Raw genomic sequence first — 136,048 nt, 5'->3', positions numbered from 1 at the left:
TCCTGTGTGTAGGGATCCCAAATGATTGTCGCGTACTCCAGAAGTGGGCGAACCAGGGTCTGGTAAGCGATGGACTTGAGATCTTGAGGGCAGCAGTGTAGGTTGCGTCTAATAAAGCCAAGGGCTCTGTTCGCTCTGGCAGAGATTGATTGGATATGGTTCCCCCATTTAAGGTCATTGGTTATCTCAACCCCCAAGTATGAATGAGATGCTGTCTCTTGTAGAGTTGTGCCACCTAGAGTGTAATTGAACTGTTTAGTTGATCTGGCATGTGAGAGGCGGAGCACAAAGCATTTGGAAGTATTAAATCTCATCTGCCACGTGTCCTGCCACTTGGAGAGAGTGTCTAGGTCCAGCTGGAGTTTGGTAGAGTCTGACTGGTCTTTGATGATAGAATACAAGACACAATCATCCGCAAACAGTCGTACGGTGGAGTTGATGTTATCTGGTAAGTCGTTTATGTAGAGTAAAAAGAGTAGAGGGCCCAGCACCGTCCCTTGTGGCACCCCGGATTTGACGTGAGTCCATGCAGAGGCCCAATTTCATAGAGCTGCTAAGCACAAAAATGTGCTTAGCATGACATTTCTTCCATTTCCACGTGATTTTCAGGATAAGCAAACAACAGCTGAATACCAGTAACACGCAATATGCAACAAATGGAAATTTGGTTGGTAATCCTGTTTTTATCAAGGAAGAAATTTCATGCTAAGCAAATTTGTTTGCCTCGGTCATATAAGGCTCAGAAAAGGTAATTTTTTTAACAATAAAAATGCATTTCAATAGAAGGAAAAGTTTCCGTATGGCGTCACCACTTTTTCATTCGATATGAAATAATATAGTATCTAATTTACCTCAATGAGATATCCCTTTTTGTAAAAATGAGTGAAAAGGTGGTGGCGCCAAACGGAAAGTTATCCCAATAGAATGTTGTTCGTGTTACTATTAAAACTTCTAAGTTTAAATTAAATAGCTATGCTCATATCCAGCTCTCATCTTCTCTATATATAGCACTGTAAGTTTCAAAACCTTAACAAAAACGTTTTGATTCTGGGTGTCCAGATTAGTCGTTTTCATCAAAATGTTGTCAGAATAAAAACCTCATGGCTGACTTGAAGATTTCTATGTTTCTATTAAATCAAATGCTGCTTTGGCTGTGTGTGTGAGCGCGTACGTAGACGTGAATGGGAGTTGTAATACAAAGGAACCCTTTTGTTAAAGAGCCATTCAGCCAATATCAGAAGTATTTACTCCAAAGCATTAAGTGAATACTTTGCAGTAAAAGAATAGGTTTATTCATACGGAATTCAGAAGATGTTTTTACTGAATGCTTCTACTTGGAAGTTTATGCTTTTACTTTTTGCTAGTACTTGTCAGTAAATACTACTTTTTATTCATACGACGACCCAATGATCCACACAAACATGCCTCGAAATTGCACGGTTTTCCTTTTACCTCGTCGACTAACACGGTCGGCCATTTATGGGAGTCAAATTTTTGACTCCCATAAATGGCCGACTGTGTTAGTTCGCGCAGTAAAAGGAAAACCACGCAATTTCGAGGCAAACTTGTGTGGATAATTGTATTCTACTTTTAAAACATCTTTCCAAACCATATGCATTTTATAAAAAACGGTTACAAACGCACAGTTATAGACCAACTCGTCCGATCCAAGGCAACGTGTTCCTTATAACAAGTTGGGTTTCACATGATCTTTCTTTACGGAAACCATGTTGTTCATCTGATAGGATATTATGATCTTCAAGATGCGACATTATATGAGAGTGAATAATATGCTCAAGAATTTTACAACAAATAGATGTTAATAGTGATATGGGTCGGTAATTTGCCGGGTTTGAAAGGTCGCTTCTTTTGAAATATAGGTTGTGACATTTGCTCCTCTCCAGGGACTCAGGATTTCTGGAAAAGTTTTTGAAGAATCGGTGCTATTCTGTTTCTTCAGTACTGTTCGTACTCTTAAATTAATATTCTTTATCCCCGATGCAAATTTAACATCTATTATATCGTTGCGGTACCCGCTGCCAAAACATAGGATTCGAACTGCCTCTAGCTGCCGGGCAACCTCGGTAGTCTAGTTGGTAAGACACTGCTCTAGAATTGCAAGGGTCGTGGGTTCGAATCCCACCTGAGTAACATGCCTGTGATATTTTTTCACAGGACTCGGGAAAGTACTGAGTATACAGTGCTAATACACATCGGTGTATGGGTAAAAACCAAAATTAATATTCTTTATCCCCGATGCAAATTTAACATCTATTATATCGTTGCGGTACCCGCTGCCAAAACATAGGATTCGAACTGCCTCCAGCTGCCGGGCAACCTCGGTAGTCTAGTTGGTAAGACACTGCTCTAGAATTGCAAGGGTCGTGGGTTCGAATCCCACCCGAGTAACATGCCTGTGATATTTTTTCACAGGACTCGGGAAAGTACTGAGTATACAGTGCTGACACACATCGGTGTATGGGTGGAGACCAAAATTGGTGTTCTTTGTCCCCGATGCAAATTTAACATCTATTATATCGTTGCGGTACCCGCTGCCAAAACATAGGATTCGAACTGCCTCTAGCTGCCGGGCAATCTCGGTAGTCTAGTTGGTAAGACACTGCTCTAGAATTGCAAGGGTCGTGGGTTCGAATCCCACCCGAGTAACATGCCTGTGATATTTTTTCACAGGACTCGGGAAAGTACTGAGTATACAGTGCTGACACACATCGGTGTATGGGTGGAGACCAAAATTGGTGATCTATTATGTTCGTACTCTTGCTGACATGATTTGAGATTATTGACACGATTTGAGATTATTGTGTTGACAGATAGATTGTATAGAGTATAATTATGACAACCAATAATATGTTTTTAACCTGCTAATCTTTGCAAGAAAGCTGAAAAATATTCGCGAAAACTTTTGGTTTTCGACGGGCATAGTAAGACCACTGAACAAAGTATAGGCCATTCAATGACAGGACAGTTCTATCCGCCGGATAACTTTCCGTCTGGCGCCACCACTTTTTCACTCATTTTTACAAAAAGGGATATATCAATCAGGTAAATTAGATACTATATTATTTTATTTCCAATGAAAAAGTGGTGGCGCCATACGGAAACTGTTCCCCTCAATAATTGAGGCCAATGCGCAGGAGAGGGTTAAATAATTCATAGGTCACATAAGCCTTACCTCAACAAGATGTCATTGGAAGGATGTGCTGGGCACGGTCGTGAAGTTTGACACTGAAGTAAGGTGATTCTACAGCTATACTCGCAAGCTCAAACACCGAAAAATGTAATGCTTTAATGTTTTTGTTTAATGTCCGTGAAGTCTAAACTAGACTACTTTGTGAACTTCTTTGTACTAAAACCTTTAATAAAGAGCCATTGTACAATGCTTGGTGTGGCAAATTATAAAATTTATAAACTTCCCGAAAGAGTTTTTCTTGAACCTGAGCCATCTTTTCTTCGTGTGTAACAGCACTGCGGACATCGAAATGGAAAATTCAATTGATTTAGAGCTCCCGTCAGACATTGAGTCTGAGTTTCAATGCGGCCAAGCCGCTGGTGATGAAGATATTACACCAAATGTAAGCTTAGAAGCGAAGCTTCAGGCAAACTCAACGGGAATACATAAGCTTTCCCTCTCCATTGCCAGCATGCAAAACATGCTGACGAACATGGTAAAAAACCAACAGTCGTCTGCAATCCCAGTCGACAATATGTTTCATGATGATTTCGTTGGACAACAGGGTAACAGTTATGACCCAAACCAAATTTTCGAGCTGACCAGTAACGTGGCAGCCAGTTCTCCTTCCAAACAGGAGGAAGATTTTGATTTATTGTCTTGCGAAGACATTTATGAGACTTCTGAAGCCAAAGGCGCAGAAATTTTCTAAAATTTGGCCGATAGAGCAACCAAAGCGGTAACACTACCGATCAAAAAGGAGATATATACAAAGATCGCAGAAAAATATGCGACACCGGCTAATGCGCCGGCTGTATCTGCCCCCAGAGTGGACGCAGACTTGTGGGGCACTATTCCTGCATCGGCCCGCTCCAAAGACGTGGGCACTCAGCAAATTCAGAAACATGTGGTCAAAGGTATGATTCCATACTTCCATATTCTAAATGAACTACGGGACACTGCCAAGGCGGGTACCGTAGCAGACACCGAAAAAATCAAACAGTATGCCCTTGATGGCATTACACTATCGGGAAATGCATCATATGAATTAAGTATGAAGCGACGGGATGATTTGAAACCCTGCCTTAACCCTATGTATAAGGGCTTGTGCTCAAGGAGCACACCTGTGTCTGATAAACTATTCGGACAAGATCTAAATTCATCAATGAAACAGGTTGCCGAGGCTTTTAAAGCCGTTAGAAAGCTGACTTATTCAGAAAATAACAGAAGTACTCAAAACCGTCGGTTTGAGCCTTACTCCCAAAGAACCCGTGGATTTCGCCAGGGTTCCACGACAGGGCGTACCTCTGGAAACAGAACTCAACCGCGGTATACGCAATCCTACTACCCAAGTGGCAACCGCCGAGGCGGGAGAAATTATGGTGGGAAGTTTTCCCACCATAAACCTACAGCAACAGCTACAAGTGGGCAATTTACTGAAACAAAAAACTGGTATGTAAAACATGACTCCACTGCAATTTTGGCATGTGCCGGGCAGTTAAAGTTTCACCATTATAATTGGTCTCATATTACCTCCGACAGGTGGATTCTAAACACCATATCTGGCTGCAAAATTGATTTCATTGCACGCCCTGTACAATCAGTCAAACCAAAAAGAATAATGTTTTCTAATGAGGAAATCCAGACTGTAAATCAGGAGATAAAAGAACTCCTTCAAAAGGGTGCAATTCAGCCCACTAAAAGGTCTAACTGTCGGTTCGTATCGAACATTTTCCTCATTCCTAAAAAATCTGGTGGACTGAGACCGGTTATAAATCTGAAAGATTTGAATACTTTTGTCAGATATGAACATTTTAAAATGGAAAATATAAAACTAGTTAAGAAAATTATTCAATCCAATGACTTCCTTACTTCCATTGACCTGAAAGATGCGTACTTCGCAATCCCAATGTGTGAGATTGATCAATCTTATCTGTGCTTTTTATGGGAGAATCAGTTCTATAGATTCACCTGTTTACCTTTCGGGCTGAGCTCAGCCCCTCGAATTTTTACAAAGGTGATGAAACCAGTCATTGCAACAGCAAGAAGTAAAGGAATTCGGTTGGTAATTTTTATTGACGATATTCTGATCATGGCTTCATCGGAGAATGAAAGCAATGAACAAACAACCTTTGTGGTACAGTTATTGGAATATTTGGGATTCCAGATAAACAAGGGAAAATCCTGCTTGAAACCGCAGACCCATTCAACTTACCTTGGCGTTGAGATCGATACCAAAACAATGACGATCAATGTTCCAAAGTCGAAAATACACAAGTTAAAATCGGAGGGAACACAAAGAGGAAAATTGCATTTTAGAAAACTCGAATCTGCCAAATCGAATACCCTAAAAAATGAGTATGGCAATTATGATGCAAATATTGCAGTAAACCAAACTATAAGAGAAGAGACAACATGGTGGTTGGATATTCCATGCGATGATGTAAAATCGTCAATTAAAAAAACACCCATCACTATTGTTATCTGTACAGATGCCAGTAATATAATACCGGCTGGGGTGCAGTCTCCGAAACGGACAACTCTTACACACAGGGTAAGTGGTCCAAAACACAACAACAGCTAGTTGCATATAAATATGTTGGAGTTATTGGCAGCTCAAAATGCATTGCTAACTCTCTGTGAAACTCTCAATAATGTTCATGTTCTGATCAAATCAGACAATAGCACAGCTGTGTCTTATATTTCGAGAATGGGGGGAACTGTTGGTCCCTTAAATGATCTCGCATCAAAAATGTTCCTTTGGTGTATCGAAAACAATATTACTCTATCCGCAACCCATATCGCGGGAGTACATAATACCACTGCAGATTATCTTTCTCGTAAGAAATTGAATAAAGAATTGAGTCTCAACTCACGTATATTCTGGGATGTTGTCAACAAAACACAAATATACCCAGATGTTGATTTGTTTGCATCTTATATTAATAATAAGATAGATTGCTATGTGTCATGGAAATCAGACTCTAACGCATGGACCATTGACGCTTTCTCAATGCAGTGGTTTGGTATAACACCTTACATTTTTCCACCTTTCTGTTTGCTCTGTAGAATTTTGGACAAAATATCACGAGAGCAAACTCCTATTTGCCTTCTCATCGCCCCTCTATGGAAGGCCCAACCGTGGTTTCCACAGTTGCTACAGATGGTAATTGCAAACCCAATCAAACTACCAGAGTTTTGTCTGATGCATCAACCACTACTGCCGGTTCCAAACCTGCACCTGGTCGCTTGGGTCATCTCAGGGAATGTTGGAAAACAAAAGGCATTTCGGCAGAAGCTTCCAACCTCATCGCAAACTCATGGCGGTCAAGTACAAAGCTGCAATATGAATCAGCTTGGAAAAGTTGGTGTAGTGGACAACAAGTTAATCCATTATCTCCCACTGTAGCAGACTTAGTAAATTTCTTAGCCAAGGCTCATTCAAACGGAAAATCATATTCCACTTAAAACACTTACAGATCAGCTCTGTCTTCAGCCCTACCTAGAATTGAGGGACATGTAGCGGGACAACACCCTCTAATAGTACGTTTAATGAGGGAGTATTTAATACAACACCCCCGAAACCGAGATACTCAAAAACATGGAAAGTTTCAATTATTTTAGATTATTTAAAATCATTGCCAGTTAACAATGAACTTTCTTTATTAGTTTCAAGTCAGAAACTTTTAACTCTAATAGCTCTTGTATCAGCTCAACGAACCCAAACGCTGGCTAGTATAGATACTAGTCACTTGAATATATCAGTTAATTCATGTGTTATTTCCGTGTTGGATTTATTGAAAACGAACTGCCCAAAAAGAGGATTGGGACATAACAAAATAGTTATACCAAAATTTGATGAGAACCCAAAGTTATGCGTTCTCCGCACATTGAACGATTTCTTGGATCGTACTGAGTCGCTTAGAACAGTTAGTAAGGAAACTAAACTGTTTATATCAACCAAAAAGCCACATAAAAAAGTAACCACTGGAACGTTGGCTCGATGGATGAAAGCCGTTTTATGTGCAGCGGGAATAGATCCCTCTGTTTACACTGCTCATAGTTTTCGCAGTGCAGCTACATCGGCAGCTTTTGCGCATGGGGTAAAGCTCCAAGAACTTTTGAAAACAGCCGACTGGTCAAATGCAATTACATTTGCTAAGTTTTATAATAAGCCAACCGAGGAAGTATCCTTCGGTAAAGTAGTGCTTAGTTCTAGTACCTGTATGTAATACTTTGTTATTTATGTTAAATATAATAAATAAGAGTTCCTCATACGGTTTGTTGACCTGGTTTTTCATTTTTGTTGACCATCACAGATTATTTATCTATACTTTGAACATGCAATCCCTCTGAAGACTTGTACGAATGTTATGAAATAGAATTTAAAAATTATATGAATGAATGAAATATAATTGTAATTCTATGAATAATAATGAAGTACAAGTTGAAGAGGGTCCCGTCCGCTGCTAGGTTTTGAACCCTCCCAATACTGTTTGGTCAAAAAACTATATGACCTCAGAAAAGATGGCTCAGGACTTGTGTCCGGGCCTTTATATACGGGCATCGCCCCATGGACTTATTTGAATAACAATACAACCTTTGAATGTATTGTGTGATCCGCATGCCATCACGTATGAAGGAATGCAATCCCTCTTCGACTTGTACTTCATTATTATTCATAGAATTACAATTATATTTCATTCATTCATATAATTTTTAAATTCTATTCGCCACGATAAGTACTGTGGCGAATCCCGTCCGGTCGGCACCAGCACCGGACGAGCGGCAGTCCTGATGGGGTGAGGTCGTTGGAGACCGTATATCACCGCCTGTGATTAAATGTGGGGGAAGGGGGTCTAGAATCTTAATTAACTCACTGACTACAAGGAGAGTGGACAGAAACAAGTTCCTGGTGCAAGTTTGAACTGTTTTATTTATTAGAATGATCAAAGCACAGTAATTACAGATTCCAAATAGTGTAGATTATCCTCCGTTCCTTAAGGCAAAATTTACAATCACATAAGGTAAATTAAAATCACCCAAGTAATTGGAAATCACTTAAGGTAATTACGAGATGCCTTAAGGGCCTGATGAGATCCAGGATTCCAACACAAGCAATATAATGTACAACAGAATACGACCTCCTTACGGAAGTTGATAGAAAACGTGTCTACTCAGTGGTTCCAACACATCACACTTTCAACAAAAATACAAGGCAAAAAACCTAGCCCCGACGGTTGCACGACTGGCAGTCCCTACGGCACACACTTAGGCCTTTTCACACGAGGAAATTAAGCAGGGTGTCCTTGGTCTTAGGAACACAACGTTGTTTAATCCACATCGTGTGAAAGGTACCTCTGCTTAAATAGGCACGGGTCCCTGGTCTTTTTAAGACCAAGGTCCAGACCTCCGTCTTGAAAACACAACGTTGTGAAAATTATACCACGATCGCCCGTGTGTGCTGTGTGAATGAACATTGCTTGCGTAACGAAGGACCCTGGTGTGGCTGGAGCTACCACGCATGCGCGCAAGAAGAAACACATAGTGCAAGAAAATCGAGATGTTCGACCCCGTTGTGCGATAACGTTAAACCTTTGAGCATGTTTATGAGAACGTGTGTGCACGACTCCTTCAAGAGAGCAAGTTTTCAATGTTTAGCATGAGATCGTTGAGACATGTTTTAAAAAGTTCACTCTCGAAAATCAATTTGATTTTGCCTAAAATTCCATCATAGTTCTAGGAGTAGGCCTACGTAGCATTCGTTCGATGATAAGTTTCATGATCGAGCATAGAACGACATATTTATATAAAAAAACTTCAGTGTGCAACAAAATGCGTGCCAGATTTATGACAACATTCATCGGTAAGAATCTGCACTCCCCAGTTTATAATCGATTGTTACCTTTTCTGTTTGGAATTGGTGGTCGGAGCATGAGTGAATGGTTCGAGCAACTCAACTACACGTTCATTCTTCGTCCAAAACAAAAATCTTTTTTAGGGGCCGCCGATTCACGACAGTGCAGAAAAATCATTGGTACATACGTTGGCGATGCGGATATCAGTGAAATGGACAATGAACAATGTTCACCTTTAGCACCACAAAAGACGAATGTTCTGAAACACGGGACGTTGGTTTCTGCGCCGTGTGAAAGGTCCTGTTTGAGTTTGACCAACGTCCTTGGTCATGACAACTGGCACCGGGGACCAACTGCTGCCATGGACTCTAAACGCTTCCCTGAAGACGTTGCTCCGCCCGTAGCTGCTTCCCGCCACAACACTGTCCGCCTCTAAAAACACGTGCTTGCCGTCCACTGCACAGTCTGCAACTGCTTGCATCATACGCGATCTACGCTGAGATTCTGCTCTCCAGCCTTTCATGAGATAACCAAAGCTAAACCAGCATGGTCGTCATCTGCCCGTTACCTCTGAGATTAAAACAATCGCACAGTATTGTCCAAAGGCCCACACTTCGTGTATCACAACTTATATATAAAATAACAAACCTGTGAAAATTAAGGTTCAATCGGTTATCGGAGTCGGGAGAAAATAACGGGAAAACCGTGTCGCCGTGTCATGACATGTGTTTAAAATAAATCCGTTATTCTCGATATCGAGAACTGATAATTGTTTTAATGTTTTCTCAAAAAGTAAAGGATTTAATGGAATAATATTTCAAGGGAAGTCTTTCACTTTTTTCGTGCGTGATATCTGGGGTCGTGCTTGACATCTGTGGTGCCGCGTGCGCGCCGTGGGGAGCTATAGACCATAGATATAGAATAGAATTATTTTAATTTTATATCTATGCTATAGACCTTAAGCTTGGAATCAGGTGCATTGTGGTCTTGCTGGTATCCAAATTTGATCCATATATATCCCACAATGCACCTCATTAAACAGTCTGCGCTTGCGTATTGGTATTTGCGATAAGGTCTATAGTCGTGAGAGGGGGAGTCTCGCTGGGCCAGCAGTCTCGCGATACCGCGGCAATCGCGGGGAGATTTGGAACGCTATCACCGCGACAGACATTTTAACGACTTGTCCACTAGTCTAGTCTTAAACAAGATCTTAGGCCATATCAACTGAAATATTTATGTAGTGGGTTGTCTTTTTGTTTATCATTATTATATAAATACATGTTGCCCATAGGACATTAAGAGCCCATGTACAAAAAATTAAAGATGTGCACAAACTAAGACTGTTGTTGCTGGTGTTTAGTTTTATTTGTACTGCAATATTATGTGAATAACAACTTGTTTTAATTTATACATTCTTCGTTAAAATGAGAACAACTGTTTTAGTTCAACATAAAGTAGGTCTATCCATTAGTTATTCATATAAGCCAACATTCCCACAGACGGATACTAATTCGATATATCTTACAACAAATTATACTGGACCAACAAAGATATGTTCTTGTCATTTGATTGGTGGAACACACGTCACGTGTCATCCATTATTTTTGCCATTCATTTACTGCTGCGACAATGCACTCTAATAATGAGTATCTCTTTAGTCACATTGCACCATCGTTCCCAAACATAATCGTTCCCCGCCCGTTTGTTTGAACGAGGCAATGTCGTGTCACGTATCACGAGATCAAATATTGCAATTCCATTTCACTCGGCTCCGTTTCGTGAAATTGAATATAGTCCAGATAAAATCTTGTGATAATATTATACGATTTGTTGTTAGATGTTGACTATAAACTGAGGCCACATTAATATGATTTTTTTTGAAGTTAAATTTAATTAGTAAAATTTGATACTTGGTTTTCCAGATCTCATTAACAACTCCTCTACCACTAAAGTTCCTCCACCTTAAAACGCTACCGATAAGGTTAAAATGAAAATGTGTTTACCCTAACTGTAATTAAAAGTAAACTCTAAACCAAAAGACATAAGACCATTTTTTCTGACCTAGACTACAGGTCACATCTTCCTGTTTACGAAAGATTCGACCTGTATAGATTTATTGATGTAACTATTTTATATAAATCCATTGAACAAAATTATTGTCATTTTTGCCTTTTACTAAAAGTGGGTTCGATCGCAATTAATAGCTGACATGGGGCCGATTTCACAAAGCAATATAATTCATTGCAAGACAAATTACTAGTGTCGGTGATTTGTATTGTGACATCACATTTTACTTAGCAACTACGATTAATTTGCAGCTATCCAAGATCATTCTGGGATCTTTGTGAAATCGGGCCTGAACATCTTGTAGGCTATCCTGGGTTTAAAAAGTGGAGGGCTATCACGGTGACGTGTATCATTGTGTGATACGTGTTGTGATTGTGCGCATTGTGTCGATCAGCATGAATACAACCATTCCCGGATCATGCATTACCTCATCCTGATCAATAATTTGTACAAGTTCATCAGCTCATACCAGCGGTCTTGGTTAAGACCGTTTGGGGCCACCGGGTGCAAAGTTGTTTTACCCCGTACATTAGAATTGCCATCCTCAAAGATTTTACTGATAGTTATTTTTAAGGATTCCTAGTTTTATATCGATTTAGAAGAAGAACAAAAATTCCCATTGAAAAGGACTACGAGAGTGGACATTTTGATATACATAAAATTGAAATGGCCCGACGGGTGGTTCACCCATCAATCGAGTTTCTAGACTTGATTCAAGTCCCGTTCTCGTGCGAGAGGTCCCTGGGCATACCGCCGTCAAATGAAAGCAAATGTGTTCCCGAGAATGGCACAGGTTGGGGGGGGGACACGTCCAGGTTTGGGGAGTTTTCTGTCATTGGGCGATGGGACTGAAAATAAAAGGACTCGCGGATTGGGATTTGGGTCAAGTCTATGAGTTTCCTGTGACGTGGTCCAATTTTTACTTGCCGCAACACCACGCGTTTACAACAGATCCCACACGAGGAGTAACGGGAATAATCCCGGTTGGCTTGGCGCCAGGAGAGTTCAACACGACATAGCATTCTTTTCGGGCGACGTACTTTCCGCAGGCAAAGGCACTTGTGTCATATCCCAGCTTTTCGAACATACCCCATTGCTGCGATCTGAAGCCATTGATGTAAGCTTCCTGCATTTGAGCCAGTGTGCAGAGTTGCATGCCGCAGTTCTGACAGTACGTCGATGCCTCGGTCAATGGTCTGGATGGGAACTTTTGATCAGTGAAGTATGGCTTGCCATCTGCGAAGAAAAAAATCGAAAAAAAAGTCAGCTTTCTCAATGCTGTATACGAACAGAAACTGTATATTATTATTTTTTTTTGGAAAGGTGAGTGTCTTTATAGTATAGGTTTGCGGCAACATCATGTACTGATCATCTCTAAATGAGTTGGGGTGGTTCTGAAAAATACATTGGTCTCAACTCGACGTTTCGACTATGCGCTGAAAGTGTTATTGAGAAAGCTGGACTCTGATGCTGCATGCTGCCTAAGTACTGCTGGCGCAGATTTGCTTGGTGATGACCGAAGGCGAGAAATAGAGGCGGGAAAATGACTCGATGATGTATGGGAAAGCTGGACATTGCTCCGGCATGATCCCACTCAGGATCCTGGGACTATAGTGTGTTGCCGCAAACCTGTACTATTATCGTATTTCCACCATGCATGCAAAGTTTCGAATCCTACTTAAATGAGTATCTCGATAAACTTTCACTTCTGATTTTACTTACGTTCCCCCCAGGGCACATTGGGACAGCTGCTCATGGCGAGACCCACCATCGCCATCACAGCGACCAACATAACGCACCGAGATACCATCTGAAACGAAGAAAGTTTTGTTGCTTTTGAAAAACATGATCAACAAAATTGCTACCATTGACCTAAAAAGGCACACTTTAGATTATGAAGCAAGGGGACATTTTGCAATTGAAAAAATAAAATTTGTTTGTATAAATAATAACTAAGTGTGAAAGTAGCCCCATTTACAGCGTGCACTCTTTTGGGAGCCACCAGCACAGTTTTCAACGCATCCCTAGTCTTGAAATCAAGTCGGTAATTGTTAAGCGCAGTGTAGTTACGGGGGACGGTGCACACATCCTCGATCCCCGTATGTGTCTGAGTCGGTGGTTAGAAAATGCTGACGGACCTTTCCACGCACTACCCACGGTAGACTTGATGACAAGTCGTTAGGCGCTGCCTATTTGTCTGCCTTTCATACAACGTCAGTCACTGTCCAGTGCGATGTTACACATGCAACAGTCGTAGGTAGCGCGAGGCAGCTCTAACTGCGACTGACTCACACACACATACTGGGATCGAGGGTGTGTGTATCGTCTGGGATCGAGGGTGTGTGTATCGTCCCCGCAGCTACACCGCGCTGTAACTACACACCGCGCTTAACAATTACCGTCTTGACTTCAAGACTATACCCACGGCCGTTGCATGAATGTATCGCACTGTGACTGCATGGACGGCAGAATGTGTGTTTGGGGCAGCTAATAGACTTGTGGACAAGTCGTTAAATCGGCCCCACGCGCTGAGATAGTGGTCTCATGAGATCACTGCTCTCGCGCGAACTGATGGCTCGCTGATTTCGACTCCTCAAAATCGAGGAGCCATCAGTTTGCGCGAGAGCAGTGATCTCGCGAGACCACTATCTCAGCGCGTGGGGCCGATTTAACGACTTGTCCACAAGTCTAAGCGCATCCCCGCTCGCTGGTGGACACACATTACTATAAAACTATTACCACATCCCACAGTGCACTCTTATAGTGTTAATATATTACGAGTCTGAAAGCATACACACATGTGTGCAACTTTCTTTAATATTGTTCTGTTTCAACTTCGATGACTAATCACTAATTGAGTCAAACTTACGCAGATTTTGTATAATATAATAATATAATATCGAAGTCTTATATAGCGCACGTATCTCCAAACGAGGTACTCAAGGCGCTGAGTATATAGTTATACAAACTTTCAGAAAGATTTGCAGTGATGGATTCTGAGACCCAATTATTTAGCCCCTTATAAGGGTTAACAAGGTGCTACGGCGCAAACAGCAGCCACAGCCAGGAACACCGGGGCAAACCCCTTCTCTTTTCGAAAAGTGCACTGGGTTCTTTTGCGTTACACAATACATGGGACCAACGGCTTTACGTCCCATCCGAAAGACGAAGCAATGGTTAAGTGTCACGGCTGGGGATTCGAACCCACACTCTGCTGATCAGAAACACCAGAGTTTGAATTCGGTCTTATATACTGTTCCCTACACCAAGTGGGGTTACTGGTCTTGGAAAGTTTCACCAAAGGTGTTCAGTGCCTTTAAAGACCCTAGCAGAAAATACCATCGCAGCGGATTATTTCAATTTGTTTTGATTCATCGGCATTTCAAAAAAATACGACATCTGAGATCAATCTTTCACCTCAGACTCGAAGATCATTATCTCCGAAGTTACGTAGGCCTAATTGTAAATTTGTGTCGATATTAAGAAGATGGCGATACAGTCGACCTCTCATAGACAACCAATAAACTCAATTTGATGATACAAAAAATGATATATTACATGAGATCATCATAAATTTAAACATACCTTGAAATTTGATGGAAGTTAATCTTTATCTGACCCTGGTGAAATACCGTCGTTCAATTTGACAGATTTGATGTCCCTCTTACTCAGTGCTGGTTTATGACTTCGACTAGAACCCAGATGGTCTCGATTACTTATAGTGAAGATGGCGTGACTTGTCTGGTCACGTGAAAGCCAATCAGAATGCTTGAATTGATTGGATACGGCCATCAGTAACAAGAGAATCTTCAAGCAGAACTTGTTGTCAGGCAAGTATTTACAATTGTATACAATACCGGTAGTTAACGGGGTAAATAAAGGTTTGTACAATCAAAGAAAATGAATAGTATGGAGGCCACAGTGGATTTGCAAAGGGAGATTTCCAAGGCTCAATAACAAACGGTTTCTTATAAACACCTTTAGCTATATCTGACACTTAATACTCATAACTATTATACCAGCTAGAGGCAATCCTTGATTCGATTCTGTTTCGCAATGGGAAGACTCTTAGTTTATTTCAATTCGCACTAACCTCGGCTTAACAAACGCTTCACAATACACTACTGAGAAATACACCAGTGTCCAGTGGCGTCCTCGGAGGACAAAAACTCATAAAAAAAAAAAAAACGTCTTATTGGAGTCTGTCTGGCATGCACTTATTCGATTCTTAGTTTATTTCACTTGTAGATTTGCACCAAGAGAGATTAACAAACGCTCCCTATGGCTGTCTGACACTATGAGAACGATGATGAGAACTACAGGGTGTCTCAAAAAAGGACTATACACTTTTGAAATGGCTGCCAAATGAAAAGTATTTGATTCTGGGGGAAAGGTTAGATGTATAGGTAGCTTATATGGTCTCAACTTTCATAATATGAAAGTATGACAACAACAAGTCCGAAAATAATGTATGCCTGGGTGAGCACTGGTCACTTATGTGAGGGTATGAAAATTAGGCTGCGCAGGAATTAGCCTTTTGTGAGCTTACAAAATTGATGGTGATACGATGATCAATGTTGCAATCAGTTTGGGTTTGCTGAATGAATTATATTATGGTTTGTTAAACCATTTGTTTTATGCATGAGTAAACAGGAATTGCATTTTTTCTTGGAGCATTGTTACTTTCTCAGTGGTGTGATCATAGTAGTCAGGATGGGGTGATGGTAGGCCCCCTACACTTAATTCCCATGCAGCATTTCCTCCTTGTATCCCTGACCACAAACAAGTTATTGACCTATCTATATAATGGAACTATGCAAAAGACGTAGGCTCAAGAAGGATTGAGTCTACGTCGCTTCATACAAATCTGAAAAGAACACGTTGCCATTATCTTTTTGAGGTATGGCGGACCGTGATAGGAGTGTACTGTTTGGTTTGGGTGTAACCAGACAAATTTACCCAAACCTTATATAGTGTTGTAGCATTGTGTCCGCCATATCTCAACATGGCTTATGCCTTTGATTGAGTTTGTTGTGAAATGCATAAAATGGTTAGAAAGATATTTTAAAAGAAGAATATAATGATCCATACAAATATTCCTCGAAATTGCATGGTTTTCTTTTTACGTCGCGAACTAACACGGGCGGGAGTCACCTGACAAAATGGCCGACCTTTGTTCAATTCAACGGTATACCATTGATAACACCTCAGGTGTGGCGGCCTCAGCGTTCCGGCGGTCTCAGAACTCCGGGTGACGTCACCGGGGACTTCGGCACACAGTAATCACGGTCTCAGATCTCTGGCGTCGCGTGCCAAGCTCTCCAGGATGACGTAGCATGCTGTCGTTGCGGGCGTGAGTCCCCGTCGTCCCCCCCCCCTACCGCCACGAATAAATCTTCGAGACCTGTTTGTTATCGTACGAGTGCTTTTCCGAGGGGCAACCCAAAACCCTTTTCTGTCTTTCAGAAGAACACTCTTTGTAATTCCCACTCCTCAAATACTTATTATAAACGTGATTACTTTTTTTCACAATACTGTCGCATACGATCCACTCGTTCACCACACGATATGGGCGAACCCATGACAGCTACAAGAGTAGACTTGTGGACAAGTCGTTTATGATCCCACGCGGTGAGATAGTCAAGTTGCAGCGAACTGCTAGTTGCGCGACTACTACGAGCTGCCTTGAGTCGGGCAGCGCAGTAGTTGCGCAACCAGCAGTTCGCGCGTGGAGAGCACCGCTGCAACTCGACTACTCACCGCGTGGGACAATAAACGACTTGTCCCTAAGTCTACTACGAGTGTACTCGGCACGGCGCTAAAATCGACTACTTTCGCTTGGTGTGCGCAGGCACGGCATGACGTAATACTACCGTATTTGGTAATCTGGAGCTCTGAGACCGCCAGAGCTCCGAGACCGCCCCCCCCCCCCCCCGGTACTGAATGGTATGCCATTGATATCACCAAAGGTACTGAATGGAATACCCCGGGTTTTCAATGGTATACCATTGCCGCTATAGACCAAAGATGTTCAATGGTATAATATGCCATTGTTTTTTTCTTATTATATTACCAACGGTCTGAATGATAGACCATTGGCTCTGCCAATACCAAAGGCTAGACCAATGGTGTTCATGATGATTATACCATTGATATCACCAATGGTACTGAATGGTGTACGATTGGCTCTGACATTGACAATGGTGTTCAATGTATACCATTGGCTAGGACCAATGGTGATCAATTCAGTCTTGTACACGGTTTAAAGCAAAAATTGCTTGTACACCTTTTCAAGCAAAAAATTGCTAGGTACACAAGGCTATAGTATTGTACAATTGTTCAAGCAAAATTTGCTTAGTAAACAAACAAGGCTATAGTCTTGTACAATAGCCTTGTATACACTTTTTCAAGCAAAAATTGATTAGTACTCAATGCTATTTAGCATTGTACACTTTTTTCAAGCAAAAATTGCCAAGTACACAAGGCTACAGCCTTGTACACCTTCCTGTACACAAGGCTATATAGCCTTTATAGCTTTGTACACATTTTCAAGCAAAATTTGACATTTTCAGACGAAATTTACAAAGTATACAAGGCTACAGGACAGTCTTTTACACATTTTCAGACAAGTGTACACATTTTAAGGCAAAATTTGGTAAGTTTACAAGGCTATGTATAGCCTTGTACACATTTTAGGCAACATTTTAGGCAACATTCGAGAAGGACAAATTTGACATTTTCATTTGAAAAGTATAGCCTTGTACACATTTTTGATAAAAGTATGCAAAGCCTTATACACATTTTTAGGCAAAATTTGATAAGCACACAACGCTTTTATAGCCTTTGATTGGATTGAGGTTGTTCTGTTGTGCATAATTGCGATTGTACATATTTATTGTATGGGGTTTTTTATTTAAAAAGAGACTATGGTAGGCCGACATGAGAATTGACATTTATAAAAAACATATATATTTGGGGTGCATTAAAATGCATGAATTTTTAGCTCAATATCAATGGGCCATATTTTTGACCGCGTGAGGACGCTCTCATTCACTTCCGGGGGTATATTCATTCGTACTCAAAACAGATATGAAAAACCGGAACACATTAACAACACAGACATCTGATCCATCATGGACAATAAGACATTTGAAGGAGCCTATACAGCCCACCTCTAAACTTAAAACTACGGTGCAACAAAAGTGACAGAACTCCTATTGAAACTGTGCCTGACAAATCGCATATACTCCCGGAAGTGATAAAAATACTCTTGAAGGCGCCCTCACGCGACCAAAAATACGGCGCACTGTACATAAATTTCTGTATAAATTGGATTGATTTTGAAGTTCATAAATATTATTGATGTTGACTTGTTGGCTCTTCATTTGAGTGCATCTGTTTCGGCCTGCTCCTTTCACATCATAATAATAATAATAGCGACTTAACAAGGTTCTTCAAGGGGCATTGAGGTCAGGGGGGCACAGGTCAGACGATATCCATTTAATCATCCGACCAAAACAAAGAGTTCTCTGAAAAAGTCATAATTCCACCAGATATTATTTTAGCTTGCAAAGGAATAGACTTTTATTAATGTTAATTAACCATTAACTTAAATAATATGAATGACAGAAGTAAAAAACAATACTAAGAAGTGAAAGATATGCTTGCAAAAACATTTATTAACCCTTCTGATTTAATAATCCCTCCTTATAATAACTAATTGCATTGATATTCAAAACTGTTTACCGGCAAGGTACACAAACAAACAAATAAAATCAGTAACAGATGACGAAAATCGTAGTCTACACACATTCCGTTAAAATTGGTTTCTAAATCCTGTTCTACAACTGTTTAAAACTATTAGTATGTGAATATAGGTGCAAGTTATAAGATGCCACTCAACAGTTGTGCCATTTAGTGCGTAAATACTTTTCCATGCTGCATTGAAGTGCGTTATAACAGACTTTTTATATTAATATTAGCTTATACTAGCTAGCTTATAATATACCAGCTTAAGTGGGTGACATCTGTTGACAAGATCTAACACAGAAGAAGACATACCACAAGAGTTCTGGAGTCACAAAATTTGGTAAAAGTAAGGAAAGTTATCCCGCTGGAAGGGCCTCCGTTTTCAAGACCTTGCGATGTTGTTGCGGTAAAGAGAATATAAGATGCAATTTAAATACGTATTACTTCCAAAAATTCTATAAAGAATTTTTTTTTAACCTTAAGCCATGTTAAGTGCATAAACCAATAAAGAAATTCCACCATGTACAATAATATGTTGTTAGAACTGGATACCTTGCCAAAAAAATAAAATAAACGTTTTAATAACTTCCAAACTTAAATAAAAGCTCCACATAATCGCTTCAATCACTAAATCATAACTTTAAAAACTTACAAAATACAGAAATTTGAAAGCCACAGCAATCACGATAAAAAAATTACCAAAGAGTACTGTAAAATGAAGGTTTCTGTTAAGAGTCATACTGGGAATACCATCAACCCAAAAAAGGTGCAGTGTTCAACATTAGTAGTGTAGATTGACAACTTGATCGTGAAAAAAAACCTTCATTTTACGATACCTTTTACGGAGATGTTTTTTAATCTACCAGATGTTCTCGCAGTTGACGGTTGCGAGGCCATATTGGTTGATGACGCACTGGCACTGTCTCTCAACGGAACCTGACATGATGGGAAGGGCATCGTTGCGAATGATCTTCGGCAACATCGAGAGGAGCTCATTGTTTCCTGAGAGGAGCATGTCCAAACGGAAGATGGATCCTGTACGCGAATAAGAAGAAGAAGAAAAAAAACCATGATGAGTAATTTATACATGAGAATATAGAAAATAAAATTGAAACCAATACCCATCATCCAATGACTATGATAACTAACAGCTCAGTGCTTTGTCTTTAAAGCGTATTCATTAGAAAATAAAAATTCATGAGAAATTAGCTATTGCGAACTGCTTACCACCCAAAAGGATCTGTGGTTGAAGTGCAAAAAAAAAGTCGAAAGGTCTGACGTTTCGACCCTATAAGAGTTTTCTCGACAGGGCTAAAGTTGAAAAATAAAAACCTAAAAACTGACCATCTATTAAACCAAAGATACATTCGAGTAAGGCGCCCGCAAAATATGGTCCATTGACCAACCCTGTGCTCTGCTAGTATAACTTTGTTCCTTTCATCGTCGGTTTTTAAACAAGATGGTGCATAAGGTTTTTTTCCTAATTGCTGAAATCATCAACTGAATAATACATACCACGTGTTGCAATGGCCAGCTTGGCGTAGTTTCCGCTTGGGATGTTGACTACTCCTTCCTTGATCTTCTTGCTTGCTGTGATGATGGTCTTGTCGAACTTGATACCGACTGGTGCTCCAGGGGCAGACTTCTTAGAGATGGACTCGTAGTTGGAGACGACATACAGGATGATGCCGCGGGAGTTCAACTTCTGTTGGACTTCAGCGAGAGTGAGGTAGGATTCCTCAACCTGTCAGGGCATCAATTGGACAACAGTTATTAAGTGTTCAGAAAAGAGTAGATAGAGCTTTGAACAGTTTCACAATTTGTATCTTTCTTTTTTCAGTTTTAGCAATTTAACAAAAGCTTGAAAGGCCAGTAGACTGATCCTTATTTTGAATTAGTAATCAATGGTGCTACTTCATACAGGGAACATGACTGAAATGACAAGCTGTTGAAGGACTCTAGCCTGTATGCATGTCCCAATGGGCACGCAATATGGGTAAAAATCAGAGTTCAAATATTAACAACAGCCATCATGGTGCACTGATTTTGAAGCAATGCAATACACAACTTTAAAACCTGCTGTAGTTACATTTTAACTACAGCATGACATTTATCTTGGCAGCTTCATTTTTTTTTCTTTAAATGTGCCTGGTTTCCCAAGATTTATTGCGGGAAATTTTGAAGTTGGTGTTAAAGCATATGGGCATATGAAACTGAGATTAAGTTCTTACCTGGCGTTCATTCTCGACAATGAGGATGATAGCCTTGGCTGCTCCTGCACGGAATCTGTATGTAGCGGCGAGACTGATGGCATCAAAAGCATCTGTTGGGTAGTCACCTTCGGAATCTAGGCTTTCAAATCCCTTGGGCATGTTGGCAGCTGTGTTCATCAGGTAACCGTTGATGGTGTGGCTGTGATCTCCCTCATGGACACCAATGCTGCCGAAGGCTGCTAGACCATACATGTTGTTTTCCATTGGAGAGCTGGCCTTGCGGAGAGTGTTGTCCAACTTGTTGATGAGAGTGTTGAGGTTGGCAAGGACTTCTGGACCTCTGAAGAGCTTGTTCTCTGAGACGACGAATACGATGTCGGCGCTGTCGACAACCTTACGTTCCATCCACATGGAGTCTACTGGGCGGTCACCGCATTGTTCTGTAATGTTATAAAGTGCAAAAATTATTTAAACTGTTTTGGCAAAATGGAGCAGAAGGGCAAGATTTAGGAAAATCCACTAGATCAAGAAAACAAATTGCAAAGTCATATTTTGCTTGTACCTACCTGCTAAATTAATTTAGGGACAAGTTCTTAAAACAGTTGTTGTAAATGTGAATGAATTAAGTTAAAGATTGTACTTACCACACGGATCAACAACAGAGATCTCTTTGGTATTAGCCAGATGAATGTATCCCTTGGTGAGCGTACAGATATCCTTGCATTGGTCAGCTAGATTCCTGCACTCTTGGAGCCACTCTACTGGGCTGAAGGTCTCAAAGGCAGGCTGCAGGCCAGACTCTGGACTGTTGAAATACTCCATGCACTGAGCCTCAAAAGCAACACGGTTCCTCTGGCTACATCCTGGAACTTGAACGTTGGGACGGTTGTAGCGGTTGATCTGGCACTCGGGTCGGTGGGTTACTTCATAAGCGTTGACGAAGTCGATGATGTCTGTTGCGTTCTCGCCATTGGGCTTGATGCGGTCTGTTCTTGCCTCGCGGTCCAAGTTTCCGAGGAGTCCACGTGTCTTGCCATGATACCATGAGCTGAGGGAGACGGAGCACAGGAAGTTTCTTGAGTTGCAAGAAACCTTAACACCGTAGGAGGAGGAAATGTTGACCCATGGACCTTGGTGGAAGATTTTGACAGTCTTCTCTTCATCCTCGAAGGGGATGTCCTGGGGGACGACAGCACCATTGAAGTAGACAACGTTGTCTTGGTTGATTCTCATGTGGACACCCTTCAGAGCCAGGAATATATTCTCTTGGTTGCTGAACAAGGTGAAGTTCTTGTCTACGTAGTCGGTGGCCATCAAGTATGTGCATTCGGGGTTGGTGTATCCGGGGTGCTCATACAGATGGTTGTCGAAGGTCAGGACATGGAGTGAGTCAAAGATCAGTGCAGTTGCTGTAACAATAATTAAATATGTTCATGAATTTGAGTATATTTTTAAGAATCTTGTCATGATAATATGTAGCTTTTATGTTTTTCTTGTTAACTTTTTCTTTTTTTGTAGATTCTGTATTAATGCCAACAAATCCACCACAGCCAAATTTTTTGTTCACTCAAAATAAGTTATGATTTATTTGTAGCCCTCCTGCTCAAAATTTAAATCTGCTATAATTGTTTTAAGTTGTTGAGAAAAGTTTGTTTGTACAAATTCATTTCGGCTTTGTAACTCACCTTCTGAGCTGAATGGTCTGTAGTAACGCAGAGCAAGGATCTTCTCGACTGGGATCTGCCTACGGAGTTCCTTCAAGTACTCGATCAGCTCCTTGATCTTCTCAATTCCTTCCTCGACCTTGATCCTCAGTTGTGGGTACTCACTGTCGATCTTGTTACGGAGGTTCTCCATCAAGTCTCTCAGCTGTTCGACGTAGACGGGGTACAACTCGTTGGCTTTGTCAGTCAAATTCTGCACCAGTTCCTTAGCTTTCTCGACCCAGATGGGAGCAACTCTTTCAATTTCAGCACGAACCTCAAGTGTCTTTTCCTTGATCATCTTGATGAGATTCTGTGCATGGATCTTTGCATTGGGGTACTCCTTCTTTACGAGCTCATAGATCTCTTCCACCTGCAAATTAAAATTTAAGTTTTACAACATTAGAGAGACTTGTCAAATAAAGTTTTGCATCATCGTTTTTTTTTCTGTCGTTGCAGCAATTCATAAACAAACATGGCTTCACCTATTTTTGTGGAGCAATTAAAATTCTTACCTTTTGGGTGGCGTTGTTAAGGAACTCGGTTGCCTTGGCCTTCCAGACTGGGTAGTTCTCAATGATGTTTTCCTTCAGCATGGTGTAGTTTCCTTCGATGTAACTCCTCCAGATGGTCCAGTTGCCCTTAATGTTGGCCCTTAGGACGATCAGATTGTCTTCAATGTTGGCTCTCAGGACAATCAAATTGTCCTCGACGTTCTGTCTGAAGATGGTCCAGTTGCCCTTCAGCTCTTCAATGGTGGGGATCTTCTCGGTGATGTTTTCTTTGAGTTCGATCAGGTTCTCCTTGATTTCCAAGATGACTGGGTACTTCTCAGCGAGCTTATCAAAGTCTTTGAGCTCTTCAAGAGTTGGCAGCTTCTTGTACTCTTCAGTGATGTTCTGTTTCAGCTGCATGATCTTCTCTCTAAGCTCTGAAATGCGCTGCTGCACGACAGGTTTGTTGTATACCTCCTATAAGAAACAGTTTGGTTTGCCATTGAGAAACTTCAATCATATTCCATGGTTAACTTGTTTAAATGGAAAATAACAACAAAAACGCTTGTACAATACAGTTGAAAGAATTCCTGCTAAAGATTTTTGGGTGTAGTAAGAGAATATTAATACTAACAACCCAATTTTAGGGCTGCATGTCTTTTTCATTGTAAAAAAGTCTCTGTATTAAAAACCAAACTAACCTCAATGTATTCACGGATCTCCTGTTGAGTCTCATTGGCACGTCTCACCCATTCCTTGATCTTAACGACGGAAGGCTCAATGAGGTTGAGCTTGATCAGGTCCTTGGTCTCCTCGATCATGTTCCACTGGGCCTCGGTCAAAGTGGGGGTCTCGCGGAAGCTGGCCCATGAGATTGGGTGGCTGGTGTTCATAGCATAGCTGTGCTCTCCAACTTGTCCGATGGCGTTCAGGCCGTTATCGAAGACGACTGGGATTTCTGAGATGACATAACGAACAACGTAGACAATTCTGTCTTGACTGTCGTAGAGGAAGGTAACGTAGCGGGTGAATGCCTTGAATGGGATCTGATTCAGTTCGTAATAACGGACAAACCAACCTGAAAGAATAATCAAAATATTCACAATTGATGTTAAACTCTTAAGTACATGTATAGAACAAAAATATAAATAAATAAAAATACAAACAAATAGATATATCTGATCAGGGGTGAATTTCGCAAAGAGTTATGACTAGTCTTGTCTCGATTTAAGTCGAGTTAATTACTCGTCCTTACTTTAGGACTAGCCTTAAGATTTTATTATCTTCTAGGAATAGTCCTTATTAAGTTTAGGCTAGTCCTAACTCTTTGTGAAATCAACCCCTGCATCGTACTAAAAAAACAAAAAACATTGTTCTTACCTGGCATGGTGCCATTGACATAGGTGATGTAATCCTGAGCCATCTCGATGGAAGCAACCTTAACCTCTTCAGCAAGATTTCTTGTGTACTCGATCTGGTCAGTCACGAAAGCCTTGGTCTGTTCAAGAAGCTCCTCAGCTCGAACAACGTATGTGGTCTCTTCCTTCAAGTAACGCCATTGCTCAACAGCGTATTCTTTGACGAGCAAGTATTTCTCTTCAGCGTATTCTTTGACGAGCAAGTAATTCTCTTCAGCAACATCCATCACGATGATGTACTTCTCATTGACGAGATCGATGTACTTGATGGCGAGTACTTTGGTGTCTTCAGCCAAGACAGTAACAAATGCTACAGCCTTTCTTACATTGGACTCTACGGGGAAGGTCATGATCTTCTCACGAATGATCTCTGAGTTTTTCCTCAGGATCATCATGATTTCCTCGCGGGTCACCTCCAGGGGCTGGAAGCGGGTCTGGTTGGCCCACAGCATCATTTTCTCGGAAACCTCTAAGACCTTGGTGACATCTTCTCTAGCCATGAAGTCTCTGTAGACTTGCATGGTTTGCTGGTACTCTTCTCGCTCAGTGAAGTCAAGGTATAGTGCTTTGGCCATGGATTTGGCTTCTTCTAGGATAACCTTAACCTCATCGATGGTTTGTTGCAGGGGCTGGAAGCGAGTCTGGTTGGCCCAGAGCAGAGGCTTCTTGATCTTCTCAAGAATCTCAATGACATCCTCACGAGCAAGGAACTCCTCGATCAGCACTTGGGCTTTCTCGTACTTGGCATTGAAGAACTGCTTGACTTCTTGCTTGGTCACCTCGAAGGGCTGCTTGGCAGCCTTCTTCAACCATTGCCTGAACTGAGTTTGGAGAATACGGCCATTCTCACGGGTAACACTGATCTTGTTCTTAACCAACTCAACAATCTGGGCAAAATTAAGAAAGTGGGAGGAAATGATTAAGATTTTGTTTAGTTAGAAAAATAATATAGAGTTTACTGAGGTAGTTTGATACCACCTGTTCACCTAAATATTTCTCATTCCAGACATTGTCAAATGTTGCACAAAGAGAGCCATGATTTAAATAAAAATGCCTTGTTTTTTAAACTATGGAGTCTTTAGTTAAACAAGTTGCTTTCGACAAAGAGAATCAATAAAAAACAGGAATTTTAGTTAGCATACCTCAAAGAGATTCTTCTCAAAGTACTTGCGGAGGTAGATGTTGATGGAGTGGGTCTCGTTCTTGCTAAGGACATCAAATTGGTTGAGCTTCAGCTCCACGAAAGTTGACAGTTTCTCCACAGTGGTGTTGATGAGCTCTTCCATCTCGGTGTAGTACTTCTGGTAGATCACCTCAGCCTCTAGGTACCACTTGTCAGCAGCATCTTTGACATGGTAGTAAGCTCTCTCGCCAGCCTGGAAGATGGTGCCTTCAAGGTATTGAGCGAGGTACCTGTTGAAGATATGCTCGGGGTCCTTGCTGATCTCAATGACGTAGGCAGTTGCATTGGACGCGTAGCTGAGGCCGGTCTTGTAACCAATCACAGCATACTTGATGGAGGCTTTACCAGCTGCCTTGGCCTTCTTCAAAATAACAACCATTTTCTTGCCGGTATCTTTCTTGAGCTGTTGAGCATACTCGACAGCGATGACTCTGTATGGCATGCTGATTTCATCGACCCAGATAATGTATGGTCTGGTCACATTCATAACCAACTCGGTTTTATTCAGAGCTAATTCTTTGTAGTACAAAGCGTATTCAAGAGCAGCCTCGGAGATCACTCTAACCTCATCAGAATAGTTGCGACCAAACTCCAGAGCCATCTTAGATACATTCATTGTGTAGTTGTACACCAGGACGGTGTAGTTGTTGATCTTGTACACAGCCAACTGGGTGAAGCCCTTGGTGTTATTGACGGCCCACTCGGTGAAGTTGAGAGTGTAGTTCAGAGCTTGACGGCTGAAGGTCTTGGTGTAGTTCAGAGCTTGACGGCTGAAGTTCTTTGAGTAATTCAAAGCTAGAAGTGAGTAGTCTTGGGTCAGGTCGTAGCTCTTTACAGCGGCATCGTATACGGTCATATCAATGCACTTCATAACCCAGACATTGATGAGGTGTTCCGGGTCCTTGGTGATTCTGAGAAATTCCTCTCGGGCTTGTTCAACCTTTAGAGTGTATTCCTGGATAAGCTGCTTGACTTTCTCAACGTTTGCGTCGATCATTTGTGACATCTTCTTGGAATTCTTCCTGATGAAATCTTTCACAATCTGCTCAACCCTCTGAACTTCTTCCAATGCCTTGAAGCTGTCTATGATAGATTCAACTGTGGTGAAATCCATGCGGTTAACAACACCCCTGATGGTGTCATTAACCTTTTGGATGGCTACATTCCACTTCTCCATCAGCTTTTGGACTTGCTCAAGCTCACGGAAATTCTGGAAAGCTTCACGTGGGTTATAGATGGTGAAGTTCAAAAGGTTGTAGGTGGTGTTAGCAACATCAACTGCCTGGTTCAGAAGCTCAAGAGTGGTGTTGAGGCCTTGCTCGAGGTACACTTTGGAGGTGTTGCTGGCATTTCGGACCATCTCAAGGAGGTTGTTGTAGATCTCATTCTTGAATTCTTTGATGGCCTGAAGGGTCTCTGGGTTCCAGCTGACATTGCTGTAGATGACACCGGTGTTGTTCAATTTAAGCAGCAAGCTCAGGTCGATAGTCTTGATATCCTGAGAAAATAATAAGGATAAAATGTAATGAATTATTAGTCATTGTTTTCATTTTTTCCAAATACAACAGTTTAAAATAACATGTAACTCATCAAACAAACAGAGTTAGGTTTAGGACTAAATTCAAGTACCTCCTTGTTGTGGAAGAAAGTCATGATGCTTATTTAAGATTTTTCCCTCATCAAATTGACAGTAATTGTTTTCAATCTTTTTAGATTCAATAGTTTAAAACGGAATACCACTCCTCAAAATATTGAGTTTTGTTCTGGACTTCAAAAAACTTATTTTTAAGTAACTCCTTTTTGTAATGACTTTCAATCTTTTTAGATTCAATAGTTTAAAACGGAATACCACTCCTCAACATATTGAGTTTTGTTCTGGATTTCAAAAAACTAATTTTTAAGTAACTCCTTTTTGTTGAAGATAGGTACGATGCAACATTAAAAATTTCGTTTTCCCCTCATAAAATTAACTGTCATTATTTTTATTCTTTTTAGATTCATTAGTTAAAAACAAAATTTCACACATCAAATATACAGAGTTTTTGTTCTGGACTTTCACAAAATTATATTTAAGTACCTTCTTCTGGTGGAAGAGAGTCATGGTCAACTCATCGCCAACAGGGTTGAGATGTCCTTCTGCGCAGAGAGATCCACGAGCTGGGATGGTAGCATTGAGCAGGATGCGGTCATTATTAGCTGTCTGTCGAAAGATAACTTGATACCTGTTGCCTGTGATAACCTCGGACAGCATCTCAGCTTCTTGGACAAAGTTGTATGCATTGTCGATGTTCAGGTTGGTGCGGAGTTCAGTGACGTAGACTGGAGTGTCGATGAAGATGCGGGTGTTACCAGAGATGCCATTGAAGGTACGGAGATCACGGAAACGGTCGAGCAAAAACATTGAGTTCTGTCCAGCTGTTAAGTACTTGGAAACAAGATCCCACTTAAGGTCACCCTCGACTCTCCCGAAGTTAGTAGGAGTAGCGACACCATGCAGACCTAGGTTGGCTCCAGCGGTCAAATTGGCGATCTTACTGACAGCTGTTGCTGCGATGCTGCCATTGACACGGTTAAAGGTGTACAAGAGTCTTACATTGTGGGCTTCAACACCTCCCTTCAGGGCGACCTTGCCGATCATGCTGGTGACATCCATGTTACTGGTGATGTTCAGCTTCTCAAAAGTGATGGGATTGGCAAAGTTGTTCATCTCAATAAGGTGCTGGGTGCTCATGTTAGCGACTTTGCTGGTGAAGTTCAAGCTGGCATTGCCAATGATCTGATCAAACTGACCAATTCCTCTCATGTTGCGGATCAGCATGTTTGTACCAGTGGTCAAGTTGGCGATCTGGCTGGTCATGTTCAGGCTTGCATTTCCAATAATGCGCTCAAATCTGCTGAAACCAGTCATGTTGTTCACTTCCATGTTGGAACTGCTGTTGAGGCTGACGATGGGGCTGCTGAAGTTCATGCTAGCATTAGCAAGGATTTTATCGTACACCATCATACCAGTCATGTTGTTGACTTCGATGTTGGAGCTGCCGTTGAGGCTAGCAATGCAGCTACTGAAGTTCATGCTAGCATTAGCAAAGATTCTATCATACATCATCAGACCAGTCATGTTGTTGACTTCCATGCCAGTGCCAGCAGACAAGTTGGCAAGCTTGCTGGTGAAGTTGAGGCTGGCATTTCCAAGGATGCGCTCGTACTTGTTCAGACCGGTCATGTTGTTGACTTCAGAGTTGACTGCTGCAGTCATGTTGGCCAACCTGCTGGTGACGTTCATGCTTGCATTGTTGGTCATGCGCTGGAAGCGGGCAAATCCAGTCATTCTGTTGATCTCCATGTTGGTGGCAGTGGTCAAGTTCAGCAAGATACTGTTGAGGTTGACTCTTGTGGTGCCATTCAGCAGCTCAAACTTGCTAAAACCGGACATGTTGTTCAGCTCCATGCTGCCACTGGTGGTCAAATTGGCCAAACAGTTGGTCAAGTTAGCCTCGATGGAAGAATTGATGCGAGAGAAGTCAATGAGGTTGCGGAAGTCATGGAAACCAACAGATCCCACAGCTGTGGTGTTGATGAAGGGAGTGCTCAGGTTGGTCTTTCCGGTAGCATTGATTCTTTCAAAAGTGTACAGCTTGGTGAAGTTGATGAACTCAACTGCAGCCTCATTGGATGAATTGATGAACTTGCTTGTCAGCTCAGCAATAACGCTAGCATTCACACGGCCAAAGTTGAACAGGCTTGCGAAGTTGTGCATCTCAATACCAGTTTTTCCTGAGGTGTTGAAGACAGGGGTATTGAGGTTATTCTTGGTGAGAGCAATGATGCTTTCAAAGGCTGTCAAGGAGGAGAAGTTATTCAGCGTAACATTAGTCTGGCTTGTAGCGTTGACATGTTTGCTGCTGGCATTTGCACGAGAAGTGAAGTTGATGATGCGGAAGTTGAACAAGCTGGTGAAGTCTTCAAATGCAATCTCAGCAATGTTGCTGGCAACACCAAGAGGTGTGCTAAGATTCAACAGACTGGATGCATTGACTCTCTCAAAGGTAAAGGCTTTGCGGAAATTGTTGAACTCTACACCATGTACACTGGTGGCATTAAGATAGCAGTTGCTGATGTTTACAGTGTTGTTGACACGGACCAAGGAAAACTTGAAAAAGTCATCAAAGTTGTTGAGTTCAGCAACAGAAGTGGTAGCAACCTTTCCAATTGGAGAGGAGAAGTTGGTGCTTGTGTTGGCAATGATGTGCTCGAAATCCATCAAACGGCGGGAGTTGTGGAACTCTGTCTGAGTCAGGTGGGTCAGGTTCATGAAACGGCTGGTCATGTTGAGAAGGGCAGTGTTGTTAATAAGACGGAACTTCATCATGTTCTTGAAGTTACTCAGATCAGAACTTGCGCCGGCCTTCAGTGTTCCAACTGGGGTGCTCACATCGTAGTTGATGCTGCCATTAATACGTTGGAATTTGAAGGGACCTGCCATCTGGTTTGTCTCCTGAGAGTGGACTGCCGTAAGGTTGAAGAAACGAGCCAAAAGCTTAGCTTCTTGGGTGAAGGTAGCGGACTGAATCTTGAACATGCCAGACATGTCCTTAATTTTTTGATCATGCTTCAGAGTGAGGTGTCCAAGAGGTCCTTCGCCTACAAAGATGATGTTGGCATTCGCCTTCTGGAAACTCATGAAGTCACGCATGCCAGAGATACCATAAGATTGGGTCAACTCCAACTGGCCAATAAAGCTGTTGACAATGTGGTTGACTCCAAGGGAAGCAGACTCAAATTGCTTCAGAGATACAAAGTTAAGAAGCTTGAGGTCATCTTGCATGGAGGCATTCAAGAAGCGAGATACAAGGTTGGAACGCAGTTGGTGTTGAACCTTACCGAAAGTGAAGATGCCAGAAAAGCCATCCAAAGTCAATTCACTGAAGTGAGTGGCATTGACATAACGAGCGATGACATCTACAGTAAGAGTGTGCTCGATGTTCCTGAATGTGGTAAGGCTGACAAAGTTGTTCAGCTGGACATTGTTGGAGAGCTCAGCATTTCCCAAAATGCTAACAACATTTGTGGTCATCTTGCTGGTTGCACTATCAAAAGAAAACAGACCTCTTGAGTTGACAACTTCATTTTCAAAGGTGTGAGAAGCATTCACGATGCTGGAGTTAATGAAGGTATTGTAGAATGCGCCGATTCTGTTGAAGTCTAGGAGTGACCTGAAAGCCTCAAACTGCATTCCGGTGTTGGTGGTCATGTTACCCAATTTGCTAGTAAGAACTGTGGAGAATTCACTGTTGGCATTACGGAAGACAGACAGGGATCGGACGTCATCCAACTGCATGTTGTAGTTGGTGGTCCAGTTGACCCACTGGGATTTGATCTCATGTCCCAAGGCAGCATCAATGCTCTGGAAGTTGAAGATACTCTGGAACCCGTTTAGTGAGATGCCGGAGTATGTTGTCCAGTTGCCCATAGAAGTGTTGGTGTTGTGTTCCATAGCAGCCATGATCTTACCAAAGGAAAATGGAGATCTCATGTTGCGAAGGGCAAGCTCAGACTCTGTGGTAGTGTTGTACCAGGTGGAAGTCAAGTTGTGCTTGGCTCCGAATGTTGCTTCGTCAAATTTGAAGAGAGAAACAAAGTTGTTGAGGTCCATTCCAACTCCAAGAGTCCAGTTGCCCAATGGAGTTGTGACATCATGTACAGCAGAGGATCTTACTTCATCAAACTCAAAGATGGAGCGGACATTGTTGACCTCAAGCACACCAGTGTTGGAAGAGTTTGCCAAGGAAGAGTTCATTCGGTTGCCAGCCTCAATGAGGATGCGGTCAAAGTTGAAGAGAGATCGGAAGTTGGAGAAGTCGATGATGAAATCATTGGTCCAGTTGGACAGGGAAGAGACCATCTTGTTCTCTCCTGATGCTTGAATTCCACCAAAGTTGAACATGGAGATGAAGTTGTTGAACTGAAGAAGACCTTCTGTTGTCATCTCGGACCAGGGGGTGGTGATGTTGTGGTAAATTTTGCCGTCAATGAGCCTAAATGCAAAAGGAGCAGTGAGTCCATCGACGAGGTATTCAGCCCCAGTTGAGACATTAGACCAGCGAGAGGCCATGTTGTACTCGGCACCAGCATCCAGACGGTCAAAGTTGAACAAAGAGCGAACGTTCTGAAGGTTGAACCTAGCATCTGTGGTCCAGTTGGTCAGAGTTGAGTTGAAGCTGTGTACAAGAGCAGTTGAGATGTCATCAAAGTTGAAGAGAGACCTGAATCCATTAAACCTGATACCAGAGAGGGTTGAGGTGTTGGCCCACCTTGAGGTAGCATTGTGATTCAGAGAATACTCAATACCATTGAAGTTGGTGATGTTCTCGAAGTTGTCAAAGAAAATACCAGATTCCATGGAGGAGTTCATCAGTGGGCTGGTTAGGTTGTACTTGATGCCACTATTGATGGCCTCAAACCTCCAGGGCCTGTTCATCTTCTTGATCTGGTAGTCAGCATTGGTGGTAAGGTTAACAAAGCGAGATCCGAAGAGGAAGTCATTCTGAACATCTACCTTCATGTGGCTCTCATCTTCCTTCAGGACCTGAATGGTATGGTTACCAGTGATCTCAGGTAGACGGCGTCCCTTTACTCTGTAGCTCAGGCCAGTCTTCATGCCCTCGGCATTGATCAAGGAAGTTGTGTTGACTCTCAGACCAGATCCACATCTTGAGCGGTTGACTTCAATGTCGAAGACATTGTGCAGCATGGTGCTGTCGATCAAGAAGGAGTTATCCAGCGTCAGGTTAGCGACCATTGGTGTGTAAGCACGAAGTGAGTTGGTTAACTCCAAACGGGAGTCCAGAACCAACTGTACAGCTTCGCGGCTCATCTCCTTCAGCCCATCCATGTTCAGCTCCAAGGTCTTTCTGTAGGCCTCAACGATGAACTCTTTAAGCTCAGGCACGTTGATTCGCTTGATGGGACCACTTGGTGTGAGGATGTTGGTCATGTCAGCTTGCAGCCAGGGGTGGTAAAACATACCGTTCAACGACATGGCTTCACGGCTCAGAGTTGCTGTGGCTGTTGAGAAGAGAATAAAGGAAAAGAATAATTTCATTAATTTCTTGAACCAGTACTAAAATTGGTATAAATGACGAGGTATAAAATGGCTCACCAAAACTTAATTATAAACTGAACTTTATAAGCATTTAAAATGTTTTGAATTGAAGTGTCTTGCAGGTTTTGAAATTTAAGTGTTTAACCTTTGCAATTTATAACAGAAATTGAGCAATATTTGAAGTATTTGGCCATAAGAATTTTCCCTTTGGCAATATGTGTAAACTATATATTCCAAAATCCTTCACAGCAAGCAAAGGTTATCAAGTTCGGCTACCCAGTTTGTTTGAGTCAAGATTTTAATTTCAATTCAAACTCACAATTATTTTCATACTTCATGAAATCATTACAAAGCCATAACAATAATTTATAAAGAAGTAACAAATAAACAAAGTTTTTTTACAAGGCAGAGAACAAATAAATAAAGTATGGCAGAATGTGATGAATCATTCTGCAAATTATTTCAAAGCTCGAAAGCAACAACTCACCAGCTTGAGTAACATTAAGGAGATCAGTCAGAGTGTTGTTGTGAGAAGTGGTGTAGCTCAGAACCCATCCCTTCTCCTGGTCCTTGTCGGCGTTCACGTTGAAGGTGAAGTTGTAGACTGGTGTGACAGTCCTGAAGGCAAGGTAGTTGCCTCTCTGCTTGCTCAAAGTCAGATCGGAGTCGATGATGAACAGAGGCTTCTCCTCCATTGTCATGGCGGTGTCGTTAAACCAGAAGACAAAGTCATTCTCGGATTTCATGAGAGTGTAGACGGAAGCGGTCTTCAGCTAAAGGAAATAAAAGAGGATTCTTTAAGTTTTGGCTGCAACAGTTTCAGTCGATTATAGAAAAGAAAGGACCACTTTGTAGAGTGTTCGAAAAGACTAAAAAACTATGTCCAACTGCCGATAGATACATGTATGAAGAAATAGTCTTGTGACAAAGAAGCAGCTGCACTAGTTAACAGCAAGAGAGTATTTGTCTTTAATCAGAACATGTTGAGGGCTGTATAGGCACTGGCTTTACATTGTCTGATGATAATATTATTAGATGAAAACACGGCAACTGTCAGTTGTGATCGTAACTCAAATCCCAAAAAATACTCTTTTTTGCATGAATTGTCAGGTAATATGTTCATTGTTTTTCAGTGGTGATAAAGAATATCATGCTAATGTTACATATTAATGAGTGCAAAAGAAGTTATTTTACCATAGTTTATTTCATCAGTAAATAAAGTGCAAGCTCGATTCCACTAAGAACTAAGATTGTTATTTAAGTGGAAATCAATCTTAACTTATAAGCAAAGTGTAATGTCACAATACAAGAGATTATACCGACTCATCTTCAGGTGAATCTTTGTGCTTAGTGAAATCGGGCCTTGTTAGTTCGAGGCTGTATCGGGATTGACAGCTACAGCTAAGGCTACGACTGTTGCTATAGGGTGATGCTATATTTAATGCATGATGAGGACATGAAAATCTAACCATATCCAAAGCCGTAGCCACCAGTTTGGAAAAGGCATCAGATCCTGTGAAGTGGGCTTACCTTCAGTGTTGGTACAGTGGTGTTGAACTGGGTCCAATAGCTGTACTGGTTGTCAAGGAGTGGAGACTCATTGGCATAGCGGCCGCTCATGCTGTATGTGATGCGTTCCTCACTCATTGGATTTGGCAGACTAACGTTGAAGTAAGCCATGTACATGACTGGGGTTGGCTCCATGGTATCCATGGTCTCATTGCGCAGGCAAAGCTTGGTGGTCATATTGTAAGAAGTCTTGGTTGTGGTGAATGCGCTGTCGCCATACATGCCTGCAATTACACATGGTAAATAAAAACATAAGTTACATTCTGATAGTAATAATAGTTTTAATAATACTTCAAGGCATTTATCGACCCTCTACAAAGCACGCAATCAAGCAATAAAGAAAATGCATTAACAAAAATACTTTTAAGTGACTGGTAGAAAACCAGTACAGTGTGACAAACAGAGACATTTTTAGGAGAGCAATAGCGAAAGATGGCACTTAGCAATGCACAATTCCATTCCCCTCATTAGCTTTTGTTCCCTTTGTGTAGCTACAAACTCTTATAAAACATTTATTAAGCAATTGGCAGAAAAATCACCACAGGTTAAACTGGTACTTGGGTGGGTTTTATTTGTCCCCCCAGAATTTGCTTTTTTCCATATTTGTTATTAAATTTTGCAAAGCACAACAAACAAAATCAATTATATGATAGCATAATTATTTAACGGACCCTGGTAGACCCAAAGTTAAGAATTCAAAACCTTTCTTAACATTCAAAATGACTGATTGAAAATCTATTTCCGTTTGAAACAGAATTTGTTCCTAAATTTGTTTTTTTATTTCCATTTTATTCAATGACTTACTCAAGAAAGTCCAATCTCTGTAAGCCTCGAAGCTTGGCTTCAAAGTCTTCTCCATCTTCTCGAAACCGATGGTGACAGTTTCGTTCAGCTCCTTGGGACTGAAGATCCTCTCATGTTCATAGACGATTGATTTGTCATTACGTGTCAGTGCCATTCGGATGTCATACTTGGTGACGGTTGGTGACAGTACAGAGTCGCGGGAGCTCACTGTACTATTGAGGATTGAGTAATCCTGCCAAGACACACAAAACAAATTATAATTTTTATCATTATTATTACTATTATTTATTCGGCATAAAAACACATACATAATACAAACATAATCAAAACAAAACAAAAAAAACAGGGACATAAAAATATGTAACCTGGAGCCTTCAATTCCAAATGATTAAGTAAGTTAGTTTTAATGATCTTGTTTAAGATTTTCACAAGGGTAATGGAAATATTTCTCAAGATATGTATCTCGAGTTGCAATAATAAGTGCCGTTAAATGTCTCCTCAAGAAAGGAGTGGAAGATTTTTCTGTCTATTTAACAGTGGAACAATCAAGTCATGCAAACCAAAAAGTTACTAAAAAGTAGTTAACTTGCAGGTACAACCATGTATTAATCTATTATGCCTATGCGTATGAGTGTTGGCTCTGAAAAGAGCTGGTGTGGCCGAACAGTATACTCCGCTCATCTTCAGGAGAAAACAAGAGATTTGATACATAGTTGTACCCGCAAGTTTACTCTTTTTTAGCTACGACCTATTTGTCACACAATAAAAAGCTTCAAACACCACTTATGTCATGTGGATAATTTTAGAATCTTGTTAACCAAATGCTTAGCAATTTTTGTTTTCAAACAACAGATTCACAGAAGTAACAGAAAGAAAACTTTGGAAAAGGAAACTTACCATGTAGCAGTTGGCGAATTTAATTTCCATATCGTTATCATAAGATACAGCTTCTACTCTCCTAGCTTGGCTGGTGAAGGTCAGGTTCTGTTGGAATACACTCAGGAGTGCCTTGGCATCAACATTGTATGCTTCTGGGCTAAGACGAGTGACGTCCCACTGAACCAAAGCGGTGTTCTGGCGGTATTTATCCTGACGGATGGCGTAGTTGTAGAGGGGGAAGAGAATCTGCTGGTAGATTGGTGTCTCATTATCCCTGCACAAAGGTTAAGTGAGAAAAAAATATGTTAGTTTTATTGTCGAGGATAACGGTTTGATTTTGTAAACTACATTGGTGCATGTTTACCTCCTTAACAGAAACAGGTAACCAACAGAGATTACTTTTAAAGTTTACATTGTTTTGACTGGTGCACCACTTAATTTTGTTTATTATAGTTTAACAGCTTTATAAAATTGGGCCCCAAGAGAGAAGCGTGCATCAGAACTTACCAGTAGTAGAAGTTGGTTGCGCTGGCCTTAACATTCATGCCTTCCTTCACAAACTGAGCAACATTGGCTAAGTAAAGCTCCATAACGGAAACATTGAAGACGGCGGTGAGGTTTGTCTTCTCCACAGTGGTGACGTTCTTCAGGGTCAGAGAGACGGATGCATTGTACTCGGGAGTGAGGGTGGCATTGGCAACGAGGTGAATACCCTTGGTGTTGGTCTTGGGGTTCTTCAGGTTAAGAAGGCCGGCAAAGGCATAGGTCTGGAGCTCGGGGACAGAGAAGTTCCACTTGGTCTCGTAGGTGGCACGGTTGAAGGTGATCTTGGAAGAGATCTCTCTTCTGAGGGTCTCACCTAGGGTGTGAAGATGATAAATAATTTGGTTAAAGATGTCAACAACAGAAGTTTGAACAGTACAAAAGCTCAATAGGATTTGAAACTTTGCATGGTTGAAGTATAATTAGGTGAGGTTTGCAGTAGCACCATGTGAATCTCTTTTGCGTAGTGTTTGTTCTGAGAAGAAATTGTTATGAAAAAAACCTGTTGAGGTCAACAACCGGTTCTTTTCAGAACCAACACCACTCGAAAGAGTGTTACACATGGAGCTACCGCCAACCTAACCTTACAGGCTGTTCTCAAGGTTTGAGGATTTCCATTTATTTTTTAAATATTTTTTGGCAAGTTGAATTCTGCACTTTTCAAAAACTTTTTGAAGAGAAGGCATGATTTACAAACTTACCTGGAGCAGTGAAGTTAACCAAGATGACGTCGGTGATCTCAGCGGGCATGGATGCAGACTTCTTCTTCATCAGTTGTTGGATTGTCTTCTTGGCTGGGCTTCCTCCCTTCTTCATGTTCTTGTACAAGAACTCGAGAGTGAAGGTCTTCAGGGCCCTGTGGTACAAGAGAAACCGAAATATAAAGTGCACCATTTGGTGTGGGTGTATACCTAAATATTTACCCCAAACAAAGTTTCAAAGGCATACTATGTATTGATGCGAATTAACATCTCAGCCTCTTTTTACACTTTCATCTTGTTTTATGGATTAACAGCTCATCTCTGTACTTTCTTTTCTCAAATTGTAATTTTTCAAGTCAGGCTGTTTTGCCATGGAAGGGACATCCTTGCCTGGGCTCCGCATCAATGTTACCCCTTCAGCATAGCACAATGAGCAGCCCAAAAAGTACATTTTTTAAGGACATGGAATTTGACTTACTTGTCAGAGTTGACAAGAGTGATGTTGAAGCTGGTTGGTCCAGTGATGGGGAAGCGAGGTGCTTCATCAACATAGCTAGCGTTGGGGTAAGCCCATGAGACACACAGGTCAGTTCCGAGGACGGTCTTGGCGACTCCGACACATTTCTTAACATCAACACGGTCCTTCTGCACTCCTGGGATGAGCTGGATGCCACCATCAGGCCTAAGGAAATAAAGAGGAACACAAATGTTTAACCTTTGTTCAAGAATGCTCATGTCTTTGATGCTAACATTTCAATAAAGTATTTGTATCTTTTCAAAGCCAACACTCCCACAAAAGATATTTAATACATGGTTGTACCCGCAGGTCAACTCTTTATTTATATAAAACTCTGTTAAAATATTGTTCCCAAAGTGTGCTGTTTCAATGAAAAATCAGTTTCTACTTGGGTTTGTCATCTCATGCTTTGTTTTCTTATTTTCAAATTTTATAATGAATATTTCTGAAATGACACCACTGAGTTCCACTTAATTTTACATAAGATCAGACTGTGACAAAAAAACTCACTTGACCAAGAAGTAGTTGGTAGAGAAGTTAAGGAGGTTCATTGGTCCCTGGGTAGAGTTGAGGTTCAACTTGAGGTGTGGTCCAGCAAGGGTGATGTTACCCTCAACATGAGAGGCGTGGTAGGCAGTGGCGTTAGCCATGACGGAAGCCTCACCGAGGACTGGTACCTTGACTCCCATGGTTCCCACAACCTCAATAGAAGCACTACAAACAGAACAGAAATAAACGATCAAGTTATTTAGGAACAATAAATTAACTATAATTAACGAGAGATGATTGTTTTTCACTAGCTGGACCATCTCTTTAGAATGCTCTTCCACTCAACTTTAGACAAGTAGACATTCATTAGCAGAGTTCTTTTGTCTATGCGCCAGAAGTGTCTTTTCTACAGAAACAGCACTTTACAAATGCAGTAGTTTTTCCTCTGGTGTCAGGGGAACTTCTATGAGGAAAAGGTCAATTTATATTGGAGTTTGCAAAGGACACTACAGCAAAAGTACAAGGCAACACGACAATTGCTGTGGATGCTGTAGGAATGTCAATTTGTAAATTGGAACTTTGCAAAGGGCACAACAGCAAAAAGCAGAAGGCATCTTGGCAATTGCTGTGTGTACCATGGATTATTTTCTAAAAACAACTTACCTAGGGGCGATTCTGCCAGAGGCGAAAGCCTTAGTCATAATCAGCTCCATACCGAGGGCAGCACGCATACGCAGGCTAAGCACAGCGGATCCATTGACAGAGCAGTTCAAAGGAAGACCAGCGCTGGTTGGGATGATGAAGTCACGCTCCAAGAAGATGAAGCTCTTAGTGATGTTCTTCTCAATTCCTTGGGCAACATTCTCCATCATCTCTTGGGCATACTAAAGACAAAAAAAACATTTATCAATCAATTTATTAATCAGAAGATATTCATATAGCACCAAAATAAAAACTAAAAATTGTTCAAAGGCGCTCAAGACAGTAACATGAAACTAATTACTATAGACTCGTTGAAAAAGATAACATTTGAGCAGTTTCTTGAAAATACGAATAGTCTGAGCAGCCTTGATGTGATTAGGAAGAGTGTCCCATTCTCTTGGAATAAATCAATTAAAAACTAATGATTCAGACTGACACTCAAATATATTAATACTTTTTTCTTCTTTTACAGCTTGCCTATAAACACCTACACAAACTCAAGAGTATCCAATTTGGTAATGAAAAGATTTATCAACGCAAAAAAAAACTTGTTTAAAAAATAGAATGCGGCCACAATTTACATATTCAACATCAATGCCTTAGCCCATTCGTTGTCATTGTCCTCCAGTTCTCCAAAACCCTTATAGCTTTAATCCCGTTTACAAAGCAATTTTGCATGTCACAAATTCACAAGAACTAAATTTAATCTTTTTTTAAGTACCTTCTTGGCAACGGTCTTGATGTTAGCGACAGTGAAGTTGAGTCTTGGGATCAGGCCTTTGATGTCTTCAAGGCTGATGTATCCGAGCTCGTTACCGAGCATCTTCAGGTACACAGAGGCGTGGACCATCTGGGCTTCCTGGGGGATCATCTCGTGGATCTTGTTCAGTTTGGCTTCGAATTCGGCTGGAAGGGCCTGTTTCAGCTGGAGACAAAATACATCAAAGACACAGTTATAGTACAGAAATGTCTCAAACTCAATGCACACAAATTACAAGAACTTAAGTATGGGCACCAGATTTTTAGTCTTTAACAGCAAAATAGACTTATGTTTTTCCAGCCTAAGCTCAGTTACTTTGTATTAAGTAATGAACCATTGCAGAATGGCAGCGCACTTACACGTACATATCCTTTCTGCGATTTGAGGAGTCAAAGTATACACAAAGGAATTGACTCCGAAAATGGGGGTAGCGCACAGCACAGAGGTGAGTTCCACATTGTGCAAGATGACAATATGATCACTGTCGACACAAGACTCTTTTAAGGTGTATGAACACTTACCACTTCATTCATATGCTCAGCCATTGGGCTCTCCTTCTGGGGAGTGGTGGTGGTCTTGGGCTTAGCCATGTTCAACTTCTCGAGGATAACCTTCTTGGCAGCATCAAGTTTCTCCAAGATCTTCTCACTCATCTCAGCGTAGGGTGTGTTGCGGAGGTCCTCAATCTGGACCTGAGCCTCTTCCACCAGGAAGGTGTAGGCATTCCACATCTTGGGGAGGATCTTGGTGTCCATCTGCTTGTAGATGCTGCCGAGGATGTCATCAGGGTAGTAGCCCATGGGACCGAAGATGGCCTCAAGAGCAGATTCAAATCCTTTCATCTCAACACCAGCCTAAAAAACAACAATTATGCAAAAGATCAGTTTTTAGCAACTTATGAATTAAAACTTTGAATCTCCAAGTGGTTTTGCTTGATCTGAGACATCTTGAAACTTTTGAATCTTCAAGTCGTTTCGCTTGATCTAAATCATCTTTTATACTGATTATTGTCCAAGTGGTTTTGCTTGATCTGAATCTCTAAAAAAAAGAGGGTTTTTGCTTGATCTAAGCAAATTTAAATTTCTGTTCTGTAAGTGGTTTTCCTTAATCTGAAAACAACTTTTTAACTGATGAATCTCCACAGAGAAACTACTAACCTCAAACAAGTTCCAGCTCTGTCCGAGGACATTGATGGTTGTGTTGAGCATGACGTGATGGGGCAGGTAGTGCTCAGCGTCAAAGATGATGTTGGATTCCATCTGAGCGGCCATGGTCTTGTTTAAGTAGGGGACGTTGACAGCCTTAGACTTCTCAATGTTGCGAGAGTAACGGAGAGGGTCCTTGGGGTACTCTGGGAGCATACGGTTGCCCATAGCAGCGACAATCTTCCTCTTCAGACTGTTAAGAAAAGAGAAAAAAATCAGAAGAAAGAAAAAAAAAAACGGTGGAGCAGCTTCCCTAAAATCGACGGTTCGATCTTCTTAACCTGTTTTTATGAGCAAGTCAAATTAGATAATTTTATTAATAATTAATGTTTTTTTTTTTCATTTAGAATTTTACATTAAACATTGAACATTGATGATTTCTGTCCAGGAAACTTGGTCAAACACCCACAAGGGAATACAAACATTGGCTTATGAATTGCACATATCAAGAAGTTGTGATCCAGTAACAACAAAATACTTACTCTTATCAACATGAAATCATCATTTATCAACAGATGAAGACAACTTACTCTTGAACAAGGGGCTCATCTGACTCCAGGACATTCTCGATGTGAGAGAAGACGAAAGCCTTAACTTGCATGAGGGGCTCGTTCAGCATGATTTCAATGATCTCCTCTAGATCAACAATCTCAGGGTGGCTACGCATGACCATCAGGTAAGCAGCAATGCGGGAGTGGACCTTCCTTGAGGAGTCTCCGAGGACTTCCTTCAGTGAAGTGCGGACTCTCTTCTCGTCAGTGCTGTAAAAACGACATCATCAATTTTAGAGAAGTTTCAATATAGAGGCGGTAGTTTTCAAGCCAAAATATCAATTTCAGAGAAAGACTATTGATAAAATTGCTTAGTTCCAATAGAGAAGCGGTGTGTTTACAGCAAAGTGGTTACTTGATTTAATGCGGTATCACGTTTTTGCTTTTGAAGTGTTTTTAGTGTGATGTATTTTTTCAAACTACATGTAATGCTTGTTGCTATTTCATGTTCTAGTAGTGAATATTATTAAACAATTGTCTGCTTAACAGAAATGAGCAGGATACCAGTTACAAACGGTAGGCCTACATGTGACATGGTAGTTTAGCTGGTAACCTATTATGGTAAGCTTAATTTTGTTGTGCTCCAAGCAGCTGTATGGAGATGGGTTCAAGGGGTTAAGACTAGTCTTAACTCTTTATGAAACTGGGCCCTAGATGACTGATTCTCAAGCTCACCTTGGGATGTTGAAGCGGCGGAAAGCCTGGATGGCGGCCATTGAGGCGTTGTGGTGGAGGTCCTTTCGGGCGATGCATTCCTTCAGACGGGGAACGATCTGCTCGGTGGTGTACATCTCGTCACTGTCAAACTTCTGTACGGCTTCACCCATGTTGCCAATGCTCTGTAAATTTAAGTACAAAGACCATGAACACCCTGAACAACTCATGATTAATAAGGGGTGCAGGGGTGGATTTCACAAAGATTTTAGACTACATAGTTTTGTCTCGAGTTAAGACGATTTACTTGTCATACTTTAGCAGCAACTAGCCTTAAGTTCTTGAAAACTACCAAGACTCCTAAGTCCTCAATTTGGACTATCTTTGTGAAAATTTCCCTGCTCTATGTTTCATCAGCAACCCAATGTTAGATTAGGATTTGGGTTAAGGTGAAGATTAGGGAAATACACTTAGGATGTCGGGAAAAATTGGTGTGACCGCAAGTGAATGACAAAAGCTTAACTTATATTCTGAAAAATTGTATTATTTCAAATGCAGAAAACGGAAGTTAGGAGACTTCTGTTAGAATAAAACAGTTTTCAGCTGCTGTGATATTTAATAGCCCCTTTCAGCGATACCAATGGTAAAAATATTAGTTCAGGTGCTGTCTTACGTACCTTCAGGGCGAGGAGGACAAGACGGTTGTTCTCAACTCTCCTTTCTCCTTGGATCTCATCGGGTGTGGAGCAATCTCTGCCGAGCATGTCACGGACCATACGGATTGTCTCCTTCAGGGGATCGGGAAGCTGCAAGAAGTAAAAAAAATCAAAATATTTTATCAATTTATTGTAAGCTAAAATTTATCTTTTGGTGTATATCGATCTTAATTGCAAAGCAAAGGTTGTGTCAAAATTAAACATCACCTTGGCAATCTTATAATCATCTAAGGCACACAACGCAAGGTAGAGTTTGTTCTTAGAGAAATGTCTTGCTTTATTTTACTACCACGGAGTAGATTGTTTGGGTGTTCCGGAGACTTCTCAGTTCTGAAAACAACTGTCCTGCTTATTTACTATTACCCTGGCGGATGGTATAGAAAATAGGCTACTACTTTAGCTAATAGGATCGTAGATAACTGTACTACCACAGAGTCAGTTCTTAAGTTGGTCTTAACGTTTCGACTAGCTTGCTCTAGTCATCGTCAGGAGACATTCTTTACGAGAAACCCCTTAGGGAATTTTTTCCTCACCTTGCGAGCAACCTTCAGGGTCTCCTCCTGTTGGATGTAGTAGTTATGGACCATGATGCTGAGCGGAAGGAGGACTGACTGCCTCTTGTGGACGTGAGCAACTCTCAGACTCTCCTCAATGAGGGTCAGAGGTGGGAACTGACGGAAAGCCATGATGTACATGATGGCATCGGAGATTGGAGATGGGACTGACTCATCAATGACGAGATCATTCATCACCTTGAAGCATGGGACACTGCCGCACTGGAGGAGGGCATCGTACTTGTAAGTCCTGTAACGGGGCAAGGAAACATTAATATTACTACTTAATGTCAAAAAAACATATCTTAAACATATTTCACACAAGACTTTATTGTGTTTTCCCGCCAGCGTGTTTTGTTCAATGCATCTTCAGGTTCTTTTCACCAACAAAACCAAAAGTAGTTGTCTTCTTTCTTCTTAGAAAATGTCTCACAAATTAATTTTGATGAAGGCTTTTGGATGTATTTCTCGAGATATTCATATTCCCTTATTATTATCTGATCAGCCGTAAAATACATTTACAGTTTAAACATATTATGAACAACAATTTTTGTAACTCCTACTCACTTTTCAAGTTCAACCTCTCTGGTTCGGACTCCATCGAAAAGCGCTTTCAAAGTCTCGTAGTTCAAGGTACGGATGCTGACAACAAACTCTCCAAAGAGGCGAGCACTGTCCATCTGAGTTTCCTCGAGGGAGCCCTTTACAAGCTCGGCCAGGATGGCTTCGGCATGGGTACGGTCATCATGAGCAGATTCCTGCTGTTCCTCAAACTCAAAAGTCAAGTTCTTCTTTACCAAGTTGTCTGTTGAGGGCAACGGGAAGGAACATGTGAAAATTTGTTAATTTGTACGCTTCATGTAGTTTAGAGAAATCTCATCAAAGCATCAAGATACTTGCAGACCTTGAATAACAAAGAGGTCACAGGGGCCATGGCCTTGATGCCCCTTTAAAAGTTTCCAATAGACTTGAAGATTTTCCCAACAGAAGTGCCCCTTGCAAAATGAAATTGGCTTTGCTCTCTCAAACATAAATTCAAGCCCTGAATTGTTTTCAAGGTAGTTGTAACAGAGTAAAAGACACCTTTAACTATTGTTTGTTTGTCTTCATACTTTTGTTGGTTTTTCTCTAAAGAAGAATGTTACAAGAATAACAAAGCGAGAAAAACTTCAACAACAGAAAATATTTGGTGGTTTAGTTAACTTATAAAAAAACCTCACCCTTCAGCTTCAAGACACTGTTGATCTTTCCCTTTTCCTTGAACTTAAGCTCTTGCTGGATGAATGTCTGGACTCCGCGCACTCCGTCGTAGCTGAATGGGTTGAAGACGTGGCTCTCGAAACAGTTGACCTTCTTGACATTCTCATCTCTCAGCTCGTAGCTACATACCCTGGTGGAGTTGATGAACTTGTCGGCGACTTGCTGTAAAAAAAGAAGATGCACAAAAAAGGTGATTACAAATAGTGTCACTTCTAGAAGTACACAACAGATCATCTTGAAAAGATGTTAAGTGCCGACATTTATGGAGCACTGAGTTGAAAAAGAGGTGGTGATTACATCTTTGATTTCTCATCCCTTAAAGGGAGCAAATTTGTATTTCCTTTTTACAGTTGAATTCTCTTCCCAGATCTGATATTTGGGTTGTTATTGCCTTACATATTTTGCTTTGTTTTGTTTTGAATCCACACACATTATATGGGATTTGAGGCATTGCATGGTGAGGTATCAATATAGATTTGGTTCTACTAATAAAATATAAATAAAACACTTACCACACCGGTAAGGAATGAAGTTGGAGACAATGTAACAACCTTCTGTTGGGGTCTGGTGCAGTTGTTGAGATCGGTTGTGATGGACACTTCTTGGACACGGCCAGGTCTTGAACGGTCGATGACGGTGCGCTGTGAGGTACAGTTTCCGTTGACGGTGGTCTGTTCAACCACTTGGTCTTCTCTCAAGTCGTACTGGAGAGTGGAGATGATACCCCTCTTGATGTTAAGAATGTAAAGAGGTTCGTCCTCGTGTGCGAGGATTTCCAACACTCTACCATTGTCCATTTTCAAGATGGTTTTGTGGGCACTCATGTCCTGGGAGAACTGCTTGCTGTTCAGCAAGCGTTGTCCCTCAACGTTCTTCAGGTTGCATTTTTCGGTGGATAAGACCAACATGCAATCCGACGTTGCCTCTATTAAGACGTCGCAGTCGACGTTCATTCCTGTGACCTCATGACTGGTCCCCTGGATGAGGGTGGTGACAGATGCGTCGTATTTAAGGAGGTAGCTCGAGCCGGACTCGAAGAGCCTGTCGCCTGCAAGACACAAGTTTGAACAAGCGGTTTTTAAAGAAGGTACACAAAGATACAAACAAGCTTTTCATGGTAATTGCTTATAAATAAATTATCAGTAAAACTTTGTGTTGTGGTAGTTATGGAATCTTTACAAAGTAACTGCAAAAGTAAATTGTTTCTAGCCTGTATGACATAAAAAATAAGAAAAGGTTTAACAACCAGTTTTTCTGTCAATCTACAGAAAGACACAAATAAAGCTTTTCATGACCATCAATAAAATGATCAGTTAAACTTTGGATTGTTGTTCCTGTAGTTATAAAACAAGTTTATTGTTTCTTTAGAGAAACAATGGAGGGGATCCACCTCTATGGTAAAAGGAGGGACCATCATGCCAGAAGAATATGTTGGGTTATAGTTATAGCTTTAAAACTCCTCAATTTGGTTTTAAAGCTTCCCCTTTATCAGGTAAATGGAGCATATGGTGCGTCATGAGACACAACTATTTCTTCAAGTCTTTTGAAAATTGAGGAGTTTTGTTATACTGCAACAACACATTCCAAAGAAGGACTCACAAAAACAAAACCTAATAAAAAAAACAAAGTAGGTTGGTTGTTTTTGTTTTGTGTTTTTGTATAGCTTACTTATTTAAGGCTTTTTGGAATGTAAAGGTGGCAGCAGACTTTATAACAGGTGAATCCATTGTTTGGGGTAAACAGTTTAGTTGAACTTTAACTGGTTTTGCTGCCACTTGTTCTTTAGACACTTTTTTTTTTCTTTTCAAAAAACAAACCGAGGAAAAAACAGTGGCAGCACTCTCTGTGCCCCAACAAAAAAAGTATTTAAAAAAAAAGGAATATAAAATGGAAATTAAAAACCACAAGTGCATATAATTTAAAAGAGTTTTTGGTTATCAAGAAATTACTTATATTGTTATAAATAGCAAAGTCTTAAAGTCAAAGGGAATTGCTCTCAACCTTTACGTAACACTTTCCAGGCATTGCGAAATACAGAGCCACACAATTGATAATTCCAAATCTGCAAATCACCCTAACCCCTAACTCTTGGGTATACATTTGCATAAATCTTTTCAGTCAACTTGTGATAAGAGTACAACAGTTATATTAAAAGCTTCACTAACTCATTAACTTTATTGGTCATTGTGTTGCAACTATCTGATTGTGACTTTTGGAATCAAGGCAAACTCGCCAACAGAGCGCCAGAGCTCAATGTGATAATATTATCAGTAAGTAAACACAACTTGGTCAATTGTATCTATGTAACACCTGCCTTAAGCCAAAGCAATGTACAAAGCAAGATAATTGATTTGATGTACAATGCAAGGCAAATCCTTTTACCAGGGGTGGGCTTTAAACAATTTCGACATCCTCCAGAGAGGTTATCAAGGTGATCTTTGAGGTCGACTATAGCGAAAGAAATTAGGTTCAAAAACCTATATTGTAGAACCCTGGAAATGATATGAAAACAATGGGAACACCATTGTTCTAAAATCAAACCAGCTGGTTTCAACATACCAGCATTCCAAACAATGGCTTTGTTTGAAATTGAAGCTGGAGAGATAAGTCAAAGTTTAGATCCTTATTTGTTAGGCAGTTTCGTTTTGCATTCTGTGAAAGCTTGTATCGATCAAAGAGTAAAAACAAAATCACCAGGAAAACAAAACCCCAATATTTAACAGCTCATGCAAACTTGTCACCTACCTAGGGCATTTAATGGGTCGTTAGTGTAAAAACTTCCTTAAATGAGCAACACTAAAGATTTAAAACAAACAATTTATTTTCTTAAAAAAATAAATTTCAAATTGAAACTAAAATCACTGATAATAAAAAGAAGAGACAAAATTTAACTTCACTTACTCATGGGAGGACATTGTTCGTCGGTTTCCGACCACTGTACGGGCCCTGCATAAGAAAATAAACAACGATTATCAATATATGAGATCCTAAATTTTCTATACTAATATTTCTAAACATTATCTGCGGTATATTGCACTGACTTCATCAGTTAGGCTTATATATTTATTGAGTTCTCTCATAACTGAAAGTGACATTATAAATTCAACTAAGGGAACATGCATCTTCAGTTGAAAGTTGAAGACATAGTTTAATTCTGAGCAGGTAAAATGCAAATAACTAAATCTTTCTTCAGAGTTCTACCAAAACTGAAAGTAATTTTATAAATTAAATTAAGGGATCGTGCATCTTCAGATCAAGGTTGGAGACCTAAATAAATTCAGATCGGAGCTCAGGTAACTAAATCATAGAAAAATATTTTTTTTTTTTTTACTTTTCAAAGGGTTATTTTGATAATTATTGTTGTGACGTATTTGCAGCAAAGTTTCCTGGCTCATTACATTAAAAAAAAACTTGTTTCAAGTCAAGTTAAAAGAAACAAAGAAAATGTATCTTGTTGTTCATCCTCTAAGTTTACTGTTGTTATTGTTTCCCCTTCCATTCGTATTGTTCCACAATTTAATGTTGTTATTGTTTCCCCTTCCATTCGTATTGTTTCACAAATTAATAAACTCTTCATACATGTAGGCCTATTTACGGTAAACGAAATATTAAAGTTTGGCTGTTTCGAAACCAAGTTGGGGTAAAATATATTCATTATTATTCCCGCTCCAGTTTGGAATTGTCAAGACAGTTTTACTGCTTTGTTTTTCCAGCCAAGCTCGATCACTTTATTGCTGTAAAGATAAACATTTTCCCTGAAACATCCGTCAAGCAATCCAGGGTTCAGTTGTTGAGCGAGCAAGAACTTCTTATTACCCAATATCCCAGAGGAATACACTATTGCGAAAACCTCTCACCCACACAACAAAATAATATTTCCGCTTCTCCCCCGCAGAGCACTCAAATTGGAATAACCTAATTAGCATACAATACATGTGAGCATGCGCAGTACGTGTATACTTGACGGGATTGGGCAACGCTGCTTTTGACAGTCAGCTGTGAGATGTAAACAAGTTTAGAGAGCTTCTTTGTCCATGAACAAGTTTCGCTCGCGGGACCTGGGCAAAGGTGCATTTTTATATGTCATCGGATAAATTTGCATTTGGTTTCAGTTTACAGTGGTTTCACATGAGAAATGTGTCAGCCGAAAGGATAGGTCAAATAAAATTTCAGTTTAGCCAACGACCAGCATTATTTGCATTCAATCACCCGTACCCAAAAATTGTATGTCTATAATGATCTTCCAAGTAGGCATGGAACCGTGTTTTGTTACCATCAGAACAACAGACTGCTAGTGAATAAAATACATTCAACAACTGGAGGAAAATAAAAACTACACTGAATAATCGCTTTGGATTTCCCATCCGTTCAAAAAAGAACAGACGTATTTTTGTTACCAATGAAAAACTACAACTAATTCAAAAGATCACAAGACGAAAGCATCTCTTGTTGGAAGGCCTATTGATTATAAATACGTACATGCAAGGCAAACTTTCTCACTCTTATTTGCAAACAAATTCAGCAGGTTAAACACAGAAATAAAATCATCAAGAGTATATAACTTTGGAATATCAGAACACATGAAAAATAAACGTTGGAATTGAGGTATTAAAAATCTTGAGATTGTTTTGAAACTATTAAAGAATGCAATAATAATTGATGAAATGCTAGGTAAAAACGAATGAAAGATCCATGTAGAATTGTAAATATAATTGAATACTCACAGGCCAAGGCACTGGCTACCGTCAGGAGCAATACGCAAAATCTCATCTTGAGGCTCCAATAGTCACCAAAATAGATTTACTTTGAAGCTTCCACTGCACTCCCAGCCTTTATATATCCCTCCTTATCAAAAATCCTGACCTCGAGAGAAATTCACTGCTCAGATAAAAACATGTAAATCTGTGCCTTGCATAATGAGTAGAAACCCCCGCTCCGAGATCATGATCCCAAGTCATGCACCCACTAAGTTGACAGTTATAATTAGCTATTCATGGCAACCGACCAATCAGAGAACTGTTACTGAGCAAAGGCTTTCCTCCATTGCCTGGGACATCCCTAAAGTGGTGTTGACGCAACTTTTGAGAAAGATTAGACTTAGTCTAGTCTTTCACCTTTGATCTGCTGAGTTGACATTTTTGTTTCGCTCTTGAGTAGGATCCCTTTTTCATTTAACACTTTTGTAAGAAGGACAATTGATGAGGTAACACTGGGTTTTGCAATATTAGAACATTCTAGGAACAATGTGACAGTATTAAAGTCATGATGATACATAAAGCGGGATGACAAAGTCGCAAACGACTTTTCATAAGTTTACCCGGTTGTATCCGGACGGCACCCCGTCATTAAAGTCACTATGCATTGTATTGTTCACATTTTTAGCGCCAATTAATTTACGTTGGCCATCTGGTTAAGATGAAGAATGGGAAGTCTCCATGTTTTATAAACGAATTGGTTGGTTGTTTGTTTGTCTGCTTGCTTGCTTGCTTAGGTTTTCTGTTGCTTCTCTCTTTTCTTACACACTTTAAATGAGGATAACCAAACGGTCAATAGCTATACTTATTTCCATTGGGGTGACCTGGCCCTTGCGCTTCGATTTATTCAAAGGCTGTAGGCCTACTACACCATCTTGCAAATAAAAACTCGAACAAAAGGAACCCCAAACCACCAAAGCTCATTAAACCATGGAGGAATACATTCCTACTGATTATGAAATTATGTAGGGGCTAGTTTGTCGTCACTGTGAATTGTTCATGAAATTTGTATCGCAGTGTTATTTTTTGAAATGGCGCTCCCTGTTATTTTGTTGCTGTCTTCGCGTTATATTCCCATTGGGAGTTTCATACTGACACTATCTGAGTTCCTTTGTCGGTAAGATCATCTAAATAAACAAACAAGCAAACAAACAACAGTACGCCACCTTAAAGAAAGACGCGTAGAAAGAGAAAACCAACCGTAGAGAAAGGGCCGAAGTCTAGAGGCAGGCCTACCAATGGGTCATTATTTTATATATGCATTGTGAAGTACATACAACGTTTGAAATTCTTCGTTTCTTCACATATTTTGCAGCTCTTAAATGTAGTTTACAACAGAGGACACTTTCAGTAGCACAAACAAACGAAACAGTGTTGTTGGGGTGCTATATAACAAGCTTCATAACGAAATGCAGTTGGGCATGGACGCTAATTTACAAAAGTTTGTTAGGGTCAAGTTTAGCGATCAATTCTCTGCAGGGGCACGCCGTGTGCTCGTGATATGACCCCCGTAGCCAATCACCGGCGCTTATACGCGTGGACAGCTTACGGTATTAAAAAAAAATCCGGGGGAAACAAATTACGCGTAACAAAGACAAGAAAAACATTGTAATTGTTCTTAAGACAAAGGCTTAATTTTTTCTTTCTTTCCTGATTTATTCTTACGAAATCCTAACACTTATTTGAAGTAAATATCTGGTAAACACTGCAGATTTTATATATTACGTATTTGATTGGTGATAAATGTTGATGATAACCAGGGTCGAGCTCATCAAAGGAACTGAGCACTTTTAGGAATTGACCAGAATTCACACTTGATGTAGGCCTATATCCTTTAATATGCATAACATGTGCCAATGTTTTACTCAATTAGTCATCGAAATTGCAAGAGAATAATGACAGAAAAAACACCCTTGTTGCACGAATTTGTTTTCTTTCAAATGCCTTTATTAAAAGGATTCATGCACAAATTCTATGCCCATACTAATAAAAGGATTCAGGCATGACATCTTTGAATATTTGAGTGAGAAATAACCTCATTCTCAAAGACTACGTTTACTTCAGAGGGAGCCGTTTCTCACACTGTTTTATACATCAACAGCTCTCCATTGCTCTTTACCAAGTATGTTTTTATGCTAACAATTATTTTGAGTATTTACCATGGTCAGGTGCCTTTAAAATTGTTTAAAAAAAATGTCATAACAGAAAGCTATACACTACCAAGTTCAAACAAAAGTAGGCATATCTCAGGACAAACACATCAATTGTTTTCAATCAGCGATTGTTTACGAAAACAGAAAGAATACAAAGTCATGTGGGGCCTATAGATCGATTACATCACTCATGGGGACAAAATGTGCTTCAAGGTTACTTCGAGATAACTAGCTTGACTGGGCATATAGCCATATTATTATTCTCAAGTAGGCCATATTATATACAGTGAAATCTTGTCCATTGTGTGTGTGGGTTATTTTAAAGAAACAAAGATGCAGTTTTGAATAATTTTGCTGGTCTTGCTGGTCAGCCAACAATACTTTTCTAAGTGCTGTCCGACAGCTTAAATTCGTCAACATTTTGCTTTTTTTTTCTTTCTCGGCAGTTGTGGACGAAATGTTGTTTTAAAGGTTTTTTACAGCATTGTTCACAAATTTGCACATAGAGTAAGATGACTATGGTTGAAAACTTCCCTCAACATTTTCTTTGCCTGGCGCTCTATTTGGTCTTTAAGAAATGAGTAAAACATTTGATCTTGCGAAATTAAAATCTTGATGCTTGCAACAGTGAAAACCGTGAGGGAATTTCCCACTACTTTCTGTTGAAAAAGATGATAGAAGGAACTTTTCCACAGCTTGGACGTATGTTAGGTCTTATAAAGTGCTGATACTCTGATAATGACCAAGTGATGTCCGAGTGATTCAAATTCACGTTTCGGTCAGTGGGCCTATTCTATGAACGCCTCCGCAGCAGTCAAAAGCACAAAACAATCTTTGCTGAGCAAAAATGGAGTCGGGCACCAAACACAATAATAATACAATTTTGACTGGTAGGCTGTTTCTGCTAAGTAATACTACTCTGTGCTTAGCAATGTTTTGTACTTGCAGGGTAAATTAAATTGGGCACTGGTCACCGCGGGTTGTTATTTTCTTCCTCTCAACGAATACGATCAAAGCATCGAAACGTCGACTAATAACTCGTTAGAATGATTGCAGTGTATATTTTCGTATATTTTTTAAAGGGATGGCCTTAAAAAGTTAACTTTAATTTTTTTTAAAGTTTATTGGTAACAACAATTTATAATTTCAATTTGTGCAGTCGAAATATACAGTAAATGAACGTACAAAGGGCCCAACAGTAATAGTACCGTGTACTATTTTCAGATCCGGCGTTTTCGCTAAAAACAGGACCAGAAGTTTTCACAGGTCAGTTTGAAAGTGGAAATAAAACCACAGGATGATTTACTATTGAAAGAATCAGTTATAAGCATTAATATATAGTATGTTACTAGGAACAACTCAGAAATCTGGCAGGTACATTCCAGGTATAAACTTTTCAAACGGACATAAAATAACCACCTTGAGATTTGCACCAAGTTGCGAAAGAATACCTTTGATCCTATATTATTGCTAATCAATGCATACCTACGTGATTTACAAGATAGCCAAATTTGGCCTCAATATACTTTATAATATTATATTATTTGATTTGATCAAAGTCTACGTTTTGTGTTTGGTATCCGCGTTTAGATGCAATCTCAGAATATCCAAAGTTACACTGATAATGATGATTTCATAACAAGCAAATCTGACAGCTCAGCATTGACAAGATTGTAGTTAAATATCTTTGTGGAGATGAACTCTGGTTATCAAATACCATTGTGTGACAAACTATCCACACGCAATAGTACACTGGTTGTTTTTCTATACGGCCCAATTTCTTTCTTTTTTGTTCTAAAAGTTCGCATTGTTCTTGGAATAGTTTCTGACCTTCATTTTAATTATGTTGTGTTTTCTGTTCTTTATTTTCATTTAGTCGTTTTTCTATCCATGGTTCTTACTGTTGTGTTCTTTCAATTCAGTTCTTTACACATCAGAGCCACGGGAGTCATTGCCTCCGTTGCCATGCCCCAATTGTCTTCGTGCCCCTTCGAAAGTTTTCCATTGACGTTGTATGGGTCATTTAAGTGTTTTTTTTCACAGCGTATCTTTTGATTTACAAAAGTTCGTGAAGAGGTATAATGGATTAATTGCATGGTACATACAAGTGTGTTTTGCCCATCGCGTTGTAAATGCTGTATAAGTTAGTTTAGACCTTTTATTTTGAATAGTTCCAACAGTTCGGATGATTTTTGTAGAGTCACCTATAAGCTAACAACTATAAGTATAATTATTGATATCAGAATCAATGTTAGCTCTAAATTTAATTGTCTATGTCACATCGGTTTTCATCCATTAAAAACACATCGAGAAAAGTAACCAACGTTTTATTTTAGTTTGTAGTGAGAACTGAGAACTATTTATGTTTAGACCTTTATTCTGAATAGTTCCAACAGCCAATTGGGATGGGTTTTATTGCCATCTATAAGCTAACAACTATTAGTATAATAATTGTTGACTTATATAAACAAGCTTATATAATAAGAAAAAATTGCTCTAAATATAAAAGTTAGAGTAATTAGTATTTAAAAGCCGAAAAGTTGGGTCTCCCAGAGATACCACGGAACACTTTATATTATTTAAAAATAAAGTTAAAATCGGTGCAAAAATAGCGCAGCGGCCACACAAAGTTGTAGAGCTGACCCAAATTTGAGCTTTCCCTCCGGTCCAAAAAGGAAGTTCACTACACAAAAATTACCAATTTCCTTCAGCACAATTTGCTCTGTTAGTAAGATTATATGTGGTGGGGGTGAAAACAACGACATTGTCCAAGTGTAAAACTACTTTAAAAAACTGGAAGTATTTCAGCGCTCTGTTTACGTCTTATACAATTTTCTATGAGATTATTGCCGTGGGGTTAAAAACAAATGCATTGTTCTCAAAACTAGTTTCGCTGGAAGTACCGCATAAACTCTCATAATTTATGTAATTGTTTTCATCTTAAAAGTCCAAATATGGGAGGGGGTAACTATGGGCAATGTCATAGCTGTGGGGCGGGGGTACGCGCCCAACCCCCCTAGTTATGCAAGTATGCACCGAGGTTTTAATATTAGTTAAATCATGGAGCATGCGATTAATGCCTGTTTATATTAATTATTCTATTTTGGGGAGACATATATTACCACATTTTGGAAGCGGGGTGTTGTTGATGTTATAACCCATGACTATTAAACCAGGCAGGGTTCATTGTATACCCATTGGCTATTCAATCTGTAACTCCATATCAGGGCATGAACACACGCACCCAACATTGCAATAAACAAAACGGTATTGTTCCCAGGTCAGGTTTTCAGGCAGAGTTGGGAGCCCTGATGAGGAAGCTTTCTGAGAGAAAAAACTTGACAATCATTTTAGATCAAGAAGATGTGTCTGATTCAACGTGTGGTATGCCGTGGGTAATGCCGTTTGTTTGTCCCTAAGGGTGCACTCGACTTAAAAAGGAGAAAACAGAGAGCCAAGCTCATCAAACAATGTTGTTTACCCTCAAAATATTCTATATTAGACATATTTGAGAGCCCCAGAAAAGGGTTTCAGTGTACAAAAATTCTCCTTTTTGAGAGTGTGACATCATACCCAAGGGGTCTTATATTTGACGTCAGCGATGGCACCAAATACAAGGGGATAGGCCAAATTAATATTATTTAACAGCGAGGTAAAAACTAAAATCGACAACACCAAAAAACCAACACAAGTGAGAAATGATGATGTTAATTAAACCATGCATTGAGTTTTAATGACATAAATATATTATTATGGTTACCTGCTGTAGAATCAATAACATTAAAATTAAAAAAAGAAAAGTTATTGTGTTTAATTATTACAAATAAAAAACTTGTGGTGAATTGACTGTAAGCATTATAAACAAAAGCAATATACCCAAACAGGGCCATTCTGCTTAAACAAATAAGTTAAACATAAATAATTGTTAAGCAATGTTAAACGTTAGGACACCAAATCTATTCTTTCTGTAAAGATATGATACATGATTTGATAACAAAAATTGTGCCATTATAGAAGCTTACTCTTGATTTGAAAAAGTTGCCAAGTGTCCCAAGCAATAATTTTTACTTGAGAAATGCCGTTTTATTCATAAATTGGCCCCAGGTTTCAATCTCATAGAGCTGTTGAATATATAAAGTTGCTAAGCACAACCAAACTATGCTTATTAAGGTTAGCAGTTAAAATACCATTTTACATGTACAAAAATGTAACCGGTATCCTGCTTAGTTTTGGTTTTACCCATACACCGATGTGTATTATCACTTAGTTGTGCTGAGCAGAAAAATGTTAGGAAATATTTTCTGCTTAAGCAGCTCTATGAAATTTTGCCCTGATATTGACTTCTACCTGATGCCATCATCCACAATACATCTTTGTTCTGTGGTTACGCCAATTTTAGTAGTCCGATTCGACAGTGCGCAATTTAGGCGATACAGCACACTGTGAGATGAGCAGCGTCTTCATGCAACATTATTGACTCCCAAAATGGCAAAACATAGGCAGAGTGTTGATGGAAGGATTGTGTGCATTTATTTCAACCAAAGGAGTTGCTTGAATGTCTTCTCCCATAAAAATCAATGATGTATCATCCCTTTGTTGGAAAAGTTACAAATACTGATATTAGATTGAAATTAAATAACTTAAAAAAATTCACATTTAAAAAGGTGCAAGTGGATCCATTAGCCTTTTTTGAGGTAAAATGGTGGACATTATAATAGGGAAGTTTAGCTGCACGTTACGTAAGCAACAACGTGAACGTGAGCGTCAGAAAATTGTTTCGTTTCTAGGTGGTGTCACCACTTTGGGCTTATTTCATGCTCAGTATGTCATCTGCACAGATGAACTTACGTGAGATATGGTTACTTCACGTATGCTTAAAGCGTGAAGTTCTTACAACATTTTCTGACGTTCACGTTTACGTATTTGCTCGCAGCTACATGTAAACCTCCCTATTATAAGTGCACTGTTTGGTTTGGGTGTATATAGACATATTTACCCAAACCCAATAGTGTCATATGAACGTGTGTTCACGATATCTCAAGACGGCTTCTAGTCGACCAAGGGCGAGGTGAACTGAGCATCCCAAAATGGATCCAAAGTAAAGATTCAGGGTGAACCAAGGGTAAACCCAGTGTGAAACAAGGATAGACCTAAGGTGGAACAAGGATAGACCTAAGGTGGAATAAGGATAGACCTAAGGTGGAACACGTATGGGTATAGGGTGGACCTCGAGTAGTAACAGCAATGCGTAAACCAGGGAGAACCCAGTGTGAACCCAGGATGGAACTGGAGAAGGCCCGGGGTAAACAAAGGGAGAACCCTGTGTGAATCTAGAGTGGACATATATAGAGGGCCCAGGGTAGTCACAGTTAGAATCCAGTCTGAGCAACCCAGAGTGGAACCTGAGTGGACCTGGGGGGGGGGGGGGGCCCAGGGTAAACAAAGGGAGAACCCTGTGTGAATCTAGAGTGGACATATAGAGGGCCCAGGGTAGTCACAGTTAGAATCCAGTCTGAACAACCAAGAGTGGAACCTGAGTGGACCTAGGGGGGCCCAGGGTAAACAAAGGGAGAACCCTGTGTGAATCTAGAGTGGACATATAGAGGGCCCAGGGTAGCCACAGTTAGAATCCAGTCTGAGCAACCCAGAGTGGAACCTGAGTGGACCTGGGGGGGCCCAGGGTAAACATAGGGTGAACTTAGCGAGGGCCCTGGATGAACCAAGGGCAGGGAGGGACCATGGGTACCAACGGAGAGGACCAAGATTGGACAAAGGTTTAAACCAAGAAACACCCAAGGTAGACCTAGGGTGGACCTAGGAGGGCCCAGTTTGGACCCAGGGTGGACCAGGGGTAAACCAAGGTAGACCCAGGTTGATCCTAGGGTGAACGTGGGGTAAACCCAAAGTAGACCCAGGGTAGATGTAAGGAGGGCATGAACCACGTTTAAAAACCCAAGGTGGCTCGTCCCAGGATGAACCCAGGGTGGACCAGGGGTAAACCAAGGTAGAACTAGGTTGATCCTACTGTAAACATGGGGGACAACCCATGGTAGGCCTGGGATAGATGTAAGGAGGGCCCAGGTAGACCTTGGGTCTATCCTTTAATCAAATTAGTTTCTCAACATTTGTCATTGTCCATCTTAGGAAATGAATATGTCGCCTGAGAACTGTTATGAAATTGAAATTGTAAACCTTAGGAATTAGTAGTTTAAACATAGTGTGGTTAATGTGAGTTTGTGTTGTGCCAATACATGTAGGTAACTTGGCAGTGTTTGTGAAAACAGGGTTCATTTATGTTTGTTATCCCTCTGTAAATTGCATCATCTTTTTTTTTGTACATGTACATGTAGGCATGCATTTAATTAAATCTATGTATTATGAGCTTCAAATTGGAATACCCAGTGAGAGAGTTGCAAATGTGATGTCATAATGAACATGTACTTAGGTCTTGTCCAAAATGGCAACTTTGGCTAAAGCTGCGGCTAGATCAGCGCGTCTGCTGGCGGTGTTGAAAAATAGGCAGACGCACTGATCTAGCCATAGCTGCAGCCCAAGTTGCTGTTTGGACCTGGCCTTAGCTGTTGAATAAATCTTGTGATTAACTAATGACAAATGAATGGTAAGTTAGTTAAGTAAAATGTGTGGTAACCAATAAATAAACTATGTATGTATGACTTCATTTCATGGGGTATTATTTCATTGGTTAAATGCTATTTCAATCAAATATAATTCTTTTTTAATATCAAAGGCAATCTCAGTACAGCCACTATGACTAAAAGCATATGGACAACATTTGTAGTTGTAAAAGACCAGTATCCGCACTTGATGTGACTCTACACATACATGAAATAAGAAATGTTGAAGTTAAAGACACTGGACATGTTTGGCATCAAATAAACAACTCTGTGAACATTTTGGCAAAACTGGTCATCAAAGTTGCAAGACATTAAAATAAACAAAAAACACCCTTGTCACACAAATTTGTGTGATTTCAAATGCCTATTAAAATACTTCAGGCCGGAGGTCTTTTAATATTTGAGTGAGAAATTACCTCTTTCTCAAACACTTTGTTACTTCAGAGGGAGCCGTTTCTCACAATGTTTTATATGATCTTGCTTGTTACCAAGTAAGTTTTCAAGCTAACAACTATTCTGAGTAATTACCAATAGTGTCAAGTGTCTTTAAAGCACAAGGAAATGAGATTTTATTTTACTGCTTTGAAACCAATTTTTTTTTAGATAAAAACTAATTGTTGTAAATGTTTCTTTAAAAACTAAAGCATTTCATGCAAAAGTATTTCAAGGGAGTTTTCCACTATGACCATCTTTATACTGTGTATATAATGTGCAAATCTGTGAAGATTAATATTTTCAATTTTACAAATGATGTGCACACCCTTGAAGTTGAAGATGAAATTAGTTTAAGACAGTTTTGAAGTATCAGTATACGACCAATACAGGATACATACAAGAAATTGGCAGCTACACCGGTATATGGATTTATCGAGAAAGGACATTTTTTTTGCAAGGAACACAAAAATATTTGATTGTGTTGGCAAACAGCTATAATCGTTGTTTATACAACAAACCCACCCGCTCTGTTTTTGTTTGCAGAGATTTCCCCATTATCTAAGAAAGAGATTAGTTTAAATAATTTTTTTGCAAAATATTTACACAACAGATGTGGATAAAAGTTAAAATCTATTTCAAGACACCTAGATTCCAAAGTGGTATCTCCCGAGTATAATCAAACTTTCAAGGCTAACTGGAAGATTCTATGGATTTCAGGGGGTGCCAAGGTAGTATAATTTGGGCGGACTTTACACTCGTTGACAAAGAGAGCTCATGGATTTTTTAAGCTCTTTTTTAACATTGGGGACGTAAATAACAAAAAGGCAAACTGAATCTTCAACCCTCATCATAAACAAACCTTTTTAGATTGCTTAGGCCCAAAAGTTTAGGACTGGTTTTTCACCTGTTTTTTTTTTACAGCAGAAATTGATTACACAATATTTTCGGTTCTATAAACAGCTCTAAGAAAATGTGTACTGGGTGTATCTTTAAGATGGGGAGAGGGGAAGGGGTGTTTCAGAAGGCAAAATCTGTGCATATTGTTTGGCTGTGGCTGATGGATACATTGGCAGTGTTGACGTATAGACATATGGTAATGAATGGTAATCAAGCCAAAGCCGTACGCCACATCACTTGTTTCACACATACACAGCCTTCATACAGTACATCCAATTCACATGGTCATTATGCAGTCTAGTTTCCTTGCTCAAGTCATTACAGAATAAGTTTATAGTCACCAGCTATAATATAAGCACCAGCCTCAAGACCTCTTGTCTTTGTCCTGCAACCATGTTTTTTTAAATTTTAACAGTGTTTAAGTTTGACATTTAAAAAGAGGCAAAAAATAGTTAGCGGCGTGACGTTTCGACCCTAGCAGAGTCTTTCTCGAAGGCTTAAAAAGAATGTACATTTTAAGGTTTTAAGTTTATTTGACTTGATCACTATTGGATGAGTTCATTGTTAGAAAAGGGTTGAGAGTCATAATTACCAAACAAAAAATGGAATATGAATCCAGATATTGAAAAGTTTCTTGAAATTATGGCATTTCCACCTTTTGATAACCCCAGGAGCTTATAAACCCAAAGGAGATTTAGGAACAGTCCCCCAGGGGTTAGTATACAAATATTGACTGCTTTGAGTGCTACACATATGGTTAAACTATGACTCCGCAGCGTTTTATTTTCCCAAGGCGAAGCCGAGAGAAAATAGAAGGCTCCGGGGATCACCGAGGGAGTCATAGTTTTAGCCATTGCACAAGAAAAAGCAGTCAATATTTGTTTTATAACACCCCAAACATTTCTAAATACTGTACTATTAAGTTACAGACCTGAATGCTACAATCCACGGACGATGCGAATACAGAATGCGAAAACTTTTACTGTGTTGCATGTAGTGTCATGTAATCCAAAATGGTTACAGCATTTTTTGTTTCTTAGCCAAGCAGCCAAAAATGTGACTTCGGATTAAAGTCAGAAATTTCTGATCCCTGCACCTGGTTTAACGCTCAATATGTCAGAAATTAAGACTTTCCCCCAAAAAAAACAATACTTGACAAGAAATTAGATGAGAGCATCTACATTTTACTAAAGAACAGAAAAATCTTGGGATTGGCAGAGAAGACCAAGTTGCTGATCTCGGGTTGTTGAAAATCACAGAAGAAAATCTCTTATTTCAAAACTCAAAACTGTACTTTTGGTTGATCTATGGCAGAATCCGAATTGGCTAAGACTACAACTGCAAAGGGTATTGCTAAGGGCAGGGCATCCTATACCTCAACGCATGATGACATTAAGAATCTATCCGTAGCAATAGCTACTCAGACACAGCCTTTCACTCAAAACCAAAACATGGGTAAAAATTTTCAGAAGCACTTTTACCATAAGAAAAATTAAGTTAAGAACAAAACAAAGTTGCCTTTCAGAAAGGTTACCATCCAGAAAACCATTACCAAGTGCACTGCTTCTGCCTGGTTCCCTGCTTTGTTCTTGCTTAGCATGAAACTTGTTAAGCAATATTGTTTGATTTAAAAAAAAAAAAAGCACCTCTAAAAAGATTGTTCGAAAACTTCTGTGAAGCAGTCGTGCCTTGAATCACTTTACACTCTCCGGAAAAGCTGAGAACTCTTTATTTGTAAAAATGTTTACAAATTTACAAGTTGCTTTTCAGAAAGGTTACCAGCCATAAAACCATGTGTGGAGCAGTCTTGTCTTGACCCGCTTTATGCTCTCCAGAAAAGCTGAGAGCTGTTTATTTGTTGATTTGTAAAAAATTTCACTGACCGAGGATATCCGCTGGTGAAAACTCGCTGTTCTTGATCCAGTTTGCGCATTTTAGTCAATATTCGGCATACTCCGTCCCGTGGAGACCGCGACACATGAGACTGAACTCGGTGACCATATCACGAACTTGACGCTTGTTAACACGATTTCTGTTTTGCAGAAAAAACAAAATCAACAACTATAATTTAAAATTCAAAAACAAAAGTTGGTTATTGATATGGGATGCCAGACTCCTGCTGAGGAGTGGGGCATTAGGAAGGGACCATGGTGGGGTGTGATAGAAGGTTAGTCCTTAATTGAGTGAGCCTAAGTTCTTAGTTGGGCGAGGAGTGGGCGTTGGTAATAAGATGGTGAGGAGAGGCCTTAAGTATTGGTTGGGTGACAAGTGGGCCTTGGTTCTTAGCTTGGTGTGAATTCAACACTTGGGAGTGGGCCATAGTTCCTAGTTGGAGGAGGAGAGAGCCTTAAGCTAGGCTCATACTTCCTGCCAATGCGATGTAAATTTGTTGTGAATTTGGCGTCACAACTCTGTTTTCCCAGCGATATTTCCAAGAGAGTTGAACACAGCTCAACTGCTGTGAATTATTCGTTGCGAATATGTGACGTCAACATTCATATCGCATTCACAGGAAGTATGAACCGGGCTTCAGTAGGATGGGGGGGGGGGGGGTCTTTCCACACACTGGTAAGTGTACCCAAGTCTCCCTCTCCCTTCCAAACATTTGGCATATTGGTGCCCCATCTATTTGCCCCATGCTGCTCTTCATACTGTTGCCCTATCAAAGGCTAAAAAATAGCCTTGCCAAGCAGCTAAAATATTTGGCAGCCCTTTTCTATTTGCCTCATGCTGCCCTTCATATCGTCAGCGTTTTCACGAAGTAGCACTCACTGCTATACCAGCAAAAATATTACAATCCAAGAAAACGGCCTCTGAAGCTGAACACTTTTTAGAAACCCGCCTCCCTTCAAAACTTCAAAGCATTTCCATTTAAAAATTTCAATGTAGATACTTGATGACTTGAACTTAACAATTAATCTTATTTTAACTCATTTGCATAATTAGTTATGAAACTAGACACGAGAGAAGACCCGTGCTACTTCGTCTTTTTGCGTTTTCCACAACACAGCATTTTGTATTACTTTTTGAAACGAGGTCAGCATGAAAACGTTTTTACCAAGTTTTGACTCAAGTGTGTACATGCATTACAACGGTTATAAACAGGGGTTCGGTAGCTACTTCGTGAAACCAAAATTTCCACGTTTGAGCAAAAAATGAAAACACTAATGAGCTTAATTTAAAAAGTAAAGCTGTCTGCGCTTTGAAACTTCATGGAGTTGTAGGTCTTCATGCATTCTCATCAGAAATGTAAAAAAAATAAAAATGTAAAAAAAATCCTTAAGCACGTAGAGTGCTACTTCGTGAAAACTCTGACGATATTATTGCCCCTTTGATAGGCAAAAATAACCTTGCCCTAAAAACAATGAATAGTCTATTATTGGGCTGTCATTCTTCAAGAAAAACTGTCTATTCTCATTTGGATCAAAGCCCAGTTTCATAGTTATTGCTTAAAACTATGTTATACCATAGTATACTCCGCAGAAATTGTACATGAACTTAAGTGTGACAGGTCAGTTTGGCTGGTAACTCTTATCTGGTAAGCATAATTTTGTCAAGCTTAGCTTAGCTACTTTGTGTGCTTAAGCAGCTTTATGAAATTGGGCCCTGATCTCAGTCAGACCCAGCTGAGGGAAAAACAAAACATTGCTTAGTAATTCTTTTAATTCATTTCTTCAAGCAGCAACATGCAAACATCCTCAATACAATACCTGCATAGGTCACGAGAAAATTTCCTTTCTCAATGCTAAAAAACACACAATACAAAGTGACCATATTGATAAAGGAACCCCCCCCCCCCATCAATCCTGAATATCAACACCTATCTGCATACAATGTACCCACTAACAATGGAACAACCTGCCTTTCAGAGCTTAGCTTATCACAAAAAGAGACCTCCTCAAAAACCTCACCTCAATTGTGACAAGTTTTCTAGCAAAATTTGGTGGCATAATCCATTTCAGCCCTGTTAGCATCGCTTTTGGAAGGGCAAGGGCGCTCTCCTTGGTATAAAAGGCACCCTATGAGGACATTTTAAACTTTTACCATCAAGTATAAGGCCTGCCCTTTTTACTTATTTTTACCAGCTGTCAACAGATGGAGAGTTGAATCAAGTTTAACATAATGTGAATAACAACAAATCTATAGCAGTAAACTTGCAGGAACAACCATGTATCAACTTTTTGGGGAAAAGCGTTATTTCTGAGAGCAGGGTCCAATTTCAAAGAGTTGCTTACGCACAAAAAGGCAGGCTGATACGGCCCATGTACAGTTTATACTGGTATCCTGCTCATAGCTGCTTACAAGACAATTGTTAAGCAATCTTTTCTGCTTAAGCAGCTCCATGAAAGTGTATGAAGATGAGAACAGCAAGGTATACTGTTTGAAAAGTCGAGACCCCGCCATTTTTTCTCAGACTTCTCTGAAAAGAGTTGTATGGTTGTAGTGCAAGTACATGTATTGCTTTATACCTGGGGTGGATTTCACAAAGGGTTAAGACTAGTCTTCTATCGAGTTAGGATGAGTTACTCGTCCTAACTCTAGGACTAGCCTTACCTTAAGTTTTTAATATATAATAGGACTATCCTAACTCCTTGTGAAATCGACCCCTGGCTTTGTTATTCACCACATGATTATACTCTGCACAACAATGTAATCAAATCTGTCCTATACTTGTTTAGATCCTTCACATTCAAGAAAATCTATAAATAGAATGTTGTTGATCTCTCAAGATCCATATTTATTCTGAGTGAACTTTCAGCGAAAAGATATTCAGACCCTCCAGAAGAAGTAAAAACCACTTGAGAATATAACACATTAATCAACATTACACTGAAGATAAATACAATGTATGTTGTGACACACTATACCCTCCTGACACAATATGAGTTAAAGTCCAACTTAATTTTCCAAGCTATGTATTTTCTGGACACTATTGGTAATTACTCAAAATAAATATTAGCATAAAACCTTTCTTGGTAAGGAGTAATGGGGAGAGGTTGATAGTATAAAACATTGTGAAAAACGGCTCCCTCTGAAGTAATGTAGATTTCGAGAAAGAAGTAATTTTGATTTCAAGACCTCAGATTTAGAATTTGAGGTCTCGAAATCAAGCATCTGAAAGAACACAACTTCGTGTGACGTGGGTGTTTTTTCTTTCAACTTCGATGACCAATTGAGCTTAAATTTTGACGGGTTTGTTATTTTATGCATATGTTGAGATACACCAACTGTGAAGGCTAGTCTTTGACAAAATAGTGTCCAGTGCAGATCCGACTTAAAGACACTGGACACCTTCGGTAATTGTCAAAGACCAGTCTTCTCACTTGGTGTATCTCAGCATATGCACAAAATATGAAAAATTTTGCTCAATTGGTCGAAGAAAAAACACCCATGTCACACGAAGTTGTGTGCTTTCAGATGCTTGACTTCAGGACCCCAAAATCTAATTCTGAGGTCTCAAAATCAAAGTCAAATATTTTAGTGGAAAATAACTTCGTTCTCGAAAACTACATTACTTGAGCAGCTCTCCGTTGCTTGTTACCAAGTAAGATTTTATGCTAACAATTATTTTGAGTAATTACCAATAGTGTCCAGTGCCTTTAAAGCACAAATTGCCAAAGACCAGTATCTAGTAAATGTTTGTACTTGAGCTGCTCTATGAAATTGGACTTTCGTTTCGACTAGTTTCAACTGTTGTGCTTTAAATTTCGTCAGAAAAAAAAAAGAAATTAATCATACAAAACAGTTGTACATGTTTTGTTTGATCTTCTGTATTTGAATGTAAAAATTTTTTGATAATAGTCTTCATTATCAACTTTATTTGCACTGATAGCAAAAATTTTACGGATCCAGGTACCAATTTGCGAGGGGGTGTGGGGAGGGAGGGGGCACTGCTTCAGCATGACATTAAAGTTTCATTAATGTTGACAGGTGGATTGGTGAAGTCAGGGGGGGGGGTGTATACACACTCTACTGCATACACTGCTGCAAAAGCTCTGGTCTTCGGTGAGGTATTGTATCTTTAGCTTAGTGGTCATTTTGGTAGATGAGATCTATTATTTGTTGTTCAGGTATATTGTAAAGGATTGTGGTCATTGTGGTGGATGTGATCTATGATACCATGGTGTAAGGCTCTTTGGTACAACTGCACCCTCTACCTCCATGACCAAACTGGCTTCATCTGCATACAATGAATCCAGGTATTACTCAACTTACAAAACACAGCTTTCTGTTGTTGTGTATTATGGTACTAACTTTGTGGTTTGTTTACTTCGTCCAAGTTTGTGAAAGCTTATTTATTATTGTTAAAGGCTTGTCCTAGTCGAGCAATAAGAGCAGTTATATAACTAACATACAGATCCTTATCATTTGATTGGTGGAACTTACTTCACATGACATTCACTATTACCCCAATCCCCACCGGCGATCAAAAAGACCTATTCGCCCATGGGAATAGCATTTCATTGGTTAGGATCATCCTTGTTCCCAATGTTTTTAAGCAGTACAGCGCCGCCGCGCCGCTGCTAAAACAAAGGAGCACCTGTGCAAAAGGTTGTGATCCGATTTGTGCATTGTTGCCGCTACGCGGCGCTATATGATTTTTGGTTGTCAGTAATTTGTGTGATTTTTCATAATGTTATACTTTTAAAATACATCAAATGACTAGGATCTATATATGTCAGTTATATAAAACAAATATTGAGTGGCTTTAATTCGTGGAATGGAAGGAATATTATCGCTGGGTAAAATTTGGACTGTTCCATTTCACTCGACTTCGCCTCGTGAAATGGAACAGTCCAAAATTTACCTTGCGATAATATTCCTCCCATTCCACTCTGAGCCACTGAATATTTGTATACTATGACTGGAGCTATGGGCAGGGCAACCCCTGTAATCATCATTCAGGTAGTCTCGGTCCAAGACGTCATTATCTCATACTCGTAGCGTAAAAGAAGTTGATAACCTTACAGAGGGCGTGCTTTTATTAATAATAATAATAACCGTATTTATAATGCGCCTTTTGCCAAAGGATACAAAGCGCCAGGTATTATTACTGCAAGGAGTGGGGCGAATTTTTGAGATATAAGACCTAATCCTTAGGGCGTGCTTTTATTAATAATAATAATAACCGTATTCATAATGCGCCTTTTGCCAAAGGATACAAAGCGCCAGGTATTATTACTGCAAGGAGTGGGGCGAATTTTTGAGATATAAGACCTAATCCTTAAGCACCATGTAATGGTTTACAAGGTGCTATGGCGCAATATGCTGCCAATCCAGCCAGGAACACCGGGGCGAACCCCTTCTCTTTTCGATAAGTGCACTGGGTTCTTTCACATGCGTTTACACAACACATGGGACCAACGGCTTTATCCGAAGGACGAAGCAATGGTTATGTGTCTTGATAAAGGACACAAGTGTCACGGCTGGGGATTCGAACCCACACTCTGCTGATCAGAAACACCAGAGTTTGAATTCGGTGCTCTTAACCGCTCGGCCACGACACTCCCACGATTTCATTTCTTGATTTTATTCTTGTTTTCATTTCGGTTGACAACTGTTTGTAGGTAGCTGGAAATCAAACCAAGAATAGACTTTCACAAAGCTAGCGGGCAATACGGCGCCCTTCACGTGGTAGCGAGATCAGACTTACACAAAGCTTGCGGGCGATACGATGCGCTGCACTCGGTAGCGAGAATAGACTTACACATGTATGCGAAAGCTAGTGGGTGATACAGCGCGCTGCATGCGAAGGTCTTGGACCAAGACTATCATTCATGATGTTCACAGTCAAAATCATGACTAGAACATTACTTAATTATTCATACTTATAGCATAGACCAAGGACAAGATAGAGATCATTGTCATTTGATTGGTGGATAACGTACCACCATATAGGTCATCCAGTGTTTTTTTACTGTTTTTTTGTTCTTCTTCATGTAATACTGCAGCGAAGCTCCACAATTAACATTGGGGGTACAATAACGGATAAATAACTTTAACAAAGTAATTGTACACAGCCCATCTGTCCAGGTTCTCGGTTGAAAAACAACAACAAAATCTGAAATGGATGTTCCTCTTGCAAGCATTCATACTTTTGTTTTCTTATTTAACCCCAATCTTATCTTCTTCTTCTACTTTTGTTGGTGGGGGGGGGGGTTGTTTGTGTATCAATCAAACCAGGACCTACATGTAATCATAGAGTAAGGACAGAGACCTGGGACCTAATAACAAAAGAAAACAGTAATAATAATAATAATATTAAGACTTGTAATGCGCACATATCCACCCTGCTGGGTGTTCAAGGCGCAGTAGGGTATTTTCTGTTTTCTTGACTGGGAGGGGGGGCTGGAGGTGGGTTGTGCAGGTGTCAAACTGGAGACCTAATAACACCAGGGGACCTAATAACAACAGATTACATCAGAGTCCCTGGTTGGGTAAAGTGGTACAAAACAAATGGGTGATGTTGACAAACAGAAAAGGGACAATAACAGATCACCGATTTTAAGTATTAAGACAGATACACTTGTGTTGGTGTGTTGCTCAAGCTTGCAAATAAGCATTTGGCAATGGTTAAAGTCACCTGGAAATAGATTTTTTTTTCTTTCAAACATAAGAGTATATGCTTACGAACAATAAAACAATTTTTTTAGTAATTGTTTGTCACGACTTATATGTTTAAAAAATATATAAAGTTGTTTGGGGGGCTGACTCCACCTACCCCTTTTGTGACGTCATTCAAGGCAGACTTTGCCTGCAATGCGTATAGTAAACACACGGGCAAAGTACATGTACGTCCAAGTTGTGAGTTGGTACATTTCAAAAAGTGTTTTTCTGCATTCAGCAGCAATACACCTGGTCGGCATTGGCGGAAAAAACAAAAAAAACGTACAAACTCACGACTTGGTCCGTACATGTACTTTGCAATTGTGTGTACAGGCAAAGTCTGCATCGATTGACGTCACGAACAGCGCCCTCTCGGGTTAAGGTCTACTCTTAAATTTGTAAATAACATAAGAACTGATTTTTTTTAAACCTTAGTTAACTGTTTATTCACATTCAACTCATCAAAACACATATATTAGTGACAAAAGCTTTATTTTGAAAAAATACCACTTCCAAGTGACTTTAATAAAAGACACAACTTTTAATAATTTTATGAGTTTTTTTTTTTTGCAGGGCAGTAATTAAACTTAAATCTCTTTGGAAAACAAATGGTTCTAAATTGGAACAGATATACAAAGTATTAAAGTGAAGATCAGACTTTAAGAGACAATGATTCAACTCAAACAAACTTTGTAGTTTTTGTTATTACTTGATGTAATAACCGGGCCAGTTGAATAGTTGAAAACCAAGTTGTGTGTGAAAGTTCACTACACAATGAAGGAATTAATGAACTGATACACAAATTTATAAAGTGAAGCTGAGGAAGTATTGATTCAACCTAAACCGACTTTGTAGTTTGTATTAAAATGACTCTTTAATGTTGACCATGTTTGTGCACACTGCAGGACATTCACTTCAAAATTGGATTGTCCCTGTAGTTTGAACTACATCGACTCGTTAATGTTAACTATGCATGAGCAAACTGCAGGACACTCACTTCATTCTTAGACTTGATGACAAGTCGTTAGGCGCTGCCTGTTTGTCTGTCATTCATGCAACAGTCAGTGCAATTATGCAACGGTCGTAGGTAGCGCGTGGCGGGTGATTGCCACTGACTCACACACACACATACATGTACACTGGGATCAAGGGTGTGAGTAACATCCCCGTAGCTACACCGCACTGTAACTACACCGCACTTAACAATTACCGTCTTGACTTCAAGACTACTTCATTATGGACTGTCCCAGGGAATTTTCATTTTTACTAAATTTAAAACACTAGGGCCAGTTGATGAATACCACAATTTGTGTGAAAGTTCACTACACAATGAAGGAAATGAACTGATACGCAAATTTATAAAGTGAAGCTGAGGAAGTATTGATTCAACCTAAACCGACTTTGTAGTTTGTACAACAGGGACTCTTTAACGTTAATCATGTTTGTGCACACTGCAGGACATTCACTTCATTATGGACTTTCCCAGGGAATTTTCATTTATTAAAACAGGGTCAGTTGAATACCAACTTGTGTGTGAAAGTTCATTATACAATCAATGACGGAAATGAACAGATACACAAATTTAGTTTGTACAACAGGGACTCTTTAACGTTAATCATGTTTGTGCACACCGCTGGACATTCACTTCAATATTGGACTGTCCCAGGGAATTTTCCCTTAACTCAATTCATAGAGTCCTTGCTCTATGCTCAATATCAGGGCCAGTTCAACAACAACAAGTTGTTTGTGAAAGTTCATCATACAATGAAGGAAATGGAAACTGGATGTTGAGGTACATGTAGGCTGGGCTGGATTAAACACTTGGGTTGTTTTTCCAGGGAAACTCTGAAAGGCACTGGAAACTCTGAAGTGCATTGCAATGAGTGGACACAAAGTTTGTTGACCTTAAATTTGATAGGACCTGGAAATCTCTCACATAGCCTTGAAAAGGTGTGTGTGGATGGAGAGTCACATGCTTTTTAATACTCCTGGGCACACTTGACACAATGGGAACAATGCTATAATTTCACGAGTTGCTGGAATAGTTAATGGCCTTAAGAATTGCTGAAGAAACTATAAACAGTTGAGGTGGTTTGTTCATTATAGGAGGTATCAGGGTAACAGGGCCATAAATTTCATCTTTAAAGGCAAAGTATGACTTTGGTTTTAGGAAATGTTTGATTGTTGAACTCTTTTAAAGATGTAGATGTATACAATAAAACTAACATGTGATATATCACAGGAAATCTAGAGCGAACATGTCAACACAGGAAGAATAATTCATAAAAGGAATTCACAATCTGAAAAGCGTTACTGCAGATTCAAAAACTGCATCGCTTTACATAACTACTTTTCTTTGAAGTGAAATGTAGGCTTGTTAACCAAAAGTTTGTATTCCATTAATTTTAAGAGTGAATACCAAATGTACATTATACCTTCCTTTTTAGAGGGCAAGGCTATTTCTATTTGTTAAGGGCACTTCCACTGGAAAATCTTAAAGCGTCGGGGGAAATGTTGAATGGGCACCAATTCCAAGACAAAGGACAAGAGATGCCTAGACCTTCCTGTACTCCAGGGCAGCAGATGTAGAGGGTGACATGTTGGGGGGGGGGGGTGTCAGACAGTAGTTATTGGATCATGGACCAGGAAAAGGGATGGAGAGCATTTTTTATAACCGACTGCTCTGTGTTATTGCGACATCCCTATACTCAGAGACTACTTTGTTCCGACAAACCCCTATTGATTTACATGCCAGGGTTAGGGTAAGGGTTCAGGCTTAGGTTTAGGAACAGAAAACATAGGAGTGTCAGCACTTAGGGGCTTAATTCATTCATCACACATACAAGTTCATGTTGTGACAACCCCCTTTTGATTTACATGCTACATGTATGGTAAGGGTTAGGGTTAGTCTTAATCTCAGGGTTTAGGAATAGGAAAACACTAGGAGTGTCAGCACAATGGGGTGTGAACCATTCACAGATGCTCTATCAGCCCTCACTTAACCAGGGCTCCTTGAATTTGAAACCACTGTAATTGAACATCAGCAAAGCCTTGAATTATCCTTTTCTTGGAATTCCCAAAAAAGAAACAAACAAGTAGAGGCATATTACATAAACAAGGGTAGCAGGGTTGGTCTTCTAGCCCAATGTCACTTACATGTAGTCCACCCGAACACCCAAGGATCAATCAAAATTCTCTACAAGTAATTTGACTGCATACATGTAGTTCAATGTTCAAAGGATCCTTATTGAATATGAAAAATGGACTAGTCAACCTCTCCTCATTACTCGTTACCAGGAAGGTTTTATGCTAATAATTATTTTGAGTAATTACCAATAGTGTCCACTGCCTTTAAAACACCCAATGACCAATAAGAATTCTCACCACCAAGTGATTCGACTGGATAGTTCAATGTTCCATCCTTATTGAATATGAAAAATGGAGTAGTGAACAAACATGTGGACAAGTATAACAGCTACAAAAAAGTGAAGGGCAAACACTAAATACCCAAGCGGCCTCATGAGACTATGGCCTGGTTAGAAATTCAAGGATAGGATATTCCTCAGATCCTGGAACCTAGAGTAAAGTTGTGCAAAACAAAACAAAATACACCCTGATTATTGCACACTTATAAAGAGAGATTGGTCCTTGGACATCAACATGACTCAAACACAATATCGATTGTGCAACAAGCTGACAAACAGGAAGCCTATCCAGCAATAAGGAAGTACAGGACTTGGGGTTTATCAGACCAAACTGCAATAACAAGGTGGAGATGAACTTTCTATTGTTTCTTTTTGCGTGCAACTCGTTTCATGTAGGTGTGTGGGAAATGAGAGTATAGAAGATTTCATGAACTTCTGCTGAGTGACAATGGGAGACTTTTCTAATGATAGCGAGCAGTCATGACAGTAGGCATCACACTCAAGGGTCCATTTTCTATTGTTTTCATCACCGAGAACAATAGGAAAGGGGTGTATTGACCGAGTGGTTTAGTCACCAGGGTGTGGGTTCGAATCCCACTCGTGGCACTTGTTTCTTTGAGCAAAACACTCCACTATAATTGCTTCTCTTCACCCAGGGGTATAAACGGGTACTTGCACTAAAGAGTATGAAGTTGTGTATGAAAAAGCCTTTGGAGGGGCATGAGGGCCAGTGTGGGGGGGGGGGGGGGGCTGTGTACTCCCCAGGGAGCTGAGAAAGGTGGCTACTCCCTGTGGTGCCCCTACACCAGCAGAGGTGGCTACTCCCTGTGGTGCCCCTACACCGAGCAGAGGTGGCTACTCCCTGTGGTGCCCCTACACCAGCAGAGGTGGCTACTCCCTGTGGTGCCCCTACACCGAGCAGAGGTGGCTACTCCCTGTGGTGCCCCTACACCGAGCAGAGGTGGCTACTCCCTGTGGTGCCCCTACACCAGCAGAGGTGGCTACTCCCTGTGGTGCCCCTACACCGAGCAGAGGTGGCTACTCCCTGTGGTGCCCCTACACCGAGCAGAGGTGGCTACTCCCTGTGGTGCCCCTACACTGAGCAGAGGTGGCTACTCCCTGTGGTGCCCCTACACCGAGCAGAGGTGGCTACTCCCTGTGGTGCCCCTACACCGAGCAGAGGTGGCTACTCCCTGTGGTGCCCCTACACCGAGCAGAGGTGGCTACTCCCTGTGGTGCCCCTACACCGAGCAGAGGTGGCTACTCCCTGTGGTGCCCCTACACCGAGCAGAGGTGGCTACTCCCTGTGGTGCCCCTACACCAAGCAGAGGTGGCTACTCCCTGTGGTGCCCATTTAATTGAGGCAGACCAGACAAAGAAAGGGGGTAAAGCAATCTTAGTGTGAAAAAGTTATCCATTATTTTGTGAAAAGGGCTTGAGCTTAGTCAAAACATCTCACAAATAGCTCCCCCCCCCCCTATTCCAAAACTTGAAAATGCACGTATCAAAAAGACCAAAGGGTTTAACCTCTTCCCCCTACACTAGGGCAGGGGTGGCTATTCCCCGGGGTATGCCAATCTACCGGGGCAGACCGGGGGTAGACTGGAGGTAAAACCATCATAGTGTGAAAAGGCCAGCCGTTATTTCACAGGGGAAACCCTGGGGAATTAAGTAGTGTGAAAACGGCTTTAGAAAAATCTTCTGACCCATAGACTATTTTGATGGCACATTATAAAGGCTTTATAGTGTAATTACCAGTGCAAATACTGCAGATACCTGTGCTGCCTGCATTGATCATGATGTAACTTCAAGGGTGTAGACTAGAAATCTCTTGTCGTGATTTACACAATCAGAGATTGTTTGCGTTTCTGGTTAATCTTGTGTTTTATGTATTATGCGAGCCTAGGCTACAATCACATAATACGGAGTGTCAATGTTGGTTAAACCAGGTATTAAAAAAAAAAGTATGTTGAGAAGGGAATTGTTGCATCTATTTAAATAATATTTAAGATAACACCTCTTCAAAGAGATATGAAGAGATATAAGCTAATTTAAAGTTGTATAATGTCGGACACAAAGACTTGTCTACTTTCACAAGTGACCACTTAAATTGTAATAAAATACAGCAATGTAAAGCAACAGTACTGCGATGTAATGCTGTTATAATATCAGTCTTATATATTAATATTATTACTGGTTTATTGTAAAAACATCTGATTGTCGCAGTCCAGAGACTAAATTAAAATACAGATTTACATTATTATATAAAATTTAGGAGAAAATTTATACACAAGAAAAATTAAAAAATTAAGAGCAAAGTCAAAAGAGACGTTATGAGAACTAGAATTAGATAAAACAAAAACAATAAATATTTAACAAGCACACTTAACTAACAAACCCAACTGAGACCAACCAAAAAAACACAACAAACAAACAACCAAGCGAACATCCAAACAAACAAACAAGCAAAAAAAAAGAAAAAAAACCCTAACAAACAAAAACAAACACCCCGACATACAAACAAACCCCAAGGAACAGCAGCCCGACAAACATACCCCCTCCCCCGCCAACAGACACCACAACAAACACCCCAACAAGCAAGCAAGCAAACAAACAAACAAACAAACAAACAAACAAACAAACAAACAAACAAACAAACAAACAAACAAACAAACGAACAAACATCCACTCAAACACCCCAACAAACAAACAAACGAACGAACGAACGAACGAATGAACGAACGAACGAACGAACGAACGAACGAACGAACAAACGAATGAACGAACGAACGAACAAACGAACGAACGAACGAACGAACAAACAAACAAACATACAAACAAACAAACAAACACTCCACCAGACAAACAAACACTCCACCAGACGAACAAACACTCCACCAGACAAACAAACACTCCACCAGACAAACAAACACATTAAAAACACACTAACAAAAAACCAAACACACACGCACAAAAAGGTAAAAAAGACAAAACAAACACACAAACAAGAAAATAAAAACTGGGAATAAAATCGATGGTAAAAATTTGAGGCCTGCCAAAAAGTGTTACGAGTTCAAAATACTGGTGAGGTAGGGAATGGGGCTAGACCTGTATCGGTTGGTTCTGCACCTAATACTAGACAAAGAGTCGGAATTCCTAAGGTTATTATTCCTTGCAGGAGGCAGCCACTCTCTATGTTTGCTTGAGGACAGGAGCAAATTACCAAAGTTCAAAGAGAGCTGTTCAAGTCTTTCAGTGAGGGGCGGAATGTTAAGCACCACACAAATATCAGCATAAGGTTTAAATTTACAAAAATCCCAAGTAAGTATGATACGGAATGCCTTTCATTGCATTTTCTCGAGGCACTCTCTTTGGACTTTGGTAAGACCACAAAATATAGCACATGTATCTACCAAACAAGGTACTCAAGGCGCAGAGTATAATCTACAAACTTTCAGAAAGATAGGTTATTGCAGTGATGAATTCTGAGACCCAATTATTTAGCACCTTATAAGGGTTTCAACAAGGTGCTCTGGCGCATACAGCAGCCACAGCCAGGAACACCTGGGTGAACCCTGGGTTTTCTTTTACATGCGTTACACAACACATGGGACCAACAGCTTTACGTCCCATCTGAAGGAATAAGGATTATAATGAATATGGCTTCCGACTTGCATCCTGAACAAAGATATTGAAAAGAGGGGAGACCGCCAACATAGGACTGGATAGCTCAGTTGGTAGAGTACTGGTCTGGTAATCTGGAGGCTGTTGGTTCATGTCCCACTCCACTAAAATGTTCATAGTTCAAACCCAAAATGCCATTAAAAAACTTGCGTTCTATAGAGCCACCATACTTTGCTGTGCAAGAAAATAGCCATGTGGAAGGATCATAGATCAAATACAAAGATAAAGAATTGGAACCGGTGAAAAGACGACCTCAATTGTCTCACATTATCAGTCATTATCTTTGTACATATTTGTATGTTTTCTAAAGTTGTTTCTTTGCCTTTTTGCTCTTTTCTTTGTTGCTTTGTTTTATTCTGAAGTGTGATCTGAAGTGTGAAGTGTACCTGCGTGCCTGTTCGTGCCGGTTGCATTTTTTATGCTTGTGCAGTAAAGGCAACAAACTATGACTTAACTTAAAACTATTAAAAACTGATTGCGACATTTATAAAACTAATGACTCATGCGTTTGGCTTGAAGCCAGAAAAAAGCCGGTAACCACCAAGATCTTGATTTTGGAATCAAATCCAAGGTCCAGTATCGCCAACCAAACATTACCTTCAACCTTGTTTTGAACTGCTAAAAAAAGATATGTTTATTTGTTACTATTCAGGTTTTTTATTTGTTTATTTATTTATTTATTTGAATAGGGCAGAAATTACATCAGCATTGTAATATACTACTTATCCTGCACAAGTGTTTTGCAAAATTACTTCTGGAATAATAAAATACAAAGGTTGGTTAATCATAGCTGTTGCCATTGTTGAGCCCAATTAACTATAAATAGATTGTCCTAGTAGAGATTTGGTGAGAAATACAATGCATTGTACTGCTTGGGCACGATAGCATCAAGCTGATACAAAGATAATTTACTGAGACAAAAATTACATATATATAAAAGTAATAAACCACACGGGAAAGGCTGGCTAGTGGTTCGGCTGACTAGTTTAGTGTTTGAAAATATCCATGTTTTGTTGTACAATTTTTGGTAATTTACAACATGGCCCAGTGAAAAAGCTGACAGACTGGAGAAATGCCAAGGTAACTGGTCCTGTTGGCTAGTAACTGAAAAAAGTTAAGGGCAAACCCTGTCCTAAAAGGGACTCAAGCCATAACTTTTTTTTTACCAGTTTGTATGTCAAAAGTCCTGCCGGGCAACATTGCAAACAAAACCTTAAGTCTTCACCCGGTAATTCTTAAAGAGCCAATTTATTTCACAATCCCTCCCAAAAAATGAGCAATCTCATATAACAGATTGATACCCTGATCCTTGACGATCAAATAATGATATCTATGAAGATCAAATTAATGTACAGCTGAACAAAAACACTATTATCTAAATCACACAATAAATCGTTTGTTTGCAACAAACTTCAACAAGGTCAAAGGGACCAGGCCGAACAATGGATGGATAAAACATTTTAATGCAAAATATTTAGTTTGAGAACATTTTCAAACAAGGTAAACTTGCACGTGCTAATGAACCGCACACAATGATAGTACTTTATTGACAATAGTGGGGGCGCTGTTTGGGCTTGTGGCATCATAAGCAAGGGGTCTTTAACATTCTAAGATAGGCCATAACCGATTTAAGCCAGTTTTGGTTAGGGCTATAAAAGGTTGTTGACTGTACATTAGATGCAATGTTGAGAATTGTCATTTTCAGTAGTGACAGTTTTCATAAATTATTTGAAGAGAACAAACTAAATAGTTCTCGTCTCATTTTGGGATTTAATCGCAAATCTCTTTCACAATCCCCCAAAGAGCAATCTCACGTCCTTGACGAGTAAATAGGGGTATATGTGCCAATCACATTAATGTGTCAAAATAACCAACTTGTACAATAAATCGTTTGTTTGCGACAAACAACACACAAGGTCAAAGGGATTGGACCCCTAAACAATGGAAGGATAAAAAAAAACATGCAAATATTTAACTCAAGAATATTTTCAGTTGAGAGGGTTTTTATACCTTTAGAAGATGCTTCGGCCAAGAAATAAATCCCTACCCACTGTCAACGAAGATGTATGTAATATTGTAACTTACATGTAGAAGTTTAGCTGTATTAGTCGAAAGCTTTTGAGAAAAAGAAAAGAAAACAAACTACAGAGAAATGTTTTAAGGCCAGTGGCATAACTCTTGTACTATCTTCTTATTCTTAAAACAATGTTTTTGTAACAGTTTACATAATGCTTTTATAAGATTGTATATAATGGTTTTCTAGGAGTGTACATGTATGTAATGCTTTCATAAGAATGTGAATGCTTGTATAAGAGTGTTTATCTTCCAGTACGCTCGCTAATCCTCCAATCAGATGCTCCAATCGGAGTGTGATATCAGATGATGACCTACTCCCAGTTTTTATATTGCACTCTGCGTATTGTTAGTGTCAATGCATCATGCTCTGCATATGGTCAGTGTGCAAAAAATTACATTCTAAAATTTGCGTGTGCAAAACCAAAACCAAAAACCTAACCTAACCTTATTGACTTAATGAGGCTGGAAGATAAATTTGTTATCACACTCGCGCTCGTGGAATACGGAAAAATAATGCGCCTCTGCGTCCCGTATCCAACACGGTCTTTAGCCTCTATCAATATGGGACTCTGCGCCTCTGCGTCCCGTATCCAACACGGTCTTTAGCCTCTATCAATATGGGACTCTGCGCCTCTGCGTCCCATATCCAACACGGTCTTTAGCCTCCATCAATATGGGACTCTGCGCCTCTGCGTCCCATATCCAACACGGTCTTTAGCCTCTATCAATATGGGACTCTGCGCCTCTGCGTCCCGTATCCAACACGGTCTTTAGCCTCTATCAATATGGGACTCTGTGCCTCTGCGTCCCGTATCCAACACGGTCTTTAGCCTCTATCAATATGGGACTCTGCGCCTCTGCGTCCCGTATCCAACACGGTCTTTAGCCTCTATCAATATGGGACTCTGCGCCTCTGCGTCCCGTATCCAACACGGTCTTTAGCCTCTATCAATATGGGACTCTGTGCCTCTGCGTCCCGTATCCAACACGGTCTTTAGCCTCTATCAATATGGGACTCTGCGCCTCTGCGTCCCGTATCCAACACGGTCTTTAGCCTCTATCAATATGGGACTCTGCGCCTCTGCATCCCGTATCCAACACGGTCTTTAGCCTCTATCAATATGGGACTCTGCGCCTCTGCGTCCCGTATCCAACACGGTCTTTAGCCTCTATCAATATGGGACTCTGCGCCTCTGCGTCCCGTATCCAACACGGTCTTTAGCCTCTATCAATATGGGACTCTGCGCCTCTGCGTCCCATATCCAACACGGTCTTTAGCCTCCATCAATATGGGACTCTGCGCCTCTGCGTCCCATATCCAACACGGTCTTTAGCCTCTATCAATATGGGACTCTGCGCCTCTGCGTCCCGTATCCAACACGGTCTTTAGCCTCTATCAATATGGGACTCTGTGCCTCTGCGTCCCGTATCCAACACGGTCTTTAGCCTCTATCAATATGGGACTCTGCGCCTCTGCGTCCCGTATCCAACACGGTCTTTAGCCTCTATCAATATGGGACTCTGCGCCTCTGCGTCCCGTATCCAACACGGTCTTTAGCCTCTATCAATATGGGACTCTGTGCCTCTGCGTCCCGTATCCAACACGGTCTTTAGCCTCTATCAATATGGGACTCTGCGCCTCTGCGTCCCGTATCCAACACGGTCTTTAGCCTCTATCAATATGGGACTCTGCGCCTCTGCGTCCCGTATCCAACACGGTCTTTAGCCTCTATCAATATGGGACTCTGCGCCTCTGCATCCCGTATCCAACACGGTCTTTAGCCTCTATCAATATGGGACTCTGCGCCTCTGCGTCCCGTATCCAACACGGTCTTTAGCCTCTATCAATATGGGACTCTGCGCCTCTGCGTCCCGTATCCAACACGGTCTTTAGCCTCTATCAATATGGGACGCAGAAGCGCTATATTTTGTTGTATTCCACTCAGCTTGTGTGGTAACTTATAATGTACAAGTAATGTTTTTACAAGAGTGTACATGTATGTAACGCTTGTATAAGATTGTTTAGTTTTCTACACTCTGGACAGGGAGGCATGGAGGGAGTTTGTTTCTCGGACCACCACAGGACATCAGACGCCCTTATGAACTTAAGAGAGAGCCCTCCCTACAGCTGTATTCCACGAGGATAAGAGATGCAGTGTAAAATAGGCTTTTATGTCGCAGGCTCAGATAAACTGGGTCAGGTTTGAATTAATGACCACTGTAACTGACCATTACTTTCCAGCTTTGAACTTGACTTGTCCAAAGGTTTGCCAAGGAAAAATTTAAAGGGCCCTTCTACCTGGTAACAATCTAGATTAAGCCAATGTTTAAATTGCAAATGAGTAATTCTTTCCTATCTTAGGTAAATATCACTTTTTGTTCAATGAACTTGGTATGTCAACGTGGCCTCTCTTCCATGGTCATTCTTTTCAGTGGTCTCATGATGGACAGGATGATTTCAACAAGGGGCAGGTGGAACAGGACGGGCCCTCACTGGTCAACGGGTCATTGACCTCAATTGACCTCAGGAATTTGATGGCACTACTATGTAGTTGACCTATCCAAGATTTATTCCAAAGATAATAGTAATAATAATAATGATGTCTTTTTTCCTGCAAGTACGTATTTGAAGTATATGAGACTAATTTCTTTACATAGCACCATATAATGGTTTACAAGTTACTGTGTCGCAATATGCTGCCAATCAAAGGTTTTTCTAAGGTCATTCTTTTCAGTGGTCACATGATGGACAGGATCATTTTGACACGGGCAGGTGACACTTAGCACTTATAACTGTCACTCAGAGACGCTCAAGGTGCTTCAAAAGTTCAGTATTTTCCTGCAAGTACGTTTTTGAAGTATGAGACCAATTCATTTTACATAGCATGTGGCGTGTCATGGCTGAGCGCTTAAGAGCACCGGATTCAAGCTCAGGTGTTTGATCAGCAGAGTGTGGGTTCGAATCCCGGTCATGACACTTGCTACGTAAAATTGTGGAGGTAGTGCTTTCTGCTCTACTGGCCAGGCCTCAGACTGATGATACCCAAGCCTATACATCCGTATGGACTGCAAAAGGGGTAACCCTGTTTCAGCCCTCAGCCCTTAGGTGGCAACGGCCCCGGAAGAACAAAAATTGTAGCCCGCACCTTGAAGTGGCCTTCAGGCCTTGTGTTTCTGGCGACTTGCATAAAAAAAATGTAAAAAAAGCACCATGTAATGGTTTACAAGGTGCTGTGGCCAAATATAACAAGGAACAGTAAAGGTCAACAAACCTATGACCATGATACATGTATGCAACTTCAAAGTTTTTAAAACTTCTTACAACAGTTCATCATTCAACCAAAATCTGTTTTTAACTCCCTCAATACATCTTCTTCTCAATCATGATGGGAAAAAAAGGTGCAACATTTTATTGCTGATGGCCTTTTCTTACTGGGCAATTTTTTGTTGTGACTGGAAGCAAGGCGTTAACCTTAAGGCCTTCTTTCGGGGAACATAAAAAGTTCTTCCTTCCACCAAAATCCGCTTTTATCTCCCTCAATACATCTTTTTCTCCCTCATTCTTCTTAAAAATAAACTATAAATAATAGTCAACTTGCAGGTACAACCATTTAATAATTCTTCTTTGTGAGAGTGTTGGCTCTGAAAAGAGGTTGTTTGGTCTCAACATTTTGGACAGTATATTCTGCTCATCTTCAGAAGAAAATTAATTGCAAACTTGCGGGTACAACTGTGTAATAATTCTCTTTTGAGGGAGTGTTTGCTTTAAAAAGAGCCGGTTTTGGTCTAGACGTTTTAAACAGTATACTTTGCTCGTGTTCAGGAGAAAAACAAATTAAAAAATGTTTTGTTCTCCTGTGTTGTTTATAGTCTATTCTTATCCTTCACACCATGCAAAGCTTCAAACATCACTTACTCATTCTTCTTCTTCTCACTCATGAGAGAAAACAAAAAGCAGCACTCACCTGAGTATCGTCTTAGCGAATTGTTCTCGTTGATCTTTAGTGACTCGTGGGAGGTTGAGATCTGGACTCACCATGAGTTCTCTCAGCCAGTTGTTGATGTGAGTGAAGCTGTGCTTGTTCAAGATGAAGATGACGTCCGCTAAGGTCTCAACGACGGTGCGAGGGGCTGCTCCACCGATAGCCTGCAGATCAAGAAGGTCAAATCAGAACCACCGAGTTTGAGTAATAACCAAGTTATTTCGAGAGAAGCGTTGGTTCTGAGAACAACTGGGGTTTGGGATATTGCTTTTTTTACACTGTCCTCGCCCGGGTCCCAATTCCACACGGTTCCTGCTAAACGCTTCAAGAATACCCCAGTGCTTTAACCCACCCCTACCCCAGAGATTGGATGGCTATTCCTCGGTGTATGGCCATAGTCTCAGGGCAGATCGGGGGTCAGCGATCCAAGAATGTAGGAATGAAACTGGGTGTCAAATTGTTTAAAACGTTTACAAAACTCTCTGTGTTTCATGTGCAAGTCTTTTACATACATGTATAATGATATATTGTTGAAATGTGTCCAGATTTACCACAGAGTGTCCAACAGATGTCTAGAAACTTTTGATGACAATTTCAAGAGACTCTTACCTTAAGGACAAGCTCTACGAGAGCGCGGCCATGTTGCGTCAACACTTCACCTAAAACTGGGTTGTTCTCGGATTGGGCAATGAAGGACATCTGATATCAAACACAGAGACAGAATATATCAAAAACCTTAAGCCAGCCAGCAAATCTTTAAATTGGCATAATCTTCACTTCTTATCGTTGCTGTTCATTACTAAGAATTAGGCTGTATCCGAATTGGGGACTACAGCTACGGCTACGACTGTTGCTTAGGGAGTTGCTAAGGACATACCATATTTTAATGTATGATGACGCCAAAATCTAGCCGTAAGCCGCCTATCCGGACATGGCTGAAACTTATTAAGTTTTTAGTGTGTAGTTTGTTTGTTTGTTTGTTCGGGATTGCTGATACTTCATTAGTTTATTTTTGTATTAATTAAATTTTTTACAGGGGGGAGGGGGCTGAATTTTGAAACCCTCTTAATTTAAACAGGGGTGTGAAAAACTTCCTAGAGTGAGACTAGAACCTGAAGCCTGCGAATTAACGTACCGGCGTTCCACCAACTGTGTTATCTAGCCCAGCATTTTGGCAGCCTCCCAATTTTGCAATATCTTTGTTTTGTTAGCCAGTCAGAAGCCATTCAACCTGTAACTGCCATTTAGCCAGGGATCACACCCAATTTTGTTAATAATAATAAATAATAATTACACAGCATTTATAAAGGCGCACTAAATCTGGTGTAAAACCATTCAAAGGCCCGTGCCAAGATGGAAAAGAGGGAATTCTCAAGTGGTAGGGAAAGCAAGTGTGAACAGGTGTGTCTTAAGTTGCTGCTGGTAGATGGAGATGTACAGTACATGTAATCCATACATCCCTGAGGATTTTCAGGGAGTGAAGTTCAGAGCCTGGGTGCTGTAATTGAAAAAACCCTGTCCCTGTAGCTGGCTAGACGAGACCGGGGAACAAGGAGCATGTTGCATACAACCTGTCTGGGATGCGACAAACAGCTCCCTCTAACAACAGCTCCCCATTGCTTGTTACCAACTATGCGACAGCATAGGGATCATCTTCAGGGGACGTGACGTGGTAGAGCACAGGGGTCATAAGGAAATCTGTCCCCCTGAATATTCTATGGGAAAATATTACACAACGGTTGAAGGGGTTTGATTCTATAGAGGGCGCCATCACAAGAAGTTTATACAGGTCACTGGAGGGAGAGAATCCATCTTTAACTGCTAAGCAATGTGTGGTATCACAGTACAAATCACCAAGGCTTTATTAAAGGAACTGGACATGTTTGGTAATTGTCAAAGACCAGTATTCTCACTTGGTGTATCCCAACATATGCATAAAATAACAAATTATGTGAAAATTTTGACTCTAATCAAAGTTGCAAGAGAATAATGACAGAAAAAACCTTGTTGCACAATCTTGTGTGCTTCCAGATGCCTTAAACAAGGCTTCATGCCTGAAGTCTGTTATTATTTAAGTGACCTCTTTCTCAAAAACAACGCTACTTCAGAGGGAGCTGTTTCTCACAATGTTTTGTACTAACAACCGCTCTCTCCATTGCTTGTTACCAAGTAAGTTTTTTATGCTAACAATTACTTTGAGTAATTACCAATAGTGTCTAGTGCCTTTAAACAATTAAGAGGGCTTTCAAGGCCCTGTACTCACAAAGAAGTTACAGGTGCTCTTCACTGTTGGGTTCTCTGGTAGAGTGATTGCCATTAAACCACACTGGAATATAGCGGCAGGATTACAACCCTCACGAATAAACACACTGCTTTGCTTTTTCAACAGCTACATTTGGAGTTAAAAGGAAAATGCATATTATTGTTAATGAACTGACAATAGACCTTGCAAGTCTAGCGCGTATTCAAACATTTTTGGGACCCACCAACATTGCTTTAATGCGCGAAAGAAAATAAACTTGCACTGTTCCAATACGCGTAAAACTTGCACAATAAAACATATTAATACACTAGTAGAACACGCAGTCAGACTCAACTTTTTTCAGTTGTTACAGTTCAGAAGATTAACGGACTCAACCATGTCAACAGAAATACAACACTACATGTTTAGACACAATATCTATTTCTCCCTTTTGTGACTGCTCTACTTCTTTCAACAACACTTGAATGCTCAAGGAGATTCAAAAAAACAAATAAAAGATTCACAATCTTTATAAAGTGAGTGGTTTGTTACCATGACAACACGGCACACTTACATTGCCACATACTCCCATGAATGTCTCTACTACATCAGTGTGTTCCCTTGCTCCTACAGAAATAAAGACAAAATAGGTTTTACTTCTTAACTCTAAAATGTGTGTATATTTGGTTTGCGGTAACACCATGTGTGTATCTACTTGCCAGGCAGAGTTGTTCTTAGGGAACTGTCTTGCTTTATTCTACTGCCGTGGAGTAGATAATCGGAGGTACGGGAGACTTCTCAGTTCTGAAAAGAACTGTCCTGCTTTTTAACTATTACCAGGGCGGATGGTATAGAAATTAGACTGGACTACTACTTTAGCTTATAGGATCGTAATTAACTGTACTGCCGCGGAGTCAGTTCTGAAATTGTCTCAACATTTCGACTAGCTTGCTCTAGTCATCGTCAGGAGACTGGCAAGTAGATACACACATGGTGTTACCGCAAACCAAATATACATTGATACCTCACCATGCAATGCCTCAAATCCTATATCTAAAATGTGTGTATGTATTTTATGTTATATCAAAACCTTATTTCAACTGGCCTTATTCTTGGTGAACATAGGTGATTTACAAGTGCGCCCTCTATATTTGGAAAGTAAATTTTGACAAAAAATAGTCGACTGAAAGCAATCACACTGGCAACTCAGCATAGCCGACACGAATGTGAAAAACAATGACAAATCTCACAAAAAAGTACCATCTTGTGTCGTTAACACCGAAAACTACAAGCTTGTAGCTTTGCCAACAGTGATCCAAGAACAAACTTCAACAAATGCCAGGGGCATTGCTAATCCACTAAAAACTTGTTACGTTGGTCTAGTGGATAGACTGCAGGACTTGCAATCACAAGGTTGTGTGTTTGAATCCTCAAGCTAAACGCTGATATCATAATTACTAGAATAAGTAGTGCCATCTAGTTACTGAATCACAACTTCTTGATCTATGCAATTCATAATCATAGACTTTAAACCAATGTTTTGTATGAGAGAGATTGGCTGTTGTGTGCATCATGTTTATATCCCCTTGTGGGAGTTTGCCAAGTTCCATTGACTTTCCGTCAAACAAACCCCCCCCCCCCAAAAAAAAAACAAAAAAAAAAAAAAAACGATAACAGTGGATTAAGGAATTTTAATGAAGACGTACTTGCAGGAAAGAGGCTGATTGTCTTTGATGAGAGCTGAACAAACATGGCTCCCACCGCTGTGCTGACATCCTCGCTACTCCCAAATAGGATAATAATCTGAGAGTGAAGACATATTGATTGAAAATATCAAGCACTCAAATGTTATTCATGTTCAGAAATATAAGTTGGAAACATAAACAAAGTTTTGTTCTTGAAAAGGAAAGGGCGCCATGGCGCTTTCCCCCTTTGTACATGTACATATTGTAAAGGGAACCTCCATGAGAAAATGTTTATTCTAAGAAGGCAGTTTAAAGGCACTGGTCACTATTGGTAATTACTCAAAATATATAAAGCATAAAATTTGAATAACGAGAAATGGAGAGCTGGTGATAGTTTAAAGCATTGTGTGAAGTAATATTGTTTTTGAGAAAGAGGTGACTTCTCATTCAATTTCTTTTGCAACTTGGATGACCAATTGAGTCAAAACTTTCACATATTGTATTGTTCGGTATATTGGGATACACTTACATGAAGTGAGAATACTGGTCTTTGACAAGTACAAAAGGTGTCCAGTGCCTTTACCTCATATTTTGCATGCACTGTTTTATTTACTATATTTTCTTCGTTATCAAAAGTTTGATAAGAGAGCAACAAAATTGTATCCCTAGGAGAAAGAATGTTTTGTATTGATTTTGTTTTTAAACTCCCTCAGTTGCACAAAACAAAAATACCCAATAAGGTATAACAACAATCTATTTTTTTTTGGGCAAAACAATTTGTCAAAATCACAAATCAAATTGAACTTGGAAGATTATCGTGCCTGATAAAGGTTAGCTATAAATAAGGACACTTCCTCATGATTCAAAACCTTATTTGGGGTTTCATAAAAGATATCTGAATTCTGGAGCAAAAAGCAAACGATCAAAAAGTGTCAACACTCTCAAAAAACAATAAAAAACAACAATAATATCAGAGCTCAACATTTCTACTCTATGCCATTCAGGGTTCACCTACATGCTAAAGGTCTGCAGATCAAGTGTGACCTAATTAGTACAGAATCTCATCAGTAAACGCTGTAAGAGGGTCACAAGATTGCTGAGTTCAAAAACCCATCGACCACTCCTTGATAAACTCAACAAGCTACCCATGGACCTTCTAGGGACAGTGTGCAAACTGTTCAACAGCGTTCTCGGCAGTGTGCAAAATATTGAACAATGTTCTCAGCTGGCCAATTGCCAGTTAAAATAAAGCACGGCAGTTTATGATCTTTCTGGGTATCACCAACTTCACAAGGCCGGATGGCCACTTCAAGGTGAGGGATACACTTAACTGATTTGTGCTGTCGTCCAAGGTTAACTGCCACCAGGGGCAAGATGCCATCTTCTCCTGGGGCTGAAACAGGGTTACCCCATTCATAACCCGCAAGGATGTAGCAAAATGTATGATCCACTAGGAGCCTGGACGGTAGAGCAGAATGCACTACCCAATTATGGTTAAGTGCCTTGCTCAAGGGCACAAGTATCATGACTGAGATTTGAGCCCACACTCTGCTTTTGACTGCACCAGAGCTTGAATCTGGCCCGATTGGCCCTGTCACGCCAAAGATTTTTAGCAGAAAGTACTACTTGGCAAATCTTGTGATAAATTGAGTGGGGCACCAGTTGCAACAATGTACTGTTTATGGAATGTTGTCTGGTAACCTGTTTCAGGTTAGCAAGTTTTTTAATGTGCTTAGCAAGTTTATAATTATGCTTACAGGCTTGATGAAATTGCGACCTGCCTCATGACATTGAACCCAGATCACTGTGGTCCAGTGGTTAGACTACAGGACTTGCAATCACAAGGTTGTGGGTTTGAATCCTACCAAGCTAACCGCTGATTTCACAATGACTAGAATAATTATTGTTGTATAGTTACTGAATCACAGATTCCTTGATTTGTGCAATTCATAATCACAGACGTTAAACCAATGTATGAGAGAGATTGGCTGCTGCCAGCTTGGTGTTTATATCCCCTTGTGAGAGTTTGCCAAGATCTCTTGGCGGGAAGATCATCTAAACAAAACCAGGTCGGTCAAAGCTGACTTTTACTCATTAGCTCCTCTTTGCTTGGTACTTGTAAAAAGTCAATAACAACTTTGGCTTCGTGCAGCTGCGGCATAAAACAAATCAAAGCGGGCTTCTCAAACTTTATTTTTGTCGCAACTTGAAACTTCCCAAAGGTCAATCTAAGTTTACTAGGTGGGTTGTAAGCAATGCAAATACATTGTTCATTGTATCTTTTGCTTTTCATGATCTGACATTTGTAAACTTTGTTCTTTTTTTTTCAATGTAAAAATTAATCAGGTCAGGTTTTGTGGTAGCACCATGTGTAAGTAGTGTTCTGAAAAGAAACGGTGTTTGTCAACTCAAAGATTCGATCAGTATGCTCTGATCATTTCTCTTGAAGACAATGAAAGCAAACTGATCGAAATGTTGAGTTGTCAACCATCAGTTCTTTTCAGAGCCAACACTTTTCAAAAGAGATCTACACAAGGTGCTACTGCAAACCTCCTCTTATTAAACTCCCACCATGCAAAGTTTCAAATTGTATTAACTTCACAACAGGGATGAGATTTGTCAACTGTAAAAATCCTGAAAATGGTTTCACATAATCCTTGCCCTATCTCGTTGTGCCCCGCTCCCCAACCCCCTTTCAATGTTGGCTCTCATTGCGCGATCTCAGCTCCATCGGGATTAAACAACTTGAGCGGGGGAACGGTGAGTGAGGGAACGGGAAATAGAAATGAGGAAGGGTACGTTTAGTTTCTTTTAGAGTTCAAGCCAGCCAAATTTAGACAAGTTAGAAGACACCTACCTGTCTGGCAAGGTCTAGAATCGCAGACTGTGGGAGAGCGTTGTATATCGTTGCTATGAGCTCTGCCAACTGAGGTACCATTGGTTGAAGATCATCAAGAAGTGTACGACTTGCTCTCCTAAGCAGCTCACAGACTGCCTGTAAATACCACAAAATTAAACGAAAATTAAGCAAAGTAAACAATTGTCTTTTTGAAGTATTTGATTGTTTTAATCCTATATGAAAATTTCATTTCAAAAGGTGTATGCATTTTTGAGATATCACCCAAAATCCAGAGCAAATTTATGTCCATGCAGGAAGACAAATCCCTAAAAATCTGTCTCCGAGTAACTATACATATAAATATGAATAGTAAACTTGCGGGTACAACCATGTGTTAATCTCTTTTGACAGAGAGTTGGCTCTGAAAAGCGCTGGTTTGGTTTTCGAACAGTATACTCTGCTCGTCTTCAGGAGAATGCTGGACTACTGGTGGTGGTTGAGCTAATAATAATAATAGTCTAGGCGATGGGTGCAAAATACTGTAAGAATTGCTCAGAAAGTGATAAAAGCATGAAACTTGGCACAAGTATTCTTCAACCCATACTGATTATTTTTAGGGGTGGAGCCATTGAAACATGCATTTTCCTTAGTAACGGTTGCTAGGTAACTCATTTACCCTAGCAACAGCGCTTTTAAGCCTCCCTAGTGCACCCGGATAGCCTTGTCCCATCTTCCAGAACATCAGAACTATCAGTGGACATGTTTCAAAGACAGTCAGGAGACAAAACAATACTGTAAGTGTCACCAGAAAACAAAAGAAACAATTGTTTTGTTGCTAGGGAATGGATAAACAGAACAAATAGTCTATCCACTGTTTGTTAGAATGTTGCTTCTATTTCACATTGCCTCTTGGTCAAGAGAAGAGAATAATTAATAGGTAAAATAATTTTCAAGGTTGTCATAAATGTTATACAAAACAAAAAATTCAATATTTAGTTGCTTAATTAGTAACATATTTACCATAGCAACCATCCGAGTACACAAAGAAGACTGCCTGTGAACACAGGTTTCACTTTCACTTAACTCATTTATTCTAATACTGAAAAGAAGTGTTAACCTTATACCAGGAGAGCAATGGTATTTTACACCTTAAGCTTACATGGAATCCAAACATTGTTGCTACGTACTAAATCAAAGGTATCAAAAAGAAACTAGCAACTGGCAATGTTGTCACTACTTGTGCGTTAAACAATGCATTGATAATAATAAACACTTAACAGTGAAATTGAGAGTATAACGGTGTGTATAGCCCTTTGGCCCTTTCACACTGTATATCTTATCCATGTGTGAAACAGCCCCAGAATGCCCCGGGACTTGTTTTACCCTGCGATGACCCCATCTCACTTTCACACTGTGTATTCCATGTGGTTCCAGTTGCATGTTTAAAGAATACCCCAGGATTTTACGGCTTATCCCTGCTCCAGAGCAGTTGGAGCAGGGGTGGCTTTTCACCAAGGTTTGCCCATTTGCAGCGGTAGACAGACTAGGGCAGACTGAGGAAAAGGCAACCATAGTGAAAAGGCCGGCCGTTAATCCCTGGGGGCAAACCCCAGTGAATAGAGTAGTGTAAAAAGGGCTTGGCTCCGAAACGAGTCAGTGTGGTCTCGACCAGCAAAGTAAAGCACAATTGGGCAGAAAGTATCCAAGCATCCAATATGTTGATTGTTGATCGTTGATTCTTTGGAGTTGTCTGCTGACTGGATTCGTTTGCACTGGTGTGTATCAGTATTATGGTCAGCTGCTGCTGGAAATGTCATTGATGAAGACAATGAAGTGTTTTTATGCTGCACCATAAACACATGGCGCAGGCCTTCGGGATCAGGCTGAGGTGAGGAGAGGTTTCAAGTCTCATGGCGATGGAGACTCTGGCGGTGCTGGCAGGCTTGAGAGCAGCTGGAAGCCGGTAGTACAGATCTCTACACATGAGCGGCTTGGGAGTGATGGCCGTACGCATCTGGAGGACGACGTGTGTGTGAGGTCTTTCCCAATTGACCAGGCACCGCCTGCCCCAATCAGGGGACGCCCCAATAAAAGGCGGGATAAAAAAAGCTTGTCTGCCCTTTTTCCTGGCTGGCAGCCCACGGCCAGCGGGACTCCAACTTGTGGGAAGAATACACAGAAAGGAAAACGAAATCAAGTTTAAACTAAACGGTTAATCCTAGGAACCTGGAATGTTCGAACTCTCTTAGATTCTGAAACTAGACCCGAGAGACGTACAGCCCTTCTCAACAGAGAGACATTGCAGCACTTCAGGAAACTCGTCTAGCTGGGTCAGGCGAGCTCAAAGAAAACAACTATACTTTGTTCTGGTCGGGAAGAGACTTGGAATGAGGCGAGAAGCAGGTGTTGGTCTTGCAATCGCAAACAGCATAGCCAGAAACCTAACTACCTTCCCAAAGGCAATCTCAGACAGGCTGATGATCTTAAAGATCAAAATAAACGACAAAACTCCCCTTCATCTTCATATTATCAGTGCTTATGCCCCAACACTTCCCAGCAGCGAGGACTCTAAACAGCAGTTTTATGAAGATCTCTCTCGGTTGTTGCGAGGCATCCCACTGCACGACAAAGTCATCTGTTTGGGTGATTTCAACGCACGGGTTGGCTCTGATAACACTACCTGGGCGGGAGCACTTGGCAGTTTTGGGAGAGGAAATATCAACTCTAACGGTGTGATGCTTCTTTCCTTTTGCAAAGAGTTCCACCTATGGCAGTCACCAACACATTCTTCAATATGCCAGACAAATGGTTCTACTCCTGGAAACACCCTCGTTCTAAATCCGGGCACCTTCTAGATTATGTTTTAACTAGGAGAGGTGACCTTCATGACATATGCATCACCGTGCCATGCGGGGTGCAGAGTGTCAGACAGATCATCAGCTGCTTGCCAGACAGCTACGTTGGAGTGGTCAACTCGTTCGTATGGATGACTCCCGACTACCAAAGCAGACATTCTACGGAGAACTCGTGGAAGGGGTTCGTCACAGAGGCCACCCTCAATTTCGTTTCAAGGACTGTCTGAAACGTCATCTCCAAGCAGCTGGCATTCCAACCAACACCTGGGAAGACATGGCCAAGGAGAGGCTCACATGGCGTTCACTCACCAAGAGTAGGGTTGCATCAGCTGAGGATGCCAGGGCAGAAGCTGCAGAGACTAGGAGGATGCGGCGTCACGAGAGAGCGGTTTATCCCGAGGACGCATCCCTCCAATGCAGATACTGTGGCCGCCAAACATCTGCCAGGATTGGCCTATACTCGCATGAGAAGTCTTGCCAACTCAAACTTTGAAACTCAAACCCCCGATGGTCTTACTCGTTAGCAAGTGACAGCCTATATATAGCTTCTCTCGTATGTTGGTGAAGAGAGAGACTTCCTCAAAACTTACAAGAATGTCGGGTTGACTGAGTTGAGTGTCCTTATGGTGTTGACGATCTGCCAGTTGGTGATATGGTAATGTGTGAGGCCCACTAAGGGTGAGACTTGAGACGTCTGATGTTGGTGAGACGTTGGTGTGCCAACTGGCTGTGTTGTAGGTTGGTGAACCCCCTCCCTGGATGTAATATTGGGGCAGAGAGAAACATCAGCATTGTGTATCTTGAGTTGACCGAAGAAACGAGGGCAGGAGGATGCAGAGGGCTGGATATGACAGTACTTTGGTGTGTCTTTGGCTTGGGACTAGAAGTGAGCAGGGAGCTGGTTGAGGGAACTGCAACATACATGCTTGCTAAGAGAGAATGCACTTTTGGGAAGACTGACCTGTGCCCCTGCGTTACTAGACCTTCAATGGAGCTTCGACATCCACCTGTGTCAATTTAATTATTGGGCAGCATCAGTATTGGTTCCTATCAAGGTTACACATATCTCCTATTAGTGGACTGACAATAGGTGCACTGGTTAAGAGTCGTACAACTCAAAGTCAGCCGTACACAATGAACGCACAAACACAAAGTAGTTTCAGTTCAAGACATGTGGGCTTGTTGGGCATGTTGGGTATAGGAGACATAGGATACATTCAAGATCGATTCCACATTGTCAGGGGCTGCCACTTCTGCCTCCCCAAGAGTTTCCCACCAACCACTATCTTCAAATCAATGACCAAAGACTTTGTTAAAAGTCATCTGTTGACGTCCTCAAGACGTAGGACAAACTACATGTAGTCCTCACCACACAGCCTCTTTATAGACAATGTACTGCTCTCATCTTGACAAACGGGGCCGATAAACAGTTATAACTGGAATCTGGCTTAGGGTTGACAATTGTATGCACAGCTGCTTGAATAAATTCAAAGCAGTTACCCGTCATTGAAGGGTGTGGTCGCCTCAGCAAAAAGGGGCGGCATAGTGTCGCTGGATGATGTCTGCTATTAGACTGGCGTGTTGATACCAACATGTACATGTTGCCTAGTGAAGTAATGAAGCAATCTATAGTAACATTTTTATCATGAGTGAAGTAAGCATCTAAGGAATTTTTTTTTAAATATTGAAAATGCTTATTGCATAATAATCGTTGTGAAAAAATAGTATGTATAGACATCCTATGTACTGGTTGCACATCCTATGTACTGGTTGCTAAGGAAATTGTGTTGCCTAGCAACCATGTTAAGCCTTCTGTATTTGCCAATTGCTCAAGATTGATGTTAACATGAGAGGTTAGGTTAAATTTAAATTAAAAAACGAAATATTTAAGTTAAATTTGTCTGTGGGCAGTTTTTGTGCTGGTTGCTATGGAAAACTTAGTCGGTAAGGATAATATGTTGCCTAGTAACCATGTTAAGCCTATTGTATTTGCCAATTGCTCCAGATTGATGTTAACATGATGGGTAAAGATAAACATGAATAAAAAATTAAATTTGTATTTTCAAATTGCCTGTGGGCATGTTTTGTGTTAGTTGCTATGGGAAATATGTAACATAGCAACCGTTGCTATGCTGGATACAATTCTCAGTGGCTCCACCCCTGAAAAGGTTGAGAATGTTGTTATGATCATTTGTGCCAAGTTTCATGCTTTTATCACATTCTGAGCAATTTTTTCACCAAAAGACATTTGTACAGCCCCTAATGCGAAAAGCCAACAAGCGCATAAAGAGAACAATAAAATATACAAAATTGAGAGAAAGATACAAAATACAAGCAAGCAAGATACAAAAAAGCAGCTTTAAAACAATTGAGTTTTCAATAGGGACTTAAAACATTGTAAAGAACTAGCCTGACGATTACATGTATACACAGACTATTCCCAAGAAACGGTACCGCATGAAAAAGATCTGCAGCCGATTTCACGAAACGCTAGGATGAATCCTAACTCCAGTTAGGATGAGTAACCCGTCCTAACTTAGGATGGGTTCAATGCGTCCTATGTATTTGAATACGGAACTTTACTCGTCCTAAGTCCTAAGATTAATCCTAAGTTAGGAAGAGTTTGGTGAAATCGACGGCTGTGGCCATAAAAAATGAAAAGAAGCTCTAGTAGTTGATAGCAATGCCTATTGAGATGATCGTATAAGTCAGGGTAGGGGAATAATGGTCAACAAATTCAGATACATTAGTTTTTATATTTATTGTGTGCTTTTTGCTGGTTTATTTATTGTATTCGTTATTATTTTGATTGGTTCGTTGCTTTTCGTTTAACTTTTGCTGTACTTTTTGATGTAGTTGTATTTGTTGAGGTCAAATAAATAATAATAATAATAATAATAATGAGATTGACATGTTTGAGCCTTGGAAGTTAACAGATGAATTTTGTAAACTGTATCAGATCTGTCTCAGATTCAAAAGCTGATAACTTTTTACATAACCACATTACTTCAAAATAAAATGTTTTTCGATCCCAATTTCTTTTCCTTTGTTGAGTCAAGGTTTCATGAAGCTCCACAAAGTTCCACCCCCCAAAAAAAAAATAATAATAATAATCTATTTTTTGGAAGACCACCGAGGAGTGGTTATTTCAAATCAAAACCAGGAAAAACCCTGATGAAACATAGGCACAATGATGAATCAACATGGCCGTTATCTTTTAGTGATGTCATTATTTGCATATAGGGTAAAGAGTTTAGTGTTATAGTGTTTAGAGTTAAGTGTGGTCGCAGTTTTGAGATATCGCCAAAAATCCAGAACGAATATGCCATTCAGGAAGAATAATCCTTACACACTATCTGAGAAGGTTACGGACAGTAACGCTTCCAATATCCAAATTTTTGGACAATTTTTTGTTTATCTTTTTGACGTAACCACATTTATCTTAAGTGAAAGGTTTCTAAAAATTCTTTCTACTATCAAAAGCTCCTGCAGACTTCTAACCAAAATTTTGTATTGTCATTTATCCTATTAGGGATCATTCTTCCTGTGCGTGGACATATTCACTCCAGAGTTTTGGGTAATAGAGAGGTTTTGCAAGGCTACGGATACGCATACAGATACCCTTCGTGTGTTCACGTGACGCGTATCCGCGACTATCGTATTTTGCATGCATAGCAACGGATACAGGAGCTCATACACATCGTAGAAAAAGGGATACTGTTTTACATACTTTTACTAGTTGCCTTTTGTCCCAGATCAAAAATATTCCCCACGGAATTGCTTTCACTTGTATCGTGCTTGATGTAGATAGAAAAATATTTGTCATTTGCAAGCAAAACGATGAGAAAATGTTGTTTATAAAACACAAGGTCTCTATACATGCTTGTCAGGGAAAACACTCATGGTGAATGCGGGCGCACTCAAGTGACACATACCTATTATTTTGCGAAACAAAATCTAACACGCGGCTGACGTGAACGGATACGGTTATCATATCCCTATCTGTTTCTGTATCCCCGCACGCTTGCGAAACCTCTCTAATACCTCAAAATTGCAACCACCTTTTGAACAGGATTAAAAACAATCGAATGGTTCCAAATACCAAAGGTATACTTTGCCTTTCAAGGGATATGGTTATCTTACGCAAGATGTCACCTACTGAACCCATTTATTTCAAAACTGCATTGAACTGTAAAAGTTCTTTCTAATTGTTCACTTTTTTTCCGCAATACAGCTGCTACGCAATTAATTAGGTACAACGGCAATTATGATAAGAATATTAAGGTTATGCTACAAAGATTTTTCTGTATCATATCACATTAGTAGAAAAAGTCAATGTACAACACATTGTTCAAACAAGCTTCGGTAAAAACATAAATGTAGGCCAAGTGTATCTCAAAGGTTTGGATCAGCAGGCAGGTCCAGAATTAACCTGGTTTTTGGTTCTTATCGTTGTGGTCGAGTGGATAGAAACACTTGACTCAAGATGTGGTGTTTCTGATCAGCAGAGTGTGGGTTCAAGTCCCGGTCGTAACACTTTTGTCCTTAAGCAAGACACCTTTGGTATTTGTCAAAGACCAGTATTCTCACTTAGTGTATCCCAACATATGAACAAAGAGAATAATGAAGAGAATCATGAAAGAAAAAACATAACTTAGTGTGGGGGGTGTATTCAGATGCATTAGAAAAGTCTTCAGGCCCGAGGTCTTTTAACTTAGTGTGGGGGGTGCTTTCAGATGCATTAGAAAAGTCTTCAGGCCCGAGGTCTTTTAATATTCGAGTGACAAATTACCTATTTCTAAAAAAATTCATTACTTTAGGGTTGTTTCTCACAATGTTTTTTACTATCAGCTCTCTCAATTGCTTTTTACTTTATAAAATTGGGCCCATGTCTCTTGTCATTAATTGTCACTGAGAAATTTAAGCAAAACTTTTCACTTGCATTAGTTTTAGGTTGAGTGACCACAAAGATATCGAGGCCTTAAGTCCTTACCTCAACAACGCCTACGTCCAATATCCACACACTGAGTAGATTCTGTAGGATCGGCAGCGTCTGCTGTAAGATCAGCAAGACAGGCTGAGGCTCATCGGGCGTCGGCAGCTGTCGAGTCCCTGACCCTGACCCCTCCTCTTCTTCTGATCGGTCAGGCCGTTTAAGGTCAAGGGTCGAGCACAGGTTGGATAACATGTTAATTTTTAGTAGAATGGTTGATTTTGTCATTGGGGTAGGCTAAAATGGGTGAGGGAGAAAAGTTAACAATAGATTTACAATAGGTTAACAATAGACCTTTAAGTTCCGAAACCAATGACAACCTATACGGCGACCTCCCTAGGGTCGGAGACAAAATCGCAAGCTGTCAGATGCAGTTAGCAGGCCACTGGAGGCCGCTGGAGGCAGACAAAGTCATTCCCTGAAAACAAATTCACGGACACAGGAGACGTGGAAAAATTAAAAATGTCTTACACCAGGGTACTGCAAAAGGACACCGGTGTAGAACCGATGAACTGGCCACCCTCATGCGAGACTGAAATACTTATGAAAACCATACTCGAGCCCGCCTGTGGGCGACCGAGTGAGTGAGTCTTAAGTTCAGAATGACAGAATTGAAAAAGATTCTTGCAAAAACACATCTCATAACCTATTTATTTCTGAAATCATATCTTTTGGCCTTTGGTTGTCTTTGTGTATTTGGCAGAAGTCTTGTTTTTGTGCCCAGGAGTGTGATCCTTGGCAGACATGGCACATTAACAATGTTAAAGACAGTGGACACTATAGGTAATTGTCAAAGACCAGTTTCTCACTTTGTGTATCTCAACATACGCATAAAATAACTAACCTGTGAAAATTTGAGCTCAATTGGATGTGAAGTTGCGAGATAATAATGAAAGAAAAGTTAATTTTCTTTTCGTTATTGCACGCCAGGTGCAGCACGCTCGTTAGGGCGTGCTGTGATTACGTAAGGTTTTCTTTACATTCTTCTATAAAACCTGGGCGTTCTCAGCCTAACATTCACTCTCAGTATAGCCACTTACCTCGCTTCCCAAACCCGCCCTATCCCTAGAATAAGTAAATAACTATAGTACAAATCCTATGACCCCGCTCGGAGTAAGGATAGCGCGACCTCCGTCCAACATCCTGGTCGCATCCACTGTCCCACCACGAGTTGGGGGAGTTTACGTGGCCACCGAGCGCTGATAACTCAGCCTGGTGTTGGACGCCGAGCAGTTCGTTGCACGTTTCCGTGCCAACCTCCCCCCCTACCTGTTTGCCTTTATGTCAAATTGCCTGCAGAGCGGCTGACTTAGCCCATAATTTACGTTTATTGCATATACGTATATATAGCATTTCCGCTAATGGTATTGAGCACAATTTGTTGCTGCTCTGTTTTTGTTTTATCTGTTTCCGATAGATGGTTGGCACTCTCTTAATCAACAACCGACCCGAAACTAAAGGAACTTGCCCTTGGAGCCCTACCAAAACTACTGATGTCATCAAGAGCAAACTCAACAACAAAGAAATACAGCAATACTTGGAAACGATGGGAATCGTGGGCTTCATCCAAGACCAACGTCAAGTCGTTTCCCGTCAACCCTACTGATTTCGCCCTATATTTGTCTTCATTTTATTCATCTGGTCACAAAACGGCAGAAGACTCCGCAGCAGCCGCCGCTACCTGGGCACACAGCTTGGCCGGACCACCGTCCCCTACAGACGACCCATTGATAAAACAACCATACAAGGCTACTGGAGACTCACAGCGTCGACCCCAAATCAGAAGGAACCGGTAACACCCGAAATCATGGCAAAACTTTACAATGCTCACGGGCAACCCAGTGCAGCATTAGACGATTTACGCATCCTATTCGTATGCTTTCCTTCGTTTTAATGACATCAGCAATGTAAGACGCATGGATTGTAGCATACTTAGTGACAGACTCGTCATACACTTATGCAAGTCAAAAACCGACCAATACTGTCAGGGCAACGATATAACCATTGCAAGAACCTTTGAACCAACCTGCCCGGTTGCAATCACAGAACGATATTTCCAAGCAATGGGCGACCCCAACATTTCCCCTTTACCGGTACTTCGCAGAATCACACGGTCCAAAAACGGTTTCGCTCCCACACCTCACGGGCTAAGCTACACCAGAACCAGAGAGATCATACTACAAGCCCTCCGACCATTCGTTCCAGACATTCATAAGTTCGGCCTCCATAGCCTGAGGTCAGGAGGGGAAACCGCAGCTTCAAAGGCCCTACTCCCATCTCACTTAATATCCATGCATGGGAGATGGAAGACCGAAAAGGCCAGAAACGCATACATAAAAACTGACCCACAAACATATCTCCTCCCTTCCTCGGTACTCTTCCTTTAATTTTGAATTTATTGAAATGAGATTATGTGTACAATTGGCCAGTTTAGCCGATTTATAATTAGTTGAATTGAATTGAATAAATGAATTGAATAACGCAAGTATGTTATAAATGAATTGAATGTTATAAATAAATAACGTGCGAGGCGAGCAGCTCCGCCATTCTAACGTGCGAGGCGAGCAGCTCCGCCATTCCATTGTTCACCAAAACATTACGTTTTTGTTGTTTTTTCTTGTTAATTCTTGTATATTTTACATGAAGAAAAATTTAGAAAAGAAAATGATTTTCTAACGAAAGAATGGAGTGAGAAAAACACCCTTGTCACACGAAGTTGTGTGCATTTAGATGGTTGATTTCGAGACCTCAAATTCTAAATCTGAGGTCTTGATATCAAATTTGTGGAAAATTACTTCTTTCTCGAAAACTATGGCACTTCAGAGGGAGCCGTTTCCCACAATGTTTTATACCATCAATCTCTCCCCATTACTCGTTACCAAGTAAGGTTTTTTGCTAATAATTATTTTGAGTAATTACCAGTAGTGTTCACTGCCTTTAAATATATTATTATTAAAGTAGTCAGATCATTCTGTGATGTTCAAACGTTGATGATGTGTTGCATCATGAGACAGGGGACCAGACACTGAGCATCTACTCATCATGCAGGTCCAACATGTATCAGAGGGTTGCTGTGATGCGGGGCCCAATGAGATATGGCCGGGATTGTAGACAACACAAGGACTCTGGCATTGGTGTAGCAGGTTTTTGTGTCAATATTATGTATTTTTGAGATGTTTCTGAAGTGATAGTTGATGGACTTGCATGTGACAGGTGCACTCATCATTCAAATCAAACTAAATAATTCCCAAGCATGCACTAGGGGCACGTTTTCGTGGCTATAACCTTGTAGCTCCATGCTGTAACCAATAACAGTTTCTGTCTTTGGCCAGTGATTAAACAATTGCCAATTCAACCCAAACAATTATTTGTTACGACCGTGAAAACGCACCCTAGTAATATCAAACACCTGTATATATATTAACACCTGTATTCATTTTGGTTTTTACCCATAAAACACCGATATGTGTTAGCACTGTATACCAAGCCCACATGCGTATTACTGGAATGGGATTCGAACCCATGACCTTTGTAGGTCTAGAGCAGTGTCATACCAACTGCCAACTAGACACCTGTACACCCTTCATGCACCATTCATACATCCCAGCATGCATCTTGCACATAACAAAAGATTTTTTTACCTTTGACTGAAGTAGGAAATTTCATGGAGTAAAAATGGTTACCTTCATATTACTTTACCTTTCAGAAGTTTTTTTGACCACTAACAAATTGTTCCCAATTAGGCAACAAAATTTAAAATGAAATTACAGGAGGAAGAGTACAGAACGTCCATCTCACTCTTAATTTTGCAATATGTCTTTATGGCACGTACACAAATTTGTCGAAATTTTTAAATATGATTTTTGACCCACTTACATGACTTATGTATGGCTAATAGTGAACAATGCTCTTGTGGTACACATCCAAGCATGCATTACATCCCTCTAAATGGTACACCCTATAATGCAAAGGGCTTTGAGTTCAGCGACCAGTTAGGCGTGACATTTTTCAGAACCCCTGCCCCTGGCATATAAAAACAGGGGTTTCTTTTTGAAAAATGGTTTCCCCTCCTAAAGGTACTTTCCTATGGGCAATTATTGCCAATTATTTTTGTTTTCATTAGTCTGGCCCTGAGGCAGGAGAAAATGGTTGTGCATGTGAGTGTGAGACAGGCCCCAAATGCACGACTCTCACACCTGATGCGTGAGACTTGGTAGGTCTGTATATCCCATAATGCACCAGGCATACATCCCATAATGCAATGTGCAAACATCCCTTGTTGATGCATGCTAAGACACACACATACCCCGGAGGACGTTGATCTTATTTTACAACTGCCTGAACTGTCTTTAGTGGAAGTGCTAGAGCTATTCTTTCCCTAACATGAAGTAACGGAGGAATCCATGCATAAAAGTTTAGGTGTCAAAACTACATCAAAAGGTACATACTGTATACATGTATGTACATGTATGTTAACACTTTAGGGACCATAGTAGAAGCAACCAAACTAAGTACAAACATCAAAGTGCACAAATCTTCAGAGATCGATTGTTAGGTTTGTTTACCTAGGGAAAGAGTTTACCTTGCAAAAAAATGCCAGTTTTAGACTGAGTTTCAAGTCCGAGTTTTGAGTCAGGGATATGAGTCTAAGACATAAGTCTCAGATACAACTCTGAGATCAGATTTGAATATCCGACAAGCCTGGAATTAAACGCATTGACCTCTGTGGCCCTGGGGTCAATTTCTCAAAGAGCCAAAATTTATGTTTACTGCAAATCAATCGTAGTTGCTAAGTAAAGTGTGATATCACAATACAAATCACTATGGTAATACTGAAAACTTGTCTTGCCATTAAATTGTATTTCTTTGTGAAATCGAGCCCTGGTCTTGGACTTGCTGCCCCCTTAAAAAAACTCCCATAGACTTCATGATTTTGAAATGGGAAGTGCCCTCTGAAAAAGGAAAATTGCCTTGCCCTCTTTCAGATGAAATTCCAGGCCTAGTCTGAGGTCCAATCTGTCATGAGGTGAGTATATGATGACTCAATATGAGTTGTTGTACCTGTTCATTAATTGCACTTTCCAGGATCTGAAGCTGAGGGGTGAGTATGAGTTGAAGGTAGCTGAGAATCTCTTGTAACGATAACGTCGACAGGACAAAACCAATGATGGACATGAGTCGTATACTCTCCCTGGCCTGCCAATCACAACAACATATAAAATAAAACAAATTATAATAACATGTCTTCACTGGCAAAACACTAACAGACCTTGCTTATTCAAAAGTGTAAAAATGTATTACTATACTACACAGAAATCTAAAATTGTAGTAAAAAGTAAAAACAAAAAGATGGCAGGTAAAAGAAAGACTAAAACGATATCAGTGATATCTGTTAACCATGGTCACGTGGTTAGACTGCAGGGCTTCACAAGGTTGTGGGTTACAAGCTTACAGCTGAATAAGTATTGTCGTCTAGTTACTGAATCACAATTTCTTGATTTGTGAAATTCATAATCACAGACGTTCAACCAATTTTTAGTACGAGAGAGATTGACTGTTGCCTGCTTGATGCTTAATATACCCTTGTGGGAGTTTGCCAAGTTCTCTGGACAGGAAGATCTTAAACAAACATAAACTGGGCCCAATGTCATGACTGTGTTACCGTAAGCAAGGACGAGTTGGTCTATGAAAAACATTTGAACTCGTTTGTTATGAAATGCATATGGTTAGAAAGATGTTTTAAAAGTAAAATATAATGATCCACACAAGCATCACTCAAAACTGCACGGTTTTTCATTTTACGTCGCGAACTAACACGGTCGGCCATTTATGGGAGTCAGCCATAAATGGCCGACCGTGTTTGTCGACGAGACAAAAAACGAGAACCACGCAATTTCGAGGCATATTTGTGTATATCATTGTATTCTACTTTTACAACATCTTTCTATAAACCATACCGATTTTATTACAAACGGTTACAGAACCCTTTTCTAAGACCAACTCCACTGATCCAAGGACATGTGTTCCTTTAAACTTTACTTGGTATCAAGTAACGGGGAGAGGTTGATAGTATAAAACATTGTGAGAAACGGTTCCCTCTGAAGTGACGTAATTTTTGAGAAAGAAGTAATTTTCCACGAATTTGATTTCGAGACCTCAGAATTAGATTGTGAGGTCTCGAAATCAAGCATCCGAAAGCATACAACTTTGTGTGACTAGGGTGTTTTTTCTTTCATAGTTATCTCAACGGCCAATTGAGCTCACATTTTCACAGGTTTGTTATTTTCTGCGTACATGTATGTTGAGATACACCAAGTGAGAAGACTGGTATAACCAACAGTGTCCAGTGTCTTTAATGTGCAAGTAAAAAGCAAAAGTGGTTTACAGGTTCCTGGAGCCAGCACTAAGTGTTAAAACACCCAGTAGAGCTGGTAGGGGATATCTTCTGGAATGCTACAACATTTAAAGAGGTCAACCCCTACTTTGATAGTATTCCTTCTGAGTGCTTCTTGACTAGCGTTGAGGATTGTCTCTGCATAGGGCTTCATCTCTTTACGACACTCAAAGCAGATATCTTTGAGGGACATGGTGGCTGGGGCAGCCAGCTCAGAGTCATTTAGACCTGGAAGGTAAAAATGAAAACAAACTCAATTAAAATACACAAAATACCAGATCCTCATTTCACTTAAAGAATATTAGTCGGATACACAGGTACTTGGACAAGAGTGCCACTGAAAAAGGAATTCATGCATTTGTTACTTCGAATCCCACAGTGATTTGCCTGAGGTTTTTTTGTTTACAGAACTCATAAAAGTACCGAGTATACAGTGCTTCATACACATCTGTGTTTGAGAAAAAACAAAACAATATTCTTTATCCCCGATGCAAACTAACATCTATCAAGTGAATCTAATGTACCTGAGAGTAATACGGGAATCACAGTTCCCAAGGCTTCTGGTGTATCCGCTAACCACTCCGAGTAGGCACCTGAAACACAAATGATAATTTTTAAAAATTCAACATTTATAAAGCACTTAGTACGTATGTTTTTAAGGACTATAACCAGTTCAACCAGATTGACAAAACAGATTGGTTTTAAGTAATGACTTAAACGTGTCCAATGAAGGTGCCGCTTGAATGTGGGTGGGTAGCTGTTCACAAGTGTTGGAGCTATGACCGAGCAGGCACAGTCACCATAACAGGGTCCTGGGGAAAGCTGGAAATGAGCAGTGGAAGGAGAGCGAGGGCATGAGGTAGCTGATGTTAGTGAAGATGAACAAAGGGCTAAGAGATCTTGGAGAGGGCCAAAACATGAACAACTTTCTACTCAAGAAGAAGAACTTCATAAATGTAAAATTAAAAAGGTCATTAATAAAAAATGTATATGTTTTTTTGAAGAAGAAAAAAAGAAGAAATTTGAATGTTTTACTAAGATTTTTTTTCAAACAATATTTTTAAGAACACCTTTTATCGATAAACCCTGTTTACTAGGAGCTCCAAGATATGCCGTTGCAGTTTTACGAAAACCATACAAATTGCACTGAAGACCTAATAGTTCTGAGCAGACGAATGTCACTTGTAAGAGGAGTTACCCTCTGCGAACGAAAGTGCCAAGGGGCAGCTGGAATGACATCTGAACGGCTGTCCAGACATGTATGCCCTTTAGCCCATAAGCCTTTTTGAGATATGGCGGACACAATGCTACAACACTATTAGGTTTGGGTAAATTTGTGTGGATACACCAAAACCAAACAGTGCACTCCAATCACGTCCGCCATACCTAAAAAAAGGCTTATTGGACTGATGGATTGAACAAACTGAGACTGAAACAATAACCCCTTACCTAGCATGTATAAGGGAGACTGAAACAATAACCCCTTACCTAGCATGTATAAGGGAGACTGAAACAATAACCCCTTACCTAGCATGTATAAGGGAGACTGAAACAATAACCCCTTACCTAGCATGTATAAGGGAGACTGAAACAATAACCCCTTACCTAGCATGTATAAGGGAGACTGAAACAATAACCCCTTACCTAGCATGTATAAGGGAGACTGAAACAATAACCCCTTACCTAGCATGTATAAGGGAGACTGAAACAATAACCCCTTACCTAGCATGTATAAGGGAGACTGAAACAATAACCCCTTACCTAGCATGTATAAGGGAGACTGAAACAATAACCCCTTACCTAGCATGTATAAGGGAGACTGAAACAATAACCCCTTACCTAGCATGTATAAGGGAGACTGAAACAATAACCCCTTACCTAGCATGTATAAGGGAGACTGAAACAATAACCCCTTACCTAGCATGTATAAGGGAGACTGAAACAATAACCCCTTACCTAGCATGTATAAGGGAGACTGAAACAATAACCCCTTACCTAGCATGTATAAGGGAGACTGAAACAATAACCCCTTACCTAGCATGTATAAGGGAGACTGAAACAATAACCCCTTACCTAGCATGTATAAGGGAGACTGAAACAATAACCCCTTACCTAGCATGTATAAGGGAGACTGAAACAATAACCCCTTACCTAGCATGTATAAGGGAGACTGAAACAATAACCCCTTACCTAGCATGTATAAGGGAGACTGAAACAATAACCCCTTACCTAGCATGTATAAGGGAGACTGAAACAATAACCCCTTACCTAGCATGTATAAGGGAGACTGAAACAATAACCCCTTACCTAGCATGTATAAGGGAGACTGAAACAATAACCCCTTACCTAGCATGTATAAGGGAGACTGAAACAATAACCCCTTACCTAGCATGTATAAGGGAGACTGAAACAATAACCCCTTACCTAGCATGTATAAGGGAGACTGAAACAATAACCCCTTACCTAGCATGTATAAGGGAGACTGAAACAATAACCCCTTACCTAGCATGTATAAGGGAGACTGAAACAATAACCCCTTACCTAGCATGTATAAGGGAGACTGAAACAATAACCCCTTACCTAGCATGTATAAGGGAGACTGAAACAATAACCCCTTACCTAGCATGTATAAGGGAGACTGAAACAATAACCCCTTACCTAGCATGTATAAGGGAGACTGAAACAATAACCCCTTACCTAGCATGTATAAGGGAGACTGAAACAATAACCCCTTACCTAGCATGTATAAGGGAGACTGAAACAATAACCCCTTACCTAGCATGTATAAGGGAGACTGAAACAATAACCCCTTACCTAGCATGTATAAGGGAGACTGAAACAATAACCCCTTACCTAGCATGTATAAGGGAGACTGAAACAATAACCCCTTACCTAGCATGTATAAGGGAGACTGAAACAATAACCCCTTACCTAGCATGTATAAGGGAGACTGAAACAATAACCCCTTACCTAGCATGTATAAGGGAGACTGAAACAATAACCCCTTACCTAGCATGTATAAGGGAGACTGAAACAATAACCCCTTACCTAGCATGTATAAGGGAGACTGAAACAATAACCCCTTACCTAGCATGTATAAGGGAGACTGAAACAATAACCCCTTACCTAGCATGTATAAGGGAGACTGAAACAATAACCCCTTACCTAGCATGTATAAGGGAGACTGAAACAATAACCCCTTACCTAGCATGTATAAGGGAGACTGAAACAATAACCCCTTACCTAGCATGTATAAGGCAGTTGATGCTAATGTTGTATGTGACATATTGACTTGAGCAAGTAGTCGCAGTAGATCGGTCACGCATTGATCGTCCCCGTAATCCCCGCCCTCAGCGATGGATCGGAACGCAAATAAACACGCTTCAACTTGCTATGAGAGAAAAAAGTAGGGGAAAAATGTTATCCTGTCAGAGCATACATATGTATTTAATCTCATTTTAAATTGTTTTTATTTGAAGAACACATATCCAACTAAGATCTCTGTCTTGGGTCTCCCTAGCTTAGTGCAAGAATCTGCATTAGCGTGTCATGTGTGGTCCTTGCACCGAGTAGACTTTTGTCAAGCCGCCTGGAACAGGAGACCATGCATGCTCTCCAAGCCACGAAGGCCCTGACAAAAGGCTATGCACTGAGTGGATAGTGAGGGGGGAGCCTATTTAAGAAAATTATTTTAAATAATGGTAGTGGCTTCTCATATAGCGATGAAATCTGTCACTCAGTGACACTCATGACGTTCAACATTCAGTATATTTCCTGCAACGGTTTACCAGGTGCTATGGTGAAATATGCAGCCAATCGGACCAGGAACACCAGGGCCAACCCCATCCTTTTACGATAAGTGCATTACACAACACATGATTGAAAGATTGATCGACAGACTTACCTGCCATGGTAACTGCTGCTCCTGAATCCGACTCAGTATTGCATAGAGATGATTTAATAAAGGCTCCCTCAGGAGTGTGTAACAGTACATCTGTAAACAGAAAACAGACAAGAAACAAATTAGAACCCTCAATTGAAGGGAAGCTTAGGTATATATACTCTTAAATTTAATGACAATGACAACTTCTTGGTTAGAAGCCTACAGCAGCTTCGATAGCATTAAGCATTACGAAAAAAAAAATAAAAAACATTTGCTGCCAAATATACAGTTGGTGCATGCTGTCACCTCACTATTAAACATGGATGGATTCTACGTTCTAACCAAAATAAAATTCCAGGTTTTTTTTCTTCTGATTTTCCCATTAATCAGCATTCCATTGACAAAGAACAATCTATGAGCCAACCTTCAACCATATCAGTGACCAGTATTCACTATGTGTAATTACTCCAAGCAAACTACAACAAAGAGCCCTTCCAAACATCACCTTGGGCTCTGATTCGGGCTGAGGCTAAAGCCAGCTTCATACTTCCTGCGAATGTGAAGCGAATGTTGACGTCACAAATTCGCAACGAATACTTCGCAGCAGTTCAACTCTGCTCAACTCACTTGCAAATATCGCTGCGAAAGGAAGGTTGTGACGTCAAATTCACGTCAAATTGGCATCGCATTTGCATTCGCAGGAAGTATGAACCGGGCTTTAGCCATAAATTCTGGAGCAGTGTACGTTTTGTTCGGTGTTTCCTACATCAAACAGAGACCGGGGCCAGAGATGGAACCTTAGCGAGGTTTAGAATGAAACCTTTGATTGACTTACTAGTGTGTCACCGATGTCCTGTCTGTAACATCGGAAATGCTCCTTTTCCTCTGAAGGGAAAAAAACACAATCAGAATACACAGTCAGTAAAACAAAAATCATAATTTAGATTTTATATATCTGTTGGGTCTCGGTGCCTGTGCCTTTGTGTGTACATTCAGCACAGATCAGAAACAATTTCATTGAGCTGCTAAACCAAAACAAAATTAAAAAAATGTTGACCTTTGAGCAAGCAGTCAATCTTGGTGATTTGACCTTTGACCGAGCATTCAATCTTGATGATTTGACCTTTGACCGAGCAGTCAATCTTGATGATTTGGCCTTTGACCGAGCAGTCAATCTTGATGATTTGGCCTTTGAACTGACCTGCATTCCATGAGTTATATTCTTCATCCGGTGGATACTGCACTTTAGTCAGCATGACCTCAACTAGATGCATGTAGACTGGAGCAAAGACTCGAACATACTCCTGAAACTCCTCTTGATCCGACGACACGATGTCATCCTGAAGAGAAGGATGGGAAGGAAGAAAATAGAGGCCGACATTTTTCTCTGATACAGTGGTGGACAATCAGGAAGAGAAAGCTTTGCCAAGGTTCGTTTCATGAATTTTCTTTTCATAAACAACAGTAAGTAACTCAGTTTGCAAACTGAATGCTGCGTCGTGGCCTAGCAGTTACAATGTAAGAGCACCGGACTCAAACTCTGGTGTTTCAGTTCAGCATAGCGTGGGTTCGAGTCCCAGTCATGACACTTGTGTCCTTAAGCAATTGCTATATCCTTTGGCTGGGGTGTAAAGCCATAGGCTTCAAAATAACCCACAGCACCCAAAGCAATTGCTGTGGTGCCCTTAGCCCTGGGGGCTTTACACTTTCGTATTGTACTACAGTGACGTCCTGGACATCAGGGTACATTTCTGGGGCGGAAAATTTTCACAGCTTCATAACTCAAATCTTACCTGCAACAAGCCACTAATTTCAACAGATTCACACTCCATGGCAGCATATATTTTTCTGCGGTGGGTTTTGATCGTTTTTGATTTCTCACAAATCCGTCATTTTCATGAAATAATGCAGCTCCCAACGTTAAGAAATTAAAATTTTTGTTCGTACTCTCACAGTCTGCCGTGTGTACGCAAGACGCACGACGCGCAAATATTGCGTTGCCTTTGCGTGTTAACGCTGTGCAGTCAAGATAATGGTGACCAATAATTCATGCGTCTTGAATCATGCGTCTTGCCCACAAATGCGTACGCGTACGCACGGCAACAGACAACACTGTGAGAAAACGATCAAAACGGGAATATTTTAACGTTGAGAGCTGCATTATTTCACGAAAATGGCGGATTTGTGAGGAATATATGAGGACCAAAACCCACCGCAGAAAAATTTATGCCGCCATAGAATGTGATTCTGTTGAAATTAGTGGCTTGTTGCAGGTAAGATTTGAGTTATGAAGCTTGAAAATTTTCCACCCCAGAAACGGGCCTCAATAGTTAGGACTCTGTATCTGTGTACAGATAAAGAGTCCTATATAGGGCTATGGTGCCCTGTACTTTTGCTGCGGTGTCCTTTGCAAAGTTGAAATACAAGTTTGCATTTTTCTCAAAGAAGTGTCCTTATTAGAGGAAAATTGCTGTGACCCTTCAAGGACTGCAAGAGGAAACTATATAAAGTCTGTACTCACTTGAAGGATGTACCAGAATCCAAATGGTATATTACTGATGCTTTCATCCACTGGGTAGTGGCCTGGTAATGCTGTAAAACCCTGCAGACAAGATAAAGCACCAAGGTAACAATAAACAAGTGTACCCAGGTTGGACTAAACACACCTCATGGTGACGGTGCTGTCACTTTTCTTTTACATAGGGCAAACCTGAGCCCAAATTCATGGCTCTGCTTACCGCTGAGTTCTGCACTTCCGATCACCATTCCCAGGTATTCCCTACTTCCGTGAGCACTGATTCTTTGCTTATGTTAAGCAGAGCCATAAAATTGAGCCCTGATTGCTTAGTTTCACTTTTGAGCTACAGGTGTATGTATTCTTTATGATAATCTTGGCTTCAGATGATGTTTTTTTTTATGGTGGGGGGGGGGGGGCTGGGGTACTTCTCCACAAGATGAAAATGGTCATGAAAGTATGGAATAATTTTGGAAAACCCTCTGCCCTATATCGGGCATGGCTTAGGCAGTGTCCGAATTGGCGGATACAGCTACAGCTACGACTACGGCTAGATTTCCGCGTCATCATGTGTTGAAGTATGGGGCCTCCTAAAGCAACACACCTAGCAACACTCATAGCCGAAGCTGTAGCTGCCAATTCGGATACTGCCATATAGTGTATTCAGAATGGCTCAGACCATAATTTAAATGTCAAAGTTGAGAGGTGAGCTCACAATGATAAGGTTAGTGAACTCCACTGCCTGTTGCCGATCTTCTCCTTTAGACTCCAGTAAGATCTTAGCATTGTTTTCTCCCAGCGAGACGGCAAGACGGCAGATACCCTGAACCACATCCTGGTCAATCAATCAAACAACAACAGGTGTTTATCAAGTGCTTTAAAGGGAAGCTACATGTTTGGTTGTCACTCTTTAAATTAATGGCAATAAAAACTTTTGGTTAGAACCCTACAGCAGGTTTCAAAAGTAAAAAGCATTTTTTAGAAACATTCCACTTGAAAGAAATGTTGTAATGTGAAAAGATAATTTTTGTTATTCCCCAGATTTGAATCTCAGTTGTCGTAACGCTTGTGTATTCCTATTCGGGATTATTCTTCCTGCGTTGACATAATCGCTCAAGATTTTCAGTGTTTTCTCAAAAACATAAACGCCAGGTTCCAAAAATCCAAGGTATTCTTTGCCTTTAAAAGAAAGATGGTAACGCTGTACACAGAAAACAAAGAACAGAACTGAAACATCAAGGTTGTATCCTAATCTTGGGTGTGATACCTTGGTGTGAACCGGTGGTTGATTAGTATGCTCTAGTTTCAGGAGAATTCTGGGCTCTGTTGCTATAAATACATGTAGGTATATTTTGTTACTTACCATGTCCTTGTCTTGCACTGCTGATGACAAGTGATCCTGTAGTTGCAATACTTGCTTGATTACTTTCCTAATTGAAAGCGGATATCTACGTAAAACAGAAAACATCATTAGTGATGAAACATATAGTTTTGTTTTCACCCTTACATGTACATCAATGTGTTAGGCAATGCATACTCAGTACTTTACTGAGTTGTGTGAAAACAAATCCACGCCAAATCACTTGGTTGGGAGCGAACCCACGCCCTTTGCATTGCCAGAGCAGATGTCTCAACACTGTTTTTGTGTTTGGTGTGTGTTTTTGTTTAAGTTTAGAAAAATCCTCATTATGTCAAAATTCATTCGGAGGAAAAGAACCGGCGGTTGACAACTCAACATTCAGCAGAAGACACTGTGGTCTTGACAGATTTTCCCCCAAATTAGAGCCCTGATGACCTAGTCATACAGGGCTCAACACTGGACTGCAGGCCTGAGGTCAGTGATTTTAACATGATATCAGTTAACTGAGGACCAAGTAAGTCTGGCTGTTGTTATGTTGTTCACTTTAATAAAAAGCAGTAAAGTAATTTTCAGAACTGAGAAGTCTCCTGAATTCCAAATATTCTACTCCGCGGTTGTAGAAGATAAAGCAAGACAGTTCTCTAAAGAACAAAATCTACCTGGCAAGTCAACACACACATGCTGTTACTGCAAACCAAATACATCCCCTTGCCTTCATACTCACTTAAATGCGATTGGCTGACACACGACGTTGATCAGCGAGTCGATGCATAGATCAAAGAGCTCTGGATCCTGTAGTAGCTGAAATAACATCTCCGTGATAGGGTCGATGTCATTGAGCGGAACCTTCAACTGGACCCAACTTGAGAAGCATTTCAGAGCTTGGAGGCGGACTGCCGCGGGTGAATCTTGCTGCTCAAGGAGCGTCTTAAGGAGAGGCATGACTACAGAGGGAAGAACAGAAAGAGATAATAATGTTCTGAAATCATCAAAAATCATCCAACCAAATTTTTTCATTTGTTGCATAATGCTTGTTACTGATATTCAGCTGTTGTTTGCTTATCCTGAAAATTACATGGAAATTTGGTTGGTAATCCTGTTTTTATCAAGGAAGACATTTCATCCTCAGCACATTTTTGTGCTTTGCAGCTCTATGAAATTGGGCCATGGTCATAAGTCACAAAAATGTACAGTTTTTCAGCTTTACTTCTTTCCAAGGAATTTTTTTATTTTATGTTAATGACTCTTTTTACTAAGGACCACTTGACAGGTAGAGAAGCTATTATAACATTGGCTCCTAATTGTACGGATTACTCACCGTGCTGAAGCCCGTTCTCCAATTCATGACGCACCGTTCCTTTTCTACCCTGAGGAAGGGGTGCTGTGTGAAACTGAAACAAGCAACAATTAAATATTAATAAGCTGTTTGTCAAACAAAACAACATTTGGTGCAACTATGTTTTTTTAATTAACCCTATGTTTTGTTTTCCTTTTTATTTCTTTTTTCTGTGAAGTCATTTACTCTTGAAAATGTTAGGAACTAACATCTTACATGTAGCTTTATTTTATAGTTCAAAGTTCAGCTAATTTTACAGAAACAAACCCGCCTGGCATGTGACTCGATTTCGCCAGATGGCATGTTACCATGCAGTTATTACATACTATTATAAAATGCACTGTCGAAAACGGTATACACTTTCGTAGCAACATTTACTTCATCCTTTGTTATTATTATTATTATTATTGAATTTATTGAGTGTGGGTTTGAACCCTGGACATGACACTTGCGTCCTTAGCAAGATGCTTTAACATAATTCTTCTCTTCACTCAGGTACATATGGGTACCTGCGAGGGTAGAGGTTGATATTGTGTATGAAAAGCCACTAGCACCATATGGCTGCTCAGGGCTGTATACTCCCCAGGGAGCTGAGAAAGATGAAAAAGGATGTTATTGGCCCAATGCACAGAGTACTGATGTAAAGCGGATTGATACGTTATTGTGAAATGCATAATATTTTTAAAATAGCCACTAGCGCAATGCAGCAGCTCCGGGCTGTATACTTCCCAGAGAGCTCAGAAAGATGAAAAAGAATTTTATTGGCCCAATAAACGAGGCACTAATGTAAAGCCGATTGATACGTTATTGTGAAATGCGTAATATAAAAAATTGTTATTATTATTTGATTACAATATTCTCTTACTTCTTCTGGGAGAACTGTCAAGAGCTCCAGTAAGGCTGTACACCTGTGAGTTGCCTGTTACACAAAAACAGTCAAACAAATAACATTCCTTTAGTATGAGGTCTTAAATAAATAATTAGATAAAATGTTATCATTCCTCACAAGAGAAATTAAAAAGGCACTGACAAAGAACTGTGTATATGCACAACACAATACAAATGGTCAGTAACAAAAGTATAAAATTTTTTTAACGCATAAAATACACACACAATCAGTAAAGTATATAGAAAGTACACAGAACAGCAAAAAGATAACTGTCCCAAACGGTACAAATTTTCACAAGTAAACGTGTCTTAAAACTACCAAAGTGCTTAGTAAAAAATATGTGGAACTAAAAAAGATTTGTAGTCTCAAAATTCTGGACAATTCCAATTCAATCTGACTTTTGGCAGGTATGTGTTACGTTTTTTTTTTACATTGGGGAGGAGCTTAATAAATACATTATTACTGTAGAGGTAAGGGTTAAGACAAGAAAGGTTATTTCTTACGTCTAACTGTGGTATATCCGTCTGCTGGAAGGTATCAATGATACCTTTGACTGCGTCCGGCCATACTTCAGGCATTGTGTTTAGGGCAAAGGATGATAACTGGAAATCAAAAACAATTCATTTTAAATTGTGAAGACATATGTAATACAGGATTTGTAGATATAAAAAAAGAGGGAGATTTTTACAGGATTCAATCATAGGCGAGGTTTGCAGTAGCACCATGTGTAAATCTTGCCTCAGAAAAGAACTGGCCGTTGACAACTCATTGTTTCAATTAGTATACTCTGATCGTCTTCCAAGACAATGCACTGATCGGAGCGTTCAGTTGTCAACCACTGTTTCTTTTTAGAACCAACACTACTCAGATTGGATTCACACATGGTGCTGCCACAAACTTCACCTAAGTTTGTATATACTCAGTGCCTTGAGTACCTTGTTTGGTAGATACGTGCGCTATATAAGACTTCAATATTATTATTATTATTATTAATTACACTCACACAATGCAAAGTTTCAAACCCAACTTAAATACATTCAAAAACCTGTTAAAATCATAGTATCCCGTAAAAAAATCTCTACTATCTGACAGTCACAAGAAAATGGCACACTCTTTTGCCAGATCTTTTTTCTTTTCTTTTCATGCTGTCTCTTGTCAGAAAAAGGAATGTTCTTGTGCGGCCTGTAATCTTAAAAATCTGGACCATGCCAATTAAATCGACACAGTTGGCAGGTATGCTATGTACAGTGATTAGGTTCACTATAACATGACTAGGTTGGATTAAAGAACAGCCACAAATAGCACTTCAAGTACTTTCAAAGGCTTTTGACCATGAAAACAAACGTCGCCCAATCTTGTTAAAGTATTCCACGAATTAACTGAGTCTTAAAATAAAAACTTAGTGTGTTGTGGTCTTTTTTTTAGACGGTACAAAATTGGTAAATAAATTTAAATATAGATAACCATTGACTGTTTTCAACACAAGATCTAACTGATTATAGAGTTCAATCCAGCACTAAGTTTCCATAAGGACAATTCTATCCGCAAGTACTTCAATATAAATAAAATAGACCTAAATACAATTATCACATTCTGGGGGAGATTGGATAGAATTGAATTGAATTGAATTGAATTGAATTGAATTTAGTTGAATGGTTTTGAGTTGTATAACATTTCACAAAGTTTTCATTTGTCTGGAAGTGCCCACGCTGCTTGTTGTAACTGGCCATAGATAAAATTATAAAATTAGAATGCCCGTAGCGAAACAACAAAACACACAAAAATAACAATTGAAGTTGACTATTAACTTGAATGCTGCGGATGTTAGAACTGTCCATTATAAACATGAGCACAGCCACAATCATACATGTAGGTCCACTTTTTGTTACAAAGACACCAAGTGAATGCGAGATAAATGCTGAGCACTTCTTCAATTCATTACTGACACAGCGACTGTTAACCGATGTGTAATTAACATTGAATTAACTGGTACATCAGTGGTTTTCAAATGTTCATGAAATGGAAACGAAAAATAAAAAGAGTAACCATGAATGTTACTGTGGGCCCAATAAAAATATAAGTCTCCTGACAATGACTAAAGCAAGCTAGTCGAAATGTTGAGACCAATTAATAGTTAATAACGATCCACTTAAGCCCGGTTCATACTTCCTGTGAATGCGAATGCGAAGCGAAATTGACGTGAATTTGACAACACAACTCTCTTTGCGTGGCGATATTTGCAAGTGAGTTGAGCGGAGTTGAACTGCTGCGAATTTGTGGTGTCAACAAACAAATCGCATTCGCATTCGCAGGAAGTATGAACCAGGCTTTAGGCTAAAGTAGTAGTCTCGGCCCATTTTCTACCTTCTAAGCCCAGCTAGTAGTTCTTTTAAGAACTGAGAAGTAACCCTGAACTCCAAAAATCTACTCCGTGGTTGTAGAATAAATTAAGCAAGACAGTTCTCTAAGGTAAAATCTACCTGGCAATTAGATGTATATACATCGTGTTACTGTAAACTAAATATATATCGATACCTGACCATGCAATGCCTCAAATCCCTTATAAAATATTTTCAAAAAAATCTACTCAGCGGTAGTAGAACATAAAGCGAGACAAGTTCTCTAAAGAACATAATCTAACCAGCAATACACGCATGGTGTCACCACAAACCAAATATATATTGATACCTCATCATGCAATGCCTCAAATCCCATACAAAATGCAATGCCTCAAATCCCATACAAAATATTTTCAAAAAATTCTTCTCAGCGGTAGTACAATGTAGAATATAAAATCTACCCTGCAAGTAGATACCAGATGGTGTCATCCAAAACCAAATTTATAATATATATTGATACCTCACCATGCAAATACCTCAAATCCCAATATAAAATATTTGTAGTACTTACTGCTACGCACAACCGAGTCAACACAATTCTGGCTCCAGCACCGAATGCAAAGATCTGTCTGAATATCTGAGTGCGTAGGATATCATACTGTTCAGGGTGCACCTCAATCCTAAACAAGACGACAATAACAAGGAGAGGGAAAAAAGTCAGAGAGACCAATACTTAACTCGTGTCAAGTACAATAACCTAATAAGTAATTTACGGATTTCCTGTGACATTTAAAGATCTTTAAGCTCTTAGCACATCCTCGTTCAATGCCACAGGAAAAGAAGTAAGCTGCCGATGTTTGCGGAGACAAGCTGAAATGAAAACATTTGTCCGGATGTATTCAGTTAATGAAATATCACACTGGAGTTCGTTTTAGCACGTTTTCCATTTAATAATTTTTAAAGGCACTGGACAATTGGTAATTACTCAAAGTAATTGTTAACATAAAAACTTACTTGGTAACAAGCAATGGAGAGCTGTTGATAATAAAAAACATTGTGAGAAATGGCTCCCTCTTTAAGTAATGTACCTTTTGAGAAAGACGTAATTTCTCAATCAAATAATAAAAAACTTCACCAGAAGCCTTTTATTATGCATCTGAAAGCAAACAGAGTAATGCAACAACAGTGTTTTTTATCTTTCATTATTCTCTTGCAAATTCAATGACCAACTAACCCCAGACTTTCACATCTTTGTTTTTTAATGCATATGTTGGGATACACCTAGTGAGAATACTGGTCTTTGAATAATTAACCAAGCGTGTCCATTGCCTTTAATGAGACATAACTACAATGACAAGCAGAGGAATCTGTCATGGCTAATGGATAAACGCTTCATTCAAGTGATTAATTTGACACGGTAGTTCCACCACAAACTGGTTATTCTCTTCCTTTCCCACAACGTGTAAAGCTTTAAATCTTTACTGCATCATTATTGAACACTTTAAGGGCACTGGCACCTTTGGTATTTGTCAAAAATATGCATAAAATAACAAACCTGTGAAAATTTGGGCCTAACTGGTCATCAAAGTTGCATAAAAATAATGAAAGAAAAAACACCCTTGTTGCACAATTAATTTGTTTGCTTTCAGATGCATAATAAAAGGCTTCAGGCCTGAAGTCTTTAAATGTTTGAGTGAGAAATTACCTCTTTCTAAAAACCTATGCTACATGTACTTCAGAGGGAGTCGTTTCTCACATTGTTTCAAACTATCAACAGGTCTTCATTGCTTGTTACCAAGTAAGTATTTATGCTAAAAAGGTGTTTGTGTAGTTACCGATAGTGTCCAGAGCCTTTAAGGTTTTATACAGTGTTGTATTTTGAGTACTTAGTATCAATTACTGTCCAGAAATAGGAACACTTTTTCGAAGAATTAGCACATTTTTTTAAGCACAAATGTTGCAACTTCCTTGAAAGTCTGTGAGATTGATGAAAATTAATCCGTTCCTAGCCGTTGTGCAAATACAATAAAGTGAAAGACGAGAACAGTCAATAAATAACCAAGCCAAAACCTACCAGTATCTGGAAATCTTTGTATGGAGGGCACTAGCACCAAAATACTGGACCTCTGTGGCCTGGTGATACAAAGAAAATAAAGAATTCATTATTCACAGTGTATAAGACCATGGGTGGATTTCACAAAGAGTTATAGGAGATACTTAAAATGTATGGCTAGTCCTAAGACATTGTAAGATAGGACGAGTACCTCGTCTCGTCCTAACTCGGGTTCTTTGTGAAATCTACCCTACACGTATGTCACATAGGGCATTCTTAACCTACAGGCAAACAGTTCAAATCTAAAAGAAGAGGAGAACATAATTTTTGGGTTTAACCAAACACTGATGTGTGTAAAGCACTGTACTTCCATGAGTCATGTGGTAACAGGGGTGCCATTTTCAAAAAAATATATTTTTTTTATTCAAATGTCATTTTCCTCCCTGATAAATAACATCAAAAAGGGTTTGCAAACTATTTCTATCTAATAAACAACACAACATAAAAAAAACTTTTTCTCAGTTTTGTTTTCTGGCATTTCTTGCCGTTCTACTTTCACAACCTTTAACCTTTAGCATAAATGTAGCTGACAAAGGAGTATTTTACAAGAATAAAGACTAAAACCCTTTCACACTATGGAGACAAATCATACAAATTCACTGCCACTCAGAGTTTCACACTCGCTGGGATTTCCCAACACAATATAGATAATGTGACCTATGTTTACATTCAAATCGCCCTCTGTTGACAAAACACTGTATAGGTCATGTTTCGCCGGGCAAAATTACGCGTAGTCATGGTAAGATTGCATTCACTTTCTAGTTGACTGCCAAAACACGAAGGTTTTGCCCGGCGGTATGCGAATCGTGTTATGATTTTCGAGTGACGTCAGAAGTCACATCGTCTATTAAAGACACTGGACACTATTGGTAATTGTCAAGGACTAGCCTTCACAGTTGGTGTATCTCAACATATGCATTAAAATAACTAACCTGTGAAAATTTGAGCTCAATCGGTCTTCGAAGATGCGAGATCAAAATGAAAGAAAAACACACCCTTGTCACACGAAGTTGTGTGCGTTTAAGATGGTTGATTTCGAGACCTCAAGTTCTAAATCTGAGGTCTCGAAATCAAATTCGTGGAAAATTACTTCTTTCTCGAAAACTATGGCACTTCAGAAGGAGCCGTTTCTCACAATGTTTTATACCATCAACCTCTCCCCATTACTCGTCACCTAGAAAGGTTTTATGCTAATAATTATTTTAAGTAATTTACCAATAGTGTCCACTGCCTTTAACCCTGGTATTATCTTGCTTCACCCTACCCCAGTCCCAAGCAGGTGTACCTACATGCATTCCAAGGAAAAACTTGTTTCCATCAAGTTTGTACCCTAGGTTTAATACACTTCAGTCCAATGCCTACATGTATGTGTAAATGGCTTTGTTGCACTTGATATGCTTGAGGGCTCCTTGGGTGGTCGGGGTTGGCAGGTAATGTCTTTCTTCACCATCCACCTCAAGGACCCCGGTTCGAATCACGCCAGGGGCACTAAATGGATTGTGTTTCAGTCCCTACTGTACCTGACTGCGTAGGTTTTGCATGGATTAATTCACGAGGGGTTTTCCTCCCACGTCTAAAACTGAAACTTCCTTTCTTGTTTTCTCTCTATTGGGTTCTTGGATACAATCTTGGTCATATCTCGTTGTGACACCAATGCTCCCGTGCCCCCTTTCAATGTAGCTCTCCTTGCGCGGTCTTCGGCGCTCCCATCAACATGTTTATTGTCACAGGGGAAATGGACAGGAATTGTTTACTGTAACGTTGTAAATGGGTGGCACAAGCATTTTGGCCGGGATTGTAGATTAAGTTTGATCTTTTAAGAGTCATTGGCTTCACAACCAGAATACATGAAGTGAAAAAAAGCAATTAATTGTCTGTCTCATGCATTTAGTACCAACTGCCATCCTTTTGTCGACACCTTTCATTAACTATGATTCATTTCTAAAGAGTGGCAGACTTTCCAAAACGCTTTCCGGGGATCAAGAAAGTCAACACATGCAGAGAAGAATTACTAATGACATGAATGACATGGACACCTTACTTGATACTGATTGGATGTTAAGCCTCTACTGGCAATCTTTGGGCAATGCTGGGGGTCGTCACTAACCGACTTCTCAACAGTCATTATCTGGAGGTGCTTCCCCAAGGCCACTCCACATTGTGACAGCAGGGCTCTAAAATAGCACTGGACCACAGGCCTGAAGCCAGTGGTTTTAGCGATGGGCGCCAGTAAACTTACATGTACGACCGGACAAGCGTGGTGAAGTCTTCTGGTATGTGATTGAATAATATTAGGTTACCTCATTATGTAATGTCTTTGTGAAAAATTGCATACTATCTTTTAACTCTATTGAGTATCAAATTAGGACCTGGGCCCAATATCATAAAGCCTGTAAGCACCAAAAACTTGCTGAGCACCACACAGTAGCAAAAACAGGTTACCAGCCAAAATTACAATAAGTTTGCATTGTTGTGGCTGGTGAACCACTCAGTTTTTGCTTAGCAAAGAAATTTGTCAGGCAGTATTTTCTGCTTTAATACAGCTTTTTGAAATTTGACCCGTGGCTCAACTTCATAGAGCTGCTTTTATAAGCAGAAAATATTGCTAAAAAAGTTTCTCTTAAGCACAAATTAGCAGGATACCAGTCACACAATGAACATGAGAGATGGCATTTTGGCTGGTAACCTTATTATGGTAAGCAAAATTATTGTGTTTTTAGCTACATTACTTTTTGTGCTTAGGCAGCTTTAATGAAATTGGGCTCTGGTTGTTTGCGGGGTGAACTCGCCTTGTCTGGGGCCAGAAGTGTCCATGAAAATTGCCAAGCTTGTTGTGAGCGTTGCGCCACCAGCAGCCATCGCTGAGCAGAGTCCTTTACCCCAGGGTGTGGATCATAATAAAGCTGATGTATAGCCTGAAGGAAAGGACAGAACAAATTATTTGGACTGAGAGTGCGTTTCAGATGGCCTCTGTATACTGAGTTTACAAATATTGGTGCCTAAGCGTCAGGGTTCTAACCATCAGGGTTCTAACCATACACAAGCTAGCGTATCGGGCCATCTGATATGATGAGCATGCAACAGGTTGATACACACAACCTTTGGCAGATAAGTGCAAATTTTGGCCAATATGCAAAACAAATATTTTATTTCTGTTAAAAAGTTTATATTAATGTCAAAAAAAGCTAAAACCATCTATACACGTAATGCTCCAGAATGCACATTAGGGCATTTTAAACCAAGATAAACACCAAGTAGAAAACATTCTGAAGTCCTTTTTCAACTCAGACTTCTTTGGCCACTGCAAAAATCTGGGGCCGGATTGCCCCCCCCCCCCCAGTTTTGAACAATTCTGTGGAGAACCCTGGAGCATTGTATCTCAAAAGAAAGACCCTCGTACAGTGTACAAGATCTGTGTACAAGTACAATACATGTATCTTTGTACTTCAGTCTATTTGTATGGCTTCAATAAATTTTCCAAATGGCTTTGAGATACACAATGTCTTTGCACATGTACATAATTGTACGGTAGTCTATTTTAATTATGGCTTCAAGAAATTCCCCCGACCCCCCCCCCCCCCTAAAAAAAAAATAAATAAATAAATCCTGAGAGTATACTTTCCAGCATGCTTAAGAAAGACTAAATACGCATTATTGTTATAAATGTAGTAACTTTACTTTCTAACTTTTTACTAGCAGTGGAGACAAGTCCAGTGGCCATTTTTTACCCCATACCCAATGGCAGTTTTTACCCCAGTTTACCCTACCTTTTCTATGTTATCCACATCGATGTCCAGTGTAGAATCATTTCTTGACTGGGACGAAGTAGCCATCCCTCCTGGACCAAACTGCTGTCAATAAATCCAGCAACACTGCCAAGACCGTCTGGAAGGTCAACGTCACGTTGGGCGACTAAATAAAAAACACTCTACCTCTCCAGCTTGAAGGAAACACTTTATCATCAGGTGTTAACGGCCTGGTTCCTGTTCGGAGAAATAACAAAACAAAAAACCAAGATAAGCTTAAATTTAAAAAGGTTAAAAAAAAGTAAATGGCCTGACGTTTCGACAACCTAGCAGAGTCTTTCTAGGAGAAAAAAAATCATTAAAATTTAAAAAGGGAATTATTTTCATTTTTGTTTTCACCTGCAGATTGTGAGTTCAAGTACATGGAGGCAGTACAATGTGTAGATTGAAATCCCTGTGGGTGATGTGGTAAACTGAATAAGCCAAGAATCATAGAGGAAATTTAATGCGGTATATTGTAGATACATGTACTATGGCCCTTTTCGAAACCACGGCTTCGGCTTTGGGTTCGGCTTCAGACTCCGTCCTCATTTCTGAAGCCCTGAGCGGGTTTACGCAAAGCATGCGCAATGGTCAAATCAAGCGTTGTCAAATCCAAAGCCAAAGCCGAAGGTTCAAAAAAGGCCTCATAGATGTGTACTTCACAATCTTGGCATCTTGAAAATCTGAACACAAATCTGAACTGAACACAGCTATATTCTCACATTGACCATATTTTGGTGCTGTATTAAGAAACTGGGCATTCTGAAATCTGAACACTACAAGTCAAACTTTAAATCCAGAGCACAAAATTTCTTGTAAACCTGCAGTATTTGTAAAGTGGTGTAATTGGGTAGTTGACCATAATCATACTACAGTGTATGAGCACCAAGGTGTAACACTGGTGTACTGGTGTAACACTGTACAGGTGTCACACAGGTGTACCACACCCATTCAGTGTAACACAGTTGTACATGTTGACCGGTGTACCAGTGTAACACTGGTGTACAGGTGTAACACTGGTGTACAGCACCCCTATCAGAGGGAATTCAACCCTTTTTCATGATTGAGTGCAGTGTGACACAGGTGTACCGGTATAACACTGGTGTACCGGTGTAACACTGGTGTACAGGTATAACACTGGTGTACAGGTATAACACTGGTGTACAGCACACCTTCAGAGGGAATTCAACCCTTTTTCATGATTGAGTGCAGGTGTAACACGGGTGTGCCGGTGTAACACTGGTGTACAGGTGTAACACTGGTGTACAGCACCCTTTCAGAGGGAATTCAACCCTTTTTCATGATTGAGTGCAGGTATAACACAGGTGTACCGGTGTAACACTGGTGTACAGGTGTAACACTGGTGTACAGCATCCTTTCAGAGGGAATTCAACCCTTTTTCATGATTGAGTGCAGGTATAACACGGGTGTGCCGGTGTAACACTGGTGTACAGGTGTAACACTGGTGTACAGCACCCTTTCAGAGGGAATTCAACCCCTTTTCAGGATTGAGTGCAGGTGTAACACAGGTGTACCGGTGTAACACAGGTGTACCGGTGTAACACTGGTGTACAGGTGTAACACTGGTGTACAGCACCCTTTCAGAGGGAATTCAACCCTTTTTCATGATTGAGTGCAGGTGTAGCACTGGTGTAGAGCACACAGTACAGCTTCAGAGTGTATTCTACCTGTCTTCAGGGTTGACTTGGAAGTGTAAACAATTCATCACCTTCAATTCTACACAAGTATTAGGCCTATCTGTAGGAGTAACACTAATTGCAAAGTGCAGAGTGTATTCTACCTGTCTTTTAGAATGACTGCAGGTGTAACACTGAGTTCTTACAGAGTGAACATTGTATTGTACCGGTCTTCAGGCAGGAAAGTAGTCTGTCAACCCTCTGCACCCATCTTAAAAAGGGATTGACCATCCCAACATGACCCTAGTTACCAACAGACTCACTAAAAAGCATTTCCTGTTTATTGTGACCCCTCAGGTAATTAAAGCTGGCGGCTGTCACTACTCCTCCTAAATAGCCTGATTCCTGGCCATCAAGAGGCCATTGACAGGCTCTAAATCACAATCCTAGCATCTCAGCACTACATTAATAGAACACTCTTAGCATACATGTACTCCAGAGAGCTGACTTTATAAATACGGAAACAAAATAAGCTCAACGAAACATCTTAAGAGTTGCACTTTCAGTATCATTCTTTTTTTTTAATAGTTTTTTTAAAGCTATCTTCTGCTCCAGCTCCTCTCTCTCGATAGTGGCATAGACGCTGTACAGCTCCTCGTAAAGGTGCACGCCTCCTTCAGGCAGAAGTTCATGAACCTTTAAAGATCAATCGACCCGAGTGTCTTCAAGAGAAGCTAAGCATCACTCCCTCAAGGGTCAGGTATTAAACTTGGAGGCACACCTGCTGACAGGGCGGCAGCGTTGAGGGGGGTCTACTACTCACTCAGAGATAACCTGCAGGCTAGACTGATCCATATCTAGTATCACTTCCTCTGGGTTAACCATTCACATCCTCTGTCTACACACGTTGAGTTCCCCCAAGTGTGTCACTGCAGAGAGTGCAGAGTACAGTTTGATGTGTTCAGAAACGATCACAAGGGTATAAACAAGTACAGTAAACATAGTTTCCCTGTTAAAACACGAGAGCTGTATTTTACATCTGTACTGCATGGGTGTGAGCTGGCAGTGTTTGTTCCAAAGGTTTATGCTTCGAAAAATGTTTGCCACAATAAAAATAAGTTATATATTAAATCAAACTTAATTTATACATGCACATTGATCCTCCTCATGTGTTATGATGTCATTGTTAGGCCTGGGGTTGATTTCCAAAAAGATACATCCTAACTTACATAGTACGTATGTACATTTAGGACTACATGTAGTCCTAGGAGTTATTAAAAACCTGAAGGCAAGTCCTAAGTTTTAACTTTTCCTAAACTCAAGATAAGATTCGTCTTCACCCCTTTGTGAAATTCAAAGCTGATGCTTCATTTTTATTTTGGCAAGGGATTTTTTCTCCTTGGTAAAAGGCATCTCTTGTAAAATTATATTGGAACATTTTCAAGATTCACCAAGGCAATGACCATGGGCAACAGAGGTGATTGCAAGACAGAGAAAACCATAAATTGCTTCTCTTAACCAAGATGTATGGGAATCTGCAACATGGGCCGAGACTAGAGCATTGGAACTATAAAAAAACTTAGAGCTATATTAAGTTTGCAGCTTCCTCCTCACGGAACTGAGAAAGTTTGTGGATTGGCTAAAGTTTGCCTTTATCAAAAAAAACAATGAACTGGGAAAGGCCATGTGTTGTATTTGAGTGCCATGATACTATTAAGAACCATGTATCATCATTATTCATTATTATCACAAAAATACCTGTAGTACAGTATACAGTTCGACTTGTGCACTGTTGAAAGGTTTCAAATACATGCAGTAGATCAACTTAAAACGTGACCCTTAAAACGTGACCACAAAACCTAAATTTTCACAGATTTGTTAGTTACGTGTATTTCCAAGTAAAAACTAGAGAACAGGAATAGTTTTACTCTTTCCAAAATCAATCTTGACTGAACATCAGGCGTACATGCCGAGAATGACTAAGTTTTTATAATCAATCTTTCAGAGAAAGGGCGGGGTAGAGGTTGTCACCACTGTACACCCCAGAGGTAACATGTTTTTCTTAAACACTTTACGTACAGTCCAAAAAATCTCTGCTGAGCAAGATGAAGTTCCCATCCTGTTTGTGTCTACGTCTAGCTTGATTGTAACTATTTCCTTCCTTAGTCGAACCCACAGTCTGTCAGAACAATTAGTGTAAAAAAAAAAAAAAACTCCCCGCTACAAAAAACCACAGCAGGCCTGACACTTCACGAAGGCAACAAAGGCGATTGCCTCTGTGCCCTCTGGTCATTGCCTTGGTGCCATTGAAATGCTCTGGACAGTAGAAATTTACAATTTCCTCAGAGTGCCCTTAACCAATGAGAATGTCTCGGTGCCTTTGCCCTTTCAAAAACGAAGCATACAGGCCTGCCACCAGCAGTACTGATTCCAGAGTGTTTCCAGGCTTCCATAGTACTGTACTGTACTGTATTTTCACAAAATAAGCTGTTCGGGTTGTCTGCAAAGTTTTTTATTGTAGTTTTCAAGAGAGAAAGACAGATCCAAATATGGCTGTTCTCGGGGACATTGTCACAAGAGGCAATTTTAAGGCAACATGTTAAATGGGGAAAAAATCACCTAAATATGCAGTGTCTGGTAATGGAAGAGTTTCCTGTAAAGTTTATGAAGACAAGTGGTAGGAGGGGTGCTTTTAAACCATTCTTCACCCCCTTTTTATCTCATTGGGGGGGGGGGGCAAGGGTTTGGAGGTTCTGGTCATGAACAAGACATTAGTGAATGTGACTGCTTTTTACTGCTTTAAGTTAATGTTGCAACAGTTACAACCATGCGTTTTTCCCATTAAAATGTAGCCAAACTAGCCGTAGTATGTTTTGAATCACTCTTGATTGTAATTACCACTTTTGGTTAGAAGCCTAGTCAGCTTTTGGTTAGAAGCCTAGTCAGCTTTTGGTTAGAAGCCTAGTCAGCTTTTGGTTAGAAGCCTAGTCAGCTTTTGGTTAGAAGCCTAGTCAGCTTTTGGTTAGAAGCCTAGTCAGCTTTTGGTTAGAAGCCTAGTCAGCTTTCGGTTAGAAGCCTAGTCAGCTTTTGGTTAGAAGCCTAGTCAGCTTTTGGTTAGAAGCCTAGTCAGCTTTTGGTTAGAAGCCTAGTCAGCTTTTGGTTAGAAGCCTAGTCAGCTTTTGGTTAGAAGCCTAGTCAGCTTTTGATAGGAATAAAGAATTTTCACAAACATTTACTTTCGAAGTAATGAGGTAATGTCAGAAGATTTAAGTTTTTTATGCCATAAAAATTTGAATCTAAGAAGTGTTACAGGCCTTTTAAATGTTATATTTTATAGAACTAAAACGAATGAAAACAATCAAACTTTGGGTTCCAAGACCCATGGTTTATTTGGCCGTTTTAAAAGCAACAAATATCAGAAATACATTGGAGCCGAAATTACATGGCAACCCAAGGTCTCCAAAAAGAATGTCAATGTTATTGTCAAATAAGTCACAATGTCACTGGCAACCACAGACTATCAACAAAGAATGTCTGGTGCACCTGCAGAACACTTTGCACATACACTGTAAATGTAAGAACCACTAATGTGACAGCTTCAAAACCAACTCTTTCAAAATGTGTTTAAAGGCAGTGGACACTATTGGTAATTACTCACAATAATTATTAGCATAAAACCTTACTTAGTGACGAGTAATGTGGAGAGTTTAATGGTTTAAAACATTGTGAGAAACGGCTCCCTCTGAAGTAAAGTAGTTTTCGAGAAAGAAGTAATTTTCCGTTTGATTTTGAGACCTCAAATTTAGAATTTGAGGTCTCGAAATCAAGCATCTGAACGCACACAACTTCGAGTGACAAGGGTGTTTTTCTTTCGATATTATCTCGCAACTTCGACGACCAATTGAGCTCAAATTTTCACAGGTTTTTTATTTTATGCATATGTTGAGATACACCAAGTGAGAACACTGGTCTTTGACAAAATTACCAATAGTGTCCAGACGAAAAATGTTTATTGTCCGTTTAACTAAAACCCGCACAGCTGGCAAAACATTGGCAATGTTCGTGTATGTGTTGTTTACCAATCAAAAAAGCAAAGTTTACTAGCCTGATTGGCTTAAGTGCAAAGCGTGTAGACTCACCAATGATAAAATGACATTTTAAGCCTAAATGCTGTATGAAAACTCCAACATGTTGTACTCGTAACTCTGCACTTTTTTGCCAAAAACAAATAATAACAATAATAAAGAGAAATTTATAAAGCGCAAAAACAATAGCAGAAAGAATCTGGCCCTGCATTTTATGCTTTTATCGTGAAATAGCCCGCCGGGCTAGTCAAACTAGTTAGTATACTGTACATGTATTTTAGTGAGACCAGCTTTCAAGCATGCAGGATTTAGTATACTGTACATGTATTTTAGTGAGACCAGCTTTCAAGCATGCAGGATTTAGTATACTGTACATGTATTTTAGTGAGACCAGCTTTCAAGCATGCAGGATTTAGTAAACTGTACATGTATTTTAGTGAGACCAGCTTTCAAGCATGCAGGATTTAGTATACTGTACATGTATTTTAGTGAGACCAGCTTTCAAGCATGCAGGATTTAGTATACTGTACATGTATTTTAGTGAGACCAGCTTTCAAGCATGCAGGATTTAGTATACTGTACATGTATTTTAGTGAGACCAGCTTTCAAGCATGCAGGATTTAGTATACTGTACATGTATTTTAGTGAGACCAGCTTTCAAGCATGCAGGATTAAGTATGTACTGTACATGTATTTTAGTGAGACCAGCTTTCAAGCATGCAGGATTTAGTATACTGTACATGTATTTTAGTGAGACCAGCTTTCAAGCATGCAGGATTTAGTATACTGTACATGTATTTTAGTGAGACCAGCTTTCAAGCATGCAGGATTAAGTACGTACTGTACATGTATTTTAGTGAGACCAGCTTTCAAGCATGCAGGATTTAGTATACTGTACATGTATTTTAGTGAGACCAGCTTTCAAGCATGCAGGATTTAGTATACTGTACATGTATTTTAGTGAGACCAGCTTTCAAGCCTGCAGGTTTTAGTATACTGTACATGTATTTTAGTGAGACCAGCTTTCAAGCATGCAGGATTTAGTATACTGTACATGTATTTTAGTGAGACCAGCTTTTAAGCATGCAGGATTTAGTATACTGTACATGTATTTTAGTGAGACCAGCTTTCAAGCATGCAGGATTTAGTATACTGTACATGTATTTTAGTGAGACCAGCTTTCAAGCATGCAGGATTTAGTATAGGCCTACTGTACATGTATTTTCCCGCTTCTGATAGTATAGGGCTCGAATTTGGGGGGGGGGGTGGATCCAGAAGATTGAAGGGTTTGTAGCTGAAAACCTTTACAGGACCAGGAATTTGTTTCAAGACCAGAACCAAAATGAGACAAAGTTACCATGAACACAGAGTCACAAGTTAAACTGTTTGACCAATAAACTGTTTGACTGAATAAGCACTGTTTGACCAAGAGAAGATTTATCATGTTTTGTCTTTTTGTAATTTGGGGAAATTTTTTGTGGTTGCATACCGGGAAAATCTGTTTACTTCTTGCTTGTTTTTTTGACTGCGCGCGAATTAAAAAAAGGTAATATTCAAATATTGGGCCCATTATAAGGCGGCAGACTATACTCCAAGCCGTCATGCGCACATGAGCTCACACACTATCAATTGGTACATGATGATCACATCGCCATTGCAAAGACTTATTTTTGGAAATAACTTCATCCATTGATATAATTTTTTACTTGTGAACTCATCAAAAGTGTAGTAATAATAAGGGACACTAAGAATGTATAAACGGAATTTTAACTTCTCAATTCAGGTAAAAAATAAAGAACATTTTAGTCAAATTTTTGTTCACATTTTAAAGCAGCTTTTTGACCCAGGACGTCAGTGCAGTGGCACTGACCATCTTACCGACTCCTACCACCAGGGCAAAGGAATGATGCAAACAAAAAGATCAGAAATTTTTTTGTGTCCTACCACCACTTTTAACTCAATGCATAGGCAGGCAGCGGGGCATTCGCAACCGGGGTTTATGTCGTCGTGTATGTCGTCATGCACGACGTGCGCACGCATGGCCTATATCTCTGTGTGGGTTCAACAGCGCCCTCTCTTTATATTTTGCTATTCGCGATAAACCTAATGAATAAACAATTGTTCTACCATAATAACAACAACTTATGTAGGGATTGTAGTAGTAGGCAGTTTCAGTGAAATTTAATGCAGGAGCTGTGATTTTTTTTTTCTGACAAGATGTGGTCTGTTAAGGTGTATTCTAAGGAGTAAAAATCAATTACAAATTTTGAAATCGGATGTTTGGTTGCAGAGATATACCGTTTTTTAATGAGCGTGGATCATGCAAAAAACGTACCTGTGTTCAAGTTCAATTGTTATGTTTTTCTTCATATCGGCAAAGGCCAAGTTTAATGCACAGCCTATGGCAATAGAGGGCGCACTATATGACGAGAGCCCTCTACCAATGGGGAGGTTTGCAGACTGTGCTGCGCGGCGCTAGTATGATTTTTATGAACGGCAATCAGTGATATTTTGTGAATCAAACTGAGGAGCGGCATCGTGGGGGAAATTGTTAACTATAAAAATTAAATATGTGTTAAGTTTTGCAGGTGTTTGTGTGAATCCTTTATTAATTATGTCAACAAATATCATTATTAAATTAACCAGAATGGAATAAAATTGAAGAGTTTATGACTGGAATGTTTTCTTTAATTTAAGATCAGTTGATTCTTGTAGTAATAATTGTAGTATTAATACAGTAAACATTTAGAACAATCTTTAAAAAAATTGAGGATGAAGGCATTGGTACACATCAATTATTGTTGTTATATATACAAAGACACATTCTAAAAACTAGTGGCTACAATAAATACAATCATTTTTTTGTTCTACTTTCATTTCAATTAGTAGGCCTTAAAAAATAGATAATAAATACTAGTTTCTTTTGACTCGAGATGAGCAGTCTGTTATTATCAATTCAGAGCGTGGAAATTACCAAAAACAAGATCGGGCAGCTTTCCCCCAACCAAGACGAAACATAATTAGAGCCCCGGCCTATCAAACTTATTGTAACACACGCCCTCTTGTGGTGGCACATAACGGAAACACAAAGATGTATGGAGTACATGTACATTCGTGCGTATTTAGGACAACTTTGCAAGAAATGGTTGAACAAAACCTCTTGGAGGTAGAAGAATACATTCAAATTACACCAAATTTTCACAAGTTAATCTTAAAAGTATGGGAATTAGCACTGACAAAGTCGCATTCAATTTTGATGATTATCTCTGGAAGAAATCTTGACTCAAAAAACGGAAAACGCCGACAAAAATAGGTTTTCATGGTAAAAGCTATGCGACTATGTACCATGTGCGGAATTTTATCGGCTACACGATGATGTAATCGTTATCTCATTTTGGTTAAACATGTGCTCCCTCATCGCAAAAAAAACATCTTCGGGCTTCTTCGGCGCTTTCAGAAGATTTCCGAAATCCGTTGTCCACGGGGTTCAAAGGTGACGTCATGCACAAACAAATGGGCGCTGCACGCGAGGCCAAGCATCCGGTTTCTGTCGTTGCTCTCTATTTTTTACAATATCTCCGAAACTATTCATCCGATTTAAAAAAAAATTGAAATGTAAGCACGAGGAGAGAATGCTTCTGCCTGCTGTCAAGTGTCATAGTTGTGAGTTGTACAAAATGTGAGTTATGATTTAATACATTTCGTTCTTTTTTTCCGGGGCTGTGTGTGTGTGGTTGTTGGTACACGTGAAATCAACTTGAAGAAACTGCCTAGTACAGTAGCAGTAGGCCCTATTTATTAAAGTCATGATTTATAAAATATACTTATTAAGGAAGTCGACATAAATAGAATGGATCTAGAAATAGCCACAATGTTACAACTTGAGGATTCCCAATTTACATACATCATACATCCATTTACCTCCTTGTTTTCTTATAAATCATGGAAAAATTTTACGTCGTCGCCACCAACTTCCGGCACTTTTTTTTTTTTTTTTTTTTTTTTTTTTTGTGCACCTGAGGAGGTTTTCAATCGATTGGGCTAGGATGAAAAAGTGGTTTTTATAGGGGATCAGTTAAAAAAAAATAAAAATAAAAAAAAAAATAAAAACTAAAAACCTATAAAATTTATGTAAAAAAACACCCCGTGATTTGTCTACAGGTCCCGTTTCTCCCTTCTCTCCTCGATCCTGCCTTCTCTCTCATCCAGTCTCCATGTATCTCTATCTGGTGTCTATGCTGGAAGAAATGGATAGTTAGTAATCATTGAAATAATGTAATGCAGTACCGGGAGTCGAACCTGTAAAGCAGAGTTAACAAGTTACTATACATTCAATAGTCCATAGCCTAACCCACCGGGCTACGAGGCGTTGATACCAAATTTAGTTGTCTGTCCTAGATGTGTTTGCCATTACCTGGGTCAATAAAGGTCATAATGAATATGTAATTTAAATGAATATTAAAATAAGCTGTGATTGTCCAGTGCTTTGCATAAGTTGAATATTCATACCGTCCTGAATGACGAACTCCTTCACGCATCAGTCACGTGAAAGGTTATTTTGGATTGTTCCACTAGTATGAGTCCCGAGGGGAGTTCCACCGAGGACGCACGTAATCACCAAGAGTAATTATTTAGAAAGTCTCCCAATTGTTCTGTTGGGCTATATAAGGAAGCTCTTGAAGTCTTGAAGTCATCTTGTCATGCTTTCTAAGTTGAAACATGAATACCTTTTGGAATGCTGAGAGATTGTTTGAGACTGTTGCCACGCCGGATGCTGCAATTGCGTTCTGCAAAGAACGTGGACTAATTGCCGACGCCCCCGATTGCCGGTACTGCCGCCACCCGTTGACATGGTCCGTGAAGACGGACCATGCCGACGGGTTCTCGTGGCGGTGCACACATCGGGGGTGCCGGAAGCGGTCTCGCAATTGCAGCATCCGTCATGGCAGCTGGTTTAGCGACAGCAAGATGTCACTGAAAAAAATCCTCAAGCTCACCTACTACTGGGCGACACGAGCGACAACCTCTGCGGCAATTAGAGAAACATCAGTCCACGAAGGTGAACAAACCAGTAGTAAAACTGTCGTGGACTGGTTCACTTTTTGCCGCGAGGTTTGTCTTCGTGCCGTCGAGGAACGGTGCAGCAAGGGGATTGGTGGGCCGGGCATGACGGTCGAAATCGACGAGTCAAAATTCGGTCGCCGGAAATACAACCGAGGTCGTTTGGTTGAGGGTAAGTGGGTGTTAGGCGGCATTTGCCGTGAGACAAAGGAAATTTTCCTGATTGAGGTGCCAAAGCGGGATTCAGCGACCCTTATTCCTTTAATTAAGGAATATGTGGCCGCTGGATCCACAATCATATCGGACTGTTGGAAAGCATATGATTGCCTCAGTCAGGAAAATGTTACTCATCTCACGGTAAATCACTCCTTAAATTTCGTTGATCCTACCACTGGCGCTCATACTCAAAATATTGAGTGCCAGTGGTGGCAGATCAAGAGGAGTCTGCCGAGCACCCACGCTACCAGCTCTACCGACGGCTTCGGTTTCCGGTTGGCCGAATACATGTGGCGCCGTCAGAATGCCCTGGTCGACCACTTCGACCAAATCCTCAGTGACATCTTGCTGTTGTATAAACCACCGAAACGTTTTTGAATTGGCCCGTCCCCGACAACTCTCACGACTACCCTACTTTAAGGCACTGCTCCGCAGAAACGCCAGACAAATAAATCCAAAGATAGAATCATAGTTAACCAACCAACACATTACCGTTTATTAATTTAAATAACTTCCAAGAAAATTGTCCCTTACAAATATTCGATTAATAATGCAACATGATCCCTTACCTAAAACATACTCAAAAGCAACTGGTGACCCCAAGTTCAAATAAGGCAAAATGTCCATATCATCCAACTGCAATTTAAAGGGATTATTATACATTACATGGATGTTGGACTTCATTTCCCCTTATTTTTGCTGGGTGGCTAAAATAAGATATACCCCCGCCGTACAGGCCCGTAGACTAGTTCAACCTGCTTATTATGCAATGACGGTCATTGTATTGAAACCATAACAGCCTATTCTTATAACATAACATTACCTTCATAAACGCACGTGGTTATTTTGTGGTTTGTTCGAATTTCCCTCCGTCCTCCCTCCCTCCCCTCCTCCCTTCCCAAAATAATTTCAGTGTACCCTATCGGAAATGAATCAGTCCTAGCGATTTTTTCCATTGCGCATGGACGCTGACCGACTGATTGGAGCGTTGAACAACAACACTCACACACACAAACAACATAAACATGGCGGAGTTCGATGTCACTGGGAGTCGAAAACGGCCCAATTTTGACCTTTGTTTACAAACTGATACGTTTTTTTTCTCTCTTTTTTTTCTGGATGTATATATGCGTTAACCCTTCTTCTAAGGTAAGAAAAAAATTCAGTGGTTTTGGAGTTAATTAACGGCGGATAAATTGGTGGCGACGACCGGAAGATTACCCTAAATCATGACACACTGACTCACTGTCACTGCTTGTCCAGCAGGCTGTTGTGTGCACACATACACACAGCGGCGCCTGTCAGTGTGTGTCAATTTTGTAAAAAATTTCGTACACAAAACAAACCCTCTCTATTCTCTACATACCTGGTTTGGTTCAATCTTAGACAACTGTAACCTCCATATCCATATTCGTTACCATAAGACTTCTTCCCGCAAACACTCTTAATGATGAGGAATCTTTACTTTTAAGAACTGAGTGAAGAAGGAACACAATAAGACGGCAAATCCTCACGTCGTACTAGGATCACGTCGTCGAATATTGGCTGATGGGCGCCCTCAAGAGGTACAGAAGCAGAGTAGCCGACAAGCGGCTCACTAAAACAAATCTCCAATAGTAACATGGCACAACATGTTAAAGTTTAAAAATACAAGTTAAAATATTTAGATGTCTCATAGCTTTTTACAGTAAGGAGAAACGTATATCGTAGGAGATCCTGTTTTCGAGGTGTCCCTAAAATCGTGGCAAATCTTTTACCTCTCTGTGCGCGATGTAAACAGTCCCTAGATAAAAATTGTGTGGTTTTATTTGCCAAGCAAAGAGTCTCCTCTCTCTTGACCAAAACTTAGAAACACGTAAGGCTCCACTGGTCATTTGCACGTTTAGTACTTTAGGCATTTCTACAAGGTACAAAAATATGTCATAATGTCGAGGCCATATAAAAATATTTGCCCACCGAAAAAGTTTCATCAAAAGCTATTTCAATTCACAATTCATGATGATCAAAATCATGTGACTGTATGTTTTGCTTAACATTCTTGAAAAAAATACCGAGGCTTAAAGAAGCCATGTGCCTTATATCATTTTCTAATATTTTTGGAGATTTTTATTTTGTAACCCTCGTGTCAATACTATTATTAATATTAAAATTTAAACATCAGCTTGTTGATTCAATTATCACTGTTCATTTATACGCTTTATTATAAATATTAAGAAAAAATATATATAACAAATAAATAAAAATTAGATTTGGAAGCCAGTAATTATTCACACTTTTTATATTTTTTATATATATTTTTTTTTTTTTTTGCAAGTTTCCATGGTAATTTAACAAATTTATTATAAAAAAATATTTTGAATAAAATGAAGGCAACTGCTGGCTATACAGTCATACACAGAGTCTCAAAGAACACTTGTAGTCACTGCAGATGTTTCTTCCATGTATGGCTTCACCGGGAAACCATACTTTCTCGTTTGCCGTGAAAACGGGAAAAACTCAAAACAAATGGGGCCAGTTGAAGTCATCAAAGATCGGTGTGTGGTGTGAACATTTCAATATCCATCAAGTTTCAATATATGTTTGCATACTTCATAAATTAACAAATGAAGATAATTAGGGCATCGGTTGATATATGGCATCATTATTTTTTTCAAAATTCAAAGAAAAAGGCATAATACCGTGAAAACTGGTAAGAGGAGGATACATTGACTTCTAAACTGTTTTCCTTTGCTCAAGAGACACAAATGAATACACCCTAACCAAACACCACCTGTAGGCCTAGCCTGCTAGGGTTAGGGCCTTTGCGTGTATTTATTTACAAACGGATCCGAGCACCAATCTTGGAAGAAAAAAAATCCTTAGGCCCTATCTACACCTCTCGGCAAAAGGACAACTTTTTCGGACAGGGCCTTCCTTTCGCTCTACTTCTGTTAACCGCAGATAGGTGGCGAACCTAAACCCAGATGCTTACGTTCGAATCTATAAGGCGCTTGTCTGACTCTTCCCCAGTGATCGGTTTGTAAATGTACATTTTAATATGGGGTAACCTTAATTGAGCCTTTCCAACGCTCAGCGGGTAGCATTAAACATTTTACTTTTAAAGGCAGTGGACACTATTGATATTTGTCAAAGACTAGCATTCACATTTGGTGTATGCACAAAATTACAAACCTGTGAAAATTTGAGCTCAATCGGTCAGTAAAGTTGCGAGATAACAATGAAAGAAAAACAACCCTTGTCACACGAAACTGTGTGTATTGATGGTTGATTTCGAGACCTCCAAGTTCTAAATCTGAGCTCTCGAAATCAAATTTGTGGAAAATTACTTCTTTCTCGACAAACTATGGCACTTCAGAGGGATTCGTTTCTCACGTTGTTTTATACCATTAACATCTCCCCATTACTCGTTACCAAGTAAGGTTTTATGCCAATAATTATTTTGAGTAATTGCCAATAGTGTCCACTGCCTTTAATGTCCCTTGCAAAAATACTCCAACACTCTTACATTTAAAACGTATTGAGCCCTTTGCTCGGCAGTTTTGACTCGGCAACTTTTTCAGTGGGACAACCTTGAGCCTTCCCTACGCTCAGCAGGTACAACATTTAACATTGTCATCTTTTAGGAGCGTGGCAGATAATTCAACATTCTTTTATGTGAGCAACCTTGAGCCATTCGCTCGCCAAATACAACATAAAAAATCACGATTTTTTCACAATCTTGAACAAGTTATTCAAACACAATTATTATTTCATTAAAGCATCCCCGAGCCCTCCGCTCGGCAGGTACAACATTTAAATTGTCATTTCATGACCATTGCAAATTAAACCAATAATTCTTTCATTTCAGCAACCCAGAGCCATTCGCTCATCAGGTACAACATTTAACATTGTCATTTTATGACCTTTGCAAACTCTTCAAACATTCTTACACAGACCAACCTTGAGCCAACCGCTGCCCATTAGGTATTGTATTTAACATAGTCAGTTTTATTACCTTTGCAAATTATCCAATCACTCTTTCATTTCAGCAACCTTGGGCCATCTCGTCAGGAACAACTTTAAACATAGTCATTTTTTGAGACCTCTAAAATTTTCAAACATTCTTCCATTTCAGCAACCATGTGCCATCCGCTCATCATAGACATTGCCATTTTTATGACTTTTGCAATTTATTCAAATATTCTTTCATTTCAGCAACCTTGCGCCATCCGCTCATCATAACTTTCAACACTGTTATTTTGTAAGACCGTTGCAATTTATTCAAACATTCTTTCATTTCAGCAACCTT

General features: G+C 40.1%; 3 protein-coding genes across 3 annotated transcripts; all 3 read right to left on the bottom strand.

The window, feature by feature from the left end:
- Positions 1-10,389: 10,389 nt before the first annotated feature.
- On the bottom strand, positions 10,390-14,811 carry LOC117297782. The gene is made up of 3 exons (XM_033780931.1): positions 14,701-14,811; positions 12,838-12,925; positions 10,390-12,351 (listed from the first exon to the last, which is right to left on the bottom strand). The coding sequence occupies exons 2-3, from the start codon at positions 12,923-12,925 to the stop codon at positions 12,035-12,037; spliced, it is 405 nt and encodes a 134-aa protein (XP_033636822.1). The 5' UTR covers positions 14,701-14,811; the 3' UTR covers positions 10,390-12,034.
- Positions 14,812-18,767: 3,956 nt separating this feature from the next.
- Positions 18,768-49,706, bottom strand: LOC117297469. Its single transcript, XM_033780522.1, has 31 exons — positions 49,606-49,706; positions 47,783-47,827; positions 45,394-45,929; positions 44,842-45,043; positions 44,189-44,426; positions 43,601-43,871; positions 43,029-43,157; positions 42,373-42,536; positions 41,677-41,907; positions 41,099-41,339; positions 40,463-40,795; positions 39,903-40,106; positions 39,143-39,363; positions 38,501-38,704; positions 37,952-38,155; positions 37,474-37,628; positions 36,737-37,088; positions 36,248-36,503; positions 35,351-35,582; positions 34,508-34,770; positions 33,465-33,750; positions 27,953-32,940; positions 25,835-27,373; positions 24,655-25,579; positions 23,976-24,352; positions 23,296-23,751; positions 22,763-23,153; positions 21,722-22,486; positions 21,096-21,517; positions 20,380-20,608; positions 18,768-19,899 (listed from the first exon to the last, which is right to left on the bottom strand). Exons 1-31 carry the CDS (start codon positions 49,649-49,651, stop codon positions 19,724-19,726), a joined length of 15,081 nt encoding a protein of 5,026 aa, XP_033636413.1. The 5' UTR covers positions 49,652-49,706; the 3' UTR covers positions 18,768-19,723.
- Positions 49,707-60,742: 11,036 nt separating this feature from the next.
- LOC117297642 (importin-13-like) lies at positions 60,743-133,269 on the bottom strand. Its single transcript, XM_033780780.1, has 27 exons — positions 133,127-133,269; positions 120,741-120,956; positions 119,763-119,888; positions 116,935-116,993; positions 115,432-115,540; positions 113,025-113,123; positions 112,498-112,551; positions 111,615-111,687; positions 111,021-111,240; positions 110,300-110,384; positions 109,652-109,771; positions 108,943-109,023; positions 107,623-107,761; positions 107,257-107,306; positions 106,443-106,532; positions 105,782-105,929; positions 103,063-103,131; positions 102,627-102,766; positions 101,206-101,340; positions 96,145-96,381; positions 88,315-88,452; positions 85,479-85,575; positions 84,347-84,399; positions 83,794-83,919; positions 82,140-82,229; positions 81,513-81,694; positions 60,743-61,787 (listed from the first exon to the last, which is right to left on the bottom strand). The coding sequence occupies exons 2-27, from the start codon at positions 120,804-120,806 to the stop codon at positions 61,694-61,696; spliced, it is 2,880 nt and encodes a 959-aa protein (XP_033636671.1). The 5' UTR covers positions 120,807-120,956; positions 133,127-133,269; the 3' UTR covers positions 60,743-61,693.
- Between the last annotated feature and the right edge of the window lie 2,779 nt (positions 133,270-136,048).

Source organism: Asterias rubens, chromosome 12, assembly GCF_902459465.1.
Source record: "Asterias rubens chromosome 12, eAstRub1.3, whole genome shotgun sequence".
Classification (NCBI taxonomy): domain Eukaryota; kingdom Metazoa; phylum Echinodermata; class Asteroidea; order Forcipulatida; family Asteriidae; genus Asterias; species Asterias rubens.
The sequence above is the reverse complement of the archived record's forward strand: the minus strand, read 5'-3'. Positions and strand labels throughout refer to the sequence as shown.

Coding starts and splice junctions, on each gene's coding strand:
- LOC117297642 (XM_033780780.1), bottom strand. CDS start 120,806: ATGGCTACTTCGTCCCAGTCAAGAAATGATTCTACACTGGACATCGAT. Junction 111,688..112,497: donor TGACAGTTCTCCCAGAAGAA/GTAAGAGAATAT, acceptor TGCTTGTTTCAG/TTTCACACAGCACCCCTTCC. Junction 102,767..103,062: donor GATTCCCGTATTACTCTCAG/GTACATTAGATT, acceptor TTTACCTTCCAG/GTCTAAATGACTCTGAGCTG.
- LOC117297782 (XM_033780931.1), bottom strand. CDS start 12,925: ATGGTATCTCGGTGCGTTATGTTGGTCGCTGTGATGGCGATGGTGGGT. Junction 12,352..12,837: donor CAATGTGCCCTGGGGGGAAC/GTAAGTAAAATC, acceptor TTTTCTTCGCAG/ATGGCAAGCCATACTTCACT.
- LOC117297469 (XM_033780522.1), bottom strand. CDS start 49,651: ATGAGATTTTGCGTATTGCTCCTGACGGTAGCCAGTGCCTTGGCCT. Junction 45,044..45,393: donor CTTCATTCCTTACCGGTGTG/GTAAGTGTTTTA, acceptor CTTTTTTTACAG/CAAGTCGCCGACAAGTTCAT. Junction 34,771..35,350: donor CAGAGATTGGACTTTCTTGA/GTAAGTCATTGA, acceptor GTGTAATTGCAG/GCATGTATGGCGACAGCGCA.